This window comes from Ziziphus jujuba, chromosome 8 (genome assembly GCF_031755915.1).
Source record: "Ziziphus jujuba cultivar Dongzao chromosome 8, ASM3175591v1".
NCBI classification, from domain to species: domain Eukaryota; kingdom Viridiplantae; phylum Streptophyta; class Magnoliopsida; order Rosales; family Rhamnaceae; genus Ziziphus; species Ziziphus jujuba.
In genome coordinates, this window is record NC_083386.1 from 9500593 (window position 1) to 9643974 (window position 143382).

General features: G+C 31.9%; 13 protein-coding genes across 26 annotated transcripts; 8 read left to right on the forward strand and 5 right to left on the reverse strand.

Annotated features, from left to right (window-relative positions):
- Positions 1–368: 368 nt before the first annotated feature.
- LOC107413071 (putative laccase-9) lies at positions 369–10765 on the reverse strand. Of its 3 annotated transcripts, none has more exons than XM_048470426.2 (7): positions 10648–10765; positions 3624–3775; positions 3226–3470; positions 2704–2832; positions 1887–2487; positions 1296–1654; positions 369–888 (listed from the first exon to the last, which is right to left on the reverse strand). In XM_048470426.2, exons 2-7 carry the CDS (start codon positions 3731–3733, stop codon positions 755–757), a joined length of 1578 nt encoding a protein of 525 aa, XP_048326383.2. In that variant the 5' UTR covers positions 3734–3775; positions 10648–10765; the 3' UTR covers positions 369–754. The 3 variants fall into 3 exon arrangements, with proteins under 3 accessions (XP_048326383.2, XP_048326382.2, XP_048326381.2); XM_048470425.2 differs by having other exon boundaries at positions 10598–10762; XM_048470424.2 differs by lacking the exon at positions 10648–10765 and adding an exon at positions 5113–8320.
- A 2307-nt stretch (positions 10766–13072) lies between these two features.
- Positions 13073–16578, forward strand: LOC107413078 (L10-interacting MYB domain-containing protein-like). Its single transcript, XM_016020938.4, has 3 exons — positions 13073–13232; positions 15429–15755; positions 15852–16578. The coding sequence occupies exons 2-3, from the start codon at positions 15429–15431 to the stop codon at positions 16404–16406; spliced, it is 882 nt and encodes a 293-aa protein (XP_015876424.3). The 5' UTR covers positions 13073–13232; the 3' UTR covers positions 16407–16578.
- Positions 16579–24452: 7874 nt separating this feature from the next.
- On the reverse strand, positions 24453–28655 carry LOC107413247 (putative pentatricopeptide repeat-containing protein At1g19290). Of its 5 annotated transcripts, none has more exons than XM_016021150.4 (5): positions 25664–28655; positions 25379–25416; positions 25172–25268; positions 24848–25038; positions 24453–24759 (listed from the first exon to the last, which is right to left on the reverse strand). In XM_016021150.4, the coding sequence occupies exon 1, from the start codon at positions 28593–28595 to the stop codon at positions 26046–26048; it is 2550 nt and encodes an 849-aa protein (XP_015876636.3). In that variant the 5' UTR covers positions 28596–28655; the 3' UTR covers positions 24453–24759; positions 24848–25038; positions 25172–25268; positions 25379–25416; positions 25664–26045. The 5 variants fall into 5 exon arrangements, with proteins under 5 accessions (XP_015876636.3, XP_024927788.3, XP_024927787.3 ...); XM_025072020.3 differs by having other exon boundaries at positions 25379–25437; XM_025072019.3 differs by having other exon boundaries at positions 25379–25499.
- Positions 28656–29942: 1287 nt separating this feature from the next.
- LOC107413248 (SEC12-like protein 1) lies at positions 29943–34505 on the forward strand. The gene is made up of 10 exons (XM_016021151.4): positions 29943–30509; positions 30757–30857; positions 31449–31581; positions 31693–31784; positions 32223–32322; positions 32423–32495; positions 32584–32704; positions 33023–33142; positions 33995–34065; positions 34137–34505. Exons 1-10 carry the CDS (start codon positions 30333–30335, stop codon positions 34325–34327), a joined length of 1179 nt encoding a protein of 392 aa, XP_015876637.2. The 5' UTR covers positions 29943–30332; the 3' UTR covers positions 34328–34505.
- Positions 34506–36080: 1575 nt separating this feature from the next.
- On the forward strand, positions 36081–44719 carry LOC107413253 (phosphoglucan phosphatase DSP4, amyloplastic). Its single transcript, XM_048469648.2, has 14 exons — positions 36081–36345; positions 36442–36511; positions 36600–36644; positions 37356–37458; positions 38053–38129; positions 38211–38287; positions 38591–38671; positions 39349–39481; positions 40513–40572; positions 41260–41316; positions 41894–41989; positions 42553–42612; positions 43683–43790; positions 44147–44719. Exons 1-14 carry the CDS (start codon positions 36320–36322, stop codon positions 44276–44278), a joined length of 1125 nt encoding a protein of 374 aa, XP_048325605.1. The 5' UTR covers positions 36081–36319; the 3' UTR covers positions 44279–44719.
- Positions 44720–47748: 3029 nt separating this feature from the next.
- Positions 47749–55265, reverse strand: LOC107413246 (tubulin-folding cofactor E). Its single transcript, XM_048470528.2, has 16 exons — positions 54895–55265; positions 54181–54351; positions 54018–54064; positions 52955–53101; positions 52196–52270; positions 51617–51726; positions 51288–51430; positions 51131–51192; positions 50110–50217; positions 49985–50019; positions 49170–49235; positions 48839–48930; positions 48678–48754; positions 48512–48589; positions 48102–48271; positions 47749–47967 (listed from the first exon to the last, which is right to left on the reverse strand). The coding sequence occupies exons 1-15, from the start codon at positions 55199–55201 to the stop codon at positions 48173–48175; spliced, it is 1617 nt and encodes a 538-aa protein (XP_048326485.1). The 5' UTR covers positions 55202–55265; the 3' UTR covers positions 47749–47967; positions 48102–48172.
- A 4272-nt stretch (positions 55266–59537) lies between these two features.
- LOC107413250 (uncharacterized) lies at positions 59538–69250 on the forward strand. Of its 2 annotated transcripts, none has more exons than XM_048470204.2 (14): positions 59538–60390; positions 61848–61934; positions 62205–62308; positions 62492–62542; positions 62884–63055; positions 63162–63482; positions 64432–64635; positions 64838–65350; positions 65481–65690; positions 66207–66395; positions 66637–66809; positions 67925–68077; positions 68202–68283; positions 68366–69250. In XM_048470204.2, the coding sequence occupies exons 1-14, from the start codon at positions 59908–59910 to the stop codon at positions 68756–68758; spliced, it is 3135 nt and encodes a 1044-aa protein (XP_048326161.2). In that variant the 5' UTR covers positions 59538–59907; the 3' UTR covers positions 68759–69250. The 2 variants fall into 2 exon arrangements, with proteins under 2 accessions (XP_048326161.2, XP_015876641.3); XM_016021155.4 differs by having other exon boundaries at positions 59540–60390; positions 68369–69250.
- Positions 69251–69524: 274 nt separating this feature from the next.
- On the reverse strand, positions 69525–81833 carry LOC107413252 (phosphoribosylaminoimidazole-succinocarboxamide synthase, chloroplastic). Of its 5 annotated transcripts, XR_009640408.1 has the most exons (14): positions 75801–76121; positions 74638–75076; positions 74203–74304; positions 73877–74006; positions 73511–73603; positions 73343–73431; positions 72758–72838; positions 72478–72567; positions 72291–72380; positions 72053–72103; positions 71919–71965; positions 70831–70888; positions 70257–70440; positions 69525–70119 (listed from the first exon to the last, which is right to left on the reverse strand). XR_009640408.1 is itself a non-coding variant. In XM_016021159.4 (13 exons), the coding sequence occupies exons 2-13, from the start codon at positions 74950–74952 to the stop codon at positions 70381–70383; spliced, it is 1206 nt and encodes a 401-aa protein (XP_015876645.3). In that variant the 5' UTR covers positions 74953–75076; positions 81340–81833; the 3' UTR covers positions 70087–70380. The 5 variants fall into 5 exon arrangements, 4 of the variants coding, with proteins under 4 accessions (XP_015876645.3, XP_015876644.3, XP_048326164.2 ...); XM_016021159.4 differs by lacking the exon at positions 75801–76121 and adding an exon at positions 81340–81833 and having other exon boundaries at positions 70087–70440; XM_016021158.4 differs by having other exon boundaries at positions 70087–70440; positions 75801–76120.
- Positions 76286–80952, forward strand: LOC107413251 (uncharacterized). Of its 2 annotated transcripts, none has more exons than XM_016021157.4 (5): positions 76286–76438; positions 77560–77728; positions 78465–79587; positions 80040–80209; positions 80332–80952. In XM_016021157.4, the coding sequence occupies exons 2-5, from the start codon at positions 77595–77597 to the stop codon at positions 80438–80440; spliced, it is 1536 nt and encodes a 511-aa protein (XP_015876643.3). In that variant the 5' UTR covers positions 76286–76438; positions 77560–77594; the 3' UTR covers positions 80441–80952. The 2 variants fall into 2 exon arrangements, with proteins under 2 accessions (XP_015876643.3, XP_048326162.2); XM_048470205.2 differs by lacking the exon at positions 76286–76438 and adding an exon at positions 77375–77399.
- Positions 81834–89396: 7563 nt separating the features above from the next.
- LOC107413249 (cyclin-dependent protein kinase inhibitor SMR1) lies at positions 89397–90314 on the forward strand. The gene has a single exon (XM_048469489.2). It carries the CDS (start codon positions 89533–89535, stop codon positions 89923–89925), a length of 393 nt encoding a protein of 130 aa, XP_048325446.1. The 5' UTR covers positions 89397–89532; the 3' UTR covers positions 89926–90314.
- An 8592-nt stretch (positions 90315–98906) lies between these two features.
- Positions 98907–100811, forward strand: LOC107404995 (non-symbiotic hemoglobin 2). The gene is made up of 4 exons (XM_060819754.1): positions 98907–99132; positions 99276–99389; positions 100316–100433; positions 100530–100811. Exons 1-4 carry the CDS (start codon positions 99038–99040, stop codon positions 100695–100697), a joined length of 495 nt encoding a protein of 164 aa, XP_060675737.1. The 5' UTR covers positions 98907–99037; the 3' UTR covers positions 100698–100811.
- Positions 100812–116366: 15555 nt separating this feature from the next.
- Positions 116367–119925, forward strand: LOC107404996 (probable 2-oxoglutarate-dependent dioxygenase SLC1). Of its 2 annotated transcripts, none has more exons than XM_048470415.2 (5): positions 116367–116559; positions 116741–117051; positions 117441–117688; positions 118283–118658; positions 119299–119925. In XM_048470415.2, exons 2-5 carry the CDS (start codon positions 116758–116760, stop codon positions 119542–119544), a joined length of 1164 nt encoding a protein of 387 aa, XP_048326372.2. In that variant the 5' UTR covers positions 116367–116559; positions 116741–116757; the 3' UTR covers positions 119545–119925. The 2 variants fall into 2 exon arrangements, with proteins under 2 accessions (XP_048326372.2, XP_048326373.2); XM_048470416.2 differs by having other exon boundaries at positions 116468–116613.
- Positions 119926–134085: 14160 nt separating this feature from the next.
- On the reverse strand, positions 134086–135457 carry LOC132805017 (rho GDP-dissociation inhibitor 1-like). Its single transcript, XM_060819737.1, has 3 exons — positions 135074–135457; positions 134904–134970; positions 134086–134432 (listed from the first exon to the last, which is right to left on the reverse strand). Exons 1-3 carry the CDS (start codon positions 135335–135337, stop codon positions 134161–134163), a joined length of 603 nt encoding a protein of 200 aa, XP_060675720.1. The 5' UTR covers positions 135338–135457; the 3' UTR covers positions 134086–134160.
- Between the last annotated feature and the right edge of the window lie 7925 nt (positions 135458–143382).

Sequence of the window (143382 nt, forward strand, 5' to 3'; positions counted from 1 at the left end):
GAAGTAGAGTTTGACACTACATTGAATCGCCAAAAAAGTGTGCTTTTTTAAGAATTAGATGCGGGTTCCATGGAACTTAGAGATTGATCTCTGGAATGAATCAAAAAAGATTGATAGAATAAAACATCTAGGATAAAGCAAATCCGGATGGTGGCAATATGATATCCTTGAGATTTTTTGGGGGTTTAGTGACTAAAATTACAAAATATAGTATTTTTCTTCTTTCTTATCAGAATCCAAACAGGAACCCCAACAAAAGTCGTAAATCATTTTAGATGGTGTATGGCTGCGCTTTATGTTTTTTAGGAATATATGGCCGGATTGTTGTATTTTGGAACCAAGAGAAACCAAAAAATTCCATAAAATAGGAAATAAACAATAATAAAATAAAAAACTAACCATTTAGAATTTTACACATAATCAATGTTTTTATTCTGAACGAAACCATTGGAAAACAATTTTCAAAACACACTATTTATTAAACAAACATTATATCATATCAACATCAACATCTTCTAGCTTTCATACCATAGAGGTTCCAATGGATGGAACCACCGGAGATACTCTTATTTAAATATCAAAAGGAAAGTTCTCTTCCGGATTGAAGCTCCTGGAATCACCTTCCCTTCACATGGGAAAAAAAAAATATAAAAAGAGCACAAAAACCAAAAAAAAAAAGAAAAGAAAAGAAAAGAAAAAGATTACAAATTCCTTTCACTCGTATTATCCTGAATAAAAAAGTCTAAAACTGAATTTATGAACAAGAAGGCATATTAGGAGGGGGGGGCTTCATGCTAGTTTGATTAGTAGGTCCATTTTCCACAATGATTACAGTGGCCATGCCCCATGTAGCATGCTCTTCTATGTGACAATGCATAAACCATACCCCTGAAATTTAAACAATTTCACACAACTTTTAGTTTCTAATATCAATAAAATAATACTTATAAAAACATATATATTCAAATTTTAAATAGCCACAAGGAAATAATGTTGCTGAGCTAGCTTATGATGATGTTGATCAATAATGGTGATGTGGTCCCAAATATTTTTAATAATTTTTATTTTTTCACATTTTTTTATTTTTCAATTTTTTATATTTAAAAAAAGTATTTATTACTAAGTGATCCATTGGCAGGAGAAATTATTCAGTGCACAATGTGCACCAGCCTAGATTCTGATTTGATGCACATAGGGCATAGGCATAGCATAGCAAAGAAGTTGAAAAATGTGATAATAATTTTTTTATAAAAAAAATAATAATTAATTAATTAACAATTAGTAGGCACGCATACCAGGATTGTCGGCAATGAATCTGACAGCGGACCATCCATTCCTAGGGACTCCAATGGTGTTAACCAGAGGTGGGTCATCCAAGTTGTAACTTTCTGGAGAAGAAGTTTCATTGAAAATTCCATAACCTGTCCCAATCAAGTAGAAGCTAAAGCCGTGAAGATGCATTGGATGGTTCTGAGCACCCCCAAGGTTTGTTCCTTGGTACACTATTTCTACTGCTTCTCCATACTTGACTTTTGTCACATTTGTCCCCACCATCGGATTGTATTCATATAATGTATTATTCCCCGATGTGAAGTTAAAATAATGAAGTGGTCTAGCCGGGAAATCCGTCGTATAGGTGCCATTATTTATACTCCTGTCAAAAAAAATTTAAAAAAAAAAAAAGTTTTAAGCAATAATATTATTTACCACCACTAGCTTATAATAAAACATGATTAATTAATTTATGTGGTAATAAATTTTGTATTAAATTATACATCGTTATGAATATTATTTGAGATAACTTATGTTTTCCCTTTTCATTTTCAATGAAACTAAACATTTTTAAAACACTATCCGAACAATTTCAGAATGCAAATTAAACGTACCAATAATATGCATATAGGATATCAAGAGTTGGGGCGTCGAAGGTGATGTTGGTCAAGCTAGCAGCAATCCTATTGTTATTAGGACCACCACAAGATTGGTTGGCACATTCTATTTGATTCACTGCAATTGTAATGAACATACTTTTGGTAATATTTGTGGGGACAGTGACGTTGTACAACGACTTGATTTTAGCGGTGAAGTTATCGGCTGCATCTTGATTGGTATTGTTAGGAAGGTTGGGGTAAGAAGGAGAAGAAGGGGGAGTATAAGTGCCATTGTAATGAACAACAGCCGAGGTGCTGTTGTATTCCTCGTCGGCCTCGTCGAATAGGTTGTCGAATTGGATAGAAATATAAGGCTTAGCGGCCATGTAATAGTAACTTGGAGTCTGGTTGGCGGTGAACAAGATGTCCATAGTTTGTCCAGGAGTTATCATGATGTAATCCGTGACTATGTGCTTGATGTATGCAGCATCTTGTGCTACCACCGTGAGGGTGTGATTGGCAATTCCGAAAAACATTTCTTCGTTCATTACGGCATTCACTACACGTAGAAGATACGTATTGTTGTAGTTCACATGGAGATGATACGTTGTATTTTCTGTAACAAGTAACAGCAGATATTTATTGATTATATAAACTACTTAATATATTCATTACAATACAACAATATATTCTAAATTATTATGTAATTTAAAAGAAAAAAAATCGAACGTTGTAACTAGAAAAAAGTACAACAAAGAAAAGAGCATCTTTTTTTTTTTTTTTTTTTTAGTCTAAAAATGCATGATTTAAAATATTCAAATAAATATCATACCAATGTCAGAGCAATAATAAACATCTCCTTGCCAGCCGTTGATGGTGTAACCAGCCACTTCAGGTGGTCCACTTCCAGCGGCCGTGGATTCATCAATTGCTTCCTTTAAGTCCTCATCGTACCATGATCCTGCATTAATGAATCAAGTACGAAAAAATAATTAAATCCAATTCCATATATTTAATGCCAAAAGACCTGTTTTCTTTAATTATAATAATAATATATTTGTAAAGATTAGTTCTATACGGATCACATTTAATTGGACCGCTAACACCTTATAATTTTTTTATTTTTAAATATCATACATGTATGCACGCCAAAGTTTCTCAACATGCAGAATTACTTTAAAAGTTGAGAATTAATTAAAATTCTAAATGGTATATATATTGAAATTCTAAATGAGGAAAGTAAAGTCCTCATATACGTTATTATTTGATTTTTTAACTTTGGCTGTTAAAACAATCAAAGGATTAATTGATAAAAAATATCCTACAGTAAAGGATTAGATGTATTTGTATTTACCAAGTACAATGGTTCTTTCCTCGTCAGGCTCAGGAAATGGATATGTATTTCCAATTGGAGGTAAAATAATAATAGCACCGTGAACAGAGGCTCTGGTCCAATCACTATGGGCATGCCACCAAAGTGTTCCTTCTTCATCAGAAAAATTAACCTCATAAGTGAAATTCTGTCCTGGATGAATTGGACACTGTGTGATGTTCTCTGGACCATCTGACCATGGATTTCTTGGCTGCTTCACTCCATGCCTATTAGCATTATAATAGAAAATAATTAACCCTTTTAACTATTTTAAACATAGGTTTATTTTCAACCCTTTGAAAAGCCAAAAGGTTGCCAAAATAATTAAAGAGACAAATTAAGATGGTAATTGATTGGTTAACATGTATTATAAGTTATACCAGTGAATAGTTACACCATAATTTCCGTCATTGTGGACATTAACAAATGCTGTATCTCCTTTTCGAACAGCAATGGTGGGACCTGGAAAGGCTCCATTGACAGTGAGCATGCTTTTTGTGGCACATATTCTTGTAAAATTCGCCTCCTTAAGCTGCACCAATCACAGTGGATACGCCCACCTTAGTCACTACATAATAAACTACATATATACATGTATATATCTGTATATATGATTTTGCTATAAAAAAACATCCAGCTTTTAATAACGTGAGTATCTAACATTAAGCAACATTTTCTTTGATAGAGATTTTTCATAACATATTATGATGGGAGACAAATCTTTTCTATGGCAAAACTCTCTCTCTCTCTCTCTCTATATATATATATATATATATATATGTATAGAAATCATCTATTAGGCTCAAAGGAACAATTTATGTTCGGCACTTAACATCCTATTGTCAGTAATAGACGCTTAGTAATATGTCATATATGGAATAAAATATAAATTGTTCGATAGAGTCTATTAAATAATTTTTCTGTATAAAAAATATAAGAGCATATATATAATATATGTATATATAAAAGTACTCTATCCCTTTATCTAGGATCATTTTATTTCCAACGCTAAATTATTTAACATCCCCAAATAAATTAGGACAAATCTTGAATAAAAATTTCATGGAGAGGAGACTCATTGTATGCAATATATACTTATACATTTAGTATTTTTAAGTTGTCGATATTCATATTTTATAATTATTATATATATATAGTAAATTGCATGACGTCAAAATTAGTTAGACTCAAAAATAAAAAATAAAAAATAAAATTCTCTCAATTTGAGACTCATCATTTAATCAATGCTATGCAACGAATCCAAAGAGTACAAAATCATATTTGTGCATTTTAAAATTTTCATTAAAAATGAAATATATATATATATATATAGAAAAATTTTAGGATGCGGACCATATCTAAGCTCAAAAAGCATCATCTTAACTATGATCAGCACTGTAAAACTACTATATATATATATATATAGTTATGTTCAAGTAAAGTTTATATTTAATAAAATAAAATATATTTTGACGATCATTGAATTATATTAAAGATTATAATTGAAAATTTAAAAAATAATTAAACATATATTTAATAATATATTAAAATCTTATTTAAAAAAAGTAAATTTTATCGGATATATAATTTTAAATCTTAACTTTTGATATGATTTGAAGACTGAAAATAAAGAATTTTGTATTAAATTTATATTAAAGACCTTATTTGATCATGATAACATATATATATATATATATATATATATAATTTTCAAACATAATCTAAAGACCAAGTTAGAGAATGCACCAAACTTATGATCATTAGATAATCAATTAAAGAAGGAAAAAAAAAAAAAAAAAAAACACCACCTCATTTAGCATTAACGCTAACCAAGCAATAATTGGGGGAGGGTAAGTAAATTAAACTTACAACGAAACTATAGTGATGGACGTTAGCAGCCATGGAAAGGACCAATCCATCCAGGAAAAAAAACCCCATGAGGAACCCAATGATCAAACCCATTTTCTTCATTCCCATTCCTACTTTAATTTAGTGATAAAATCTTTCACCTTACTTTGTTTCTTATGGATTTTCTGATTGAGTTGATGAGCTGTTATTTATAGGCAAATTGAAAAGATTTAACAATACGCTTTTTGAAAATTCTAACGTCAATAGAAAACAGGGCAAGTGGGAAAATGCATGTGCGAAAACAACCCACTGGTCCTGGGGCCACCAATTCTGCAAAGAGAAGTGAAGTGCTGCTCTGCATATTTATTTATTTTGAAACGAGAAACATATGGATGGCAACTACATCGATGCAAAATTAGTTAAAAATAAAATAAATAAATACTAGTTAAGTAAATTGATATTATATATTAAATATCTTTATCATTTTAAAATAACTATAAATTGATGTTATATATAATTATCTTGTCATTTTTTGTTTTAAAATAAAAAAAATATTTCTTATAAGTATCATAAATATCAGATCATAATTCTGACCATATAATTTTATAATATAAAATAAGCCTATTATATATAAATGCCTCATCACTTTGGAGGTCTCTAATGCCACACGTCATTTGAACAATCCATTGCCGGTATATATGACATTTCTTTTCTATTTAGCTTTTTTAATGGGAGATTGCAAAATTTTTCAATGGTAAATTAGGTACTAAATTTGAAGCCACATAATCATAAAGCACGGGGTCATATATTATTTAATGAATTAAGTAATATTATTTTATGTTTAATTAGTAAAAGATAATCAAATAGCATATCTCTTTTGAATTTAATAAAAGTTAAAGTTTGATATTGTCGCTTGTTAACATTTGTTATTAAAGTTTAGTAATAGAATTTGATATTGATAATAACATTGATATTGATTATTGATAATAACGTTGATATTTATTATTGAAGAATCTATACGAACCCTAAAATTTAATATTATTATCTTATAATAATAATTTCAAAATACTGTTACAAAAATCTTTAATTAAATTGATATGATAATGTGTATATATATATATATATGTGTGTGTGTGTGTGTGTCTGTGTGTGCCTTGTAATTTTATACTTCAAATATTATCCTACCTAGCAAATATTAATAAGTTTTATCTCTTTCCCTCCAATCCAATCAACACAACATATTAACTTTTGTTGATGAGTGACGGATTCAGAATATATATAAATATATATATATATATATATATATACGTCTTTGTTTTTTTTTTTTTTTTTTCTTTTCATCAGAGGGATACCACTATCTGATAGAACTTAATTATTTTTTAAATTTATGATTTAAAGAAAAATAGACATATAAAAGTGTACATTTTTTATTTTTGGCTGTACTGCAAGTCAAACAATTAGAGTAGTTACTAATTAATTTATTTTCTCTCGTTTTAATAATTTAATTTATATTAAAAATGAATATACTCCTTGAGGAACAAGAAAAGGAATAAATTCTTTTTTTTTTTGGATGAATAAGGAACAAAATTTTTTAATTCACCGAAAACCGTGTCGTCAATATGAAATGATGACCTTTAGCAACCACATGCATGCATAGGATTCATAAAATATATATATATATAATATAATAAAATAATATGCGTGAATGGTCCATTCTACTAATAAAACGTGTACCATTGTGGACCGGAAAAGAACAAAATGGTCAGGCATGCTTTTGTCCCTACAAGCTATAATTTAATCAAATTAATTGATGAAATGACTTTGCTCAATTATAGCTTCTTTTTTTTTTTTGGGGTAATGTTGCTCAATTATAGCTTGTTCCATGAAAAAATAAAAAAAAAATAATAATAATAAAATAACCAAGTGACTTTGCTAGCTCCTATTACAATAAAAAAAAAATAAATAATTTGCTTGGTAAAAATTATGTATAAAAAAGGAAAAAAAATGTTTATTTTCTCCAATATTTTTTTAAAAGAAATAAAATTGAGGAAGAGGTCTATATAATGTTGGCGAAAAACGAGAATGTCAATGTCTCAAATTTTTCACTAATTAAACAAAAGTAATGGGACTCACTCAATTGCCGACGAAGAATGATAGATTTTCAAGATTACGGACTCTAATCAAAATGTACAGAACTCTAGAGAAGTCAATAAAAGCAAGCAATTAATTGAAAACTTCCAATTGCAAAAGGACGAAAAACAAAAAGAAAGAAGCAATTGAGAAGTTTTCTAGAAATCAGTTTTTGAACTATAGTGCAATTTAAGCATATTTATTAGAGTGATTAGAGCTTTAAAAAAGAACATAAAAAATGATAAAAATATTTTTTTATAGTGTTTAGCCAATTATGTAAAAAAAAAAATTTATTTTTTTAATGATTTTATTTAAAAGAATTACCAATTTTTATAATTTTAAAATAAATGTCAATTAAATTATTCCCTTTCTAGAAGACATAAATACTTAATTTATCAAATAAGTGTTTTTAACCTTCCATAAAGATAAAGCAATACCAAACTTTACGTGGAGGAATATTTTTCAGAGGGCCCCTTGTAAAGGACAATGATTGACCTACAGAAATCTGCACATGTTGTCCTATGCCTATTTGTTTAATAACCTAGTCTTTTAGCTCTTTATATATTTTAATTTTGTTTCAGTTTAATTCCAACATAAAATTAATATGTAATAATTAATTAAATGAAAATTTACTTACCATATTGAATTAATTAAATAATCTGCTTGTTAAAAATTTTAAATATTTAAGAAATTTAATAAAAATTTTGCTTATGCCTAATGATTTTTTAATTAGTTAAGGGTTAAAAAAAATATTGTTTGAAAAAATGTTATGGTTGAGTGTAAAAAAATAAATTATACTAATTGGAGAACAAATGGGGTACAATTAAAATAAAATTGAAAAAGAGAGATATCTATAAAGAGTTTTGATAAGATAAGAATCTCATAAGATATTTAAGGATTGGGATATGAGATGTCAAGTGTTACGTAGGGGAAAAAAATAATCAACTTTAAAAAAAGCAAACACTAATAAATACTAATTTTTTTAAATAATAATAATAACTATTAGTAGGTCATGGACACATTTTATAAGTTGCTCTTCCTTTTTATGTTCTATTTTTTAAAAAAATTAAAAAAACATATATTCAAAGGATAAAGTACTTTCCCAATCTTATTTTTATGATTTTCTATATAAAAAAATATACATTTTAAAGATTTTTTTTATAATTATTAATAAAAATATTTATTTTATTTAAAAATATATTTGAAGGTATTATTTAGATCTTTTTTAATATTTATATATGTGTAGTCACTAAATTACATAAAAGTTTCACTTGTTTTTTTTTTTTATGATATTGAAATTTTGGATGAAAAAGTAATTAAACATTAATAGTGAAATAAATTAGCAAGACCAATTTGGGAAAAAAAAAAAAACAATAGTTTGAGAATAAATATATAATTTAGGGACTTTTGATATTATCCTCTCTTTAATTTTGATTCTGTCATTTTTAAATTTAAGTGGATGACAACCCATGATTACTTTTGGAAAACATTTATAAAGAAGATCAATCAATGAGAATATACAAGCCACCACAAGTCATCATTATAACCACGTAGATAAATTTTAATGGTAATGATGAGAAAAGTACATCGAGATTCATGCCAAAATTTTGCTTATTAAATATTAGTAATACAATATTTTCCCAAAGAAAAGAGACAATTAGTTATACAACATAATAATAAAAATAATAAAAAGCAATAAGAAGTTGCTCTGTAGGCCATGGTCATTACACATGCAAAAGGCATTTATGTTTGCTAATTATTTGTCTCCATCACTATAAAATTATAATTTTTAATCGAATCATTTGTTTTATAAAGTAAAATTTCAATTATTTTTCACGTGGTATAAACGTTAACAATAATGCTTATTATGAGGGAAAAAAAAAAAGAAGGTAATATTTAAATTATATGTTTTAGAAATTTGTTTTTGTCGGTTTATGATTAGGTGGATGACAATTGACAACCTAGGATTCCTTTTGGTAAAAAAATTATGAAGTAGTCAAAAAATTTGAAATTTATAGCATCAATCAATAAGAACATACAAGTCATCATGCATGATAACAACGTAGATTAATTTTAATGATAACGATTAAAAAATAACACCAACATTCAAGCCAAAGTTTCGCTTATTAAATATTAGTAATACCAAAAAAAAAACAAAAAAAGGCAATGAGAATCTTTTATTTTTTATTTTGGCTGAATAAAAGCAAGGAGAAGTTGCCATTTAGGCTTTGATCATAATACATATAAATTCTGCCATATGGGTTCACTAATTATTTGTCTCAGTTACTATAAAATATTTTTAACCTAATAATTTGTTTTACAAAGTAAAGTTTCAATTATATTTCACGTGGTAAACGTTAGTAATGTTTATTATGAGTAAAAAAAAAAAAAAAAAAAAAAGAATATTTGAATTGTATTTTTTAGGTGCATGAACAAAGAAAAGTAGGCTAAGACGAACTAGTTCTTCTTTTTCTTTTGCTTTCGCTGATTTGATTTTTTTTTTTTTTTTCGTTTACAGAACATGCTAGAATTTGTCGATTATGTTTGTTTATTTTAGGAGCAATAGTAATATGTTTTGGTTCAATGCTTATTCCTTACCAAAAAAAAAGGGCATGTTTGAAACTCGAAATTTGAAAAAAAAAAAAAAAAAAAAAAAAGAGAGAGAGGATTTCAAATTGAAACTTAAAATAAAAATGTTGAAATTCTTTTGATTAAAGCAAGGATTTTCAGCAAACATATACGGAAAAGTCCATGTAAATCTTGATAGAAGGGTTAAATTTCACTTTAACTTTATTATGAAAGAAATTTTACTTTTGACTTTCAAATTTAAATTCCTTTAAAAAAAAAAAAAACTTAATTTTAAACAATACGGTTTTAGCTTTCAAAATTTAATAGGTTGTATTTTCCTCAAATCAGTTTTTCTTATCTTTTTTAATTTTTTAAGAAAACAAAACTTAAGTGGTATTATTTTCAATTTTTATTTTCTCTTATAAGAAGGTATTAAATTTCAATTAAATAAGTTAGAGATACTAAAATTATAATATTTAAAACTAGGGATCTAAACTATAATTAATAATCAGAATCACATGATAATTGGATAAAATGCAACAAATTTAAATTTAAGCAAAGCAAGAAATTAATTAATCTAGCAGCAAAATGGTTGATATTGTCTCAAAGACAGAAAAGAAAATCAATTTTCTTTTCCCGTTACTGAAAGAACATCTAATTAACGGTTAATGTGTAAATATAAATGTGTAGGAATTTATATATATTATTTGAAATAAAATAAATATATATAATATAGTTTTTATGGCAAATGCAATAATTAATTTGAGCATGAAATAAAATTTGCTATATATAAAAAAAACATATATACCTAATTCACACAGACACTGCACAAAATAAAATAATAAAGTAGAGAGTCACCAGCTGGCCTTAAGAGCAAGAAAATATGGACTACTTTTGAGATTTGTCGTGATGCCAAGAAAGATGTTGAAGATGCAAAATTGTGAAGAGGATTTGAAGTGTACTCATTATATCAACGACATAGATGAGTAAGACTTTTATATCATATAAATTTTAATTTTGCAGTACAATTATTAATGTTTTTGAAGTACATGTGTACTGCACCATTACCACTATTTTTTCTGTTATTTATTATTTCTCTTTTCCCTTTAATCCAAAAAATATTTGCCCAATTTAAACATAGCTCTTATTTATTATTATTTTTCCACAAATATTGTATTTTCTGTTTTGAAAAATTATAATAAATCTCTCTCACATTTTTCTTGGATCACATTTGAACAGATAAAAAAATATATATATATTTTGTATGAGTAAAATAAAATTAAATAAAAAATGTAGATATGGTATGCTTATCAGTTTTATTGATGAAAAGAACAAATTTTTCCATACATTCCTTCTATCTTGCTACCATCAGTCTAAAAATATGTTTTGCACCATATGATCCATTGAGAATGGCCACTAAAATTTCTTAATATCCTTGGCACTCTTAGACTTCAAATTCAGTATAAATGCTTCATTTTGGAGCAAGATATAAAAAAGGAGGTCAACAACGTTATCTTGACCATATGATGCAAGCCTTGGCGTCATAACGCACAAGTCTTTTAGATCAATTTTTTTAATATCAAGTTTTTTTTTTTAATTAAAAAAAAAGTTAAAAAATAATTCATATGAATTTAGAAAAAAATAAAAATTCGTGTTAGAAAATGCGTTGAAGATATTTGGCAAAATCTTGCACTTATATTGCATGGTTCACCTATTCAAATTAAAAATAATAATAATAATAATAAATTATAAATATTAAACTGTACATTTTTAAAATGAATTGAATTGGAACCGATAAAAAGATAAACAAAAGTTAATTAGATTATGATTATATCTAAATTCTATATTGTAGAAAGTTTTAAATAATTATAGATTAGTAGCATGTATGAGACTAAATTTTTTTCTTGAAAACTTAGAATAAAGTTATCATGAATATATTATAAATAGATATTTGCTATTTTTTTTTTTTGAAAATTTGAAATACACAAAGTTTCCATTAACTTATTATGAATATATGTTGACTAATATATATGTGTTAATTGCATAGGCATAGACTTTTAAAATTTGAATTATTTTATTGTTTAGTGGTTTTATGTGATTAAACTAATAATAAAAATAACAAAACACCTTATTATGTCTAAGCTCTCATCTAAGCTTATAAGGTTTGAGGCTTGATCTCACCGTCTTATCATGTCTCACATTTTTTAAAACCTTGATAAATGGTTGTCATAGCAATCAATTTTAAGTAAAATTCATTTTACTTTGTTAAACTAAAATTCATATTTGATGATCAATTGATTTTATTAAAGTCTACAATTTAAAGCTTAAAAATGCTCAAATATAGATTAACAAACGAAAATCTTATTTAAAAAAATAAATATTTCAAGTCTCAATGATTAATAAATATAAATATCAATTTTTAATGTAATTTTATTTTAATTTAGACAGATGTTATAAATCTAACTAATATATAATTTAAAAAATTATGCACTATAAAATATAAAAAATAGGGAAATAGTAATGGGAAATCTCATCTTTTTATGATTTTATTGTATGATTTATATCATATTTGCCACCATAACCTATATTTCTAGGCTATTTATAAATATATATATATATATATATGTATACACGTATATCAAATAATCTCTACTATCAAAGGGTTACAGATATATTTCCTTTTCAATGGTTACACAGGTTATACAATTAAAAGAAGATAAAATAATGATGGTGACATCTATTATATTAATAAACGGTATATTATATACTATTATTTTTGCAGTACATTTGTTTTTGTTAATTTTTTAAAACATTAAATTGTTTTTAAAATTTTTTTCATTCGATAAGTATTTAGAATATTTAGAAAGCAAAATCGTATCAAAATCCTAAACAATTTTCTATTTTAAAAGTACGAAAAAACAAAAACAAAACAGAAAATACCCTTGTTTTTAAAGCAGCACATTTGTTTTTGTTAATTATTTAAAACATTAAATTGTTTTTTAAAATTGTTTTCATTCGATAAGTATTTAGAATATTAGGAAGCAAAATCGTATCAAAATCCTGAACAATTTTCTATTTTTAAAAGTACAAAAAAACAAAACAAAACAGAAAACACCACATTTGTTTTTGTTAATTATTTAAAACATTAAATTGTTTTTTAAAATTGTTTTCATTCGATAAATATTTAGAATATTTAGAAAGCGAAATCGTATCAAAATCCTACACAATTTTCTATTTTTAGAAGCGCCAAAAAAAAAAAAAAAAAAAACAACAACAAAACAGAAAACATCCTTGTTTTTAAAAATTAACGAGTTTGGCTATTGTTTTTTTTTTCCCCAAGAACCGTTTTCAAAAACAGATTGCTTTCTAACTCCGTCTGGGACGTCGGAGATCCTCTTCTCTCTTTGCCATTCTCTCCTTCTCTTCCGTGCTGAAATTATTTGGTAATTTACTCAGCTTTTTCTCTCTTCCTTTTCTCTAGAATTGTTCGCTGATTTGATTTTGAATTTTTTGTTCGTTTTTGGTGAAATGATTTTTGATTTGTTTGAATGGAATTGTTCTTTCTCTCGCCTGCTTTGCTGCCTTATCTTTTGGTTTTTTGCATTGCATTTGTATTTTAGAGAGTTTGGCTGTTTTTAGATATGGAATTTTTGGTGTATCATGGCTTATTTTTCATCGTACAAAGAGGTGGTGGTCTCCACCTATCAATCAAAATTTTTTGAGATGTTTCATTTTTACTTGAAATTTGTGAAAATATTTCATGGGTTAGCTCCATTATATTTGATTTGCTTACAATTTTTCTTTCGTTTCATTGTAACACTAAATAATAAGGACTGGGTTTGCCTGAACCAGTACTGATTGTATTGTTGTCAATGAATAATATATAATAATAATAATAACAAATACAAAACAAAAAAGGAAAAGAAAAGAAAATAGAAAGTGGAGGTTTATTATTAGTTAAAGAGCATTGCAGATTAAAGTTTTGAAGTTTCCCAGTTAGGATAGGCTTATATTGTCTCAGTTATTGTAAAAAACTTATACATTAGGATAATGAGGAGAAACAGTAGTATCACCATCATCATTGTAAATGTGCTGATTGCTGAACCTGTCATTGCCTCTGAAAGATTGGGAATTTGATGATCAAATTAAGGTGTAGGTTGTGCTTAACTGAAATGTTCAAAATTTGTATGGACCTTATGGGAAATTGAAGTTTATGGAAATTATCGTCTAACTTTTTCTGGGTTTTCGCTAATGAGACATGCATTTCAGGTCTAGACCAATAGTAGGCTTATGTTTGTTGTCTCCGTATTATGATACGTCTTGTACTCTTGTTAACCATAAGTCATTTTGCACTTTCTAGTCTAAATTAAAGGGGAAATAAGTATAATTTTCTGTTATTTGTTTACACTTGTTTTTATATCCCTGTGCAATCAAGTGTAGCTTTGGAAGTATTCATTGCATTTATGATATGAACGTCTACATAACGTTACTGTCTCTTGATTACCACTCTGGAAGAAACATCAGACTATTATTTACTGGGTTTTTCATGATGGACCAGATTTAATTGCATTATCTGGAAAATGTGGCTGGTTTTCTTTTGTTTTCTTTTCATATTCACACCCTAAAGAATTATGCACCTTAAAGATTTCGCTACTTCAGTTCTCTATAATAATACTTTTTGTGATAGACTTGAAATGAGCTTACCAAGTTCAGAAACCAGGATTTTTCAGTTTGCCAAGTTAGACAGGACACTGTTACTAAATAAAAAGCTACTAAGTTAAGGCTCTTTGATTAAATTTGATTGTACAATCAGATTTCAACAATGGAGTACTTGGTGGGAACTATGGACCACTAGCCTGATTTGCATTAAAGACACTGACCTTAGTCATATTTGGCAGTTCGAGATAAGCAAAAAGAAATTACCCTACCAAACTTTTTAAAGGAAACTTTTTAACTTAGCTCTTCAAATATATTGCTCTGCTTTTTGCTTGATCATTTCCAGCAGCAACCATTAATTCATAATTAGACGAACTATTCCATCAGAATTTTTGTGGGTCTGCTTCTGCAGACTAAACTTGTCTATAGCTGCTCCTTAGCTGTTACCATTACCAATGTTTATCTTTATGCGTATTTCACTATTCCAGTTTACTTTCTCTTCACTGTCTGCTTCCCACTAAGATGGGAATATGGAATTTTAATATGCAAGTAGAGCCACTTCTCACAACAGCTCACCTGCCAATCCTGTTGCCTCTCTCATTCAAACATGAGTTTGTTTTTTGGCTGATCTTGACATTCATACTAGGATTATTAAAATATGTTTATGTTCTATAAATCTTATGATTTGAAAACTGGTTACTTGTTACTTTTATTATTCGAGCTCAAATGGTTGGTACTGTTTGGTTGATACACTTCTATCTAACATAATTTGAATTATATGCTTGTTGATAAATTATTTCCTATCTTGTACTGTTAATGGGAATGTCTTTAATTTACACCTCTATATATAGGATATATTTTCTGTCCATGTTATGACTTTGAGTGGGCTACTGTAGCCAGTGTGGTTCCATTGCAATGGGAATGTTGTGTTTTTCACGCTTTATGCTTGTAACTAGAGTTAACATCACCCTTTTATGTATTAGATGGCTGCCACAGGAATTCATGAGGATGATGAATCTTTATGGAGTTCTACAACAGAAAAGATTTTTATTGATATTTTGGTAGATGAGGTAAAGAAGGGAAATTTTAGAGATGGTCAATTTGCATCATCAACATGGGCTGAAATTCTTGAAGAGCTAAGAACTAGGAGTAAACGGAATTACTCCATGAAACAAGTTAAGCAGAAATTTAATAGGCTACGTGCCAAGCACCGTGACTTTAGTGAGCTATTGAAGGAAACTGGGTTTCGCTGGGATGCTGAAACAAATATTGTGCATGCTACAAAGGATATGTGGAAAAATTATTTACGGGTAAATATGCCATAACTTTACACTTTAGAAACATACTAGATAATAAACCATGATTTATTATATTATGTGTTGATGGTAGCTTTGTTTATTCTTTAGGAACACCCAAAAGCATCACCTTTCCGAAAGAAAGGATGCGAGCATTATAAGTTGCTGGGACTTATATTTTATAAGTCAACTGCCATTAGAGCGTTTCAACCTGCATCTACAAAAGACCGAACGGATACCAATGATGAGATAGAGTTGGAGAATGAGTTTCTCCACTCAAGTGCACATGTTGACATTGATGCCTGTAGTAGTAGCCGTGGTAATCCTATTCATACCCTTCATGGATCTACAAGTTGCTCTCCAAAACGTACTGCAGCAGGTAGTGCAGAACAAAGAATTAGAAACACTGAGGCAGTGAAGGCAACCGAAGAAGCTCCCTTGGCTAAAGCAGAGAGGAATAAGAGGGTCAAAAGCGTAGAGGAGAATGGCTTTAGTACTTGTGTAGATTCTTCCCTATCTAGATGTGTTTGCCTTCTTGAAGAGATGGAACAAATTAATGATGACACTTATTTGAAAGCAGTTGAGAGGTTTAGAGATCCAGATTGGAGAGAGATATTTGTTAATATGTCTAAGAAAAGAAAGAGGGCTTGGTTAGTTAGGCTTTAGTAAATTTACAAGTTTGTTAGCTAGACTTTGGTATTTTCTCTATGTAGTAGTCCTTCACATGCTCAGTTAGATCCAACTTTTTTTTTTTGATGAACTTATTTAGATCCAACTTAATTGGGTTCTATTTGGTTATTTTAATGCTTTCGGATTTTACTTGGTTAAATTTATAATATGTAAATGATGTTACTTTTAACCCTGTAAATTCGGCAGCATTAATGTTCATCTTCCTCAACTTGTGAATGCAATAGAACATGATGAGCTAAACAAGGGCAATACAGGAGTTCTACTTTTCTTTTTGTTTTTTTTATCCTTTCTTTTTCTATATATATATATATATATATTGAAAATAATTTTCAAAAAAACAAGTTTCAGAAAGCATGGTAAAATCATGGTTTCTCTTGGGTTTTAGTTTATAAGGCAATGGCATGCATGAAAATTTGAAGTACTAAAAATTTTCATGGTTGTCATTAGAAAACTCATCCGTTAATCTTAGAGAAGATTCATTTTGTAACGAAGAGGCTGGTAACGTTAAATCCACTTTTGTGCAAATCTACTAAATATACAATTCTCGCTCAGTTTGTACAGGAAAAATACAGGGGACCAAAAAGTAAATAAATAAATAAATAAAAGATAATATATATATATATATATATATATATAAGAAGGTACCAAGCTGGTTATGACAAAACTATCATATACACGAATCCTGTTCTTATTCATTTGAGAACCTGAGGTCTGTTAACTTTTTGGCTCAGTTAGATACAAAATCTGAAGAAAAGCATGAAAACAAAAAAATACAAGCTTGTCTGGCGCCAAATAATAATCCACCGCGCCCTGCATTTTGACATCGATGCCCAGGTTACCACAACATTACTTGCAGTCTTGTGCAATAAGTGGATACCTGAATATAAATTAGCTTCATTTTCTCTGCCAAAGGTCCAGAGTTCTTGTGCAATCTCCTCGGCTGGCATCGACATGGATCCTGCCCTTGCTTGCTTTGCAAGCAAATGAAATGCAAGTACGACAATCCTACATGACCACTGTCCCGGAATATACTTGGTCGATTTGGTGAATGTAAGTATCCTTTTATAGCAAGAACCTGGATTAAGTGTTTACAAACAGATGAAATTATGAACAAGAGCTAAATGGTTATACCAACACCAATTGTAGTGACCTCGAACATGCTTGGATAGGTTGGCAGAACAATCTTCGTGTCAAAATGGATTATATCCCACTTCACAAAATTGTTGACCTGAAGCTCACCTTCAGTCCTCCAACAATTTTCTTTCAATGGTTACAGTACCCTTCAGAGCAACTTAGTAAAGAGCAGAGCACTCATTGTTCTGCTCTTATCATATCCACCTTTCTTCTAATTCTCTCTCCCGTTGGTCAGATTCTGTCTTCTTCTTCTACTTCTTATTGTCCCACATGAGGAATGGATGGAGAAAGTAGTGGGAATCTATAAAACCTACAAAATACATTGCATATCAGAAGCTAAAGTTGTATGTAAATAATTTTAATGTTGTTTATATCATACAAAGGAATGATATGATACAGCTTTAGATCACATATTAAAATATGTATAGTTAATAAATATTGATTATTTTGAATCCCTTTGTCTACAAACTATAACAAAAGGAACACCAAACACATGAATGAAATAGCAAAATTTTTAGGTTTCAGCACCATGCATTATTACGCACATAGAAATGCAACCATCTCACACAAATATTTTATGACAGCTACTGCCCTAAAAGAAGGAATGGGGTGTGCATATCCGTTAGAATCAAAGTTTATAAGTCCAAACACTTTCACGAAGAAAACAAACTGCAGGATTTATATTTTCACCTTAATATTGCTTCCTATTGCCATTTCAAAACACAGCAGTTGTAAGCTTAATGAAACTTGTTGGCATATGACCTAAATGAGTTATTACAGTATGAATTATATATAAGATCCACCTTTGTGATTGTAAATTATAAAAATATGTATATATAAATTTCTTGGGCGATGTATAGAGAGGGACAATGCAGCTGCCACTTAAGAAATATGATTTTAATCAATTAGAAAACTAATGATAATTACTAGTAGGTCGCATAGATTTTATGGGTTGCTCTTTCCCATTTATATTTTATCTAAAAAAAAAATAAAAAAAAAATATTTAAATCATTATTTGGATGAAAGGTACTCATTTTTACAATTGTTCCAAGTCTAACAACAAATGTTTAATTATGTGGACACTGACCAAGGAGGAGAGAGAATACAGCAAAGGAAGTTAAAAACACTTGCAAATCACAAGGCAGTCAATGTGAGAACATTTACCGAAAGCACATTAACAGCGTAGCGCATATAACCGGTTGGAAAGCCGGTATAAACTAGACACGATCAGCACCAATGACCACAACTAACGTTATGTTACTAGTCAACAACGAAAAAGTAGCAGGAAGAACAAGATCTAAAATAATTATTCAATCTATAAGGCAGGCCTTCCAAGGAAAAAAAAAATCCAGCAATATAGACGTTGTTTGGCCAAAAACAAAGCAATGGAGAACAGATTTTTGTGCTTTTCCCTTTGCACTTTGATGAATAGCAGATGAGGGCATACCATCATAACCAGTCCATACAAAGATTCTCAAAGCTAAAATTGGGGTTTAGGTGTGTCATGAGGGCCCCACTGCAACAACATATGGAAACAAAAAACATGTTATAGTGCACATCAACATCCATGCAATCCTAAAACACTCATGCATATAGATGAGGACTCACAGTAATTTAAGCTTTGAGTAGGAACGGCGAAAGCTCACTTGAATGGGCCGCTGAAAACCTTTTTAATAATATATTTTTATATATATCAAACTTTGCAAATTTAAGTTTTGTTTGCACCTCTAGTAAGACTAATATGGAAACAAAAAACATGTTATAGTGCACATCACCATCCACACAATCCTAAAACACTCAAGCATAAAGATGAGGACCCACAGTAATTAATGCTTTAAGTAGGAACGACGAAAGTTCACTTCATTGGGCTGCTGAAAACCTTTTTAATGACATATTTTTGTATATATCAAACTTTACAAATTTAAGTTTTGTTTGCGCCTCTAGAAAAGGCTAATATGGAAACAAAAAACATGTTATAGTGCACGTCACCATTGATGCAATCCTAAAACACTCAAGCATAAAGATGAGGACTCACAGTAATTAATGTTTTGAGTAGGAACGATGAAAGCTCACTTCATTGAGCTGCTGAAAACCTTTTTAATGACATATTTTTGTATATATCAAACTTGCAAGTGTAAATTTTGTTTGCGCCTTTAGAAAGGCTAATAGAATGACCCATATTGCATGTCAGTAAACGGCAACCCAATTTGTTAATGGACCTGTAGCCCAATTTATCAATGGATCTGAAAAACCAAGTTGGTTGCCGTTCTTGTTTGTAAGAATTGTATGATACAGAAGAGTGTATCTAAAGAAAGCTTTCTGATTTTAGGCTTGTTGTTTGGGCCTTTTTGTTTTTTTGTTTCAATAAATTCGAGTTTCAAGCCCAAACAAAAAAAAAAAGATGAGGACTCAAATAAGCAGCTTTATTATCATTCAAAACCAATTAAAAATGAAAGCAAATCTCCACATAAAACAACTGAAACCGTTCCCCCTCTTAGTAAAACTAGAGAATGTTATTTTAAATTACAGCCAATATCATGCATGTAAGCAGTAATTTGGCAACTTTACGCAAGGCACAGTTATGGTTTTTTTGTTCCCTGAAAAAAATAATAATAATAATAAAAGGGAAAGTAAAAGGCAAGCGTACCAATGATAAAAATCCGTCCAGTGAAAGCCCTTCCAAATGGATCCAACTTGACAGCATCCTTATAGGGAGCCTCACTAAAAGGACTAGCGTTCCAAAACAGGACAGTGCCAAACATAAATGCCAGGTATCCATCCATCATTTTACAAGCAATAAATGTATTAAATTCTGGGAACAAAACATAAATATATAACATGTACTAAGAACTAAGTAGGAAACTCATTGGTTCAGATTACAGAGCCAGAACATGTACAATGACATTTGTAACCAAATATCTAAGCGCAAAAGAAAAATAGTAAAATTAGCTTTCTAGCATCATCATTTTGTGGCAACCAGCTTTCAAGAAACTACCACGCTGAATATAAGATTATCCAAAAAATACTTAATAGATTGAACATCAAAATGTCCATGCAAAGATCCAAGAAATCACTAATAAAAGAAAGCCAAAATAAAAATAAGGTATAGAATTTGAAATTTGTCTGTTATTTTGAAGACGTATATAAAAATCATGCTTCTATTAATAATATTGTGCATGCTACAAACGATATATGGAAAAATTATTTACGGGTAAATATACTATTGCTTTAGAATTTAGATATACTCTAGATAATAAACCATGATTTATTATATTGTGTTGTTGATATCTTTTTTTTTTTTTTTTTTTTTTTTCTCTTTAGTAACACCCAAAAGCATCACCAAGGATGCGAGAATTACGAATAGTTGGGGCTTATATTTTATAAGTCAACTGCCATTAAAGCATTTCACCCCGCACCTACTCAAGACAGACAAGATACCGATGATGGGATAGAGTTGGACAATGAGTTTCTTCACTCAAGTAAACATGTTTACATTGATGCCAATAGCACTAGCTATGGCGATCCTACTCATATCCTTCATGGATCGACAAAGTTGGTCTGCAAAGTGCACTGCACCAACTAGTGCTGAACAAAGCATTAGAAAGGCTGAGGCAGTAAAGGCAAAGGAAGAAACTTGAATAAGCGGGTAAAAAAGTGTAGAGGAGAATAGTTTTAGTGTAGATTTTTCCCTTTCTAGATTTGTTCGACTTCTTATAAGAGAACGGATAAAATTAATGATGCCATTCATTTGGAAGCAGCTTGAGAGGTTTAGAGATTCAGATTGAAGAGTGATAACTGTTAATATGTCTGTCAATAGGAGGAGGGCTTGGTTAGCTAGGCTTTAGTATTTAGAAATCTGTTGGCTAGACTTTGGTATTTGTCAATATGTATTAGTACTTCACATACTTTAGTTAGATCCAATGTTAATTGGGTTTTATTTGGTTGTTTTAATGTCTTTGATTTTATCTAGTTAAATCCATACATAATATGTAAATGATGTTGCTTTATTTAACCGTCCTGGTAAATTTGGCAGCATTACTGTTTCATCTTCCTCAGCGTGTGAATTCTCTAGTTTTCGGCCGATTAGTTTGTGCAATTTTGTGTATAAAATTGTGTCCAAGATAGTTGCAGGGAGACTTAATAGCATTGTTGAGAAGATTATTTCTCCTCATCAAGGCGCATTCGTCAAAGGTCGATGGATAACGGAGAACACCCGAAGACACAAAGGAAAACATGGCCTTATGATGATCAAAATTGACTTAAAGAAGGCTTACGATCGCCTGGAATGGAGCTTCATAGATAAAGTACTGGAGTTGTGGGGTTTTTCTAACGAGTTCAGATGGCTGATTCGAAGTTGCTTAAGCTCGGTGCACTTTTCTCTTCTTATAAATGGAAGTGTATGTGGCTCCTTCAAGCCAGACATAGGAATTCGGCAAGGTGATCTTCTTTCACCTATCCTCTTTATCCTATGCTCTGAAATTCTGTCAAGACTCCTGTTAAAAAAGGAAGAACAAGACAAGCTACACAGTATTAAGGTGGATCGTAATGCTCCAGCAATCTCGCACCTTATGTGTGCGGATGACCTTATCACACTGCTATTATCAAGAATTGTTTATATTACTTTTGCAGTTGGTCGGGTCAAATGGTTAATGAAGAGAAATCCAACATTTTCTTCTCTAAATCCACTCCTCGGAAGGATAAGATGGCTGTTAAAGAAATTCTAGGCTTCAAAGATATGGGAGCTACGGCTATATACTTGGGCAATTCTCTGGTTTTCGGCCGAAACCAATCGAAAGAATTTCATTTTCTCAAAGAAAGGATAAAAGAAAGACTTGAGGGTTGGAACAAACACTTTCTCTCCAAAAATGGAAAGGCAACTTTGATTAAATCTGTGGTTCAAGCAATCCCTACTTATACAATGTCCACCTTTCTTCTTCGTATTAATGTTTGTAAAGATTTGGATGCCATTGTTCAAAAATTCTAGTGGGAGTCCAAGCCGAATGCCATAGGTTTCTTAGCCCTGAAAGCATGGAGGGATCTGTGTAGGCCGAAGGAATTGGGAGGATTAGGCTTCAGAAGATTTAAGGATTTAAATTTGGCCCTTGTAGCAAAGCTCAGATGGAAGTTGGCTTGTGAAGAAGATAGCCTATGGATCAGGTTATTGAATGCGAAATATCTTCGTAATGAGACTTTTTTTGGTTACAAACTTAAAAAAGGGGCATCGTGGGTGTGGCAAGGAATCATTAGAACGAGGAAAGTCATATGGAAAGGTTTGTGTTTTCAAATTGGAGATGGGTTGGCGATAGATATATGGAAGGACCCATGGCTGCTAGATTCAGAAACAAAAAGTACTATTGCTCGGATTGAAACAAATGTTTCTAGATGGAGGAGAGTGTTTGAGCTCCGTGATGAGAGAACTAACCAGTGGAAAGAAAATGAAATTCGACAAATTTTTACCCTGGACTCTGCTGAAGCAATTTTATAGTTAGTATGGCCACGGATCAGCTGTAGAGACAAACTCATTTGGAAAGGAAATAAGGAAGATAGGTTTACAGTTAAAAATTGCTATGAAATTATGTGTTTGCCCGAGCAAGGAGGAGAAGCTGAGGTTATCTGGAAAAACCTTTGGACTCTCAAGATTCATGAACATCTCAAATTGTTTTTGTGGAGAATGCTATCCAATGTGATCCCCACTAGAGAGTTGATCTTTGCAAGAATCGGTAAAGGGGACCGCAACTGTGTTTGGTGTGAAGACAAAGAGGAAACAGCTTTGCATATTTTCAAAAATTGCCACTTTATCCGAAGGCTAGCTTTAGCTAGTAGATGGGGGTGCAGACTAGAGAATTAGTATGCTTCCAACACCAAGGAGCTGGTGGAGATGTGCATCAACCCAACTTCAACTAGAGCTGGACAAGGCAAAGATAAGAGATCAGTGTCCATTTTTCTTTCCACCTTATTATATTTAACTTGGTTATGTAGAAATGAAAAGATCTTCTCTGATTCCACCCCTAACCAGGATTTGTTACAACGCTTCAAATTTCTATTTGATGATTTTTTGAATCTGGAAAAGCCAAGCAATACACATGGTGCTGCTACTAAGGAACGGTGGAATCCTCCTCCTAAAGGGTGGTGGAAAATCAACTCTGATGCGGCCTTTAAAACTAATCAAGCTGGGATTGCGTTTGTTGTTAGAGATTGGCAGAGGGAGGTCATTTTTTGTGATTCTAAACGTATTCAATGTGGTTCCTCCATAAAGGCTTAGGTGAAAGCCTTATCTTGGACAGCTGAAGTAGGTAAGACAAGGAATTAGAAAGCCCTCCACTGGTCTTCGGACTGTCAAGAAGCTGTGACTAGTATTCTATCCGTGGAAGAACCTGTGGTGTGGGAAACAAGATACGACATCATCTTCCTTAGATCTATTTTTGAGAAGGAGAACTGGTGTCTGGCATGGAACTCCAGAAATTCTAATAGGGTGGCTGCCTTGTTGGCGAAGAAAGCCCTTCAGATAGGATCCTCCTCTTTTTTGCTTAATTGTAACTCTGGCTATTTTCCTAGGGATATTTCAGGTTTAATAGCCTCTGATGCCCTTGGAAGTATCCCCCTTCTGTAATCCCCTCCCTGTAGGGAGGTGTTTTTTTTGTGCCTGGTGCAATGAAATATCTCTATTTATCAAAAAAGAATGTAAGTCAATATGAATACAGATTACACTGGTTTTTTCTTTTTATTTTATTTATATATATATATATATATATATAAATAATAACAACTTTTTGAAAAACATATTTCAGAAAACATGGTAAAATCTTGGGTTGCTTTTGGATTTACGTTTATAAGGGAATGAAATGAGAGCATGAAAATTTAAAATGCTAAAAATTTCCATGCTAGTCATAGATAATTTATCCATCAATTTATGGAAGATTTATTTATAACAGAGAGACTAGTAACTTTAATTCCACTTTGTGCAAATCTGATGCACAATTCTGGCTCAGTTTTGTCCCATGGTAAACAGAAAAATACAGGGAAAAAAACAAACTATAAGAAGGGGTATTAAACTGGTCATAACAAAAACTATCATACACTAGAACCTTGTTCATATTCATTAGAGGACCTAAGGTCCGTCATCTTGTTTGCTCAGTTAGATGCATAAGCACGACAGAAGACGAGCTTGTCTCGTTCCGAACAACAACCTGATGCCCTGCGTTTTGACATTGATACCCTAATTACCTCAACGACAATACATGTAGTATTAATAAACTTCTGAAAGTAATGCAATAAATGGATACCTGAATACAAATTAGCTTGATTTTCTCTGGCAAAGGTCCACAGTTCAAGTGTAGTCTCCGGGCTGGCATCAATATGGATCCTCCCCTTGCATGTTTTGCAAGCACATGAAAAGCAAGTGCAACAACCGTAGATAATGCTCCTGGAATGCTTGGTCGATTTGGTGGATGATGTATGCTTTTATAGCCAGAACCTGGAATAAGTGCATATAGACAGAGCTCAAATGATAAACAAGAGTTAGATAGTTACACCAACACCAATTTAACGACCTCAAACATGCTTGGATATGATGGTAGCATAAATTAGTTTCAAAATGGACATCTTACTTTCTATACATCCCACTTCTGTTGATTGTCACGTTCCATACGGACAGCATTAAAAAATTTTCAGACATTTGGCACACAAGTGCTGCTTTTTACTCCACTGGGAAAAAAAAAAAAAAAAAAAACCACATACTAATTCTATAAGTAATTAATAATTTCAGTTTAGACGTAAGTATCTGTTTAAGAGAGATTAAGGAAAAGTTTCTGTACCTTCACAAAAGTATTGACCTGAAGCTCAGCTTCAAGTCCTGCAAAAATTTTCTTCAGCTCTGATTCATGAAATTTAAGAAAGTACCTTCTTGAGCAACTTGGTAAAAAGCCGAGCACGTAACTAAAAGTTTAGTCAAAGAAATAAACAAAATCTAGGTTGTTGATGTCAGAGAATTAGAGATACAGATGATACAGTTCAATCCTTTTCTGTACCAACAGAAGTGTTGCCATAAGGAGAATCACACTGAAAGGAAGCAAATCAACACATCAAGCAATGGAAATTACCTGGGTCTCTCAAAAAGACGCTAAAACATAAACGGCCCTGCTTCATGTAGTGGTCAGAACTCCAAAATTTAATGTGTAATGATGCTTGCTCAAGGAAAAATTATAGACACCGAACTTCATTCTTCGCTGAACTCAGCTTCGTAGATGTTATGTATATCAGGCATTTATTAATATCTGATTACTCTGTTAAATTTATTTTTCCAATGGAAGGTACCAGACAAAGGAAGCTCATCAACAAACACAACAAACTGTAAATCTTGGAGGTCCTCTGTATTTCCCCACAATAAATATAGTTTGAAGACAAATTCAAGTTTTCACAATATTTAGCTCCACTAATGCCATGATCATTAGAAGAAAAAACTTATGAATTCTCCAATATTTACTAGGTAACAATAGAGGGGGCAATTCCTTCTCCAATCATTTTTTCTTTCAACTTGAAGGCTTCAGTGGTATTACCAGCCCTGCAATACCCATCAATCAAAATATTATAAGTAATAACGTTAGGAGCTAATCCCTTCAGGTGAAGTTTAATGAAAAGCTTCTGCGCTCTCTCAAGGTTTCCTGATTTACACAAGCCATTTATAAGGGCATTATATGTAGTTATGTTAGGAACAAGACCCCTATTCAGCATCTCATCTCGTAAATTGAAAGCCGCATCCACATTACCGGTGGCTGCTGTGGCATGAATTAGGGTACAGTAAGTATAATTATCAGGAGTAAAATCTCCAGGCAACAAAGTAGATAGAAATTGTCTTGCATGATCAACCCTTCCAGACCTGCACAGTCCCAGAATAGCTATATTATACACAAATTTATTGGGGAGGGAGAAACCTTTTACACCTTCATCGAGAGTATCTGCAATTTTATGAATTTCTTCATGTCTAATCCCAGTTGAGCAGAGCTTAAGACATTCAGAGTTGGGAAAAAGATCAAAATCGACTAATTTCTGTAACAGCATGTTTGCTTCATTTATCCTACCATGTCCATATAAACTACTGATAATCTTGCTGTAAATAATAATATTGGGGGAGAAACTTTTCTCAATCATCTGAAAAAATTCACCAAAAGCTTTGTCCAGCATCCCCTCATTGCACCAACCAGCAATCAAGGCTCCATAAGTAACAATATTACGGGAAAGTCCTCTACTCTGCATCTCAGCTAAAAGGTCCATTACTTTACTCAACTTCCTAGACTTGAAGGCTCCACTTATCAGCGAATTATACATTTCGATGGAAGGAAATATTTCTTCTCTCTCCATTAATTCTTTAATTTTGAAAGCTTCCTCAACATTTCCAACTTTACAATATCCATCACTCAGAGTTCTATAAGTAATTTCATCAGGTGACCATCCAAGCTCTCTCATCCTATTGAAAATCTTCTCTGCTTCAATCATCATGCCCATCTTGCATAATCCATTTATCATTATATTGAAAGGAAATCTGCTCTTAGCAAAACCTCTTGCTAAAATATCTTTCCACAACTTTATAGCCCCATCAAAATCTTCCATTTTGAAAAACCCATTAAGCAGAGTACAATAGCCTACCTCATCAGGAGCCAAACCTCTTTTTTTCATTAAATGCCAAAGACGTAGGGCATCCTCAAAAGCACCTGCCTGACATAAACCCTTGAGTAGAGTATTATATGTAACAACGGTTGGATCAATTTCGTCCTGAAGCATCTCGTCGCAAAGCTTGAAAGCCTCACTTGTACAACCAGTTCTACAGTACCCATCCACTAGAGTATTATAAGTATAAGAATCTGGCTTTAAGTTCCAAGCTACCATTTGCTTTAGCACTCTCTCCGCTTCATGAATTTTACTAAGTTTACAGTATCCGTTTATCAAGGAGTTGCAAATGAACACGTTCACTTTAAAGCCTTCCTTCAACATCTCATCCTGAATCCTAACAGCATCATCCATTCTTCCAGCTCGACAATACCCATCTAACAACACACCATAAGATTGCTCATCCACATCCACAGAGTCCTCCTTCATACTCCGGAGAATCTTCTCCGCACACTCCATCTTAGATTGCTTGCAGTAGCCCTTAATCAACATTGTATAACTAATCACACTTCTCGAGATTCCTCTTTCACACATCAACTTTAACACCCTTTCTGCTCCTTCCATATCCCACAAATTAACATACCCATCAATCAAACTATTGTAAGTAACAGAATTCACTTCAAAACCCAAACCCTCCATTTCATTGATAAACTCAGCAGCTCTACCAACACAGCCTTCCTTACAATACGCGTTCACCATTATTGCACAGGTAAAAGCATCAGGAACGATCCCAAGCCTAACAACCTGATCATAAACAAGACTAGCAGCACGATACTCACCATTCTTAACCAAATTACTCAGCAAACAATTACAAGATCTCAAGCTGGGCAACCGACCACACTTACCCATATTGTCAAACACATAGAGTGCATACTTTGTCATGCCACTCTCAGCATAAACCTTGAGAATCATATCGAAAACAGTGGGTGAAAACGTAAACTCTCTGTAAACTCTAACAAGCTCATTCCAAACTGTAAAGGCCAGGTAATTATTTTTACACAGACCCACCAATTCCTTCAAATGGGTTTTGGTTTCATTGTACATTCGAGCATTTGACAATATATGAACGATCCTACAGTAAGATTTTATGCTGGGCCTGAAATTTTGCTGCTTGATGCCCAATTTGAAAAACCCTAAACTGGCATTAGGGTTTAGCCTGAGCTTTTCGAGAACGGAGTCTAGAAGCTGATCGGAGAATTGGAAGGAAAGCTTGGTGAGGGCATCGAAACGTTGAAGAACAAGGAGGTGGGTGATCCGGTTGATCAATTCGGGTCGGGTAAGCTTGGATTCGTCACGGAGCTTCCAGTGAGGTGGAGACGATGACACATGGACACGAGTAGAGGACGTTGAGAAGCACCTGATGATCATTTCATTAGAAAACGTCGATGGCCGTCTTTCAATGGTCTCTGTGATTGTGGGTTTAGGTAACAAAGGGAGAAGAGAAAATGAAAAGACAGAAAAGGGTTTGTTGAAAAACAAATGCTAGTTGATAGACAAGAGGGATATACTTGTAATTGCAAATTAGAGCATAATTTTAGTTTTTCCTTTTTTTTAAAAAAAAAAAAAACAAATTCTACTGACAATCGATTAAAATTCATAAGATTTTTAAAATCAATTGACCTTTTGGAATATTGGCTTGTTTGATATGGACTTTCATCTAATAATTTATTATTTTTAAATTTTTTTAAAAAATAATTTTTTAATAATTTAAATTTAATATTATTGATATTTAAAATTAAATAATTTTAAAATAAAAAAGATAGTTATTTATAACAAAAATATTACAAAATTATATATATTTAAGCTGGATTTGATCAATTCAATTCGATTTATGCCCACTTCTAGTTCAAACAATTTAAAAATTTTACTGTCAAACATTATGGAATAAATTTCTAAATGTATATTGAGATATTTTGGTTGATATACATATGGTAATCTATGATGGAACATTCTTAAATTGTTTCATAATGCAAGTTGAACAATTTAAAATTGTTTTGCCAACAAAAAATAAATAAATTATAAATTTCTAATTATATAAGGAAATATTCCTTAAAACGATTGTCAAACAACTAATTTGGAGAACTATTTTCTACTATTATGGCTAAACAGCCTAAGCCAGTTATTTTTTCTAGAAAAAAAAAAGTTATTATTATTATTTTTTTTAATGAAAGTCCAAAAAAGTTCTTACTTCTGTGTGTGTATATATATATATATATCAACTTTTATATTTTACTCTTTTTTTCCCTTTATCCTAATTATACCAACTTTAAATAAGTGTAAAAATAATATTTGCTTCTTTATTATTTTTGGACATTCAATTAGGGATGACAATGGAATAAACTCGATCCGACTAAATTATAACTTGCCTTGCCAATCCGGACCTGATCTTTTTACCTTTTGGGTTTTACCCGCCTTGATCCGCTGGATTGCCCACCTTGTCCCGACCCAAAATAATTTCAAATATAACAAAAACTTCTAATAAATTAGATCTGAATCCGTAGTAGATGTTAAATTATTAAACCCGATCCACCTCAAAACCCCGATTAAAGGCTATCCATACCCAGCACAATCGGGTCGGGTTTTCCAAAGACCCACGGAATCGTCATTCCTACATAATACATTCAATGTACTTAGCCTTTGCAATTGCCAATTAGGAGGAGTTGGAATATTTTTATTTAAAAAAAAATAAAAAATAAAAACAACAACATTTCAAAAAAAAAAAAAAAAAAAAGGAAATTAAGAAACGAAAACGGCCTTTCTCGCAGTTCCCGCGGAATCAGACGGAATATACCTAACAAACAACCTTGTGAAAGACAGAGAGGAAGAGTGGAGTTGACATTGTTGTTCTCCTTGTACAACAAACTTCCGTTCGTTGACTCCTTCCCTTTCCTGGTCCCACCTACAATTTTCTCACTCCCCAAACAAAAGAAAAGAAAAGAAAAAACAAATATATCTATATTATATATATTCCCTTTTCTTAACCATAAACGGGGAACAAAGTTTCTCAAATTTCTATTTTTTTTCTTTATCCATTTTCAGATATTTTCGATTATCACGCTTTCTTTCTCTCTCTCTCTCTCTCTGTCTATACCAAAATTCTAATTGATGGAGTCTGGTGGTGGGTCGGAAAAGGGTCCGGTGAGATGTGGGTCGTGGATTCGAAGACCCGACAACGTGAACTTTGTGGTCTTGGGAACTTCCAGACGTGGGGATTCTTCCCCTTCTCTGCTTCAGATCTTCTCCTTCGATCCCAAGACCACTTCTGTCTCCTCCTCTTCTCTGGTTTCTCTCTCTCTAATTCCTTTCTATATATTTTTATATTTATTGGGTAGTAAAACTGTTTAAAAATAAAAACAAACTTTTTTCTTTTGCTTTGTTTTCGAAAGCATGGAAAACATTTTTTATTTATTTTTTTTTTGTACGTTTGTTGTTGGTTGTTAATGGGTAACTATTTTTTATCCTCGAGAAAAGCAGCACGGACTAGAAAGATACTTTTTTCCTAAATTTTGTTTTGTTTTTGATGTTTCAGACTAGTTATGTGCTTGAAGAAGTGGAAGGCGATCCTGTTTCATTAGCTGTGCATCCAAATGGGGAGGATATTGTGTGCTCTACAGCTAGAGGTGGCTGCAAGTGAGTTTATATTCACAAATTTTCAGTACCCTTTTGGTTAGGCTGTCTAAATTTCATTTAAAAAAAAAAAAATCATATTTTTGGTTATTGGATACGTTGGAATGTATGGGATTCAATTGGGAAATTGAGACACTGTTTTGAGTGAACTTGCTACTGTTTCTTAAAATTTATTTACCTCCCTATCATAATTACTAAAATTCACCTGTTTGAAAAATTTTCAGTTACTTCCCCTTTCCTTGATATGAATGGACTATTTTCATCAATTTGAATCAATTTCAGATAATCATGAATGATCTAATTGATGAATCTTGATACTGGTGTACGTTTCCTCTAATTATACCAAATTTCAGAGGGTGATGAATGATCATGAAATTTTTTATCTGACTGTTCTGTTTTTTCAGTCTTATTCTTCTTTTGCCCCTGCTGTGGGGGTTTGGGGAGTTTTAATTTTGTCTAATGGTTGATATTAGATAGCCTTCAAGTTCGGCTACCTTGTCCTCTTTCTTGTGTTCTTAGTATCTCTGTACCCTCTTAAAGGGTTTAGCTTGTTGTGCTTGTGGTATGACGTTTTCTTTTATTTCCGACACATAGATTGTTTGAGTTGTATGGTCGAGAATCAAATGCAAAGCTGTTGGCAAAAGAACTACCTCTTCTCAGAGATGTTGGTCCGCAAAAATGTCTAACTTTTAGTGTTGATGGTTCTAAACTAGCCACTGGTGGAGAAGTAAGCAATCATCTGTGATGTGAATATTTTCTACTTTTCTTATTCACACCGCATGTTTGCATGTTTTTGTTGAAACTTATTTATTCTTGAATATTTCTTGATCAATTATAGGATGGACATCTCAGAATCTTGGAGTGGCCAAGCCTTAGTGTCATTTTAGACGAACCAAGAGCACACAAGTCCATCCGTGACATAGATTTCAGGTGTGGAGCAAGTAATCTCTTTGTATTTTTGTGCTGCTTTTATATCTGCAAACCATTAATTATTATTATTTATTGCTCTTTCCTGCTGAGTAGTGTCACAAGTCATGATAATATGGGCAATTATTTTTCAATATTTGAATAAATGTCATAATGTAAATGGTGCTTGAGAAGAAATGTTCTTGGACAATAGGGTATGGGTGCTTTTGCAGTATATATTTAGTATACAATGATTCAGTAAACTTATCGATGAACCTGCAGAATTTTGGTCCAGTGTTGTATGTTTTATTTTATTTTGTTTACAAGTTGAATAAAATGGTGGTAGGTATTAAAGATTTCTATAATAGTGTCAACTATTGTACGATTGAATTTTTGAAGGAAATACATCCACTTTCTAAATCAAGATGAATTGTTTGGTCTTCTTTATTTATCATCCTGTAGCTTAGACTCAGAGTTCTTAGCTTCAACTTCTACTGATGGTTCAGCAAGAATATGGAAGATAGAAGATGGTGTTCCTTTGACTACTTTGACTCGCAAAACAGTATGTTTGTTTTGTCCAATCTTTTTTCCTGTGGTTATTGTGCTGTTTTGCTCTTATTTTGGTATCTTATAGTGCCCTTTCTTTTTTTTTCCCCCTGCAGGATGAAAATATCGAACTATGTCGGTTTTCCAAGGATGGAACAAAACCATTTCTATTTTGCACCGTTCAAAAAGGTTTTTCCATCCTTTCTAAAGCAGAAAATGTACACTAACCCACCTTATTTTCTAGTTTTTTTATGTTTTACTTGCATTTGTTTCACAGGCAATGAAGCTGTCACTGCTGTTTGGGAAATAAGTACTTGGAAGAGAATTGGGCATAAGAGGCTACTTGGAAAGCCAGCTTCTGTGATGTCCATCAGCAAGGATGGGAAATATATTGCTCTGTAAGCATTTAACATTGCAATTTGAAATTTTGTTGTCTACTTGATAGACTTTTGTGACAAATGAGCAACACAAACACTAGCTATTTCCATTACTCTGTTACAATACTGAATATAAAAATTGTTTTCTGGGCTGCACAGTTTTTTTTTTTTTTTTTGGGTGAATGGAGCTGTACAGTTTGTGATACAGAACTTTGAGATTTGGTGCTCTAATGAGTTGGAAACTTGGAAAATCTTTATCAGAGTGTTGCAAAATTGTTTGGTCTCTTGTGATATCTTTTGGCTAATGTGTCATTTTGTTTTTTGGTGATTCAACCACAGGGGGAGCAAAGACGGAGATATATGCGTAGTTGAAGTAAAGAAAATGGAGATTTACCACAGGAGTAAGAGGCTACACCTGGGTACTTGCATTGGAAATCTTGAGTTCTGTCCCAGTGAAAGGTAAAGCCAACTGACAATAAAGATCTTTTAATGTTACTGGACATAATTTTGGTTATCTCCATGACCATGGTTGATTGATTAATGCCAAAATGTTGAAAGATCATTTGGCCTTTATAAAAAGGATCACATTAGTTTGTAACTTTGGTTCTGAAATGCATATCAGTTCCCTGAATATTTTGGATGTGTATATACAAAAATAATCACTTCGCTGCTACCCTTAGTTGTTATTTGCAATGATTTTGACTATTTATTTAAAACTGAAATAAATGCTTCTCCAAAGGCTATATATGCCCAGCGTTGGTGCTTGATGATAATTTGTGCTCCTTGTTCCTCTGGATATTCACTTTTTGAGACATTTAACTTGAATTCTGGTGCGCTGATGTCAATGAAAATAATCATGTACACTTCTTGCTTTCCTCTTCCTCCTTTGACATTATCAATCCTGTTCTGGGTATGCTAGGTATTGAGTCGTGTTTTTTCCCCATTCTCTATGCTAGTGCTTTTATTGATCTTCAAGAGAGTTAGATCCACCAGGGAAGTTAGAGATTGTGGACTTTAGAGTTCAATGGTCTAACCTATGATAGGGTTCTAGTGCCCATTTTCAAAGTTTGTCAATCTACATAGAGTCCTATTGATAAGGTCCTGTTTTGGTTACATTCACTTTGTATTATTTTTTTATAACTAGTGAAAAGGGCATAATAGCATTTAGACACTATACCATGTTATATTATCTATGACAGTACATTTTTTGAAATTGGAACTTGGATACGCCTATTGTACTGACTTTTTAGGATATTAAATTGTTTCTTGTATTAGTTCTTGGCGGCTCAGTTTTTCGTCATATCTTTGCAGGGTTGTTCTTACTACTTCTAGCGAGTGGGGAGCTGTGGTGACAAAGCTAAATGTTCCTGCGGATTGGAAAGGTAAAACTCTCTCTCTCTCACAATGTTTGATTGACACATCTTTTCTTAAGCTTTTTATTGCGAATGTGCAGAATGGCAAATCTACCTGCTGCTGTTAGGACTGTTTTTGGCATCAGCGGTTGCATTTTACGTCTTCTTGAAGAACGCTGATTCGTTTTGGCAGTTCCCTGTTCAAAGAGATCAAGCAACGAGACAATTTAAAGCTTACATAGGAGATTCACAGTCCTCTGATCATGATCCATTTGGTCCAGTAGATATGTGAGGATTTCTATGCATTCTTTTCCTTGAAAGAAAATCTGGGAAAAGTTAGCATGAACACAACAATTATCATTTAAAAGTCAAAAAAGGCTCTCTAGTTTAAATTTAGACATGCTATTTCATACCTGGGAACACATACTTCTTTTACTTGAGAAAATTGTAGGCTGTTGTTATTCTCTGTTTCTCTTCTTCTTCTGAATTTACAATTCAGATACATATATATATATATATATATATATGGAATAGGGTGCTCTCTAAAAGGACAACTTAGTGATAAAATAAATTAAAAATGACCATCGCCAGGCGCCAGCTCTGTTCTCATGTAAGTGATAGACTTTTGGTTCAAGTCTTGATCACCTAATAGTCAGTGAAAATCACTCTAGATATATCTGTATTATGTTGAGCCGTTTAAATATATAATAGTAGATCATATTATTATTATTAGTAGTAGTAGTAGTAGGATGCGAGTTTGTCTGAAAAAATACTTGTCATTGTGCCGTCCCATAAGACAATTAACAAGTATACACATATATAATTAATTTTTCTCTCATTTGTTAATTTTGAAATTTTTGTCCAAAAAAATATCAATTGCATGTAATCGGATTATGCAATCTAAAATCTCCATATACATTAAAATATTTTGGTTACTTTTGATTGCCTAACTTTAAGAAACATTCCAAAGGCTTACAATTGTTTTTACTTTTGTGTTTTCTTGCTATACTGTTGGGAAACATTATATATCATTTTTGCTTGAAGTGAAGGTCAAACAAAGAGACAACAACTTAAGCATGCACAAACTAATTTTTCTTCCTTTAAAAAAAAAAAAATTGATAAATTAGTTTTTAAATTATATACCAAACAGTACCTTTTAATTTTAGTAAAAATAAATAAAAAAAATCCAACCAAATTAGTTACCATAAATCATCTATTAATATGGGGTTGAAGACACCACATAGATTAAACATAGTTGTAATATATAAAAACAAATGAGTCTACAGGTAAGGCAATATATGATGTAAACTTTTGTTTTATATCTAACCTATCAAATGGGTATATATATGATATAATGTTAAAACTTTTTAAAATCGTAACTTAGATGGTACAATAAAGATTACTATCACTTCAAAGAATTGAATAAGAGCAAACTTAAAATTAAAAACATGAAAATAACAGCAATTGTGCATGGAGACAGAGAGAACTATGTTCTAGTGCACTAAAGTTGTATATTTTTAAACAAACACCTGGAAGTTCACGCAATGAACATCAATCCTTAAATTTGAAAATGCAAAAACATGAAAAACAACAGCAATTAAGCACACAGTAAGTAGAGAACTATAAAGTGCGCTAAACTTGTACATTTTAACAAAACACCTGGAAGTTCACATAATCAACAACAAATCCTTAATTTTGAAAATGCTTAAACATCTGTAATGCAAATCAATTTCCATTAAAAAATTTCATAATTAAAAATTAGGGTAATTTTTTGGTTTCTATTTTTAGGATATTTTGCTTTTCATTTTTTATTGAACCCCAAAATACAGATTATCTTGGAATATCCCTAGCTAATTTTCTGTCCAAAAATTCCTTGCTAAAAACAAAAAAAATTTGTCTTTTTGTTTTGGGTGGAGATAATAGCTCTCCCTTTTTTTTTTTTTTTTTTTTTTTCTTTTTTTCTGTAAATAGATGAAGGTTCTCATAGAGTATGATTCACACCTGACACGTGATACATAAATATAAAATATCTACAAAAAAGTGGCATTTCATAGAATCTGCTGACTGTACGACCATGTTCGGGGAACGACGCAATCTACATTCTACAAATTAAAAAAAATATCAACTTGAAAATATCAAACAATTTCTTTTTCCCCGAAAAAACTTGCTGCTTTTGAGTGCTGTAGAAAAAGATTGAAACTTGAAAGGAAGAAGAAGCAGAAAAAGCAGCCAAAAAGAAAGAAAATAAAAGAAAAAGTTGTGGGAATCGTATCAGAATCATAGCATGAACTGCCTTCAGAACCTTCCAAGGTCACTGCTTCGTATTCAACTTTTAACTTTTTTCTTAGCTCATTAATGGGTTGTTCTCAGTTTTGCTCTTCTCTAATTTCTCTTTCTCATCTTCAGATCATCTGCTTTGCCTTTCCAGAGCTTCAAATCCCATCAGAGAATTCCTCTTTGCTTTGTCAATACCCTGGTACTCTTATCAACCTTCTACGCTTAAATATTTCTGCGGTCAATTTGACATTAAAAAAAAAAACGTCATTTTTCTGAATTTAATGCAGGGAGTGAAGAACACAGCTGATCTATACAGAAGCATGGCAATCAAGGTGACTCCCCTTTTTTGAATTACAATATATGGCAGCAAAATGGGTTCAGAAATTTGTTCTTATTTTATCATTATTTTCATGAGTTAGGATATTATTGCGTTTCTGATAAGAGGATTGAACACGTGTAGTCTCCAACTAAGAAAGATTAATTTTGTAGTTGCTGGATGTATATCCATTTAATGGAGAAAACTGAACAGTATGTTCTTTGGGACAATATCAAGACAAATCCACCAATTTTCAGTTTATGTGTTTACAGGCATGAAGGATAGCAACCAATTTTCCATTTCAGGCTTTTGTGGTGAAAGCCCATGATAGTTTCTGTACCAATTTAATGACTTGCTTTCATTTATGCGATATCATTGCTGTGACTAGGCTATGTAAAAACTTCCCCTTTTCGGTTATCTATGAATTTTTTCATTTTTCAATTTTTTTTCCTTTTTTCTTTTTTCTGTTTTATTTATTTATTTTTATTATTATTATTTTTTTTTTTTTTTCTGCTGTGTGTTTTTTTTTTTTTTTTTTTTTTGGGGGGGGGGGGGGGGGGGGGGAGGGGGGAGTTTGTATGGCGGCTGGTGGTGACTATTGGCTCTATGTTTGTTAGAATAGCAATTGACTTTCAGTGAGAAGTATTGTTGAGCTGTTATTCATCCTAAATTATTCATTATCATTGAGCCTTTTCTTATTGGAAATCCCGGGCATCTTTTTCTGTAGGCAACTTCTGGTTCCACATCTAGCGCAGAGATAACTGGTGCCAATGAAGAGGAGGAAAAATCAGGGACATATAGCAACAACATGACAGAAGCTATGGGCGCAGGTAAGTTTAACAATTAGGTATTTCTAGCCTGACCATGGGATACCTAAAACAGAACCATGTGTTTGAAGGTCAGATAGTGTCATTACATTTTGGAGGCAATGACATTACTTCCCTAAACAAAGGTTAATAAAGTTCGTAGTCTCAAGTAACCTGAATGTTTATTAGCCTAGTTTCATGGCATGTGATGGCCCCTGTAATTTGTCCAGAGGTTGTAGCCTTGTTTATTGAGCATGATCTTCCAATGCTTTGTATCTAATTTATCATTTTATATGTATATTGAAATAACGTATTCTTTAGCTCTCTAATTTCTTCTTCTTTGCCTTTTTGGTTCTTTTGCTGAGTTTTTGGATTGCATGGGGCTTTGGCTGTATAGGCTTAGCCTGTTTGTTTTTGGTTGACTTAAACTCTGGTTTATTATTATTATTATTATTATTAGTATTAGTATTAGTATTAATTGTTTTTTTGTTTTTATTCCTTCGCCTTTCTGTTAATGCTTACATGTATAACAACAAAAACAAAAACAATGATAACCAATTAACTACTGGATGCCTGTTTTTATAGCTAATCACTCCTATCTAACATTATACTATGCAGTCTTGACTTATAGGCATGAGCTTGGAATAAACTACAACTTCATTCGTCCGGATTTGATTGTGGGATCATGCCTACAGGTGGTGCTTGTTAAAGTAATTAATTATATTAGCAAAGAGCTATATTTTCTAAAATGATCATTTATCTTTTCCAAATTTCAGACTCCTAATGATGTTGACAAACTTCGTGCAATTGGAGTGAAAACTATATTTTGCCTGCAACAAAATCCAGATTTGGAGTATCCTCGACAATATTGTCTTTGAACTTCCACTTTGACTTTGATAATATTCATATAGGTTGTTCTTTATATAGGGTAGTATTTTTACGAGATTGTAATAATTTGTAATAATTTATTGGTAAGTTTATTTTGGTTGTGAAAATAATACTGTGAACTCTTTAATGCTATTATTAATCAACCATCATTATGTTTTTATTTGAAGAAATGGTCATATTTGTGTGTGATGGATAATTAGAGACAGCTTACTGGCTGGCTTCTTTGGGTGCAATTACAATACTGTGAATTCTTAACTGCTGAATCCAGATATTTTGGGGTTGATATTGAAGCGATACGAGACTATGCCAAGACATTTGATGACATTGAACACTTGCGCGCTGAGATAAGGTTGGTGAAAAACTATCTCTTCATATAATGAAGCATTACTTGTTTTTCATTGCTAAAAAAGTTTCAGGCAAGGGTTTCTTATAGCTTCATAGTATGGTTGTTCTTTAAAACATTTTGTTTTACAATAATTCTGAACCATGTTCATAGTGAACCATTATTTTATTGTTTGCTGGTATCGATCATAGAGCACAAATTCACTGCTTTGAAGCATTTCTAGGTTGCCGTTTTTTGAGTACATAATTTCTTTAACTCCAATTATTGAACTGTTACTTTGTAAACAAAAATCAATATTTTTCTACAATTATGATTAATTTTCGGTTAAACTTTTAAAAAGAAAATAACACGTGCATTATAGCTATTTAGTTTTCAAATTTTTCTCTCTTTGGCGGATTCACCCTTGCTATCAACACGAGCATTCATGGAATCCCCTTTTTCAATTTTAATATGCTAAATTAATTTTGAAGTCAAATAATTGAATTTATGTTATTATGTTTGTTTGATTCTTTACAATTATAGTACTGAAGAATAAAAAGGTGACAAAAGTATATAAAGCACCCTATGCTATACAATTTGTTCATGAATTAGCAAAACCAAATATGTTATATGGTAATGTAAAAAAAATATTTGTATATTACAATTCTTCATGTTATGCAGCCCGCTAATGTTTGATTTAGCAGAGACTTTGATGCATATGATTTAAGGATGCGGCTACCAGCTGTCGTCGGTAAATTATACAAAGCCATAAATCGAAATGGTGGTGTCACTTATGTGCATTGCACTGCTGGTCTTGGAAGAGCTCCTGCTGTTGCAGTATGCACTCCAAATCTTTTATTTTTATTTGTGTTCTAGAAATGGCTGTAGTATCTTGATTTCCACATTCCCAAGGGAGCTACCTACCTCCTACTCTTTGTTTTATTGATGTTGTTCTACTGACATCATTTAATCTTGGCTTTCAATAAAATGTATTTATTTTTGTTGCCTATCTGTGTTAAAAATGTTAGTCATGGCATAGTAGAGACAATTCAATATTCTTATATTTGCCTTTTCTTGATATAGATGTCCTTTCTACCAACATGTTGAACCTTTTAAAGTTATTTTTACTTCACTAGAAGGGAGGATAGTAGGAATTGAGGAATGTAAAACAAGGCCTACATTTAAAATGGTTACTTCATTCTATGGAAATTCAATTCAACTAAGCCTTGTTGGAAGTAAACCAGGAAGGTATCCTATGAATTCGTTTTGAGCAAAAAGGAGAGTGAGAAGAGAAGAAAAGAAGATAAGCGTTATTGAGGGTTGTTGATGTGAATTCTCTTTTGCCACTGTTCTATGACCCTAAATTATCATTTCTCTTCAATTTTACCTATCTGATCTTTTATCTCCTACATTTTGTCACTTTATTAGCTTCAATTAGGTAAATATTTTGCACTCATGCATCTTTCAGTTTTCAGTTTACATAACAGAACCATCTAAAACAGCTTTTCTTCTGATCTTTTTTTTTCTTCAATCTTTGCATACCCAACTATATCCTTGTTACCACTGCCTTATCCTGTCGTAACATCCAGATTTACTCTACTCTCATTCCTTACTACCTTTTCTTTATTGCATGTACAGTAATGTTTATGGTGGTACTAGTGAACATAGTCTTGAATTTCACTGATACTTATGAATAAGTAATCTTCAAGTAAAATAAAATTGAAAACATTGGCTGGGTTCTATGACATCAAAAGCATTTGTGAGATGCTGTGGTCAGCAATAGCATTTATAATGGCATGTCATTTTAGCTCTGAATTGTATTCATTTCATTATGTTGAGCGTACTGAAAGCTTCTTTTGGACTTGCAGTTGGCATACATGTTCTGGGTTCAGGGCTACAAACTTAGTGAAGCTCACAAGTTGTTGCTGGTAACTTTCTTAAATGTGAAGCAAAATGAAACTTAGCATATCTTTTTCATGTCACACTACATTCATCAAACTTGTAGATTATCTTTTCTGTTTTATTTTGACATATTGGAATATAAATATAATTATGGGTTTTATGAAACTCTGATGTGAGTTAATGAGTACATCGAACTGCTTTGGTGTAGATTGATCTTTGTCAGTATTTTTAATTTAAAAATTATCCACAAGATTGTAAGATGTTAAATTTGATACATCTTTGCATGTGCAATGGTAAATACATGGTTGAAAAGCTTTTTGTTGTTGGTTATGCTACTTCTGGAAACTACTTAGTAAATAGTGGTTCCATCTCCACGTGCAGATTTATTCCCAGCATTCATTAACTATTTCATCCAACGTAAACAAATCTTAAAACTATTTAAGCAGCAGCTGCAGCTGCAGCTTGTTCTCATACAGATTGGCTAGTATAGTCCATGTCAATGGAAAGTAATCATATGTATCTTTCCTTGTCAAGAAAAGGTCACTAGAAATGAAACTTCCATTTTTAATGGGATTTTTTATGTAGCTGACGGTGAAACAAAAAATTAAGACATAATTATTATTTGGGTATTTATAGATATGGAAAAAGAAATTTGCTAAAGTAACCTTAGGTCTTGACTGTATGACTGAGTGGATACTGCTATTCTTTTGCAGAGCAAGCGGTCATGCTTTCCAAAACTGGATGCTATAAAAAGTGCTACTGCTGATATTGTGAGTTGATTTCCCTTTCTCTATTATATCAAATATAAATGTTGAAGAAGCCTTGAATCATTGTTTGTCAAATGTCTACAATTTTAGATGTGCAGTTCTCAACAGCTTCACACGCTGAGGACTTTACTTTTAAATAATTTCCTATAGGATATTAGTTTGAGAATCATTGTTCTTCATGTGCATTGCTAGAAGTACAATTTTCTGGAAATTTTAATCATTGTTCTTCATGTGCATTGCTAGAAGTACAATTTTCTGGAATTTTCTACCTGATGTTGCTTTTTCTGTTTAGGGTTATTTTCATTTTTAAGGAACTAAGTATTTTTTCCTTGTTGATGGGTGGCTAGGATCTTTTCTTGACTTTTTCCTTTGCTATTATTCTCTTTAAGCTCCATAATCTTTAAATAGTAAAAAGGAAATGAAGAGAACAAGAAAAGAAAATCCATATCATCCCACCCCCCTCTCTCTCTCTAAAAGCCCAGCTTTTTGGAAAAGATATCTTTATATATAATGCCTTTTTTGCTTTTGTCATACATCGTAGAAGTTATTACAGCCTAATAATTTATGTTCTTATCTAAAGCTTACAGGCCTAAGAAAGAAGCTTGTTACATTGACATGGGAAGATAACAATTGCTCCACCGTGGAAATATCTGGACTTGATATTGGATGGGGTCAGGTAATATATTTTTTGTATTATTAAATCTTTGACATTCAGTGTAGTACTAAAAAGTTAGTGTTATGTGCTTCTAGAAAGTTAGCATAGTTCACATGGGTGCATGGTGATATACTCCTTTAGTAAAAACTTTTATGGATATTCAACTAAAGTTGGTTGTTGAATAGAATATTCTCTTTCAGTACGCAAGGAGCCATATACTGGATTTGTCAATTTGGGGGGTTTGTGTAGCTCAGCTAACTATTTGACTAAATATTCCCCCCCCCCCCCCAAAAAAAAAAAAAAAAAGGGACTATTTGACTAAATGAAAATGAGACTTGAATATTGATGCTTTTAGTAAGAATATATTCGTGCAAAATGAATTAACAAAACGAAATGATGATAAACATAGCCTAATTAACTTGTAACATAAAGTTGGTCACATGGTTTTTTATACCTTTTATATTTGTTTCCATACATGGTTTCATGTTTGATATTTGAGTCATTCTCCTCTGTCTCTTTTCCCTTAATCTTCACTCATTATTGTACTAATAAAAAACTTTTTGTTACTTTGATATTTTTCTCAGAGAATACCACTAAAATTTGATGAGGAACAAGGTTTATGGATTCTTAATAGAGAACTGCCTGTAAGTAAACCTCAATGCTTTAAATTTTTGTGCAGATATTATAATGTCAGTGTGAAGGTGAAGTTATTAGTCCTTATTGGACATTGTGCTGTCTTGTTTCATGGCTATCTGCATTTTTTTTTGTCCAAACTTCATTGGTGCTTCTCTTTCTTTGTTTTTCAATTGCACCATTAATATTGTTGCTCTACCTTAAATGTTTTAACCTGTCAAGGAAAAACAAAAACAAGTGGGTAGAAGTAAATTTGTAACGATATCACTATTAGAGATGTACTGCTGCTTTTTGAATAGGATACAGACTATGTGGTGCCCTCAATTCTCTATGGCACTTCTATTTCTTGGGAAATAAAAGCTTATGGAGATATGAAATTACCCAGAGAAGCTTTGGCTTTTCTTTTCTTTTTCTTATTAAAAGGATTTTTTTTTCTTTTTTTTTCATTTGAAGGCATAATTTATAGTGCAATGACTTACAGAAATAATATAATTGTTCTTAGGCATTTCAAAAAAACTTATAAAGGCACATAAAACGTACGCACTTGAGAGAGAATATAAGAGTTTAAAACGGTTCAGCACAAATCATGCTTACATCTACTACCTACCTACTTGTTAGGATTTCCTAATTCCATAAGTAGTTCACTCAAAGGCCTTGCAATCTTAATCTTATGCAAATACAGAAGCTCAGATGTTTTCTTGAGAACACCTAATACATAATATGATTTCATACACAAAGATAACAATATCCCTATAAAACCGATGGGATTTGTAAGGTAGAAAATACTTATCAAGAGAACTCACTCAAATCTTACGCTTTTACCAATCAAAATTTTGCACTTAAGAAGCTTTTTCTTTCTCTAACTTTGCCCATATATATACATACATATATATATTTATATATATATATGGTAAATGTTGAAAAAGGTTACCTATGTGGATGAATATGGTTTATATATGTATATATAGGATGCCCACAAAATCATTACCACTTCCTCAATTATATATATATACAGAGGTGTTTTAAAAAATGTTCCCTTGCATAGAATAAAGACCAATATTTTACTCTACTCTTTTAACAGGAAGGACACTACGAGTACAAGTACATCATTGATGGCAAATGGACATGCAATAAATTCGAACTGATCACCTCTCCCAACAAGGATGGCCATGTTAACAATTTTGTTCAAGTAAGTCTAGCTTGTGAAAAAAGGGGCTAAGAAAAATACTGTACATGATTCTATTGCCATTTAGATGAGAACACATTTGACCATGTGTGCATGTATTGAAAAATTGCTTTTAGTAAAAATGTGATTGAAATTCTTTTTCACAAACCCTTATAAGCTTCACAGCTCTCTCTGTCCGTGAGAGAGCAACTAACTGAGTCATTACACTGCTCCTTTGAGGCACCGTAGAGCAGTAAGCCGATCAATGGTTTATAAATTTAAACCAATTTCAATGATCAAATCTAATATTAAATTTTGTAATGAAATGTTTTAATGTTTCCTGAGAAGTGGTCTCTCTTTTTGGTTTTCACTTTATCCAGGTTCTTGATGATGATCCAAGTACTGCAAATGCAACCCTACGGGAGAGGTTGACAGGTGATGACCCACACCTTACAAGCGTGGAACGACAAAAAATAAGACAGTTCTTGGAAGCTTATTCCGATGACGAATAGGAAGAGGTTGGCTGGTGATGATCTAGACCTTGCAGGCAAGGAATGATGAGAAATATGACGGTTCTTGGAAGCTTATTATTCCGATGATGAATAATATGTTGGTCTATTTAATCACTCTAAATATCTGTATAAAAAATGAGGTATATCTAAACTGTCTAAAACAATTAGGATTATATAGTTCAATCTATTTGGATTGTTTAAATCTGAATAGATTGGAGATCCTAATTAAAATATTTTCTTCATTCGGAAAAGTTGATACACGAAGCCTGCATGTAAAGTAGTTAATAATTTTACTTCTTCCATTTCTAGCTACATAAATTATACATTAAACTTGTTCTTTTCTGAGAGTATAGACATTACTTGTACCATTTATGAAGATAATTTCCGTATAGCTGATAAGTTCAAGTGCTCACTGTATGAAAGCTCTTTCTACTTGGGTTACGGATTTCTTGCTTCTATTTTTTCTTTTTTAATTTTTAATTTTTAATTTTTTCTCCATCATAATGGGGTCACCAACTTTTTAGCACATTTTGGATACCAATTAGTTTGATATTACTTTATTAGATTCACTTATCTATATGCTTTTAAGTATATAGGGTATGTTTGGTGGATAAGAATGGAAGGAAGGAATCGAATAACCATTCGATAGAATTAAATAAATTTTTGTTTGGTTAGTTTTTATATTAAAGAATTTAATGTACAAACTTTTAGTTCACGTTTACCACAATAAATTTGTTATAAAAATAATTTGGCATTATTATAATAAAAAAAAGGACATTTAATGCAATTTAACAATTGACAAATACAGTAAAAGTATATTTTTTAAAAAAAAGCATCATTTTATTAAGAAAAATACGACAAACATATTTAAGCAACTGGGAATTACAATTACTTAACTTATTAGTGTTGAAGTAATAAAAATATAAACTTTTAAATCTTATGTTTTTGGAAGAAAAAGTAATTCAATTTAATATCAAAACTAATCATTAATGAAATTTTGAGTTCAAAATCCAACAAATTTATCTAAAAAGATATCCCATAAACTAATCTTTATAAGAAGTAATAAAACCCCTAGCAATAGTATCGGTGGTAAAAGAAATCCTCTCAGATAGTTTATGAGTTGTATATTACTCTCAATAATTACATAAAACACAAATGAAAAATAGTAAAAAGAAAAAGGTCTAGGAAACCATTCAACAACATAGGATTAGCAGTACGGTGGCAATATTTTTGGCCATTTACAACCAAAGAGATAATAATAAATGTTTTTTACACCCAAAATATTGAGAAAATTGCAACAAGCATCTGTTTGTATTCCTTCAAATCTTTTTTAAGTCGGGCATCTCCTCGACGAGGACTTCAATTTCTTACTAATATAATAAATCATGAGAGTAAAATCCAGCTCATAGACTATCTGAGGTGGATTTCTTTCACAAATGCTATTGTTAGGGACTTTATTACTTCTTACAAAAACCAGTTTTTGGGATATCTTTTACTCAAAGGTTGCAAAGAATTTAATGGTTTTTAGATGGGTCTACATCTTGTTGGTTAAATTACCATTTCTTCCCAAAGTTAAAAAAGCTAATGGAAAGTGAATTATAATTTATTTTATATTTTTCTGTAACACTCATTTTCATAGTTTTTTTTAAATTTTATTTTTTGTCTTTATATATGTTTTTACTTTTTAAGTAAAATTGTTAGTTTTGAATTTAGATTCTTTTAAATTATTAGTTTCAATAAGAAGTTGAATTGAAGTTTCTGGGAGAAGTGGTTAGGCCTTTAAGAGAAATGATAATACAATTTTTTTTTTTAAAACTTAGATTAATGGAAAGTGAGTTATTATTATTTTTTTTAAGATTTTTCTCTAATATCCCTCTCACATATAGGTTTTATCTCTTTTGATGAGTTTTATTTAGGATTTTTATATGTGTTTATATTTTTTTAGATGAAAATTGAATTTTGAATTAGGAACATTGAATAACTAGTTCTGATACTAAATTGAATTATTTCTTTTTTCAAAAGTTTAAATTAATACTATATTAAATTACTACTTCTCTAAATTGTAACTAAATTAATATTAAAAGCTTAAATTGATACCAAATGGAATTACCACCTTTTTTTTTTTTTTTTTTCGTAGTTGCAACCGTAGTTCTATTGTCCGTGACTAAATTATTCGATTATGCTAGATGGCTATTTACGTGGTTTTGTCTGTGGTAAAGGATTATTTCATCAGTGCACTTGTGTGTTGCAAGTCGGATCCAAAATATATAGAGATATATATATATATATATATATAGAGAGAGAGAGAGAGAGAGAGAGAGAGGGGCACCTTGAACAAAAAGATTTGACAAATGTTTTTAACATAAGATTTAACAACACGGGATTAGCAGTGTGGTGGAAATATGTTTGGCCATTTTCAACCAGAGACATAATAATGAATGTTTTTTACACCTCAAGTATTGAGAAAATGGCAACAAGCATTTGCATATATTCCTTCAGATTTTTTGTCGGGGCATCCCCTCCTCCTCGATGAGGGATACAATGACTTAATAATATAATGGTATCAGCTGAGACCATCTGAGGAGGATTTTTTCCACCAATGCTATTGTTAGGGGCTTTATTACTTCTTACGAAGACCAACTTTTGTGATGTCTTTTGCTCCAAGGTTTCGAAGAATTCAATGGTTTCAATGTTCTGTATCTATATGTATATATATACATCAGTCGGTATCTTAAATTTTATGACTAGTCATTCGTTTTTTCACAAATTTTATTTTTTTGTTTTCATGTATCTTAAATTTTATGACTTGTTATTGTTATTTTTTTTTATTTTATTTCTTGTTTTCATTCTGTTTGGACTATGAATAACTGAACTGCCAATAAAACTTTGAGATGGATATTTTCATGGTCTTATAATATGCAGTCAGTTGTAAATATTTGTGAAGTTCAATTGCTTGAATTATCACCGACTACTACTCATCAAATCATTTAGGAAAATAAAATTAAAATTATTTTCATATGAGCAATCATATTATTGAAATTCATTACCATAATAGTAAAAAATATTTTTATTTATTAAAAATTCATATAAATCCCAGATGTGCTTCCACAGCTGAGGAAGAAATATACGCCCCATGCTTCTTCGAACTTAGATGAAAATTTTTCCGCTAAAGAAAGAATTAAGAAACCATTAAATAGAAAGAAGTTAGTGTTGAAATTTCTCAAATTGAATGTTTGAGAACTAAATCAAGAGCTAAAAAATAAAAATAAAAAAATAAAAACCTCTATATTATTGAAATTCATTACCAAACAAGAGCCAAACAAAGTTTCTGCCAAACCCAATACAAAAAAACAATTATACATTCAAGTTAAATCACTACTTTATGTTTACAGTTGCTTTTTCATAAATTCGAGCACTGCAAATTCCAAAAACGACGATGCACATAAGGAGAAAATGTGGAAAACTCCATATAAAAAAATTTGGAAGCAATATATATATATATAAAGAAGAAGCTACACTGTAGAAAATGACGACTCACTTTTATAGTCTTATAATAGAACATAGAAATGCATCCAAATAGTTGCCATCAAGAAAGGAAAAATAATAATTTCCAACAAATGCATAAAGGGATATTCCTTTCACATTCTCATTCCTTCTCCACCAATCCAAGCAAGAGCCTAACAAGGTTTCTGCCAAACCCAATACAGAAAAACAATCATAAATTCAAGTTAAATCACTACTTGATGTTACTGTTGCCTTTTCATAAATTCAAGCATTATACGTTGACGATAAGGAGAAATTGTGGACAAGAGGAATAAATTACCATTAGTTGCACCAAAATTTCACACCATAACTTCTCCTCGCTTACTGAAAATTTTTTAGGATATAATCTTATTAACTCTCTTCATCCACAAGTATGGTTGATCCGTTACCAATACCGAGGTCCACCAATGATGCCATTTCATCATCAAGTAATACTGGCAAAGGAGAACCCTGAAAATTCAAGAATAAATATGGTAACTTACATTGTAGACATAAACTTCTAAATTTTCAAGTACTCATTGCTCAATATTATAAAGGAGTTTTAGATTGAATGCATTAAAAAGCACCAGACATAGAATAGCATTCATAATAGGTAGTATTTGCTAAAACTTAACATATCAAAGCATTAGTTCAGGAAAATTGGAAGAAGTTGTGAACAAAGGAATAATTTATGTGATGATAAAGACAAACCTCTTCTTGAAGAAACAATTTCAGCTTGATAGACTTCAACTTGAAAAAAGTTTCACAAAGACTTTTAAGTTTGCCAACCTAGTTTAAAACAGAAGTTAAATGGAAAGTTGTAAACAATATCAAACCAAACTCATAATTCTAGATTTTATTGGGATAGAGTAAAGACCGTTGTCGTGCCCGGTAGCTTCTTTGCTAATTGGGGCTTCTCACCAATAGATGCTCCAACACATTTCAAAGTGATAGCTGCATATATTTGGATACTAACTTTAATATAAATTTCTTGTGAGCAATTCAAAGAAGCAGATATAAAAATTCTGAAATTCATACACAGAAGTCCTGAAGCCATTTTCTGAGGGCCTGCTACCCCAACTGATGGCTTTTCATAGTCAATTCCATGAAAATCCTTAAGCTCAGAAAACCTGATAATTAGAGAGAAATAGATGTGATTATTGATTCAACAATTAAGAGATCTCATCAATAACCAATTTATTAAATTCAGATAAACTGTGGTAATACTCATGCAGTTGGGTTGGTTACCAACTTCTTTTTCCTCTTTTACTAACACTCCTACGTGATACCATTGAAGTTGGTGTTATACTACCATAAAAACCATGCAGTGATCAAAGACTAACATGAGTACTGAAAAGGATAAAATTACCTGGGGTGGAGCCGATGAATATCGTCAGCATTGCCTTGCAGCTTAGACATAACTAAACGGACATACCTTCAAGAAAAATAATTCTCCATCAGAGACAAAAAGCACCTCATCTTCCAATCAATCACATGTAAAACTCACCTCATCTTCCAATCAATCACGTGTAAAACTAACTCACATATGTGACATAAATCGATCTCCTGAGTATACCACCAATCATGTGATGCTAACACCATATTTTTCTAACTTATGGTTTGATAATTATCCTTTACAATTGCATATTAGTTCACATGCCATCATAATGTAAATATAAAATATGTTATGATCCCTTATTAACTATATATTAGTGCAATATATCATACATAAACAAAATGATTATTAACTGGGCAACTCTTAATGATGCAGAAATAAGATCATATAAAAATAATCCAGAAATTTTTAACATATAAAAGTCCAAATATCATAAAAATGGCTCTCTTCCAGCTGACATGAAAATTTTTTGATGTATTCCTGAGCCCTCAATACATTTTAAGGGCACCTCAGATCTCTATATAATATAAGTCAACAGCCATGAGGGACAACAAGACATTTGCATGTTTCTATATCTGATCAAAAAATAAGATAATTTATCTAGTAACAGAAGCAGAAGTGATTGATTCATAAAGTTGTTTAACTATCTTTTAACAGTTTTAATGCCATCAAGCCTAGTGGGGAAAAGGACAGAGCAAGGAAGAAAAGATCAAGAATGCGACTCAAGCAATAGTGGAAGCTAGCAAATTGACGATCATTCTTTTATGACAAAGGAATAAAAAGCATACCGAATTTCTGAGTCTTTTCTTTCACGAAGACTAACCTGTGAAGAATATTAGAAAAAAACACATCAGGTTCTTCATAATCATCCCAAAAAAGCGGTCATGGAGAACAGAAAAATTCTTGAGTTTACCTCACTTCCATTTAATACTTCAACTTTTGCTAAGCGTGCAATCAAAGCAAATCTTGGAATACCACCTCTTCCAGGATCGGCAATTGGATTATCAGAAAGCCTTACATCCTTTAATAATCAAAAGAAGAATAAGTATTTCATCAACTAGAAAAAAAATATTGAAATTCACTTGACAGGAGGCATTAAAATGGTCACAGAGAACTACCAAAAACTAGGCTAATCATTAAACAATTGAATATAATTTAGCTCTTATAACTTTTATAATCATCTTAAACAGAGCAAGTAATTATAGAAATGCAATGCTTCAAATATTGCATTCATGCATGGGACTCCATTTTTCTAATACTTAAGCTCCTTGCTTCTACAGTCAGAACGGTAAAAATGATTCAAGGTATCAAACCCTGTAGGCTCGGATTGAGCAGGAGTTAACCAAATGCAGGAACTAAACACATCAGCCTTTGCATAAGAGCCATTGTCTTTGACTTATGAAGAGTTCTGTTTATAAAAGGTTGCTAACATCTTGCCTTCCTAGGCTCTGTATTTATATGGTAAGATCATCAGAGATGTCAGTGATTTCTACAAAAGTCCATCTAAAAGATAAAGTAATGGAGAGATACCATGGAACATGTCCAAAAAAGTTTTGTTGCATAATCCACTTCATAAAAGAGCATCAACCGGGGTATAAGGCAAGCAAAATTTGAGGAAGGAAGGAAGAATCCAAGTATTATGAAGAGCTATCAGCTTAGCATAAATTCTAACCAACAAAACCTAATACTTACATATAAAAAGTTGGCTGGAGAATAGAAAGAATAAAATTTATTTTAAAAAAAAAAGAAAGTGTACAAGTAATTAATAGAGTATCAATACGTACATGCCTGCTTAGTATCAGCAGATACTTATTTAATTACAAGCATTGACATCTCCAGGTAAAATTAATATGGAGTACATGCAGCATGGTACACATCTCTCTAAACTCAACATGTTTAACAAAATAACAGTGGTTCAAATTACAAGTTCTTACCACCAATTTCGGGAACAAGTTTAGGGAGTCTATAGAAGACAGATCCTCAATGTTGTTGCTTCCTGGAGCATATAATAACTAAGCAACACATTACAATCATTGGTGGAGATAGCTAAACAAAAGATGCATAAATACTAAAGACGAGTATATAAATTACCGAGAAGAAGGCAGCGCAAATTTTGAAAAGGCTCAAAGCTTTTCTCATCTAATTCATAATCTCTTGGCAGCTGATTCATCATTTCATTACCAGGATAACAGATGCAACTCAACTTGTTCCTGTTTAAATGAAGCTGCTCCAAGCTGAATGCAGAGACCACATTGTAAGAGATGTCAAGAAAAAATGGCAACTTGCATTTAAGAAACAACATATTCATAGGGAGAAAAAATATTTATTTATCAAACAAATTAACCAAACTCATCCCAGTCCCACACTACCTATTGTTCAATGGTAGGTGGTTCTGATTAAAGAACAAAACTCCTATTTACCTTCTTAGCAGAGAAAGTTTCAAGATTTCTTTCCAATCAGCTATACAATTATCTTCCAAATTAAGTAGCCGCAGAGAATCAAATCCCTGAACTGTAAAGGATGATGCAGGCTGAAACAAAAAAATAATAATAAAAAAAAAAAAAAAGGTTGTATGGTCAAAATACAGGTTTAATATTTGAGAACTTCAGTGGAGACAGATTTATCATACATTTTAAAATAATGGTTTACTATTTGAGTACTTCAGTGGAGACAGATTTATCATACGTTTTATTTTCATCATTTAACATTTACTTGAATAACAACAGCAAGAACAAATGCAACCCTTTTTCGTTTTTCTTTTTTTTTTTTTTTTTTATATCAAGCAATCAGAGCAGAATCTATAAAGGCATTCTGAAAACAAAGAAAAAACAAAAAACGATAACACAAAACTTGCATTGGTTCAATTCGCATAATATCTTTCTAAAGTAAGTTAAGCATAAAAGGAGCATAATCCTTCAAATCTTTAGGATGTGGGGGGAAAAAAAAATGTAGCGAGTCTAAATAAGACATATAACAAGCTAATTGGTAAGACAGTAAACCTCTATAGTGCGTATGTTATTTCCCATAAGATGTAGTTCTTCAATTGCTGGCAATACATCCTTAAGTATTTCAACCTGCCAGATGATTAAGGAACATTAACTAGCAACTTGATATCAAAAAGTACAACTAATTGATGCAAATTGCATGTCTTGGAGACGGAATAATTACAAGAGAAATGGAATAGTTAATGCAGTGGTAGTGTTGTAATTTGACAATCATGCAAACTGAAACTAGCTAGTAGCATCAAACATATGTGTTTCTGGCTTGTCATAGCACGACAAAGTGATTTTTCTTCTATTTTTCAGAGTATCAGCTCTTACTGGAGAAAATGGTGGCATTAAAATTTTACCAACTATGTATGATTTACAATTCCACTTCTTAAAATTGTGTTGGAAAAATGTTTTTTGGTCATAGAATAGGGTTCTAACTGTATTTTTCTAAAAAGGCAACCATACTTGATGCCTATGCATCTTCCACAGGATTTGAAGCCCATACCCTATGAATGATATGTTCATTTTTTCTTTTCTTTTCTCTTCTCAAATTCTCATGTTTCTTCTTCCTAGTTTCCACTGCTAATTTTTAAATCCCAAATACTATCCAAAATCCATATTTTAGCTTTTATTCAAAATTATTTAGGCACACCCTAGTCTATCATAGTTTTTATTCTGTCTGTCAAGATCCTGCATCAAAAACCCAAACAGAAGTAAAAACTTAAGGCAGACTCGCAGAGTAAAGGAGAAAGAAAAGAAAATAGACACCTCTTTCCATTTTAACCCAGTATTGTTCAAAACTAGGATGCGGATGTTTTTTAGCTGTGGTAGCCCGACAATATCCTTTGACATTAAATTGTAAGATAAATTTAGAGCTGAAAGAGCTGGTAGGTCTGTACAGATTGTGCCAACATCCTGCAAGAGCATAATAATTCAAACATGGAGAAAGGTCATTCTGCCCCCAGAAGAATATTGGGCGTAAAGCAGTTACGAAATGAGAACATGCATATAAGCACACATGCAACGGAAACTCTTGAAAGTGAATATAGAACAGTCAAATTAGTGAACACACATCAGATTGAATGCCACATTTGTGTGGCGTTTTAGTTAAATCTATCAAATTATTTCTAATTACATAAAAATATTCTGTAGAAGCAAATGAAATTTCAAAAGTGCAAGGAGACCATAATAATCCTTCAGCGAATCCCAAAAACAGAGCTTGATGCCCCAAATTACTAACAACGCGAAGAGGAAGGAAAAATACCCTTTTTTTTTTTTTAAGATAAAAATGAAAGGACAGATTGATTCGTCGGAACCTCGTTTCTGTTTATCATTTTCCTCCGCAAATTGAAAATTTGCACGATCAAGATTTCTGTTTTTAAAGTAACCCATCAACTTATTATGTGAAATATGAATAACTTGTAAAATAACAAATTGCTGTGATTGTATTCATCAGATTTGATTTCAAGGTGAACTGTTCAAAATGTGCAGTGGTGTTTCCTTCTATCTCTCTCTCTCTTTTATTTTATTTTTTTTTTATTTTTTTTTTTCACTTCTTTTGTTTCCCTATATATATATATATATATATATATCATTTCTGCTTTCAGTTAGCAATCAAAAAATAACAATATCTGTCATCATTGATGCTGGAACTCTAACAGAGCAAAGAAGACAGTCAGATATATAACTATATCAAAACAAAAATAAAAAAGTATTATATCCAACAGGCGGTTCATTCTGTATTTTGTTTTACAAAGTTATAGCACTCTCAAAATTTTCTGATCTAATTATAGAAAAATGCCCAGAAAAGATTGTAGTTTGCAGAACATACTTTCCAGTCTGAAAGCAAGTTTCCAGTCAAATCAAGCTCCTTTAGGTCTGCAATAGCATTAAAATTATTCTAATTTTTTATTTTTCTAAAGAGTATGCTAAAAGCAAAGGCATTCAAATAGAATATATACAAAAATGGAATTATCACTTTCACCATTACTTACTTGGCAAGACAGTGCCAATATCACATGGTCCTCCAAGAGAGCCAACACCCAAGTAAGATAATGATGCACCAGTCAACTCCTCGAATCTACTTAGCTTGTCTTGAATTTTATCTTTACCCAAAAGCTGAACGGATACACGTTTGTTACTCGCCGAAAGAACATACATTTCATCTGCAATACCGCAAGGAAAACACGATTTAGATAGAATTTCATCCATTTTTTAGTATTAATTGTATCCAACTAAAAAGATGCAAAAAGTTGTTATCAATCTACTAGAAATTCGTATCTCCTAAATATGCCAAAGTAAATTCATATACCAAACTGGAATTCAAATTGCATAAAATGGTGACCTCCGTTTGAAAGTAAAACGAAGTTTCGCACTGAATTTTAATAAACACAAAAATGTAAAGAAGCAATCATTTTTTTTTTCGTGAACTCAAAAGACGAATTCTATTCGTATTTCATGATTTCTCAGCAATCAAACAAGAAAATCCAAAAAATGATCACACATACAGCACAGTAGAATTCAAAATCCATAAAATGGCGGCCTCCATTTGAAACCAAATCAAAACTCCACATAACTTTAATAAAGACGAAAAAAGTGAAGAAACCAATCATTTTTCTCTATGAATACATAACAAGCATTGTATTCCTACATAATTTCTCAGCTACCAAACAACCAAATGCGAAAAAAATGATCAAACAGACACATACCCTCTTCTTCCTTAGTAGTGTCACCTCGGTATCTGAGCTTGAGAGCTTCGAGCAACGATATTCCCGGACTTAGATTCTGGGCCCGCAAGAAAGAGCCGGATCGTTCGGACTTTGCTTGGAAGTATCGGACGCCATTGACGGAGCCATCATGCTTGCCATCTCCATTGTCCCAATCGACTCCGACCCATGTGCCCGAATGGCCTTGGACGGGTCCCACGTACCTCACCGTTCCAATTCGGTGTGGATCACTAACCGAGTGGACTCGCTGGCCGAGTCGGAACTGGGTTTTTGACTCGGATTCTTCCATCTTCTTCTTCTTTCCGCTCCTCAGTGAGAGAGCGTGATTTAACTGATCAAGTTCTTTCTAGGCCATACGCACTCAGCGACAAGTCGTGTGGAGCTCCAAATCCAATGACAAGTCGTTTGGTGATCAATTATGAATTACATTTTACAAACTTTTTTACTTTAATCCAAAATACAATTTTTTTTTTTGGGATAATAATAAAAAATTATATTCTAGTTTGAATTTTCTTTTTTTATAATTATCCTTTTATTTTGCTTTTTTTCATATACTTTCCTAGTTTTATTTTCCTTTCGATTTACCCCTTTTCAATAAAAAAATAGATAATTTTATCCAAAATTAATAAGTTAAAAAAACCATAGTACCCATCTAATTGCAATATATTATTCATTAAAATCAAACCATTAAATAAATTTTTAAAAACTTGTATCCAGACAGTCATCATAGCTCCAAAATTTACCTTCTATAAAATAAAATCTACTATAGTAGAAAATCCAAAAATATTTTCTGATCACTGTATATTATTCCATATGTAATGTTTGTTTTCTTCGAAATCAAATATGAAGATTGTGTTATTTGTATTTTGTTTTCCAATTCAAATATCAGCATTGACTGGGAAAGTTAAGGTTGTAGCTAAAATATATAATATATGCGATAAAAATTATATATAATTTAACTCTAGGTGAATCTTACAATCCATAAGCACATTTGAAAAACTGTACATATATACCAAACTTTATTTGAAAATAAAATAAATAAATAAAAAATCAAAGGAGAGAAACGGTAAGCAATTCTATCAAAAAATGCTTGTCTAAATTGATGTACTACCATAGCAATTCGTTTGTAATTTTTTTTTTTTTTCCTTTTGGTTCCCAAACAATATAATATTACATAATGAAATCCCACAACCATATGAGAAAAAACAAAAAAAGAAAATAGGTTGGATGAGTTTATTGAACACTGATATTGGGTTCATCTGTTTTAGTAGATTTTATTCTTGAAAATAAATTTAAGGTTATGATAGATGTTTGGTTACAAGTTTCTAAAAGTTATAATGGTAAATAATATGCTTTCATTAGATGGATATTATAATCTTTTAACTTACTAGTTTTAAATGGAATTATCAATTTTATGTTGAAACAAAATAATATGAAAAGAAAATAAAATTAGAAGGGAAATTTCGGAGGGGAAAAAAAAAAAAACAAACTAAAGGATAGTTATGAAATTTTTTTAAACAAAATTGTAAGATTTTATAATAATCTTTTTTTTTTTAATAAATTGGAAAGAAAGATTTTAACAACAGATGGAAAAACCCATAATCTGTAAGTTGTCAGTAATATTTATTGCCATATGGTAAAAAGGATTTATTTTTTTAATTATTCATCAAGATTATTGTGACGAATATTTAAATATTAGCAAAATATGAAAAAAAAAAAAATATATATATATATATATATATATAATATTTGTGAAGATTTATAGAAAAATAATTGTTCATTTAATCAGTTTTTGTATAAGATACTTACTCATATATTAACAATTATTATTATTATTATTATTTTGGAAAATGATAGATTTTCATTAAAAAACAACAACAGAATACACATCAGCTTGAATTGAAGGGACAAGCCACGCATGGCCTCCTTCAAACCGTGTCTCAAAAGAGCTCAATTACGCAACATGTTTAGCAAAGGCCATGTGCTACCCTGTTAGCAACTCTACCAGCAAAGGGGCACTTAAAACCAAAGACTTAATTTCATCCACTAAAAAACAATAAGCAACTAAGCTGTCATTTGACTATTCAAGTAGCTTAATTGCCACAAATCAATCTTTGATAATTTGCCCATAGAAAAAACCCAATTGAAGACAAAAACTAATTGTTTCACGAATCACTGCAACTTTGCAATTGCATAAGGCCCTTATAATTATTGGGGCATCATAGCTATATATATATATATATATATGAAACTTTTTATTTAAAAAGTTTTCTAGAATGAATTTATTTTCGTCAAAATGAATGGATATTAAATTAGAATAAAAAGATTCAAAAAATATATAAATGCTAGAGTTTGGTAATGAATATATATATATATATATATTGGGAAAAAATAATATTACCATATTAATTAAAAATATGTTTTTATTATTGTTGAAACCTATATTAAAATTAAATATGGCTGAATATGATTCAACAACCTATATAATAATGCATAATAAATATCATCATTTGCAAAACTAATTAATAAAAATATATTTATATCTTATTTTATGAAAAAATAAGAATATGAATATTTTATTCAAATTTAATTAGTTTAAGACTAAAATTAATAACTTTTTGAAAAAAATTCTCTTATTAAAATAAATATAAAAAGAAAAAAAGTCTGTCATTTTCTCTATAATATATGTATGACTTATAATTTTGTTTATGTGCTTCTATAAGCTTTTGTTAACGTGCTTCTATGTTTTTTGTTTTACCATTATTTATGTTTTATTTTTCGATTTTTTCTATTTACTTTGGTACTTTTTTTTTTGTTGCTTCTTTTTTTTTCCCACCAAAATAAAAAAAAAATAGAATGCATCCTAATAAGTAGCTATCTAGATATAAAAATTAAGGAAAAAGAAAAAAGAAAATAAAGAGTTTATGCAATCTCAAAAAGGTATTTTTAATAGATTCATTATTAAGGAACAATAAAATTTAACTATGTAGCTGAAAAAATCAATGGAAGATTTAACAATGACCATCATCCAAATTATGAAAAAAGAATTAGGACTTAATGAAAATAATAAAAATGAAGATGTTGATGTTGATAATGAAGTACATAATAAAAATGATAAAATTCAAAACTTAAATGATTTAATTGATATTAGGTTCATTCCCTCTAATATTTGTGGTCCAAAAATTTATGATAATTTTGATATAAAATTTAGATACTTGTTAGTGGGTAATGGTCTTATAAAAGATCTTTTATTGGAAAATGATCGTAAAATAAATTTTCTAGATAAGTCTTGATTATAAGAGTTTAATTACTGATTTTGCTTTTAGAAATGTGAGAAGAATTATTTTTACAAGATTTGTTGCATTTCAATTTTACTTTAAAAAATAAAATAAAATAAAATTGTTGATATGGAATTAATAGAAGATATTAATATATTAGCTTGGATGGGAGTTTTAAAGGTGCTTTCAAGCATAAATTAAGTGCTTTATTTGTACTTTTTTTTTTTATTCTTTCATGGTATATAAAAATAAATAAAATCCTATATATTTTTTGTTATATAATAGTTTTATATTCAATGATTAATAGTTTTATTATTATTTCTTCTATATTTGTGTTTCTAAATAATTGATTTAATTCATATTTAAGATGATGTTAAAATTTTAACTAATAAACTAAAAGCAACTAAAAGCATATCACTTTACCACATCATCTTGGTAGATTAATTAGTATTTTTAACATTAATAGTAAAATAATACTAAAGTTACCTAATTATGTATCAAATGTCAATATTCAATTATTATTATTATAATTATTATTTTTCCATCTACTCATTCATTTAAATGATTCTTATAAATATTTTGTATAAAAATATTAACATATGTCACTTAATAATTGTTTTTAGCTAACAATTTGACTGTTATAACACTACTGCATCCTACATTAGGACACATGAATATTGTTTCTGCAACTGCCACCAAAAAATGCAGTTTTCATGATAAATATGTTTACAATAAAAAAGAAGCTTTAGTAACAATTATATTCCAAATCATATTTAGTTAAATTACTAAGCTTTTAAAAACAAACAATCTTATTCCAACATCGATCAATTATTAGAAAAATACAAAAAGAGTCCAACATTGATCAGTCTTATTCCAACATTGATCAATTACTAAGCTTTTTTAAAAAAATAAAATAAAATAAAACCAATCAATTTATAATTTTCATGCTAACAATAAATATTACTCATAAACGATGTTAAATAACATTAATTACCTTAAAAGTGTCATAGGAGATGCTTAAGTATTTTTTATCTTCAAATTTTTTTTTCGAATAATATTTATCATCAATTTATTGGAAATTTTTTTGTAAATTTAGAATTCCACCCAAAATGCATATATATATATATATATATTTTGGTAAGTTGTCAACACGCTTTTTGCCCCTTTGGCATTCAAAATAAATTATTCAAAATCAATATTTAATCAAAAGCAATTATTTATTAAAAAAGAAAAAAAAAAAAGTTAAAACGCGTTTTTAGCTTTCCAAACTTATTTGTCCATTGCATAACATGGGACAAATGATAAAAATTGAATCGAGTGCATGAAAGTCGCTAAAAACTGAGCGGGGCATTAAAACCCAACACCGAGCCAAAATCCCAAAAATGGAAAAATAATAAATAAAAGAGAAATTCAAAGAATTCGAACTAATATTTTTCCTTTTGCACTTTACGCTGACAAAAAATAATAAAAAAATAAAAAATAAAATAAGAAAAAACCTCCAACTCTCTGCAAATACTCTTTTTTATCTTTTCTCAAATGCCAACTCCAACGCTTCACACCACCACCACCACCACCACCACCTTCTACGACGTCGTTCTTGTCGTCGTCCTTCTCTGCTTCACTTTCTTTCACTGATACTTTCCCGAGAAACTGACACAAATTCTTCAAAACAAAAAAAAAAAGAAAGAAAGAAAAAGAGAAAGAACAATTCCTCGTCATGGTGCGGAACTCCTCGTCGTCGTCTCCTCCAGGTATTCTCGATGACAACGGTAACGATCTAGGTTTCCATTCGATCCGTGATCGTTTTCGTTTCAGGCGGAATTCTAACCCTAGCCAAAACCGAGGCCGAGGTCGGATATTTCCGGATCGGCTTTCGTCGCGTTACCGATCGCATCACGGCCGTTTCAATCGTAAAGGATTTCTCTTGCTTTTTCCGTTTAAAGGTAAGTTGGCGTTGTATTTGGTCATCATGCTCGCTCTGGTTCTGTTCGCAATGGCGTCCATGGTGTTGCAGAGCTCGATCACGTTGGTGTTCAGGCAGGGGAGTGAGAGAGGGAGGTTGTTTAGGTATGGTTTGAAGTTCGGAAGCACGTTGAGGTTCGTGCCTGGGAGAATTTCTCGAAGAATTATGGAAGGTGGTGGAGTTGATCGGTTTCGTAACCAGGCAAGGATTGGTGTTCGGCCGCCTAGGCTTGCTCTTGTGAGTGTTTACCTGATTTGGTTTTTGTTTTATTTAATTTGTACTGTGAGTGTTATTTGGTTTTTCTTGAGGTAAATTTACTTTTTGGGAGATTAGTGGATTTTCCATTTATGATAGTGATAGTTTAACGGCTTTAACTGCTAATTTTTTTTTGGTATGCAATCACTTTTGGTAATGGGATTGAAGTTGAGCTGGTTATAGCATTAGTTTTGGTAATAGGAGTAAATACTGGACTACAATTTGAAAACATGCTCTCTGGTTGCTGATAGAAAAATAATTGATATTTAGAACATTTTTGAATTTTGTAATTTGGAAGTCTTCATGAAAGCTATATATGTTGACAGAAGAGGAAATTGAATTCAGATATCCATTGATTATCATGCAAACCAGGGAAACTTGAGGTTCTCGAACTAGAATATTGCCTTTGCCCTCCAAAAGTTTAGTAGTTTGTATGCAGATGCATGTAGTCTCTTGCAAAAGTGGCCTGTCCAAATACCATCACTTGTGCATAATGGTTTGTCTCCATTCTAGAAAAATTTGGTGTGGGTTTTTAGATAATAGTTGTAAAACAGGTGAGCCATTCATTTAACTATTATTATTGACGCTGTTATTATTATTAGTATTGTTATTTCAGATGACTTCCAAAGTGTCTTTTTTTGGTTTTCTTATGTTAGATTATCTTAACTACAGTGAAGAAGAAGATTCTTTTATTTGCTATAGATTTAGAAATTGGAATTCAATTTAATAAAATATGTTCCTTTTAGTCAAAAGTTCAAATTAATCTTTGGTGGAGGAAAGTAGAACTAGCAGAGAATATCTCTGGTAATGTAAGGATCTCTCAAGGATATTGCCCTCCTAATAGTTTGGAAACCTTTTTGGTATGTAAGAAATTCTTGGTCTGTCAAACATACGTAGTAAAGGGTTTTTGATTTTGATGAGCAGCCACTTAATACAAAAGTGCTGCAGGTAGGGCCCACACTGGTGAGATCAAAGACCGGGTGATTAGCTTAGTAAACTATATGGTAAGTTAACAGGGGCCATTGAGCTTAATATAATAGCAGGCAGTAAGATGTGATAATGTATTATGTTATGCTTTGGACTTTAAAAAATTTTAGAACTAGCTTTTGTGTTTTAGATGATTCTCATGTGCAAAATTTTTTATCTTTTATTACGTCTGTGGCTCCACTTTTTTTAATTCACATGTTTTCTGTTTCTTAAGAGCTAATTGACTATGTTATGTTCGGGTTAAGGGTACATGCTAGCAATTAATTATGATTAAATTCAATTTCTTTATTTAAAAAAAAAAAAAACTTCCGAGAGTATAGATGCAGAATATGGAGGCATTTTTTTATCATCATCAATTTCCATTAGTATGCATAAATGGAATCTTGTTTGCATTGTCTATTGAAGCTTTCCATACCATCTGTACTAATTGTGTTTGTCTCGGTGAATGCCAGATCTTAGGACACATGACAAAAGATGCACAGTCGTTGATGCTAGTTACAGTGATCAAGAACATAAAGAAACTTGGTTATGTACTTAAGGTAAGTTGTTCTCATATTTATGTATTCTTTCTGTGCTATATTTTTAAGGAGCAAATACTGCATATGTTATAATAAAACAAAAAATTACTATGTACTTACGAAACAAATAATACCCCATTTACATTGTTATCAAAATTTTTTACGCATGATATTTTTATCAAAATTTTTTGATGGAAGAAAATAGATTGACTGTTTATTCTTTTACATTTTGAAAAATGTTTTCAACTGCTGGGTTTGAAAAAGTTGTGTTGTCTAACATCTTTTTGACAGATTTTTGCAGTACAGAATGGAAATGCACATTCAATGTGGGAGCAAGTAGGTGGCCAGATTTCAATTCTAGATCCAGAGCATTTTGGCCATATTGATTGGACAATGTATGTTTGCCTTGTCTTTTGTTATGGGAGCTTGTCATTTTAATTGTACTTTAAATATTTTGTTTTTCTATATGGCTTAAGTTCTAAATTCTTGCCAACCGGGATATTATCAAGTTTTTGATTTAGATTGTTAATTAAGTTCGTTTGGTCTAGATAATTGACATTGTATATGTCCTTCTACAGCTTTGACGGTATTGTTGTTGACTCTTTTGAAGCAAAAGCAGCATTATCAAGGTTGGTTTTTCATACTCTGTGGCTCACTGAAGTCTATTTTTATGTTCAAAATTTTATTTTGCATGCACTGACTGGATGGACCATAATTTTTTATTTTGTGGGAAATGGATTTAATCAAAGTTTGTCAGCTAGTTAGATACACAGTATAGGAAATATTTGGCTATGCTTTTAAAGTAGATAGAGAAAACTTTGAACTTAGGAGTTTGCTGTCTATATCTCTATTTCTACCGTTTTCCCCCGGTTTTCAGGCCAAATTCCCTGTTTTTGGTTTTATCACTGATGGAGACATAAATAATCTGTAATTTTAGTTGGAGATGTCAATTAGTTTTATATTTATGCAGCCTTATGCAGGAGCCATTTTCTTCAATACCATTGATATGGATAATTCAAGAAGATACCCTTGCAAAACGCCTTCCAGTGTATGAGGAAATGGGTTGGAAGCACCTTATTTCTCATTGGAAAAATGCTTTGGGTAGAGCTAATCTTATCGTGTTTCCAGATTTCACTCTGCCGGTAGATCTGTCATCTTGCTTAAATTTTAAGTTTCGCTTTCATTTAGTTATTCTTGTATTAGATTTTCTTATAATGTTTCTCAAATTCTTATTCCTTTCTGTATCAGATGTTATATAGTGTGCTTGACACTGGAAACTTCTTTGTCGTTCCTGGATCACCAGTTGACATTTGGGCAGCTGAAAGCTACAGCAAGACCCATTCCAAAATTCAGTTAAGGAATGACAGTGGATTCAGTGAAGAGGATTTGTTGGTTCTTGTTGTTGGAAGTTCTTTATTCTTCGATGAGCTCTCATGGGACTATGCTGTGGCAATGCATGCCATAGGACCTCTTCTAACAAAGTACGCTAAAAGAAAAGATCCAGGAGGTTCATTTAAATTTGTCTTTTTATGTGGTAATTCCACCGATGAACATGATGATGCTTTACAGGTATCGGTTTTAGATTGTTGCATCAATATGCTGTTTAATTATGCCCGATAGTTATCCCATTTTTATGTGTCTTGCTCCTGAAGTAAATGCCCGAGAATACTTGGATACACATGATTTGGTTGTTTCCTGTTTCATGGTTAGATATGAATGAAAAAATGTAGTTTGAGATGTGTGGCTCCAACATCGTAGCACAGCAATAGGGGTAGTGTGCCTTAGAAACTATTGAATGGGTCTTCTGAACTATCATCTGGTTTATCATTTTGATTATAACTACGTAGGTCTTTTGTCAATATGTGCTATAAGATGATTATTCTTTGTTCACATATCTAAAAGAAAAGATGATTGTTTTTTTGTAAGTTCTGTTGTGAAAATGCTGTAAGAGACTTTTGCTTGGTCTGGAACTATGCAGTCTCATTTTCAAAATGGTATGCAAGAAAAAAAACCTTGGAAGGATTTGGGTAGTGATTTAGTCAAGTGAACCAATGGATTTTCTTTTACACAGCCTGAGATTCCGAAGCCTCACCTGTCATTGACATTGGGATCTTGACCAAGTAAATATGGAAGGGTTTGAGATTCAAAGATGCCAGTTTTGTGTACCTCTAATCATGCTGTTTAGTTCTATTTTTAATTCTTAACTGTGTAATATACCTTATGGGGAGATTGACAACTGAAGAAGAGGCATTAGACTTTAGAGAGGACAAAACAAAGACTAATTTCAGAAACAAAGACTAATATCAGAAGAAAACTATGATAAGGGGTTGTAAACTTTCCAGAAACAAAGACTAATATCAGAAGAAAACTATGATAAGGGGTTGTAAACTTTCGATAATCTGATATACCAATCCATTTGTGAACTTCATCGAGTACTGTTCATGTATTCAACTCGCTGTTTACATTAGTTTGTTAGTTTAGGTTGTTGCATGAGTTGATTTCTTGACCTTTGGTGTAGGAAGTTGCTTCACGTCTAGGACTCCCTCATGGTTCTGTGATGCATCATGGCTTGAATGGTGATGTGGACAGTGTGTTATTAATGGCTGACATTGTTCTCTATGATTCCTCCCAAGATATACAAGGTTTTCCTCCATTACTTATGCGAGCTATGACTTTTGGGATTCCAATTTTAGCACCTGATTTCCCTGTCTTGCAAAAATACGTGAGTTCATTCAAATCCTTCTTATTTGGTACTTTTTCCTTTTCTTTCTCCTTTATTTGTTTTTTATTTTATTTTTTATTTTTTATTTTTTGGGATTTATAATGGGGGGCAAGAGGCCTATTTGGTACTTTATTGCTATAGTAAACACGAGTGAGGGATTTGTCATCTTCCCCAACAATTTTTAAAGACAATGAAATTGCAGGTAGTTGATGGAGTTGACATGGTATTCTTTCCAAAACATAACCCTGAAGCTTTAATGAGGGCTTTCTCACTTCTGATTTCAAATGGAAAGCTTTCTAAATTTGCTCAGACGGTTGCCTCCTCTGGAAGGCTGCATGCCAAGAACATGCTGGCATCAGAATGCATAACAGGTTATGCGAGTGTTCTGGAGAATGCACTCAATTTCCCATCTGATACCTTTCTACCAGGCCCAGTCTCTCAGCTCCATCAGGGGGCATGGGAATGGAATTTGTTCAGGAAGGAAATGGAAACGAGAGCAGGTGATACCCCTAACATTGATGAGAAGGGTTTTTCCTTGAAGAAATTTAGTGTTGTTTATGCCCTTGAAGATAAGTTGACTCAGCTTGCTCAGTCAACAAATGTTTCTGAGGAAGAAAGTGGGAATCTGGAAGACGATATCCCAAGTGAACTAGATTGGTATCATATGAAGGAAATTGAAAACTCTGAAGAATATGAGAGGTTAGAAATGGAGGAGGTAAGCTATTCTCTTATGGTTACAGAATTTGTTGTAGATCTAGTTGAAAACTACTTCTTTTGACATTTTATGTACTTTATATAATATCCTTGAAATGGCAGCTTAAATAGATAACTTTTGTCATCTGTAGCTTGAAGAAAGAATGGAGAGGAGCTCTGGTGTATGGGATGAGATATATCGTAATGCTCGAAAATCTGAAAAGCTCAAGTTCGAAGTAAATGAGAGGGATGAGGGAGAGCTTGAGAGGACAGGCCAGCCAGTCTGTATTTATGAGATATATAGTGGAGCCTCAGCCTGGCCATTCTTGCATCATGGTTCTTTATATCGTGGACTTAGTCTTGTACGTTGCTTTTGTCTACATTCATAAGTTAATTTTATCATATATCCTTGCTTATGTTTCTTCTATTTTCTCGGTTACTTCTCCACATGTTCCCTTGTATTAATCTTAACAAAATTATTGGAGTATACACATGAGGATGGTGATCTTCATGAAGGCACTCAAAAATGATTAGTGGGTTTTCATTCATTGAGACACTCCACCTAGTTATGGAGATTTAGAGGGGGTAGGGGGATGGAGTAAGGATTAAGGAAAACTAAAGAAATCAAGGCATTTATTTGAGTATTTCAAATTTCTTGTGCTTTTAAATGCTGCTGCTAATGTGTATACTGTAGTTTGTGGATGGTGTGTAAGTGCAAGAGAAGAGTTGATTAAAATCTTTTCTACCTAAAGAAAGTCTCCCCACTTTTGTCAATTTTATGCAGCTTGTTAATTCCGTTAAATTAAACTTGAAAACGTAAATTTGCTTTGGAATGTATGGTAACTTATTCAGTGTCTATCCTGCATTACACCTGGCAGTCTTCCGGAGCACGGAGGTTGAGATCGGATGATGTGAATGCAGTTGTTCGCCTTCCATTTTTGAATGACACCTATTATCGGGATATTCTTTGTGAGATTGCTGGAATGTTTGCTATTGCAAATAAGGTGGATAACATTCATAAGAGACCTTGGATTGGGTTTCAATCATGGCGTGCTGCTGCTAGGAAGGTATTTGTTATTATTGGGCTTTGAATTTTTTTTTAGGGATCATTTCGTAATGTTAGTTAGCAGTGTACATTAAATGGGGTGTTAGTGTTGATTTTTCAGAATAGAAACATCTCATTGTATTTAATTGAGAATTGAGGGTGTGTGAGATTAATTATCCCTATAATATATTTGTTATATATATGCATCCATTTCCTGTTTTTGAGTTTCCAATTAACTTTCAGCTTTATTTCTTGGAAAGCAGGTATCATTGTCTACAAAAGCTGAAAGGGTTTTGGAGGAAACAATACAAGAAAACACTAAAGGAGACTTGATATATTTTTGGGGACGTTTGAGGATGGATGGGGGAGTTATGGGAAGCAAAGATACGCTTACTTTTTGGTCCATGTGTGACATCCTGAATGGGGGAAACTGCAGGTATATTTCAAAGCAGTTAGAATGATTTTTTTGGGTGCATAACATGGGTCAATTATTCATTTATCCAATGTTGTTTGTCTATTGAGCAGTTAAATGTAATGTCTGTTATGATAATGTTTCTGTTCTTCATTCTGCATCATACTTGTCATATATCACAGTGGTGGCACCTTGATCTAATTCAATGATTAAGTGGTTTTCAGGTGTCAGAAATTTTGTATCCCATACATGTTGACACTTCTTAAAATTGTATATAGAAAACCAGATGCTAACTGCTCCTTAGTAGTGTCAATTTCAGAATTGGAGTGTTACTGTCACACAAAAAAAAAAAAATAAAAATAAAAATAAAAAATTGAGCCATGTTAAATTAACAACTATCCTAAAAGTTAGAGCCCTTAGGAGTGTAACTAACTATTAACTATGTATATTTGGTCAATGGAGCACACATTTAAGATTCCTAATTGGATTTAGGCTCATACAATAACTAGACACAAATTCAAGTCTCTCATTTGCAGAACACTAGCAAATTAATTGTCCCGTAACATGTAGGAGCATCAAGTAACTGGGCAAAATGTGGGCCCTACCATGCAACATGCAACACAATAATTAACATAGAATTGAAGTTAGTTAGATTGGAGGCTCAACAAGATAATTAGGCTCAAGTCAAACTATGAGAAGTGGATACAAATACAAATAGCAGGTCAATGCAAAAAACTCATCCTAGCATTTAGATCTGAGCATTAATTAGACAAGAATTTGGGCATTACACATGTAGAATAATAAATTATGAAAAAAAGTGAGGTTATCAGGATTGATAGACAAACATAGCACTGAAACCAAGTTAATTTACCATGGATGCCAAAAGCTAAAGCTAATAGGAAGTAGACTCATCTATCTTTACTAAGTTATAATACCAATACACACTGAAGCCAAAAATAAATTTAAGGATGTCAGATGATTCAGTAAGATACACACAGGTGTGAAAGGGAAGATTTTTACATTTAACTACGTGGTTATTGGACTTTGAGTTTTCCTGTCATATTCTTATATTTAAAATTTACTATTTTCATGAAAATAGATGTGCTCAAAACATAATTATGTTTGTTCAATGCATGCAGAACTGCTTTTGAAGATGCATTTCGACTGATGTATGGCTTGCCATCATACATAGAAGCCCTTCCCCCTATGCCAGAAGATGGTGGTCACTGGTCTGCCTTGCATAGCTGGGTGATGCCAACCCCTTCATTTTTGGAGTTTGTTATGTTTTCACGGTATGTTGGAGAATCCGGATCTTTCACCTAATACCATTTTCTCTTTTATTTGGTAATGCCTACTGAAGGCGCTAGTGGCTGACTGTTGATGAGACCATAACTCACACTTAATTATCAATTGTAGGATGTTTGTTGATTCTCTTGATACCTTGCACACCAATTTTAGTGGAAGAAACATGTGTATATTGGGTTTTTCTGAGCTTGAGGTAAGTCCTGTGGATGCTGAAGATCTTTTCTATTTTTCTGTGCTCCTATTGTTAGTTTAAGTCCGCTCTTTTTGATGCTTAGCAGAAGAGGCATTGCTACTGTCGGGTGTTGGAGGTACTAGTTAATATCTGGGCTTATCATAGTGCAAGGAAAATGGTTTACATAGATCCACACTCCGGTTCACTGCAAGAGCAGCATCCAATTGAGCAACGGCAAGGATTTATTTGGGCTAAATATTTCAATGCCACCTTGTTAAAAAGCATGGATGAAGATTTAGCAGAGGCTGCAGATGATGATGATCATCCAAGTAAGACGTGGTTGTGGCCATTAACGGGGGAAATACATTGGCAAGGTATGTACGAGAGGGAGAGAGAAGAAAGATATAGACTAAAGATGGACAAGAAAAGAAAAACAAGAGAAAAATTGATGGAAAGGATGAAATCTGGATACAAGCAGAAGCCACTTGGACGATAAGAAGCTTTTAATACATGAAATTGTCAAATGCTAGTTTGAAACAATTGATTTAACCGTGCGGCTATGAGAATTTGGGAAACGGCTGAGGATTGCAGAGATGCATGGTAATTTTTTTTCTAACATTATCAACTTAGTCCACGATGACAGATTCTTCTCTGTTTTTTTAACCGGATATATATATATATATATGCTCGATGATATATATATATATATATATATACTCGATGAGGTTGAGGGGAGACAAAAGTGCTTCCTAGAGATCGCGGCTTCGTAGCATCTGAAGACATTTTTACTTTGGTTATTTCAAGCTGCGAAAAGAGGACAACGGGGATTTTGAGAAGTAACCCTACATTCGTTGAAATTCTTTTTCCCTATTAAAAACATCTAGCATAGCAAGTAGAAATGATGTATTCTTTTACTACTGTATATTCTTTTGGCAATATTAGAGGCAATTTTGATTAGAATAAAGCTGCTTTCGATTTTGGGACTGTTCATCTTGATTCTCATTTTTATACTGAAACTGAACTTTGGTGAGCTCGAGAATTTTCCTAATTGGACTTGGAGGTAAAGGCATAAAATGTTTCTTAACTGAATCAATCGGTTTGATGCAAGTATAGGCCAAGAGCAAATTTTGCACCATTGATTAGGAGAAAGTTTTAGGGATCATGAAGTTGATTTGCTCGAAGGGTAAACATCATAACGTTTTGTTATCTATGTTTTAGAAAAATTGAGCTCGGCTTCGGGGAGAAAATCTATCCGATGCTAGTTGTTTTTTTTTTTTTTTTCTCCTAACTATTATGCAAAAACTTCTATTTTAGCTGGAATTTAATATAACTGATTTTTTATTTTGGAACAAAGTAGATTGCTTGACATGCAGATTATACATCTATTTGTCTCGTATGAAAATTTATAAACTATCATTTTATGTAAAAAGCGCTCAAGCTCAGATCATGGATTATGTCAATTTCTTTTGAAAACTTAATATCTAGAAATACCTCATATATGTAATAATTCTTTTTAATTTTTCTAGAAACAACCTTCAAAGAAAATTTTGTAGCTGAAAAACTTAGTGCGTTTGCTTTTTTTTTTTTTTTTTTTGGCAATAAAAAAGGAAAAATGAAAACAAATATATGTAAAATAAATATCACATACCATATGTTCTTATATTTCTACTTTATTTTGATTTTATTTATAATTTTCTTTAAACAAAGAAAGTAGAAAAAATATTTCTAGCTTACAAACTCCAGGTAGCCTTATTAATGTCCGTAAAATAGCTTCAACAACCAAAAATGATGAATTTATATTCAATTTTTTTAACCCCCCTCACCTCTTTTAAAAAATTGACAAGCCTTAGTTTTTCACTGCAAAATCATCAAAATATTCCATCACAAAATTATTAAATATAATATAACAATTCCTATATCAATAGAAGGTTCCTGATTAGCAGATAAGCTAGAACTAGTATGCTTTTGCATAATTCCACTTAATTAAACTGCACCTTTATTGTTTTGACACAATCCATAGGGAACATATAAAAACGCTCCTGAGAAAATTCTGTCAAAAGATCAATTCGCCAAATACTCATCGTTTGTAAGACAAAATTTTTGCTTCAGATGATGAAATCACTTCAGAGATGACAATGCAAGTGCAACATTACGAGATATCCGATCATGAATCGGCTCCTATTAACCAAAAAAAAAAAAAAAAAAAAAAAAAACAAACTTAAGTTGGAGATTGTTTCATAATTCATCTTATTGAAAGTGATAAAGATGCTCTTTAAATTTATGTCATACTTTAAAAAAGACACTTTTATTTATTTATTTTTGCAGAAGGAAAAAAAGAAAAAAACAATTCATCGTTTAATATAATTTTCCTAACATGTTCTTTTTCCTTATTTTTTCTATTTAAAATAGCAAAAATTATTCTTAAAACTTTACATGTAAATTTGTCTAGATGTTAGGTAAAAATAAGACATTCAGATTTTAAAGGAAAAAGAAAGGGGAAAATGAAACGGAGAAAACTTTAATGCACGTCTGACATACTGATAAAATATCTATCACAATAGGTTTTACCTCTGTTGATGGCAATTTGAATTTTAACTTTGTTATTGTCTCGTACAAGAAAATATATCTGCAATTGAGAAGCAACATCAATGCTACAAATACGTATTATCAAATCACATATAATTGCTAGGTATAAGAACATCTGAAAACTAAAGATATCATGTTTATCAGTTATATCATTCTGATAATGGAATATCATCATATAAATCTGATGACATACGTCATATGGAATCTCACAAGGATTAAACAAAACAGAATAAAAAAGTTACTACAAGGAGTTATATAAGACAGATAAATAAAGGTTAGGAGGAAAAAAAAAGGAATTTTGTAGTTTGGAAGACAATGTGATAAACACCTGTAGTTTGAAGAGAAAGTGTAATGAACCTAAACTTTATCAAAACAATTTGTCTAGCAGTGTGCTAGTGTAACAGAGTTGTGCTAATGAAAGATTACCATCTACAGACCCGCAAACAGATTCACAGGGATTGAGAAGACACACACATATTTTTAAGGGTTAAATGTCACTAGAAAGGGGGGAGAAAATGCACAAGCAGCTTACATGCCCTTAATTTATCGCTTAGCAGGTTCTGTATAGAATGGCCAAACCAATTGTTACTAGAGTCTCATGTTTCTTGGACTAGATGATTTTGTGCCATAAGATGGAGCTCCATATAGTAGAACTTTTAGGGAGTAAATATTTGTTTCATCCAACTATTTGGAAATTCTCATGGATTCAAACTCCAAACATAGCCAAAAAGTCTCATGGATCTCAATATGCAATTCATACATGCACTCAGATCAATTGCACAGAAACACCAATCATCCAGCAGGTCATCAGCTGCATATGACCACCAAAGCATTTTCAACATGGAATGTGATACCATAGCCTAAAACTGTTCTACAACCAACAATCAGCAAAGAATGTAGTTTAAAAGAGAGATGGGAACATTTGCAGTGCGTTCTGCTTATGTTAATCAGGACTTATATACGAGAAGAAGTTGCACACAAATTTGCAAGTATTAACAATTTAGCATCATATATAAGCTAAAATAATTAAGTCTAGAGAAACGTATTAAGCACTAAGGTAAGTGAAATACCGCCAGGATAGCTCACTAACAAGTTCCTCAGGAGCATCAGGAAGGACCTGAATAGTTGTTAACCATAGTGAGATCTGCTATTTCCACACGCACAAATAGTGAAAGCAAATATAATTCTAGTTACTATAAATTACCTTGTCTTCATATGGATTGCAGTGATCCTTGAACCACAACCTCAAGAACTCCTTATAATAGTTAAAAAAAAAAGTAAATATTAAACAACAACAATAAAGTTATGTCAGCAAGTTGCTCTTGGTTGTATATGTGGAACCAGAAAATGAAATGCATCCAGGAAACGTTAATCTAAGACCTACTTGCAAAGGCTAGATACTAAAGAGAGAATAATCAAACTCCACATTACAAGAAATATACCTTATCAATATTCTCAGGTTCAAGACCATTCTGAAAGCGTTCCTCATAAGAACTTGCAATCCAGTATCTGCTTGAATCAGGTGTATGCACCTAAAATCAAGAAAAATCAAATTCAGCATTACTTCACCCAAAATGTGTAACACCATGAGGAGAGAATGAACAGTACACTAAGGAAGTAAATTTAAACCTCATCAATCAAAAAAATGGAACCATCACGTCCCTTTCCAAATTCATATTTGGTATCAACTAATATCAAGCCATGTTCCTGGGCCACATGCTGCAAACAAAACATATAGATGTTACTCTTTCCTTGCATATTATTCCAATTGATTCATTCTCATCGTAACTCTTTCTTTATTTACTGTACGATGCAACCTCAAAGAAAACTTCATTACAAGTGATTTTGTCTCCAGATTTCCACTATATTTCACTATACTAACAGACCATAACAAGAAAAGTGAAGATACCTGTCCATACTGAAACAAACTTAATGCCTTCTTGCTTACTTCCTCATAATCAGCTTGAGTCATGAGTCCACTATTAATAATCTAGAAGGAAAATGCATTACAAAAGTCAAGGAACCTAAAACTGGAGAGGTAAAATGCATTAGAAGAGTGTCATGCAATATGCAAAGAAAACAATGTTATATTGTTTTTGCCCCTCACAACTGAGACTATGCTGGGAACAAATATGAAAAACTAGTCATATCAATTAGAATATTAAACATGAGTAGACATGTACACTTGATTAAAAACGCCATTAAATCAAGAATATTACGATGGTATAGTCCAATATCATTATATTTCAGCCTTTATATATTTCCAATAAAAATTAATCCCTTGATTCATCAGTCATCCAAAAGACAATATCAAAAGGTGCAGTTGAATTTGTTGTGCAACTCTTCTTTCATCAAATATCTGATTATTACTAGGATCTCAGTGTTACACATAATTGCTGCTCTCTTCTTCTCTCCTAATTCTAGGAAATGATGGAGAAGCAGGGTCTTCTACACAAAAAGACGGGCAACTATAAATTATGTAAGAGAGATCAACCTCATCTGGAGTCACAGGAACATCATGATCTGCAGCCTTAGTTGTTGGTGTGAGAATATTTGTAGGAAGCTTTTGATTTTTAACCATGCCTATGACAGAATATAGATCATCAATTCATCATTTATGCAACTTTTGGATAATAAAAGAATCCAAAAATTAAAACCACACCTTCTGGGAGTACATTGCCACAGTAATTTCGAATGCCTTTCTTGTACACTGTCCATAATGATGTATCGGTACTTCCAGTTACAAAACCTCTAACTAGAAAATAGAAAATAGAAAACAGGCAAGACAGTGTCAATACCTGCATATGAGTCTTAATATTTTAATATATCAAACTAACATTGTAGGTTAAAAAAGCACATGTTACCAACTCAGATAATGAGATATAATCATAAAACATCTCCAACTAGAGGTATTCTTTTAATGGAAATGAAAAATTTCCTCCTCTCGAAACCGTAATTACTTTCACAGCATATATGATATAGCTCATAATCAGAATGAATTGAAAAGATCATGCCCATAATATCTTACCAACAAACTCAACTGGGAAAACTGAACATTTTGTTGCAATCGTTACATTTTCATCAGGAGCAGCAACAATTGCATTTGGAGTTATATGTTCAGTTTTGTTAAACCACCATAAACTTGTCTCATTAAGAACCTGAATGTCATAAACAAAATATACTTAAATACAATAAAAAAAAAAAAAAATCTGTTTGCTATTTTATCTATCTGACATGCAATGAGAATATAGTAATTACATACTTCTAACCATAGTTGTACTTTCTATTACAAAATTCAACCAGACCCAAAAATCAAAATCTCCAATGAAAAGATACTATGATTTGAGAGCATACCTGCCCTTTGAATGGAATGGAAGCCAGAATTCTGTCAAAAGCACTTTGTCGATCAGTTGTGACCAAAACTAAATAATCCCCATTGTCATAAATATCTCTAACCTGGAAAAAGAGGGCAAATATGAATTTAATTTTTCCATCGTGAACAAAATATGAAGGTTCCTTGCTAGAAGTTTCAGGAAAAGAAAACCTCGAAATTATCAGCTTTTGTTCTTTATATTTTGTATTATCATTACTGCAACCACAAAATTAACCTACTTCAAAATGAAGCCAACATTGTTGCACCAAACAGGGAAACTTCATTAATAACTTTGAAAAAACAAATCTACGATTCGAAACAGTCTTTTCTGTTCTGTCTAATTAGCCAAAAACCAAAGTGGAACAAAGTGATCCACTAACCAACCAACAGAGAAAAAGGATTCTATTAGTGTTTACCTTGCCTCTGGTTTTAGATTTGAGACCAGGAACTGTGAGGTGCAAATTGGTTTCCGAAAGACAGTTGGGCAAGGTTTTCTTGATAGGGCCCATAAACTCTTCTTTGCGAGCACCATTGATCAAAGCATCCAAGGACAAAGGTTGCCGGTCTTGGTGTTGCTTCCAGTCTGCCATAGCCAATACAGTAGTTGAGAAGTTCTTGAACTTTGAATTTTTGGTTCTGAAGGAAAAGATTGAAGGGGTTGAAAAGGTGGAAATTGGAACCTTAGGGTAGAAGGTTCTTTGAGGGTTTAAGCCTGGCATACAGTGAGCCATTGCTCTTGTTGTGTATAGGTTGTGGTAGTATTTTTTGTTGGTGTTCTTACAGTGTTGTTGGTATGCGCGTCCCTACTTTTGTGTGCAAAATTGAAACATTTCCAATTTGGCTGATCACCTTTCACTGTTGGAAAAAAAAAAAAAAAAAACAAAACAAAAAATCTGAGTAGACTTACAAGAATAAATTTTATAAAAAGGAAAATAAAAAATCAAATATACACAATGAAGACTGGAAACTAACTAGGAAATAAATACTGAACAACTCAGGAAACATTAATCCAATTAATATTCACTGCCCTATAGAAGGAGATATTTTTTCTTTCTTCCAAAAGGGGATGAATTCCATACTTTTCACAAAAATAGAGTAATAAAAGACAAGAACAATAACGATGAACATAACATATAAAAATTTAATAGTTATAGCAACAAATCCACAGTTTGAAAACAAGATTCAAAATTAAAAATCTAAACAGCAAAAAATCCCCCAAAAAAGAAAAAAGACGAGAGAAAAAAAAGACCCACACCTTCCTCTCAATAAGACAATAATACAAGTATATATATATATATATATATAATTCCAACACTTTAGCTATAAATCTTTTAAACTACCTTTGAACCATTCTCTTGAAGTAGAATTTACAAACTGATTTCAGGTCATACTTTAATAAGCTACCATTCTCAAAGCCTCAATATGTACCATTTCTAAGTTGAAGAAACTAAAATGAACTTCATAATTAGTTAAAACTCAATTCTCTTCAATCCTAAAACCTAAACACCTTCAAGTAAGCATCTTTGTAAATACATGACCAAATTGGATATTGGACAAAACCAAACAGAAGAAAACGCACCAGTTCTAATGCCAGAGGCTACTTCCAGAGGTTCAAAAGAGAAGGCAAAAGGGGATTTTGCAGCTATAAAAACAACAAAGCTTCCACCGAAGAGCGAAGGACAATGGAAAATAGAGGGGAGAGAGAGAGAGAGAGAGACACACACACACACACACACACACACACACTCTCTTTCCAGTCGGAGCAAGAGGATGACGACGACGACGACGACGGCGGCAAGGGTTTTGCAGCACCGTGAGTTACCTTTCTCCTGCTCGTCGGCGGTGGAATTGATTCTCAGTCCGGCGAGGCGGTGCGTAAGAGGCGGGTTTGGGTTTTCAAAAAAGCAAAAACGAATAAAATATAAGAGGTTATATATTTATCGCGGACAAAAATATGACTTTCCAATTTCAACCCTGTAATGTGTATACAATTACGGATTACCCCCAACACAACTCCCGCTCTGGCCAATGAGTGGAGATGTCAGTCTTCTACTCTCTCTCTCTCTCTCTCTCACTCACTCACACTGTTTATTACTCTCTCTCTCTCGCGTAGGGTTTTAAAGGAAAACAAAACCAAACAAAAAAAACCCCACAAAACCCAAGAACCCAAAAACCTCATCCTTCTCTATTTCCTTGTATCAAACTACCAAAGTTGAGGTAATTCTCACTCTTATTTTCCATTTCCTTTACGCTTCTCTACTTGAAATGCTGACTGTGATTTCTTTTTCTTTTGCATTTTTTTGGCTCTTTTTTGGTTCTGGGTTTCGATGTCAAAACCAACCCACAAATTCATTTCTTTCAAACCCACAATTCTGATTGTTGTTTTTATTTTAAAAAATGTTTTTCTTGAGAGGCTTTTTCTTGCTTTAACTCTTATGTTACGGCTTATTCATGGTCCAATGGCTTAGATTATCATTATTATTATTATTTTTTCCTGATTGGAGTTTGACTCGCATGTAAAATTTCCATGCTCGGATTTCTGAGCGTGGTTATGGATTTTGACCCCTATAACCTTTTCCTTCGTTATGTTCGATTGTGATGATAATTCTGCTTATTTCTTGGTGGCTTTGGAGGAGAGTTCTTGATTATTGGGTCTTGGTGTAACCAGGATATTAGAAAAAGAAAAAGAAAAAAAAAAAAAGTAGTTTTGCGCATTGTTATTTGAGAATGTTAACGAAATGAGATAAATTTAGATTCTTAAAAAGCTTCAGCGTTGTAACTTTAATAAAACAAAAATGTTTCAGGGAAGAACAATTTATGGATGTTCATATAGTAATTTAGCCCAATGGAAAACCATATCATGTTCTCAAGTAGAGTTTCATTTACTTTTCCTTCAGGTTTGGTTTGGCTAAGTGGTTTTCTTTAGGCAGAGTTATGAATTGGCCAAGGAAATATATCATTAAGAGTCATTAATTGAGGATGTTCCCCGAGTTTTCAGGTTGTCTGAAATGCTTAAAAATTTTTATACAGTTTAGATGAGAAGCCTGTCATCTTTCCCTAATCATTGCATCGTTAATAATAGTTAACTTTGGTTGTTAGATGTACCAGTTTACTGACATAAGCTAGTATTGGTTTTTAGTGGGCAGATTTCATGTGTTTATGCCTTCATGGGACTCCAGTAAGATTTCTGTTATAAATCAAGAAAAATAATCTCCTGACTTGTGTTACATGCTTTTATAATTCATGTGTCTATGTGGACAGATTTCTTTGCTTTGGTTTGCAGATTCTTAGAACTTTTTTGTAATTGACAAAAATTCTCTGACTTTTGTTGCATCAAGGTCTACTCTGAAACGTGGTGAACTTTCTGAATGTCATGCATACTATAAAGGGTGGCTGGGTTGGGCGACCATTTGCCCTAGCTAAAAGCAATGAATCTGAACGAAGGAAGACTCGGATTCGACGTTCCAAGGAAGAGAGGAAAACAATGGTTGAATCCTTTATAAAGAAGTAATTGCATTATGACTTCCCTTTGCTTTAATTGCTTTTGTTATACCCATTATAGGGCATCTAGAAATTATGCTAAGAGAATTGATGTGGATGATTAATTACTCCATCTCTCTATTTTCTACTCTAAATTGAATTTTGTATGCACTCTTTCCTTTTTAGGCATCCTCACTGGAATATGTTGACCAAGCAGTGCCTCTTTTTCTTAATCATCTCTTATGGTCCTTTTATAATGTAATAGGCAGGATTCTTTATGATGTGGAGTTATAGGCCATTTCCTTTCCTTTAATTGATGCTTTATGCTGGAATGTTTTGATCTAGCAGTGCCTCTTGTCGTTATCATTGTTTACCCTTACTAATTGATCTGTAATCAAGCAGGGTAACATATGTTTTCTGGTTTCATGTCTCTAATCAAACTAGTAGATGAGTTTTATCTAATTGTTACAATGTGGGCTTCTATAGATTCAGTTAAGTAATATGGTTATTGGTCAATGATTAAACCATTATGGGTTAAGTCAGTAGATTTTGGGGAGTTAAATACTGGTTCAAATATTGCGTTTATAATGGTAATGTTTTTTCTTGACATGCTGTTTAGGATATTCTGTTTTTTTTCTTTGTATTAATTGTTTGGATTTTCAATCAAGGTTTGTGAAGTTTTTAGTTGCTATTTTTCAATTTCTGAGGAAAGCAGCTATCTGCAACCTGCAGTTACCATTTTATTTGGTGATCTTGCTTGTAGGTATCAGAACTTAAACAATGGGAGTTTTCCATCACTTAATCTCACTCATAAGGAAGTTGGTGGGTCCTTCTACACTGTTCGAGAAATTGTCCGAGATGTAATCCAAGAAAATAGAGTGCTAGGTCCTGCTAAGTTTTCTCCAGAGGAGCAGAGCAGAAATCAGTTATTGGAACAGGATCCATTGGGTTCAATTGCCACAGGACCTCAATATCCTTTGACAGCATTATCAAATGACCATCAGTTCATTACAAATCATTGTGAAGGTATTGGTGAACCAGTAATAGAATATGATGCACATTATGAGAGAAGTGAACATCAGATGTTTGCTAATGGCGAAATCATCAATGACACTGAGCTGGATGTGAAATTGGAAGAATTCAATGAATCAAAGCATACAACATTGCAGGGAAGTGAACCAGTAGAAGCAGAAGAGAATGCTGATGGAGAATCTGATGAGGAAGCAGTTTCAGTTTCAGATGGGCAATATACTGGTTCTGTGCATCAAATAATTGATAATGAACTAATCATAAATGGTAATCAGGTAGATGTCGAAAAAAGAGAATCCAATGAACTGACAGAAAAAGATCTTGTACTATCTGAAACAGATTCGCAGATGAATGTATCTTCCAAAGAAGAGATTGTTCAAGAAGAATTGGGAACTTCCAGTGTTAAAGTGACTCCTACAGCAACAGATGTAATAGTAGAGACATTTCCATTGAGGCCAATTACTAAGAGAAATGATATCTCGGACAGAGGAATTAGCGAAATAAAGGATACAACTGATACTTTGAAGAACCAAGAAACCAAAAAGGTGGATTTAGCAGCTGATGCCCACAAATCTCTGAATGATAGAATAAAATATTTGGAGCATTCTGGTGTGGTAGATGAAAAAGAAGTGGCAACCAATTCAAGTCCCGTCTTGGAGAAAAACTCTAGTATAAAGGATGAGGAAGCAGAGAAAAACCATGGAGATCTACTCTTGGAAAGCTCAAATTTCCCTGCCCCTAAAGAAGGTGCTGGCCAAGAAATTCAAAGTTACAAAGACTCCGCTGCTAAAGAATTCCAGAATCATGTTAAATCCTCTGAAACCTTTGAGCAAAGCCAGGCAAATGCTGGAGCTAAGGTCCGCATTTTATCATTCTATATCATTTCAGCTATCAATTTGTCGTTTTGTCTCATATTATTTGCCTGAATATAATTTCTTGGTATGACAGTCAAAATTCTAAATTGGTACTCTTTTGAGTGAAATGATCTACTAACTGGATAGGAGGACAATATTTGTTTTTCTTTGTTTCTTTTTTCATTAACAATAGTTCATAGGTGTGTAGTTATTTCTTCTCCAAGATATGTAAGATCAGACTTGGCACTTGTTTGATTAAAGTGGTTTACCGACAAGAGAACATGATAATTGTTTCCCTTTTTTTTTTTTTTTTTTTTTTTTTTTTTGGGGGGGGGGGGGGGGGGGAATAAAAATATTATTGACGGTGGGTTTTAGCAGTGTATATGTATTTCTTTCTTCAAGATAGTGGGATAAGAAATTTGTGAATTCACTGTATTGTTCGTGCACTTTTACAGGATATTAGGACTCCAAATGGCATTTATAAAAGGTATGTTGACAGTAATGGCAGTAGCAGTGGGCAGTCAAAAACTGAAAATGTGCCTGTGACTGAAAATCAGGTTGAAGTTGATGTTCATGGTGACAGCATCAAGAATGGAAGCAACCCGACTTTAGATAGAATTAATCTGTAAGTATATCATGTTGACTCTATGGAGTGCTTAGACCTAAATTTGTATGTTATTCAGACTTGAGGCATCTTAACAGGTTTATTTAGGATTAATCATTTGTTTTAATGGTTTCTTTGGGCAGTGAATCATGGGATGGGAAAGCTAAAACCTCTGCAAAGCCAGAAGGTAACCCCTTTTTGGCGTTTTTAAGAGTCTGTGTAGCTTCCTTTGTAAAGTTTTGGTCTGAATGAAGTTCTTAAGGCTGTAACCTTTTTGCATGTTGTTGTTGCGGAGTAGCAAAGAGATTTATACCTGCCAGAGCAATGTTTGTTGCACTAAGTTTATGTGGTTTCTTTTGATTGACTTTTCCATTTTTAAGAGCTTGGTCAAATGTCTTTGTTAATAGTTGGGTGTGGTCTAGTTATATTTTTAGAATTACCTGCTTTTATATAGCACCAATGCAAGTCTCTACAGTAAGAAAAATACTTTAATATGGCTAGTATTGGAAGCATTCCTCTATTGTATTTTGACTTGTATCATGCTGGCATATATTTGGAATCTAGATGGTTGGTGGCCATGATTAGGACACGGCATTAGGAACTTGAACTGGAATTGGGTCATTCAATTCCGATCCTGTTGTATGGGAATCCCAAAAGAGTAGGAATTACATATGCCATCCTAATCATATGAAGGTCAAGAGCGTTTCTGAACTCCATCTGGTTTCTTACTAGCCTTTGCTTTGAGTTCTTTATTCATCATCTCACATACTCTGCCTATTAGTTTTCTCTCATCTCCATTTTTTTCTTGCTTACATTTTCCAATGCATTCTAAACAATTTGATGATACTGAAACTCTACTTGCTTTCAGGCTTATAGGAGCTCAATCAAACTTAAAATGTGTGTCTATAAATTCATTCAATTTGGATCATAACAACTTCCATGAGAATGTTTCTCAATAATCCACCCTCAAATCTTTTAGGAACTCAATTCATATGGAGCCCTAGATACTCGTAACCAAAAAAAGAAGTTAAAAGAACTTTACATAATTTCAAACATATTCTTGCAGTCCTCTAATCCTTCTTGGAAAAAGTTTTTTTTTTTTTTTTTTTTTCCTTTTTACTTATGTGTATGAAGTAAAGTAGCTTCAGTACCTTTTTGACTTGTGCTCAATGCAATGAGTTTGTTGATAAGCTGAATTGTGCCTTTCTTCTTGTGTGGGAAGGGATTAGGATTACTTAGATCCATGTCTTGAATTTTCCTTTGGCTTTGAAAAAAATGATGGTCGATGAGTTCTCATGGATTTGGGGTGAGGGTGAGGGTGCGCGCGAGAGAATTACGAGTCAGAAGGAGTTTGGACCAGAGAGAAACACAGAGGTACGGGGAACAGAGGTAGATTCACCAATGGTGGTTTCTAACAAGATGATTTTTTGAGAGACAGAAAAGGTGAAAGAGGAAGAAAGGAAGTCTTTTCATGCAATTGTGGTTGAGAAAGAGATAGGAATTCAACTTATTGCTTAAAATATCTCATGTCAAAAAATCAAGTTTGTTTGTCATCCAAGCATATTTTCTTTCCTATATTTTAAGAAGCTACAAAATGTTCACATGGAATGTACCCCACCACATTAGTAGTTATGTGTTTAAACGTCGTTGTCAACCCGAAATTAAATTCTTTGTTTTTGGAAATGAGTAGATTACGATGCTCAATTCATAAGTTAAAGTCTTGCTTTCATACTACAAAGTTTGTCCTTCAGAGATAGTCGAGAGGTGTGAAATGGATCTGCTAGGAATACTCGATCCTACCTTAATAATAAGTATTGGCAATGCTTAGGAGCTTATCTTCAATAATAATTCCTCAGAAATCGTCAAATCTCTTTGGGTTGGTTTATGGTCCTAGCAATAATTTGTTGGGTCTTTGATTTTGGAATTTTATGTGAAGGGAATCTTCTCATGTGGGCATCCTATGAACTTGTGGTATACACTTTTTCTCGAGTTCTTGGACTTTCATTTCCCTTCCAAATGAAGAGGGTTTTGCACATGGCATCATTACTTCCAATTACTTGCAATGGAAGGCACGGATTTTGCTTTTGAAAGCTATACTCGAAAAATAAAGGTGAAAATAATAATAATAATAATAATAATAATAATAATAAAACCATAAAAATACACTAAATTTGTTTTGGAGGTAAAATTTGCAAGTATATGAACTTTCAATTTTTTGGCCATTTATCCATCTTATTAAATTTTTTGGACCACATATAGGATGTTTCGTCTTTAATGCAGTATACTTTTTATTTTGTTTTAATACACTAATGCATTATACTTGCGCTTGTAACAATAACAAAACCATGAATTTTGGTTTTTGATCTCTAAACTAATTAGGTGCTTCTCAGAATGATGACCCATTTTTTTTTTTTTTGTTTTTTTGTTTTCCCCTCTAAGAATTAATGCAAAATTATTTGACCTGAGGGTTATATTTCATGAATTTAGGTAATAAAGATTGATAGAATTAGGAGTTTTGATCTCTCATTTTGGATCTCTCATATGGAAGATGAATTATTTGAAGGTAAATATGTACTTTTTTTTCCACAAAATAATTTGGATATATGCGGAACCGGAAGCATCATTTTTTATTTTATTATTATTATTATTATTATTATTATTATTTTTGTATGTACAAATTACTCAGTCTACCAAAACTATATAATTGCTGGGGAAGATGGTAGGGAAACCTAAATTCGGATCGCTTTTAAAATCTTTTAGTTAATACATAATTAAAATTTTAGATTCTAATTAAGAGCTTAGTGATAATTCATGAACGGAGAGTGGGTTTGCCCAGTAATATGCTGGTTTCAAACATCCACACATTTGAAGTTGTGGTTATTGTCATTTGCGGGGTTGATAATTATATTTACAATAATTCCAAATAAAAATATTCATATATATATATATATATATATGTACAACTGAATTAATGCCTGTGATCACCATCCACTCAGTGGTGGTACATAATTTGATTTCATTAATTTACTTAAAACGGATGGATACGTATCCATCAACATATGCAAAAGCTAGAATATACCAACCCTTTTTTTTTTTACCTTATTATTATTATTATTATTATTTTTTTGTATATTGTTAGAATATACCATTTTTGATATAGATGTTATTGGTAATTGGTTTTGGGTATAATTTATTATTGTTCATTAAATTAAACAGCTATAAAACTTTAATCCCATCACCTGTTTCATTAATCTTGATCAACTACACTTTGCCAACCAGGTGGCCATACTTTCCTTCATAATCCTTTTCAACTACTTTCTGAGTCAGGCCTTAACTTGATATAATATATATATATATATATATATATAAAATATAAATTCAAATAGATCGAGACTCTCCCACAAGAGTTAGTATTGTTTGGTAGCAAACCAACAATTTTCCTCGATAACAGTGTTTATACAGGATTTTGTAATCCCATTTGTGACATGCCATGCTAATAATTGGCACTACTATATGTTTATATAATATAGTTATATTAACTTAATTAAGCTAATTTTATATGTATAGCTCTCAAATCTTCATATATCACACTTCATAATTTCAAAAGCCTACCTAGCTAGTCTACGAAGTACGAATGGTTATGGGGATAAAATTCCAGATTTTTTTTTTTAATTAAACAAAGATTGTTATTCAATAATCACATATATACATTTTTTTTTAATAGATGGATCATGATCATAATCTAATTCATCGTTCGCATATTGATCTTTTCTGATGTGTGCACTTAATGTTGACTAATTTGGGCAGCTAGGTACCATTTGGAATATAAAAATTTGAAAAACTATAATTTTGTTTGAAAATTTCTATATTTCAGTCTTTCAAGGAGGAGATATGTAGGGAAATAAAAGCATATATGCACATGAAATCAAATTCTTCTAAAGCAACTTCAAATTTTCCTGGTGTCATAGCCTATGCACTTTCCTACTGATGAGATGTTTGGGTAGTCGTAAAGTTAGTGAGAATTTATTTTTTTCTGTTTGGATAATTTTTAAGAGAAATAATTTGTAGACCTCAGTGGAAAATAAATCTCTTAATGTGGAAAACTGACAAGGAAAATAGATCATATTAAAGAAATGTTATTCTAAAATTATCTGAAAGACTGATATTATGTATTTTTTTAAATATTTTAATTTTAATATATAAATTTATTTAATTATTTTTAAGTTCTATTTTTCTCTATAGTTAAACAAATACTATAAAAAGAATTTCAAGAAAACTTATTATCAGAAAACTGAATTCTAAAAATCAGTTTTCTTCAATACTTTCTCTTTTATCAAACACCTATAAATAATTTTAATTACATGCTATATATATATATATATAGATTTTATTCATACCAAAGCTTTTCGAATTGCATCATTTTTTCAATCCATGAAAATTTGTTTCTCATGAAAATTTTGTTACATTAATCACATTTGCTTTTCTTTGACATTCATTTAAAATAATTAGGGAGGGAAAGAAAAAAAATTCCAAAGACTGACCTTAACTGCTTTTAATTAATTAGTTGATTCTTTCAAAATAAATAAATAAATATTACTTGATATATATTATTTTCAACACCGCAGAGTATAAACATAATTTTCATTTTTAAGCAAAATAATAATAATAATAATAATAACTTTCATTCTGACTTTATGTATAGGCATACCTATAACATGTCCATGTCGTGGACTCATAGTGCCAACTGTTGTATATATTTTTAATACATATACACCTAGATTTGTATTACATTAATGAAAATGTTTCAATCTTACATATCATATTCATAATGACTAAAAATTACAGGAAAAACTCACAAAAAAATGGTAATCTACGTGGACTACTTAACAGCCTAGTTTCCTTAGTAGATCCAAAAAAAAAAAAAAAAAACCAAAACAAAAACAAAAAACACCATATATTTTTATGGTCATTTTCCATTAATACAGCAAGCAAAAGAAATTAGAACTCATATAGGTCCAAATAATCCCAGTAAAACGGCCGGAGAAGAGTCACCATCTGGAGCAGCTTATAATCAATATAAAATTAATTAATTAATTAATTACTCTTTACTCATGTAGTTGCCATTGTCTACCTTTTTCATGCCATATAGACAAATGCTGCCTCATTTACCGGGATTAAAACAGAAGATTCATCTTTTCTGTAACAAATACGAATCCATAAGAGTTTCTTTATATTTAGTTATTCTATATATATATATATATATATCAGTCAAAGGTAAAAAAAAAAAAAAAAAAAAAAAAAAAAAAAAAAAAATCCAATCTCAGGTCCCCTTTTGCTCATCACTTTGCTACTTTTTATTTTTAGATCTTCATGTAAACAGGAAACTTAGTGAGAAACTTGAAACACAAGAAATATATCCTTATACAAAGGCTCTTCGTTAAGAAAATTTTTATTCCTTTTTTCTCTTTTTTTTTTTTAATTTTATTTTATATTTTTTTTGGTCCCCCAGCATACCAATTTGGATCTGGGTTTTGCTTCAAAATTAATAAAAATGTCTGATAAAGGTAGAGAATATTATAAAAAGTTAGAAAGACAATTTGCCATGTAATTGTTAAGCAACCTTAAGCTTGACATACGGAATAAAGTAATGGTGATTAACGACATAAGAGTGCTATTGGAATGTTATTGCCTTTGCTGGTTATCATATTTCATGCTCACAAAACAATTTGCACAGAAAAACTAAAAGATTCTCTCTGTCTCTCTACCTCTCGTTGAACACACACAAACACCCTCTTGAACTGCGTACAAACTTTTAACCTACTAAAATTAATAATTATCTTGACCAATATGTCATATATTATGTATATTAATTTGTTTTTTTGGATTTGCTTTTAATAAGTGATAATTAAAAAAATTTAACAAGATAATTATAGCATGATCATTACTTTAAGAATATCATATTAATGACGAGCTATATATATATATATATATATATATCAGTGTTCTAAAAGGCGGAAAAAGATGCCGCCTAGACGTGTTAAGCGTGATGTTTTTAGATAACGTCTCGTATAGTAGTAAAGTTTATAAAAAAGCAGTCAACATTATGTTGACTGCCTAATGCCCGCCTAGGTGATAAAAGGAGCAGACCTTTTTGTTCAAATTTCTTTTTTCTAAGATTATTTTTTAAAAAATATTAAAAAACAATTCATAAGAAATTAAATAAAAAATATTGATAAAAAATAGAAACTTTTTTAAGATTAAGTTTTTTTTTTTAAACAAAAAAAAAGGAAAAGATAATGTATAGGGATTAAGGAATTAGAGAGAAAATTTAACCAAAAAAAGAAAAAGAAATGATGAAATAAAATAAAGAAATGCTTAAGTTGAAATTAAGGAGCCTGTGGAAAATGATTTTGTATAGGATAGCATGGAAAATGAGTTGAATGAAGATGTAGATATTTAATTGGTATCCGATAAAAAATTAGATAAAAGTTAGATTATGGTAATAGCTAAAGTATGTATTAATTTAGGAATTATTAGGTACTTGTAGGTTTGTAATATATATGTTTTGAAACTAATCTATTATTGGAAACTTGAAAAACATGAATTTTCATAAATATATTATAATCAATTACATGCTAATTCATGTTTACTGCACATACAAAATTAATATAAACTTATATATATTTTGACATTTAAAATATAGATTATTTTATTTATTTAGTAGCCTTATAACCGAGATAGTGAAAATTCATTACTATAAACTTATTATTATCAATTTAATTTTACAAATCATACCAGGAACAACAGATTATGGGTCAAATGATACAATTAGAATTGTACAACTTAATTTTTACAAAGTCGACTAGATTAGATGCATTATGTGAGATATATATACTATGCACATTCATCCTTTTTTTGTGGGATTTGATTCCAATAGGGAATACATGTAGATCATGGTTAAAGATTCTGCAAAAATATGTTAGCTTAGGAGGGAAATTAAAGATAATTAAGTAGTAATAGTAATTGTAATTAATTAATATAGCAGGTGATATTTCTCGTGAAAAAGAGAGGGAATATATATAACATCGGGATTATACTTTTATTATAAATGTATTATACATTTATTTATTTAGTTTAAAAGAGGTAATGATTAACGGTGAAAACCAAGCAAAGAGAGAGAGAGAGAGAGAGAGAGAGAGAGAGAGAGAGAGAGAGAGAGAGGAGGTGCTGGAAGGAAGGAACAGACAATTCACGTGGAAAGATTCATATGATAATGGGTTGGTGTATTTGGTAAACCCAATCTCCATTCTTAGCCATCTTTCTCATTTTTATATGTCTTAGAGATCCTCTGGTAGATGGCCATATTCAAGGCTCTAACATGGTATCCTATGCACCATCCTCTCTCTCTTTCTCTCTCATCCCAAACACTCTTGTAGAGAGAGAAACCAATGCTGATACATATATATATATATATATATGCAGTTTTTTATATGGCTACCAAGAATTACTCGCAGATGATGGGGAGTGAATTCCACGCTCCAATAATGAAAGCAAAATTATTTGGGGTCTAAAGAATATTTTGCTCTTTCATAAACAAAATAGAGTTGGATTATATGTGAGAAAAGAAATAGGTGTTTTATACGAGGCATTAAAAAGTACAACTAATAAAGTTGGAAAAATTGGTTTGGTGAAAGCCCAAAAAAAAAAAAAAAAAAAAAAGGTACCAATTTTTGTAATATATTCATCACCTTGTCATATTTAATGAGTTTGGAAAAATGGTAATCATCAAGAAGTTGAAATTGTACTCTTTTAACAAATTATTAGTGAAAATTTATCCCTATTCACCTAAATGTCGAACTGAATTCTAATAAAGTGCATTTTTCAAAATGAATGATTCCTAAGGGTAGATTTCAAGATTATGATTATTGTACCTACATTTACTTGATCTATGATCTATCAACCTTTTTTTTCTTTTTCATTTTTTGAGTATTCCAAAATTATGTCATATCTTATATCGATATGTACACATTAATTTCAAATTCTAAATTATTTGTTAAATACATGATGATATTATATTAGGTGTAAAAAATAATAAATGTATTTTACTCTGACAAAGAGTGAAAATTAAGATAATTGAAAAATGTTGTAGGGAAAAATGAAAACAAAAACAAGAATAGCTTTCACGTGTTTTTTGAATAAAACAAAAATGTATAATTAACACATGAATAAGGTGTGTGGCAGTGTAAGATCAAGAGCGTGCTTTCCACGCACAGGACGGCGCGTGGATGTGTGATGGTAGCGGTTTTTGCCTCTAACGTGTGTTTTACGTTACTCACATGTCGATCCATTAAAAGTAAAAAAATGCCCAGAGAGAATCCGATCAATGCGACACCCCCAAGCTTTTATCCTCTGTATCCGTCTCAAAAAATCCAAACTGCTAGTCCACTGACACGTAGATAAAACAAGGGCATTTACGTCACATCAAAATAACTCATTGTCCTTTACTGCCACTACAAGACACTTATCGGACTAAACTTTACCACTCTCACAGTGGAGTACTTACTCAACCACACAAATAAAAAGACCTTGTCTTACGGTAATGGCAATTTACTCTGTCATATACATATATATATATATATATATATATTATTTTTTTAATTAAATTTCTATTTTTGTACGAGAAGAAATCAAAATTGAGTAAAAGTCAGAAATTATTATTTACCAAATTAACAGCTCTTTTTTTTTTTTTGGTTTTTTTACAATTAAAATGAAAATATTTGGTGGATGAGTTATAATTTCCAAATTTCCTAAAGAGATAAAAAAGAAAGATAATTAAAACTAGTTAACACAAATAACCCAATATTCCTAATAATACATATAAACCTCCAAAAAAAAATCCTCAACCTCCTAAGGTGGTTTCTAAAGCTTATAATGAGCCAAAAAGTATTCCAAAAAACCAACCTCATAAAACAGCTCAGCTACATAGAAATAGAAAGTTTGAACAAAGTAAATAAATAAATAAATAAAAAAGAAAAAAAGAATCCCTAAGACCCTAAGAGTCATGAAACCATCCAAAGGTCATTTTCCTAACAATAAGAAAGAATAAAGAACCCATCAACGACCTCTCTCTCTGTCTCTCTCTTATTACCTTCAAACGCACGCCTTCTTACTCTTCAATCCATTTTTGCCCCCACACAATAAAGAAAATATATATATATATATATATATATCCCACAGCTCATTTTTCCTCCCACTATTTTTTTTAGTTGTTTTTCTTTTTTCCGATATTAGTTTCAACCTTGTAACTCTCTTGTATTATCTTATTGTTCTATATTCTATCTGCCATGTCTACCGATCTTGAATTATGCCAAGAGTTGCCGAAAGTCAGTCTTCAATCTATAAGGGTCCGAACCCAAAAGGGTTCGGAATCCGCTGACACCAACGGAAGCGTAATTCCGAAGCAAGATTTTAAAGGTCAGGGGGACGACGGCCAGGATTCTGATCAGTGTCCGCGGACACCGACTTCTAAAGAACATAGGATTCCCGAATTGCTTACGTGTCCGCCGGCGCCGAGGAAGCCCAAGACGAGGGCGGTCCAATGCAAGAGGAAACTCACTGAGCTCAAATTCTTCGAGATCGTGAAACGCGATGAAGTGGAGTCGTTTTTCAGATCGAGCTTTGAGGTTTCTGGTATTAATGGTTCTTCGGCCAAAAGGTCTTGCTGCTCTTGTAAATGAAATGAAACGGTGTCGTTTTCATCTCGAAAATCACACGGATTATTTAGTTCTTTCCTTTTTATTTTTATTTTTATTTTTATAATATATATATATATATTCTTCTTCTTCTTCTTCTTTTTGTTCCACTGTTATTTGATTTTTGAGTTTTCTATAAATATTTTTATAATGGTGATAATTTGTAAGGCATGAAAAACGTACCTGAATTATGTTGTTCATACAAGGTTGTATTATTAGTATTTACACAGCGCATTGAAAAGATTGGATTAATATTCCGTTTTCGATATTTGTATAGCGATCCATTTGAGTTCTTATTTTCTCTTTTATTCTTCTTTTCAGACAAATTTTGGATCTGAATTATGAATCAAAGTTTATCAAGATTTGGATCTTTATTTTCATTTTATGATATGGTTTAATTTCAAGTGCAATATTAATAATTCATTACATGTACTTTGATTTTGGTTTTCTCTTTTTTTTTTTGTGATTATTCTTGATTTTTGTATGTAATAGTAGAAGGAAATTAAGAAAATGGGATGATTGAAAAAGAAAAAAGAAAAAAAAAAGAAAAAGAAAAAACGATACATATATTAAAAGAGAAGAAGGTAGATCAGGTTGGTTTGGTAATTGCTTGTTGTAAATAAAAATTAATAATAATAGTATTATAAATTAATTAGGAGAAGCATGACTCTCGTGGTGTTTGATGGGGGATGTTGTTAATTAGTGGTGTTTTATTTTCATATTGGTTGTTGGTTAAGATGGTTGATCTGTCTTTTATTTGACATTTTCACGTTGAGTGATTGACACGGCTTTTTGCATTGGGATGGATAATATTCCTTTTATTTTATTTTTTTAAATTTATGAATGTGTTTGAGAGAGAGAAAGAGAGTATTTGCCAGAGAGAGAGAGAGAGAGAGAGAGAGAGAGAGAGAGAGTTTTGTACTCTTTGATAATCCCAAAATTGATACAATGGTCTTAAACAAAGCGGATACAATGTGATAGAATTTTGTCTATTTTTGACAATTAATTACAACTAAACATTGAGTTGACAACATCATACTAACATACAAAAATATAAAATACTATTTTATTTATTTATTTTTATCGTTAGGATTAGTCGAATCTCACCTCACATAAAGAGGAAATGTAGATACATTACCTCTAAGCTATCTCTCTGTAATCCCTTAGCTCTTTGTTTGTTTGATAAGCACTTCGAAAATAATGAATAGGCATAGTCTCAATGATTCTTGAAAGTGATTATCGCTCACAATGGACACATTGATAGTTTTGTATGCTAGCTCCAATTAGTAGTAGAGGAAAGCTTAGCCTTATAGCACGTCCTACATGTGTCATGTTTTGAGCCTGCAATGCACCCTGCTTCATCTACCATTCCTCATACTCTATCTTATCTTTATTCTTTCTCAATTTGTTAAAAAAACATATTTTTCTAAATAATAATAATAAAGTTTGAATATAAAATATTTTTATGTATTTTCTCAACTTTATATATTATTTTTTATATATATATATATTTTTTTGTATTTTTTATCCTGATCAAATGATGGAAACAAAAATTATTAACTCTAAATTAATTGTAACCTTATACCACAACCAAAAAGAAAAAAAAAAAATCTTAGGCCCCCTTTAAATTCTGTCAAATGGGGTGGAAATGTAAGATTATATACATATATATATATATTTTTTTTTTTTTGGAGAAAGGAGTTTGGGTAAATTTTTGTAGATCGAAGATTTGGGGCCATGAGAAATTTCTTTAGGCAACCAAAAGAAATAAATGAATAAATAAATTATAGCTCCATAGCTATCACTCGTTAAGCACAAGCTCTCCCTTATGATTTAATCTTATCCATAATAGGGAACACCTCATGAGCATCATATATATCCAACGCCCAACAACAACAATCTCGATCATGACGAATACCATCTATCATAGTAGATTCACTCATTAAGCACTTGTGCTATTTTTGCCAGCTTGTATGGAGGTTTTTCTTACAAAAAAAAAAAAAATATATATATATATATATAATAATAATAATAATAAATATTTTTTTCTTAAATTTTCATTATTATTATTATTATTATTATTTTTACAAGGAAATACAGTACACGAGCTTGTGTGGTGTGGACCCTATAACTAATATGCTCTCGAGCCTGTGAGGAATTTAATTCTCAACATTATTTATGAATGTAAGAGGGAAATAATTTGTGTGAATAATAAATCTTATATTAGTATATATTCTTTGTGTGAATAGTTTATATAAATATATATTAGTACATATTCTTTGTTTTTTTGCAATATATATTCGTACAAATTCCACGCGTCACTTGTCGAGTTTGGCACATATATGGCTCCTTAACATGGTACTAAAGCTTTGAGGTAACTTTTAAAGTTACCAATTAAATTGGTTTTCCTTAAGTTTGCAAATTTACTAGCTAATTAATAATCCAAGTCAATTTTTTCACCCACAACTGATTTCTTCAATTGTTTATTGGATTATCTAATCTAGCTCCTTCTTGGGCTGGTTGTTGGCATTAAATGCATTTCCTTTTTAAGAATAACCATCAGCCGAAATGGTATAAAAAATTCCATGTCTATTCCTCAACATATAAAAAAAAATCCAATATTAATTTACCAATTAATCATCATGGTTCTAAGCGGTGCTCAAAATTTATGCTCTTTGGAAAGAACGCACATTTGATTAATTTATACTAAAATTAACAACATTCTAGTAATCTGTACGATTGATCAATTTCCCAAAAGAGAAAAAATGCACCAATGCATACTATATATACAGCATAGTGGTTTTTGTATAGTTTTCCGTCAATTATATATATATATATATATACACACATATAAACTCTCTTTTAAGGCAATCAAATAAATAAATTAATTAATTAAAAATACAGTAAAAAAATAATTTAATTAATTGAAAAAGGTTTTCACAACACCCCAGCCCAAACCCCAAAAAGAAAAAAAAAAAAAAAAGGAATTAATTAACTATAGAGGTGACAATAGAAGCAACAAGATCTTGATGATAAAATATCCGGGCCAGAGATCATTGAAGAAGAAGCTCCCATGTGCCGATAATGCCTTAAAAAATTAATTACCATCGATATCCAAATCACAATTTCATACATATCTGCATGCATATACATCTAGATATCCAACACACACACACACATATATATATATATATGATATATATAAATATTATATATGTGAATATAAATGTGTAGATCCTGATCACAATTTAATATGAATATCTCAGCCAAATATAGACAAAGGAAAAGCACCAAGAAAGACGGAGTTTCATGCATATATTATAATGGGGAAAACTGAGTGGTTGGCTTGAGTTTTACGTGTCTTAAAGCTAAATGAAAAGGTGCCTAGAATTCTCAGCCAAAAAAAAAAGGAAAAAAAGAAAGAAAAAAAAAGAAAAAAAGAGAAAAGGTGCTTAGAATTCCTAATATTAAAATAAGACAGCGAGTCTGAGTCTGAGTCAGAGTCTTTGATGGGCAGGAATAATAATGAAATGTCTATTAATTATAACACTCACAAAGTGCTTTATTAGGAGTGAAGATCAAGCTTAAACTATAAGTCAGTCTATACTCTCTGTTTTCGTATCTTAATTTTGACGGAATAAAGAGCTTCCTACTTTTTCTTAGGGAATATATTATGTACTACTTACAATTACATCTTCAAAGGTGGTAGAAGTAGAATCAAAGCATATATTATATATAATTATATTATGTTGAGACTAAGAGAAAAAGAGAGTGTGCTACTTTTACGTTATGTTGTGTACTTTCTAAAGTGTTGGAGACAAGATCTATCTAGTAACTTAGGTTTAGGATGCGTCACTGTCAAGGATGCTCAGAAACAAAGTAGATAGTTGTAGAAAGCTGCAAGAGCAAAAACCCGAGAATCCAACACTAACCCACATTATCCGATAAAATATATATATATATATATAATACATTAAAATTTGATCTTTTAAATTTGGCTTAAATTTGAATTTTTGGTGTTTATTATATATCTATTGAAGTGAATAGCTTTAATAGATCATTCTTCTGTGTTCAATATGTCTCATACTCGTAATTTTTGGAGATAGAATTTAATGTGCCAATTCAATATATAATATTGTTGTACTACATTCATATTATTCTTAATTATGCAAAAGGGCAAAATATACACTTGTTCAAATTATTCAAAGAACTTATGTTCTCTATCATTTTTTTTTTTAAAAATTGGATCTATATTAATTTTATACGAATTATTTTGTTTATAGTTTATAGTGATCTTTAATTTAATTGTATTTTCCATGAATTAATAAAATACATAAAATATTATTTTTCGGTTGTTGTTGTTGTTTTTTTCTTTTTCCTAATCTACATATCAAAATCATTATTTTTTCAAGGCAACAATTTCAAGTTTAAATCATCCTATTCCAACACCAAAAATACAATTATGATCCTATGAGAATATTCTATATTTAAAAATCAATATATGGTACAAATCAATCATAATAAATTGATTATTTATATTTGATCATGATTTTTTTAAGTAATAAACTTATAATATATTCACCGATAATTATTGGCCATACATATATATATATATATATACACATATCTTTGACCGATTTTTAATGTATTTATAAAAAATGTTTAATAATAACATTATAAATCATTGCTATTGGTATTTACAATTACTCCCAATGTAATGATTAGCAACCATGAAAGTGTATATATATGCTCCAAGAGCTAAAGCATTACCAGTGTACTAGTAATTTAGCTAGGTAGCTTCATTAAACAAAAAGGTAGGGTCGTCGACCGTCCAAAAAACGTGATCTTAAAGCTGTTACAAATTTATAAATTGCAAATGTATATATAAGTTTAATATTAATTAATTTCCATAAAAATACAGCTCTAGTTATCTTATCCTCCGCACCGTCCTGTCCTGAATTCTTAATGCTTTTCATTATTGCCGAAAGAAAAGAAAAAAATGCCCAGATAACACAAGGAAAGAGAGAGACCAAAGGACAAGAAAATCAAACAGAAAAAAATTTATATATATATATATATATTTATATATATAGAACCAAACATGGAAAAATAATAATAACAATGATAATAAAAGTGACTACTGAAAAGGGGTTTCACAAAACCTACCATATTGTACTTTTGGGCTGATAGCTTTTTGCCTTGTGATGCTTGCTTCTGCGATTGGACGTAAATATGTTTGTTACTCAAAACACCAAAACTGTAAAATATGTCCTACCAGGAATCTAAATTTCTTGGGAATTGGAGTAGTTGTAGACTTTGTACTACTTCTTATCTAATATCTACGTTGTATTTTTATATAAATAACATTAGGACTTCATGGGATTTGTAGCTAGTTTGGAAAGTGGCACTGAATTTCATGCAATTTTGGAATATGGAATAAGAGTGTTCTATCTTCTATGTCTTTAATACAATTTTTACTACTAGTATGACAAATTCTACTACCAATATGACATTTGTAATAGAAGGAATGTGAGTTTTTTTTTTTTTTTAATTATTATTATTATTATTATTAATAGAAGGAATGTGAGTTTTATTATTATTATTATTATATATTTAAGTTTTTTTTATCATACGACATTCGTACGGATTTTTACAAGTTGTTTCTTAATTTAGATTCATCCGGGAAAAAGAAAAAGTTGTTTCTTAATTTAGAGTTAACTTTATTTAGGTGTGCATAATGACATTATAGAGCTCCAGATCTTGTAGCAAAAGTAGCTTTTGGAGATGTTAGATCTTTGAAATGTCTAGATGAAGTAGACTAATTTATATTCACAAAAAAAAAAAAAAAAGAGGAAGAATTCATTAGGCATTTTAGATGGATATTGTAGAGATTGTTAGACCATCGTAAACCATTTGAATAGAGTCGATCAACCGAATCTTACTAGTTTTAAAAAATCTTAATCATCTACCTCGTTTTTAGTTTTAAAAACTTTCAAACCTTGATTTAAAATTAGCATTGATCATTTACGCAAGATTTTTTTTTTTTGAAACTGGAAATAAAGTAATTTGAATTTGGATTATTATTTAAGAAAATAATAACTTTGTTTTTAAGAGTATCTCTAATGACTGGTCATTGAAGTTTATGTGGTAAGGAATTTAAAAAGTATTGATGCTTACATGATATAATATCCTTTAATAAATAATATCTATTTAAAATTGTTTTCTAATAGATCATATTTAAAATTTTAAATGAAACAAGTTTATGTTAAAAGAGGAAATAAAGGAAAGAAAAGAGCAAAGATCGTGGATTGATGAGGAGAGAGGAGAAGGAAGATGTTGAATTTATAACTTACACGATCTAACAGATCTTTCACAGATAAAAAAGTTTGTTAAACAATTTCTATATTTTTTAATGTCACATTAGCTTGACAGGGTCTTTTATAATACTATTAGGGATGATTTTTTTAAAAAATTATTAGTTAGTCTTTTGTGTTCAAATTTTTTTTTTTAATGAATAAATTTAATAAACAAATCATTAGAGATGCTCTAAGCTATTCATGTACCTAGGAGTATAAACTGATTTTTTAAAAACATATATTATACAATTGAAATAAGCCAGGACATATATCTACTTTAGGAATGTGATAATTTTATTTTAAACCAAAAAAAAAAAAATTAAGTTTATTCTATTGAATATTTTACCATGCTTAATTAATATCATTATTATTATTATTATTTGCTAAACCATTGGTTATAATTAAGAGTTATATATATTGGTTATAGTTAAGAGTGAGATATATATAACTATTTGCTAGACCATTGGTTATAATTAAGAGTGGGATATATATAACCTTGCGTTTTTCTTTGATCATTTGCAACAACGTTGCAATTATTTGCCAAAATAATGGCCTTTGCGAAATTTAAGCTACTTTTCTTGCTCATTATTATGATGATTAAATATTGTACATAGATATTCCTATGAAGAATGTTCAAATGTCTCTTTCAAACACATGATATGCCAACTCACATTGGGAAAAGCCATTAATGGACAGGCATTAATCATGCATATGTTGCGACTCACTCCATCCAAACAAGGTCTTAATCCAAACAAATAAGAATTAATGGGTGAGTGAGTGAGAGGCCGTGAATGGCTGTCTTTTTTTTTGGTGGCCACCAACACATTTTGGTTTAGAGGTCAAATCATCCATTATTTCTGTTTCTTTGCGTCTACTTTTAATTATTACTAAAATGCAGACAACTTATTTGCTTAAAAATCTAACTAGTTAGCTTCTTTTATAAAATTATTAAAGAATTTAATTATTTTATTTTTAAATGATGAGAGTATGAAAAAAATTATTGACTTAATTTTATAAATTTTTAATTTTTTTAAAATTTTTTTTGTTAATCAAATCTAGTGTCTTTTTCTCTCAAGAATTTGCCTCATAAACTAGGAAAAAAGTTTTTCTTCTTTATATGTTTTTATTAATTTGTAATGTATATTCAAGTTTATTACTAGTAATATGAGTTGTATATACTTAGTTTCATCAAATCCATCTAACCAACAAGAAACCAAAAGTTTAGAAGACAAATTTTTTTCAGAGGGCAGAACAAAGTGAGAAATATGATTGCTGTATATAGTTGATTGCTATATATATATATATATATATACATAGATGAAATGACAGCAGCTAGTTAGGCTTTTGACGCAAGTGCAAAAGTTATGGACAGACCTAGTGAGGAATAAAAAGTGTTTAGTAGACTTTGAAAATTTCTTGAAAACGTCAAAAAAGTTGATTAATTTGTCGATCAACTCTGACTCAATTCTAGATTTCTTAATACTTTCAATCATGGTGGTGTATACCTTGTGGACCTCATGTCCTTGTGTCAAGACATTAAACAAGAAATATAGCATAGATTTTGTTATTTTTATTTTTTTTGTGCTTCAAAAGTAGCATGGCGCTCAATTCAGGCCTTATTTTGCTATCGCTAGCTAGCATGATATATAAGTGTTGAATAAATAAAAAGAAGGGAAAGAAGAAGAAGAAGATGTGTATCAGGGAATGAAGTGATTGAATAGAATGGTTCACCTCCAAGCCCACATTTAAACAATGGGCTGAATTCAGTCCAATCCAATAAATATTATGGTTCACATACAAGCCCACATTTAAACAATGGGCTAAACTGAACCGAATCCAGTAGCCTTTGAACCATTATCTTATCTTCTCAACGGATCTTGTCCCGCCTAAGATCTTGAACAAGTAGCTGATAGTTTTAACAATTGGGAAGTCCAAACAAACTCCACAGATAATGATTTATTTTATTATTTTTATTATTTATTATTTATTATTTATTATTTTTTTGTTTTCTAAACTCCACACAAAGAACCCTCATATAAAGTTAGCAAAATTTTCCATTCAATTTCTCTTGTTTTGAAATTCAAAATCCAAAATTCTATTTTGATCTCATCTTCTTCTTTTCGCTAGAAAGTAACTCCAACGACTTGTTGGAGGACAGTCCATTGACACAATCATATATATATATATATATGAATACAATTTAAATAAGAAAAAAGCATCTAATAAAATCTGTTTGAGACTGATCACATATAATTTTTATTAATGGTTGAGGAAGTTTTATTTTAATGTTTATATGCAAAAAATGCTGAGGAAATGCTCCTTACTATATCAAAATTTTACATAATATATATGCAGTTCTATTATGCTGGATGTCTTCGTTAATAAGCATTAGACGTCCACCATAAGATGGCAACGCATATATATTAATTTTGAAGCGGTGAGATTTTGTGTATTTGTTCTAGAGGAGGCAAAAGAAAAAAGAAAAAATAATAAAATAATAATAAAATAGTATTTTTTTCAGGACACATGCCTTTAATGCATTTCATGTCCTTTTTTATGGCCGAGATGACACATCACAGCTTGTCAACTTATCACCTTGTACACACGGCCATTACCAAAAATGATACCACGTATATACGTATATTCTTTTGTATATACACAAATAATATCCACATTTTGCAGCTTGTAGCTTTGTCTTCCTAATCAAAAGGCAACAGAGCAGTTGGTGAAAAGAGAAAGATATGGTTTTCACTGAGAAGAAAGAAACATTGGTGAAAGACTCGTGGGAGCTACTGAAGCTTGACATTCCTCAACACAGCCTTCGTTTCTTCTCCCTGTAAGTAGAAACACAAAGATAGAGAGGCAAAAGACATGTAGTTAATTATATATATATATTTTTATCTTCTATTAACATATAGCATTTGACAGTAATTAACATTCCATTCATAATTGTGTTCTTCATGATGAATAATTAATTAGGATTCTTGAGATTGCACCGGCTGCCAAGAACATGTTCTCATTTCTAAGAGACTCCGATGAATTTCCTCAGAATAATCCAAAGCTCAAGGCTCATGCTGTTAAGGTTTTCAAAATATATGGTATATAATATATAGCTTAACTTTACAAGATTTAATATTAATGTCGCTCTTTTACAAGAAAAAATTCATAAAATGATTTGAAATCTCTCTACAAATATTATTATATCATTATATTTTTCTATTATAAATTGAGAGGTACTAATTTAATTTATAAGATAGTATACATATATATATATATATATATATATATATATAGATACAAGATTTGATTTAATTCATCAATGTATATATCACCATTCAAATAATTAGTTAAAAATTTCAAACACTAGAGCCATACCAAAAATAAATAAATTTCCATCACCGATAGAAATATTTTTTCCTTTTTCTTTCTTGAATTAACATATAATAATTTTTTCCTTTTTCTTTCTTGAATTAATATATAATCAAACGGAGTTCACTGTTTCAATATATTTTATTTATTTATTTATTTTTTTGTATTGGCAATTATGGATATAGTGGTAAAAGAGAAAAAGAGAGATATTAGAAACAGATAGCGAGAGATACCGGATGATTATTATCTATATTTATGTGGTGCTACGGACCAACATTTGGCAGGCACACGGCCACAGCATATGTGCCTGCTACAGTTATATCAATTTTGTCCTAAAAGCACCTTTACCATTTCAACAACTATCCAAAAACCGCCAAGGCAAGTAGCTAGATGAGTTAATTTCTGCATATTGCATACATAGGACGATATATATATATATATATATATATTTTTTTTTTTCCAAACCTAGTTGGCTAAAACATAATGCGTTTCATACATTGAAAAGCTTTAGTTTATTTCCATGCATCTGTTTCACATTATTTTTCATGTAACATAACATGAAATGACAATTTTAGAAAATAATTGTAACTAATAATTCCTGGTTCTAATACTTCACTCTTTTATTGAAACATGTCTTGGTTAATATATAAGACATGTGAATCAGCCATTCAGCTAAGGGAAAAGGGAGAGGTGGTAGTGCCTGAAACAAGTTTGAAGCATTTAGGATCTGTTCATCTTAAAAATGGAGTCATCCCTCTCCATTTTGAGGTACAAAATTATTTTAAGTAATAGATAATAATTTTAGGGAATTATAAGAATTTTGTTATATTTTTTAATTATTTTTTGTGTGCATATTTTAATTAGGTGGTGAAAGAAGCACTACTGAGAACAATCAAAGAAGCAAGTGGAGAGAAATGGAGTGATGAGATTGGTTGTGCTTGGGGTGAAGCCTATGACCAGTTGGCTTCTGCTATCAAAGATGAGATTGCCAAGGAAGAGGCTGCTTCAAAGCTACCTTCAAACTCTAGCTAATGAAACAATTACTGATCATGATGATGATCTACTTGAAATTTGTATTAATCATGTATATCTGTATTCGTTTCCATATGCAAGTGACCTAATTAATGTATTAATGTACATCAGAAATCAGAAATTTACAGTCTTTAGTGTGGCTTTGCATCTTGGAATTCTACTTTTGTAGCTCATTCTCTTGCTCTATTGTACTTCAATTGAAGAGGGGCTGACTGATCAAAGTTTATTGGGATAATGATGTACCTTCTTTTTTTTTTTTTTTTTTTTTTTTTTTTTTTTTTTTCTCTTGAATGTACAATTCTCTTTTTCCTTAAAAAACAAAAAGTATGAAAATTAAAAGCAATTACTACAAATTAAGATTATACATGAAAGTTATTAGGCACAAAATTCCCGATCCATTAATGTCAGTGAATAGCAGAAAATTTCATCTACTTTTTCCGAACTTTGACGAAAGTATAACTAGACTAGCACTTCATTTTGGAAAAATCATCACTTAGCATACCTTAATACATATATAATTATATGTGTGTGTGTGTGTGTGTTGACTAAGTTGACTTTTGAAAAGTATATATTTTCATTAAAATAATTATTAAATTATTAAACTATTATATATTCATATATTACTTTACATGATATATTCATATATAAGCTTGCTTCATTAGTAAAACCATTCAAAATATATGTCTAGGCTCAGAATTCTTCTCATGTAAGGAGTTGTACATGTAAGCATAACGTCGCAATTTATGGAATAAAAAATTTGGCTTTCTGCCATCAAGATATAAACATGATTTTCATTACCTGGGAATATAATTCTCAACTTATTTTAAAAAATATTGATATTACAAATACCAAGGGACTAAAGGGGAAAAAAAGAAGTATTAAGGGATATTACTTCCCCAACTAGCTAGGATTTTAAAATTTAAACTATTAACTAAGATGACATTTTTAATACTTGATACTTATTTAATTAAGTAGGAATATAAATTTTATCTGATTTTTGGGATATTACTTGCTCAATTAGAATTTTAAATTTGAATTATTAATTGATATAACACTTTCAATACTTAATAGATCAACACATTTTCTTCATGCTCCTAATTTATCATTTTAATTTGTTGGAAACATAGTTCCAATCTTATTTTAAATATCTATTATGACAAATATTAAAGATTGCCGTTTATCCAATTAAGATTTTAATATTAAACCATTAATTAAAATGACACCATCAACATATAATGCATCAATACATTCCGATTTTCTATTAAAAATATTTTTTCAACATATCACGACTTTGCATATTTATTATAAAGGAATTCTTTTACAATTCTAAAAAAATTTTATGCAGTACCATTTAAACATTTAAAAAATATAAATAACTTTATTTAATATTTTTAATATCTAAAATACCTACAATTCATGTAATCCAAACTAAGCTAAAAACATATTTTTTATTTTATTTTAATTTTTTCATAAATCAACACCACTACAAGAAAACTCTCCACAAAAATTGATATTTGAAATTGGATAATAAATCAGAGCATTTTTGGATGAAACTGATAGTCACAGAAACTTTATGAAATTTTTTTCTGATCAAAACACTTTCGGTGCTATAGAATGATATATTTGTTGGAGTGTTCGATTTCAAAATTATCTTTAAAGATTTTAAATTGCAAACTTTTAAATAAATTTAAAATCTTTATCTCTAAAAATTTTTAATTGTATATTTTTGAATATATTTAAAATGTTTAATCATAAATTTCTAGATAACAAATATTTAATTATTAAATAATTTTAATATTTTTTTTATACATATTGATAACCAAAAAAAAAAAAAAAATGTAAAGAGATTTCAACTTAAAAATCGCTATATGAACAATAACTTTGGCTGTTCGGGAAGGGAGAAAACAAAGAACAAATACCATCAATGAGAAAGTAGCGATCCTTCAAAGTCAGCACCTGAGTTTAATTCCACATGTTCAATGTTCAATGTTAGACATTGTTAGGGCCTAGCAACAACCTACTCCCTAGGTATCATAAATTCTTCTGACCTCGAAATAGCCATGTCATTGTTGTCATTATAAAGGAGTATCTTTTGGCAAGCAATAATTCAGGTGCATCACAAAAAATAAAATAATAATAATAAAAATGTTTTAAGTTTTGGATGCCACCATAGTGCTCCTAATGTCCCAAAAAAAAAAAAAAAAAAAAAAAAAAAGCACACCACCTGGTAACAAGGATTTGCTGCTTTCATATCACATCAAATCACAATCCAATATCAATGTTATTGGACCATATGTACTTTAACATTATTTTTATTATTGTTATTGGATAAATAGAATATGGCTATTTATCTCGTAAAGCTTGATTACTTAAATCACCATCCTACTTTTTGGAAAATAATGAATCAATTATTATATCCAGATCATAATATAAAATATTAAATTTTAATTAAAAATATTTAAATTATATCATCATGCATTACCTTAGGAGCTTCTCGATAAGCTATAACAAATGTTGTGTTTCAGTCAATATGAATTATTGAGGGATAATTTTGATCAAGAAGAATTATTCAGCGATAAATCATAGGTCTTTCAAATTGCACGCCACTAGTACACCATCCGAACATCAATCAAAACGGTCAGACGTACGTTGTTTCAGTCAACATGAATTATGAACCCCAACTAAAATCAATACAAAGTCTATGTGAATATATGGGAATTCCTGTATAGGGAGCCCACCACTGGGAGCCAAATATAGCAGTAAAAGTTGTCCTTCTAGATTTAAAGCCAAAAAAAAAAAAAAAAACAGAAGACAAAAAAGTTGTCCTTCCAGATAATATTATGGATTTATTTAGTATAACTGAAAAAAAATAAAATTTTGATTTGTAAAGTATAATATAATAAATTTTTTTAAAAAAAATTTTTTATTAAAAAATTAATAAATATTTAATTGTAAATAAAAAAACTGTATTAAATATTTATTAAGTTGTATTAAATATTTGTTAAATTTTTATATAAGGTAAAAAAAATTTTTTTTTTTAAAGAAGCTCAAAATTTGAATTTATCTAAAATAGCTTAAAAAAGCTCAATTTTTGGTCAATAAATATTTATTTAATTTTTCCAAACATCTTTGCTTTATTATAAAAGAATTTTTGACCCTCAAATAGAGTTTTTAAGCAAAAAAAAAAAAAAACAAAACCCTACCAAACAGAACCTATAAAAATTCACTTTATATATATATATATATATATCAAAACAAAAGACGAACTTCAATCATAATATATAATTATTGTATATATAAAATAGAAATATAAAAAGTTTAAAATATAATTTTTTAATATAAATATTAAAAATTATCGAATATTAATAACAATTTATAAAAAAATAATAAAAATTGATAAAAATTTATTTTAAAAATAAAAATCTTTATTAAAACTTTTGTATTAATTTATTTAATTAATTATTTCTCGAATTGATTATTAAAATTGTAAAAATATTAAATTGATATTATATTTCTCTTAATTAATCGATTTATAATAATCATCAATAGTTAAAAAATACTATTTTTAATTAAAAAAAGTAAAAAAACATATTTAATAAAATTTATTAATTAAAATATATAAAACAATTATAAATAATTATATTATATTTTATAAAATATTATTTTAATACTATAAAAAAATTCTAGATGGTTGAAGATTATTTGTATCTTCTTTATTTTCATTTAAAATATAAAATATAAAAAATAATTATTAAAAGAGAGAGTCTACAATGAGGACGTCCTGACCGATTTCTATACGGACAGAAAACGTGGTCCTTTTGTGAGGAGATTTCTTTGCCGTTTGATTAGATAGATGGCCCAGATTAAATTTGGCCCAGATTTCTCTCACGTGACTTCCCTTTCTCTTCTCCTCTCCTTCCACTCTTCCTCTTCTCCTCTGCTTCGACATCTCTCTATTTCTCTATCTATGTCTTCCTTTCTTTTCTCTTCCTATAAACCCTCTTTCTGTCAGGACCCGTCCAAAATTCCTCACCGGAACCCTAGACAAGCCCTGATCCCAGGGAAATACTGTAACACCCCGTCCCAAATCGCACCGGAATCCGTGCACGTTGACCGAGGTTGACCGTTGACCGTTGACCGAAGGGGGTCAAAAGTTGACTTTTTGACTCGGTGAGAATTTTGAGTTGACTAGGGTACGGTGGCGAAGTGCATGACGCCCTGAGTTCGTAGACTAGTAGCACGTCGAAAACGGAGCTACGGTTTGAAAGTTATGGGCAAAACAAGTTGAAGTGTAAACTGTCTAAAAGGTGCCGGGAGTTGACTTTTTCTTGTGATGTAATTGTGAGTTGACTCTTGTATGGTTGTAAAGTACTCGTCGATACGAGTTCATAGACTAGTGGCACGCTTAAATCGGACATGTGGTTAAAAAGTTATGGACGTTTGAAGTTTACCGGATACCGTATTATTTTAATGTTTTTGGGTCGTGAACAGTGAAATGCCACATGTCAGCTTCTGAGTGGTCCACGTGGCATGAACAGTGTCACGTAGGGTTTTAATTTTGAAAAACTCTCGGGGAAGAGAGAGAAAGAGAGAGAAGAGAGAGAAAGAGAGAGAGGAGAGAGAAAGAGAGAGAGAGGACCCGCCGGCCGCCGGCCATTTTCACGTTTTTCCGGCCTATTTACTGTACACGCGCCGGCCAGCCAGATTGCCCACCTCATTTCCGGCAAAACCTCCAAATTTCACGGCGAACGGCCGCCGGACGCGCCCGGATCGGACGTCCGAAGTTTGGCGGCGATTTTTCCCCTCCACCGCCGGCCACCGCGAATCGGCACTATTCCGGCTGATATACAGTACACGCGCCATACACCCAGCATCCTCTCCTCAAGTCCGGCCTACCCACCAAAAATCACGTCCATCGGACCACCGACGCGCCGGGATCGGAGCGTTTTCCGGCGAGGGGTCGAAAATCTTCAAACGGTGATTTCTCCGCCGTCCGACCTCCGTTTTGCTCACCGTCGGTCCCGTTGGATTGCTCTCCTCACGATCTACAAATCTGCAAAATTTCACAGCAAACGGCCACCGTCGGAAATTACTGTTCCGGCGACGGTTACCGGTGACGTGGCGGCCCGCCGGAAAATACTGTTCCGGCGAGTACCCGAAAATTCCGGCCAGCTCCAGTCTGCAGTGTTCGACCTCCTGAACCCAAATCCGACTTCCGTTTCCACCAATTCGCGACGGTTTGGGAGAATTGCAGAGCCGAAACCCGAAAAGCTTCCCGATAAAATTCAAACCCCGTCGGGTACGATCATCAAAAATTAAGACCGGATCTGTGATTAGCATCACTCGAGCTTCGATTCGGTATATGATTCGTAAATTTTAGTTATCGTTTGTGTTTTGACCCCCCGGGTACCGGGTATTATTTACCCGAATAAAATATTAATTTATTTGACTGCCTGTGAATTTTGTTCTAGGAGCACCGGTGAGTCGTAGAATTGATCCCGTAGTGGATCATGGGTTAATTGCGTGCTCCAGGTGAGTGACCCACCTTCAAATTAATTTTGGGGAATTTAATTGATGAATATATTATGTGTGAATTAAATATTTGGAATTTAATTTCTATGTGCCAAATATTTATTGGATTTATTGTAGAATTATTTATGAATTTATTGGATTTAAGAAAATGCGAATTCTACAAATTTATGCCATGTGGAATTATTTTATGGTTTTGAGGATTTTGAAATTGGTGTGGTTTTAATGGTAAATTGGGCACGATTTGATTTTCAAATATTTCAAGGAAAATATTTGGTTATATTGGTGATTTCAATTTTTATAAAATATGCCCATGGAATATTATGAGATTTGATTGAATATATTATGTGTGAATTAAATATTTGGAATTTAATTTCTATGTGCCAAATATTTATTGGATTTATTGTAGAATTATTTATGAATTTATTGGATTTAAGAAAATGCGAATTCTACAAATTTATGCCATGTGTAATTATTTTATGGTTTTGAGGATTTTGAAATTGGTGTGGTTTTAATGGTAAATTGGGCACGATTTGATTTTCAAATATTTCAAGGAAAATATTTGGTTATATTGGTGATTTCAATTTTTATAAAATATGCCCATGGAATATTATGAGATTTGATTATGATATTTCGAGAAATTATTTATGCTATTGGGAAAATGTGGATATTTGAATTGATGGATTTGGAAGTTGGTGGATTTGAAAATCATGGAATTTATGGTATGGATTATAAGGAAATTGTGGGAAAATTCCCGGTTCAAGCGGATGGATTATGCCCGCTATGTTTATGAAAAATGTGAAATTTGTTTTATAATTTAAATTGTGGATTTTATGATTTTTAGATGCACCGTGCACGTACTGGTGTTCTGATTATGTGATATGGTATATGTGATATGGTTAGTGTGCACACGGTTGTGATTAGCGCGCAGGTGGGTGTGATTAGCGCGCAGGTGATGTGATTAGCGCGCAGGTGGGTGTGAGTAGCGCGCGGTTGATATTATGAGGGTGTCCTGTGGATGCCATCGGAGAGGGCGGCCACCCCCCTTTGGCCGGGACACCAGGTTAGCAGCGGCGCTGTGGGACGCCACGCGACCGTATGCCGGTTTCTCTCTATAACCTCCTGTCTGGCGGTACCTTGGGACGCTGGGTACTGTTGGCGCCACTGGTATATAGTGGGTGCATCAAATGATTTTCAGAACTGTGTTTTAAAAATAAAATGTTTGGAAACTGTATTGGAATTAAAAATATAATTATTACTGTTCGGATATTTATTTGATGTCTTGGTTTTCGGGGAATATGAATAAAGGGTTTTGTGAAAATGTTTTAAAAGGGGAACCTTTCAAACTGAGAGAATTGTAAGGGTTTTGAGAGAAATTATTATTTCCAAATAATTATTATTTATACTTATTACTGTGATATTATATGGTATAGTCGTAGGGTCGCTCACTGAGATGATTAGCATCTCACACTCTTAAATTCCGTTCCTCTAGGTACCAGGTTGTCGGTGTTCACTCGGAGCGGACTCGATCTTCCTCGCTGTATTTGTTCGTGCAGTACCTTGTTCTTCTTTTACTGCAGTTGTAATATTTCTTTCACTCTTGTTGTATTTATTTTGCACTGGATTACTGTATTTATTTTTTTAAGTACTGCAATTTGTGGAACCAATTTGTAGTTTGTGGGAGGAATAAGGGGATATTTTTGAAGTGTGTTTTCAGTGCAGGTAAATTTGTGGTAAGTAAATCCCTTAGGGGAGGTGCTGCCGGATTTTCCGTTGGAAGGTTCGGTGGTATTTCCCTGGGATCAGGGCTGTCTAGGGTTCCGGAGGAGGAATTCTGGACGGGTCCTGACAAATACCATAGAACCTTCCAACGGAAAATCCGGCAGTACCTCCCCTAAGGGTAGGACTTATCACAAATTTTCTGCACTGAAAACACACTTCTATAATTATCTCCTTATTCCTCCCACAATACTACAGATTAATTCCACAAATTTACAGCACTTCGAATGAATAACAGTAATCTAGTGCATCATTAACAACTAAATGTCCAATACAGTATACAGAGCATTATACAAATGAATATGAAATTAATACGACGACAGATAAAGAAGTAATACAAGATGGAGAGGAAAAAGGGAAGAAGTAATTCTTGGACTTTCGGCAATGAACTGAGACGTCGGGCTCGTCCCGGACGATCAACGTCTCCCAACCTGGACCTAGGGGAACGGAATTTACGTGAGATGCTAATCATCTCAGTGAGTGACCCTATCTACTGAACACTTTTAATATTAATAATATAACAAATAAAGGAATTTAATTAATATCAACAATTAAATAATAAATAATAATAACAATTGAAGTAATATTTTCTCTCAAAACCCTCACTATTCACTCTGTTGGAAATGTTTCCCTTTTAAAACATTTTCACAAAATCCGATATTCGTATTTTTCGAAAACCAAGGGATCAATTAATTTAATAAATAATAGATAAATACCCAAAATATAAATAAAATGTAATAAAATATAATAAATAATTTTTTGAACACTTTGGGGTTTGAAATTTTTATCCGAAAATTTATACTTGACGCACCATACCATATACCAGTGATGCCCTTTGATACCCAGCGTCCCGAGCACCGACTGGCGGGAGTTTAAAGAGAGAAACTTGCATACGACACTTCGGCGTCCCGACAGTACCGCTGCTGAAACCGTCATCCCGGCCAAGGAAGGGGGCGGCTGATGCGCAATATATAAGACTTGCCTGCCCTCGGTCCAATGGCAACTCACGGGAGACATAATACTTGCGCACTAACCACATATACACCGGAACACCAATACTGTATGAGTGCGTCTAAAATAATTATTAAATTAATCATAAACGTACTGATTTTCCAAAATCACTGTGGAAAATATACCAATTTTCAAATTTACCATCCCACATATTTGCCTTTAACATACCCGGTACGAAAACATCGATAACAATATACAAATAATTTTTCTCATAACACGAGGTTCAACAAATAATATACCACGGGCATAATTATAAAATTTAAACCACCAATTTAAACAATTAATTTCCTTAAAATATTTAAACCAATTATGTCCAAAAACAATATAAAAATTCAAACACAATTAATTAATGAAAATACTTGCTCATGTATAATAAGTGCAATTAAATCACAATAAAATAATAATCGGAAAATTTTTAGTAACTCAAAATTCTGTTTAGCATCAATGGAAAAATATATATATATATATATATAAAATAATATTTTGTTCCCGATTATATTTAAATTCCACCACATGAGCACAAATTCCAGATATCAATTTAACACCACATAAATATAATTAATTACCCCAAAATGTTTTTTAAAGGTGGGTCACTCACCTGGAACACGCAGTTAACCTAAGATCCTCCGTGGGATCAATTCCATGACTCACCCGTACTCCTAGAACAACAACATTACATAACTCAAATAAATTAATATTTTATTCGGATAAATAATATCCGGTACCCGGGGGGTCTAACACAAACGTTACCCAAAATTGATAAATTATATGTCTATGGAAAGCTTGTGAGATGAGGATCACATTACCGACCTCCATTGGGCTCAATTCAACCGGCGGTGGCCGGAAAGCTTCGGTCGGTTTTGATCCCTTCGTATCTTGCAAATCGAAGGGAAGTGAGTTAATCGGAGCTCAGAATCGGAATCAGAGGGTCCAAATTAGTGGGAAAGGACCTGTTGCACGACCGGTGGCTGCTGGAAAACCGGCAAACTAGTGACACACCGGCCGCCGGCGTTGAAGGCTGATCCCGGCGCGGAGATTTGGCCGGCGATGTCGCCCAACCGCAGGCTTTCACATCGGCCGGCGCGTGGATCCTTCCGGTGGCCGGTGAGAACAAAAACGATGAGGCCGAGGAGGAAGGAAAGGAAAAGAAGAAGAAAGAAGAAGAAGGAAGAAGAAGAAGAAGAGGCTTGGGTGTTTTCCCACGTGGGGGAAAAGAAAAAAAGAAAAAAAAAGAAAAGAAAAAGAAATAAAATAAAATAAAATAATTTAATTAAATAATATTAAAATAATATTATTACATAAAATAACAATAATAAAATAATATGGTATTAAGCATGGTGACACATGGTCACATTTATTAAGTCACACGTGGCACATTGTTACACGTTTAAAAATAATATTAAAATAATACGGTATTTGAAAAACTCTACAGGTCCATAACTTTTTAACCGCATGTCCATATCGGACGTGCCGCTAGTCTACGGACTCATATCGACGAGTACTTTACAACTATACATGAGTCAAAGTTCAACTTTGCATGAATAAAAAGTCAACTCCGGCATCCCTTGGACAGTTTGGACCTCAACTTGTTTTGCTCATAACTTTCAAACCGTAGTTCCGTTTTTGACGTGCTACTAGTCTACAAACTCGTGCCAACGTGTACTTCGTAATGGTACCTCAGTCAACGTAGAATTCCATCCGAGTCAAAAAGTCAACTTTTGACCCCTTTAGTCAACAGGCAAAGTCAAAGTCAATGGTCAACGGTCAACCTCGGTCAAAGTTGGAAAATTTCCGTTGTACTTTGGGACGGGGTGTTACACTTTCAATCCCCTTGCCAAAAAATTAAAAAAATTGAGAAACTATTTATTTTCTCTCTCTAGAATTAATTTTGTTTTACTACAAAAGTGGGGAAAATAATTTGTTGGATTTTGCTTGGTTTGCAAGATTATTCCCCTCTCTGATTCTTACTTGGATCTTATATTCATATTTGAAAAACCCATAACCTGATTCTGGGTCATTTCCCTTGTTTCGGATGGCTTTTAGACAATTACCCTTGTCAGGACCCGTTCAGAATTCCTCCCCGGAACCCTAGACAAGCCCTGATCCCAGGGAAATACCACCGAACCTTCCAACGGAAAATCCGGTAGCACCTCCCCTAAGGGTAGGACTTACCAAAAATTACCTGCACTGAAAACACACTTCTATATTCATCCCCTTATACCTCCCACAAAACTACAAATTGATACCACAAATTTACAACATTTCACAACAATAACAGCAATCCAGTGCATAATTAAAACATAAGTGTCCAGAATAGTATACAGAGCTTCATAAAGTGCTATTCAATAGAAAATACAACAAAGAAGAAAGAAATAATACAACTGAAATAAATGAGTACAAAAGTACTTCTCGAAACACGATAGCGGCAGAGAATTGGTTCGCTCCGGAAGAACGTCTACCACCCCTTGCACCTAAGGGAACGGAATTTAAAAACGTGAGATGCTAATAATCTCAGTGAGCGACCCTAGCTACTGAACACCTTTAATATTAATAATAATAATATAACAAATAAGGGAATTTAAGTAATACCTGCAATTAAATAGGTAAATAAATAATAGCAGTTGGAAATAATAATTTCCCTCAAAACTTTCACTAATCACTCCGTTGGAAATGTTCCCTTTTTAAAACATTTTCACAAAATCCGATATTTGTATTTTCCGAAAACCAAGGGATCAAACAATTTAATAAACAATAAATAAATAAATAATAAATACCCCAAATATAATTAAAATGTAATAAATTATAATAAATACTTTTTTGAACACCTTTGGGGTTTGAAATTTCATTTGAAAATTTACACTTGACGCACCACACCATATACCGGTGATGCCCTCCGATACCCAGCGTCTTGAGCACCGACTGGCGGGGAGATTAAAGAGAGAAACTTGCAAACAGCACTTCAGTGTCCAGACAGTACCGCTGCTGAAACCGTCATCCCGGCCAAGGAGGGGGGCGGCTGTGGCCAATATCAAACTTGCCTGCCCACGGTCCAATGGCAACTCACGGGAGACATAATACTTGCGCGCTAAACCACATATACATACACCAGAACACCAATACTGTATGAATGCGTCTAAAATAATTATTAGCTCAACCGTGCCGTTCTTTCCAAAATTACCGTGGGAAATATACCAATTTTCACATTTACTATTCCATATATTTCCATTTAACAAACCCGGTACGAAAACATCGATAACCAATAAAACAATAATTTTTCTCGTAATACGAGGTTCAACAAATAAAATACCATGGGCCTAATTATAAAATTAAACCACCAATTTAAACAAATATTTTCATAAAATATTTAAACCAATTATGCCCAAAAATAATATTTAAAACCACATACGATTTATTACTGAAAATACCTTACTCATGCATAATAATTAAAATTAAATCACAATAAAATAATAATTAAATTGCACCACATGAGCATAATTCAAATATCAAATAAACACCAATTAAATATAATTAATTGCCCCAAAATATTTTTAAAGGTGGGTCACTCACCTTAAGCGCATATATCAGCTAAGATCCTCCGCAAGATCAACTCCACTACTTGCACGCGCACCTAAAACAGCCACAGTACACCAACCAAATATATTAATATTTTAATCGGGTAACTCTTAAATGGGTACCCGGGGAGCGAACACAAACGACAACTAAAAATTACGAGTGATATACCGAATCGAAGCTTGAGAGATGAGGATCACGGATTCGGTCTTACTTCCCAGAGATCGGACCCGAGGTGGCCGGAATCTTGCCGGAAAGCTTTCGAGGTTCGACTCCTCAATTCTCCCAAACCGTCGCGAATTGGAGGAAAAGGATGCCGGATTTGGATTCAGGAGGTAGGAATCAGTGGACAGGGATCGGCGGTGCAACTGGGTACTCGCCGGAACAGTGACTTTCGGCGAGCCGCCGCGGTCACCGGCAACCGTCGCCGGCGGCGACGCGTGCGGTGGTCGTTGGCTGAGATTTTTGGTGGTTTTGTAGATCGAGGGGATAGGATTCCAACGGGACCGGCGGTGAGGCAAACGGAGGCCTGACGGCGGAGAGATCGGGGTTTGAAGATTTTTGGTGCCTCTCCGGAAAACTCTCCGATCCCGGCGCGTCGGAGGTCCCGTGGCCGTGAAATTTGGTGGGCTGGCCGGAAATGAGGAGGTGGTGAGGGGTGGCTGGCGCATGTGGCCTGAAAATGGCCGGAAAGGGGTCAAACGGCGGTGGAGGGGAAAATCTCCGTCGAGCTTCGTCGGCTCGATCTGGGCGCATTCGGCGACCGGCGGTCGTGAGATTTTGGGGTTTGGTCGGAAATGGGAAGGCGCTCCCGTCTGGCCGATGCGTGTAGCAAGGGTCGGCCGGAAAATTGGACGATTCCGGCGGCCGGTCGTCTCTCTCTCTCTCTCTCCTCCCCAACGTTTTTGCCAAATAAAAGCCACCGTGGGTGACACTGTTCATCCACGTGGACCAATTAGGTGGCGACACGTGGCATTACTTTGCACTTAAGCCAGATATAATAAAATATTATGGGTATCCGGTGAACTTCAAACGTCCATAACTTTTTAACCACATATCCAATGTAAGCGTGCTGCTAGTCTATGAACTCGTATCGATGAGTAATTTACAACCATACAAGAGTAAAAAAAAAATTACACTAGAACAAAAAGTCAACTCCCGGCACCTTTTGGACTGTTTGCACCTTGACTTGTTTTGCCCATAACTTTCAAATCGTAGCTCCATTTTCGACGTGCTATTAGTGTACGAACTCAGGGCATCATGCACTTCACCACGGTACCATGGTCAACTAGAAATTTCAACTGGAACAAAAAGTCAACTTTTGACCCACTCGGTCAACGGTCAACCTCGGTCAACGTGCACGAATTCCAATGTGATTTGGGACGGGGTGTTACACCCTCTTCATATAAATAAAACCCAGATACAGAAGATTGAAGAACCAAAAAAATAAAAAATAAAATGAAAAAAACCAAAACTAACTGAATGAAAAAAAAAAAAGAAAAAAAAAAAGCAAAACGTAGGGTTCAAGGTTGGGATTCCGTGAGCATGTGGAAGCATTAGAAGAAGAACGAAGAAAGATTCAGGATTTTCAGAAAGAGAGCTTTTCGATTTTTAGTATGATTCTTAAGACAAAAAGATTAAATTTTGTTTTTTGGGGTTGGAAAAAAAAAATAATACCTGTCAAAAACCCATCAATCTAAAAACTTCCAAACACGAGCTAGAAACTCCAAATTCAGCAACCCAAAAGATGCAAAAGCTGAAATTTGTACAATTCTTGTTTCTAAATGTGATCAGACAGAAAGAGAAAGAGAGAAATAGGGAGGGAAGGGAGACGGGGGTGATTGAAATCATCCATGGAAAATTAATTGACAGGAGTGGAACTGGTTGGCTGCCATGAAGTCAGGTGAGAGAGAGAGAGAGAGAGAGAGAGAGAGAGAGAGAGAAAGAGTAGGTGCAGACTAATAAAGGGGTTGGATATATGAGGAAGAGAAGCACGTGAGAGAGCTTCGGGAGGAGAAGAAGAAGGTGTAATCTCAACCATTCGTTTTCATCCAAGGGCTATATTTTTATGCACGTTTTGGGACCGCATGTGGTAGTATCAGGTCAGTCCTGATTGTAGACTTTCTTATTATTAAAATATGTATTTTCTTGATAATTTTGTTTATAATTGTTAATATACCATAAACACTGAAATTTTAAACCTTGGTTTGCAGGATATATATTGCTTGTATATTTTTCAATTGTTTTCTACATACTAATTTTTATTTACTTTATAATATTTATTCAAATATTAAGTTTATTATTGTAAAAAAAAAATAATAATAAGAAAGTAAACTTGTAATTTGTGATACTCATTTTCTCTAAGAGTGTAATAGCTAGACTTGTTAGATATTATTTTTTAAATGTGATTTTTTTTTATTATTTGCCTGATTATTTGAAGACAATTGAAAGGTTAAAAAACTATCAATGATATTAATTTGGCAAAAAGTTTTACTAAACATCAATAATATTTATAAAAATTTTTGATAAACAAATTTAACAAAAAAATCATAAATATTTTCAACTTTTCTATAAATTTATATAAATTTCCATAGAAATTATGGATTTTTTAACCAAATTGTGAAAAATTTAATATGTATATTATGATAAAATTTTTCATGAAAGTTACGAAAATATATCAGAAATTTCGATAAATGTTATAAAAATTATATCTGTTTTCATTTGGAAGCTAAATTTTATTTCAATGTATTTAAAAAATAAAAATTTCGCATAAAATTTTAATATTTTAAATTATGTGTATATAGTCTGCTCATTTTTTTTTTCTTTTTTTGATAAATATAGTCTAGTCACTTGGCAATAGGTTAGAACTTGTAATTAGCTGATATATGATACATCCTTGGCTATATATACATATTTGTATAATTAAATAAAGTATATAATACATTTACCAAAAAAAAAAAAAATACATTTACCCAAAAAAAACAAAGTATATGATATAATAGTATATGATTACAATTCGCTTTAATTATAATGGATTGTGTAATTATCAATAAGGCAAATTACTAGAGCTAATGTTTGAAAGTTCTACAGGTTGAAATATGGAAAAATATATATACATATATATATATATATACAGTTCGTCTATGGTGCGGACGATCCTCATGCGGACTATAGTATTGGTGACGGTTTTTCATAGTATTGGTGACGATTTTCTAAAAAATCGTTGTTAATACTATGAAAAACCGTCACTAATACTGCGGTTCTCATGCGGACTGTCCTCACCATAGAATTTCCATATATATATATATATATATATAAAATCTCGAACGAGTCTATATATATATATATATATATTTTGTTTTTGGTGAATAAAAAATGAACTTTTTGGTGGGTGTTACCGATCTAGAAGACTTGGAGACTATGGGCCATTAACTTCCATGATTGTTTACAACTTTTATTGTAACCATGTAACACTCAGTCCATCACCAACCACAGTAGACTTGGAGACTATAGGCCATTAACATCCATGATTGTTTACAACTTTTATGGTAACCATGTAACACTCAATCCATCACCAACCACAGTAAATGGTGGCACGTGGGGTCCACTGCAAGGTAAGCTACTATGTATGCATGTAGCATAAAATTGGATATATTTCTTATATATTGCGTCCATGATGGAACAATTTCCTTCAAAGGTGGAGCATGCCTCGTGGTTTTGACTAACATCAAGTCTAATTATTTGCTCCTTAGATGGACTTGAACCAGTCCATCACATTTCTCCCAAAACCTACCTACTTTTTACTGATTTGCTATTATTACCATATGTACTTCCGATTCCTTGTACCCTCTCCTATATTACATATATATATATATATATAGATATATTTGAATTTGAGCACCAATTCCTCGTTGATGTTTCATCACTTACCCATTCCTTTCTTTCTCTCTTTCTCTCTTCGCATCTCAAGAAGGTGGGGGGGAAAAAAAAACAGATTGAAGCATTCAATTTTCTTGAAGTTTAATTTGTATTTTGCCTTTCTCTTTAGCATGTTAATTACTATTTCTATGTCTATTTTCTTCATTTTTCTCCAGTTTATTATTAATATTTCGTTTGCAATTATTTACCAAAGTTGATCCTTTTTTTTTGTCTAGCTTTCGTTTTTCTGGAAATGGGTTTTGCCATTGATGAAGATGGTAGTAGAGAAAATGAAATGACGATGTCGGAGAGTGGGGAATACCATAAGGGAGTGAAATATCTATGTGGGAATGGGATAGCTAAAGTCCCTGCCATGTATATATTGCCTGTCTCAGAACGGCCTGATATTGATCCAAGAAATATTAATATTGCCAGCAATCATAGCATCAATTTGCCCATTATTGATTTTGCTCAGCTTCAAGGCACCAACAGATCTCAGACTATAGTTTCCCTTGCAAAAGCCTGCCAAGAATATGGATTTTTCCAGGTAATTAGTAAGCATCATTTTTATGTTCTCATCATCTTCTTAATTAATCTACTTGCTTACAATGAACAACATTACGCCGTGATAAATATATATAATGTTAGTTTTTGATGCAATTTAAAAATTAATCAAAAGGTTTTCATAAAAACCTTCAAAATAGTTTAAATTTAGAATTCCATTCATCTTTTTTATTAATAAAATACTCAAAATACAAAAAATAAATCCAATATACGGTTGACATTCATAGCTAGCAATTTTTATTAAAAAAGTAACACAAATTGAACATGCATGCATTTTTATAAATTATCCATATATAATCTTTTTTTTTTTTCTTTTGTTTGGTTTATTCACTTTTTGATAAATTGTTTTTTTGGTTATTAATGAATGCGAAGTTGATAAACCATGGCATTGAAGTGGATTGTATTGATGGAATAAGAGATGTAAGTAAGAAATTTTTTGGACTTCCATACGAAGAGAGATCCAAGTACATGTCAAGGGATATGCATTCCCCAGTTAGGTATGGAACAAGCTTTAACCAAAACAATGACAAAGTTTTCTGTTGGAGAGACTTCTTGAAGCTTAGCTGTCATCCCTTATCAGAAGTTCTTCCTTCCTGGCCCTCTTCTCCTCCTGAGCTAAGGCAACTCTCTCTCTCTCTGTCTGTCTGTCTGTCTTATTTTTTTGTTTTATTTTTTTTTTAAAAGGTATTGGCACCTCGATTATACCTTAATTTACCAGTTTGAGATGTTGTACTGTGATGATTAGGCAGATTTAAATATGGTTTAATGTTTACAATTTTATTAGTCAAAATTTAAAATAGTCCAGTTCTAAATTTCAAAGGGACGGCTACCACATTTTAATGTTTTTTAAAATAATTAATTTAATCGAAATAATTTGGTTTTTTAAAGTAAAAAAAAAAAAAAAAAAAAAAAAGTATTCACCACACCATTTGTATCCACTATGAATTATTAGCTTTCGGCTGCAAAGCTTATTGTTACTAAAAGTGTAGTTGAAAACTTTTAACCACAGTATATTGTGGAAATAAATTTAACCTCAGGCTTATTGGTCACAACCGAACAACAACTTTATTGGCTAAAAATATTTAGGCACAAAATGTAGATTTTTTTTGTAACTACTTTTGTTGAGGCTATACTCTATTTTTTACTAGTTTAATTTTGTTATGTATTTTTTTTTGGAGAAGATGTGGAAACTGATTTAATATTTGATTTTGTAGGCAAGCGGTGGCCAACTTCTCAATGAATACAAAATCGTTGTATCTAAAGTTAATGGAGGCTATGCTAGAGAGCCTGGGATTAATAGAAACCACAGCGAACGGGATTAATAATGGAAAAGAGAGTAGTAGTAGTAGTAGTAGTAGTAGTACAATGGAATTTGAAGATGGAAGCCAATTGATAGTGATGAATTGCTACCCTTCATGCCCTGAACCTGAATTAACACTAGGGATACCACCCCATTCCGACTATGGCTTTCTTACTCTTCTTCTTCAAGACCAACAGGTTCAGGGTCTTCAAATTCAACATCAACAAGAATGGGTCAATGTGGAACCACTTCCTAATTCTTTCATTGTCAATGTTGGTGATCATCTCGAGGTTAGTCAAGTTTCTTATTTATCAAAAAATAGAATAAATTACATAGAACTCATTTATTCTGCAATATTCTAGGTTGAACTATTCTGCAATATTCTAGGTAGAACCTAACATTTACTGTCGAGTTGAACATTTCTTATTGTATCTTCTGAATCCTCTAGGTTGAATATTAGACACCGTTGGATGTACTTATTCATGGTTTAAGATGATTGTTGAAAATTATGTCAGCTATTGTAGGTTTGGAACACTCTTTCTAACAATAATATTTAAACCATCGAAAATTATTAATGATATGTTTTTAGAGTACTCTATATATATATATATATATTATACATATATATACACGTATATATATAAATTCTATAATGAGCATCAGTCTTCCACTATAATAGACGTGTCTTCTTTTTTTATACGCCTATTGACATGTGTTAAAATAAATAAATAAAAACATTGAAAAACATCTATGCCCTACCACATATTATGGCTTACATTTGATGCCCATAATTGAATTTTTGTCTCTCTGTCTCTGTCTCTCTCTTTCTTTCTCTCTGTATATATATGTATATGTTATCATTTCCATGTAAAAAATAAACAGAGAATTGTATTAATTTGATTGGTGACATCGTTCAAAAATTTGACACAGATATTCAGCAATGGAAGATACAAGAGTGTGCTCCACAGGGTAGTAGTAAATTCATACAAGTCACGGATCTCTGTTGCTTCATTGCATAGCCTTCCATTTGATGCCGTTGTTCGACCATCACCAAAACTCATTGACATATCCAATCCAAGACGTTACAAGGACACCGACTTTTCCAATTTCCTCCACTATATTGCATCCCGTGAGCACAACACCAAGAATTTCCTGGACTCTAGGAAATTGACTTGATCATCATGATCATTTTATCAGATTAATACACCATTGGCCAAAAAAGTCTTGGGGTTTTGACTTTTTAGGATTACCAAATGACAGCAAATCTTACTTGTATTAATTAATAAATTTGGTTTTCAAATTTGTCTTCAACGAGATCAAGGCTTATACTATTTATGCTCAATAAATAAAATATTTGAATTATTTGCCTCCTAAGTTCTTCCTTGTTCAGTACGGCTCACTTGAAATTAATTCATCTACTACCAACCTAGGCCTTGCCCCACAACCATGTTTGTATAATTTTCCATGTGTATGATAGTTGGAATGTATTGTGTGTGTGTATATATCTATATGTACATATATATATGAAACTAGATTTAAATTATAATTGAGGTGTCATTCCTAGCATTTGTCATATCAATTTACATTCCAAATTGATGTTGCTTAAAAAAAAGAGAATTCCAACTTTAGGTTGGGAATATCTTCCCAACAGGAATGTATTGTGTGTGTGTATATATATAGATATGAAACTAGATTTAAATTATAATTGAGGTGTTATTTCTGCCATTTGTCACATCAACTTACATTCCAAATTTAGGTTGCTTAAAAAAAAAAAGAAATTCCAACTTTAGGTTGGGAATATCTTCCCAATAAATCAACTGGAACTCAAAATTATCAGATCAAGTGGACTTCAAAATCATTGAATATATTTGTTAATTTGAATTGGACACCAAAAATATTTTAATGGTGCCAGCCTCAAAAATTTTGGTGGGTCTGTCGCTATTGTGACATGACTCTTTTTACTTTTTTAATTCATTTTTTTAAAAAAAGTTTAACTTTCTAGTTTTGATAAAAACATGATTCATATAAAAAAATGGAATAGTGCTACACATACCAACTTATTTATCAGTTTTATTATCAAAAAAAAAAAAAACTTATTTATTAGTTTTTGTAACAAATGATGTGTCAATATATTAATAGTTAATTAAAAGATTAATATCTGAAGCAAATATGGATAAACCCTTAAATTGATCAAAAACAAATAATATATATCATGACAATTACATTTTATCAAGTTGATCTGATGGTTTTATTATTACAATTTGTTTTTTGGATCATTTTAATAACTAGAATTTACAATTTAATTTATAGATCATCGACAATTTTATAAATTCATTTATCCCATATAAAATTTTAATATATTAGTAAACCTATATTAAGTTATTTATTAATTTTTAAATCTCAATTATTGAAGCAATTTAAAAATTTATAATTAAAGATATGATAATAAAATCAAATAAGATCAACCGGATGTGAGTCTGTCTTTAAATCATAATGTAATTTGCTATAACAGCTATTAGTAAGCAAGTTGGTAGTTGTAGTCTTTTCAAAAGAGTTTTGAGTTTGAATCCCAATTTCAATAGAAAGAAAAAAATAAAAACAAGTTAGGTGCTTGTACTTATACATATGGATATATATATATATATATATGTATTCTACATGCAAACAGTCAAATCTAAAACAGGGATCCAACATTTTAATTGATAGTTTGAAATTTATTCAGCCAATGACATATAAAATAAACTAAAAAATGAGTTGGTAATTTCCTGGAACAAATTAATAGATGAAAGAAAAAATTATATAACTCCTTGGAGGACGACTGAGATCGATAGTGATATGCCACCTAAATAGACCAGACTTCTAATTGGTCAAGTATATATTAATCCAAACATCAATAACATCTATATATAGGTGTTTAAATTTTTTTTCCTTTTACCTTTTGCTTCATCCAACACATAAGTTGTACATTGAATATATATAATGGTCTGAAATCTGAAAACAATCAAATTCCCAGGACAAAGTTGCGGTCACTTCAATTTATCTATTAGAGACTTTTTTTGCGCAGAGAGGTTTTCTTTAAAGAAACGTCAGTTTCAAATTTAATATTCAAGGAAGTTTTCCCATCGGAAAAGATAACTACAGTTTCTAGTATGTTTTTCACATTGTTCTTGGCTATGATAGCAAATTTCCGCATCCTACACATTCAGCAGATATATAACCAACCAAAATAAAATCAAATAAAATCTCCACGTTTTCTATTTATATCCAAGTAATGTATTTCACATGCATTCACAGAACTCTTATCTACAAATGAAAAATCATACTAGATGTATAAATTTGTGACAAAAAAGGAATTTTATATCACTAACTTAAATAGAACCAAATTTCAACGAGAATTCTTTTCTTTTTTCATATATATATATATATATATTTTTTTTTTTTTGGTGTGTTGAGGCTACAGTGACTGGCCAGCCACAAATAAATTTCATGATTAAAATTATATTTTGTGATTAAAACAATTTTGCATTGGTTGCACTTAGTGACGAATACATCTAATATGTAACAAAAAAAGTGACATATTTTTCAACGAATATATTAGAAACAATTTTTCATTTTGTAACTATATTTTCATTTTTTATTAGTGAATTAGAAAGATCCAAAGCAGGAAAAAAAAAAAAAATTCTTATTTAGCTTAAAGATGAAAAGATTTCTTCAATTGCAAGTGTCGGATATCTTCCCCCTCAATTATTTAGCCAGAGGAAATGTAAAAACATTTATAGCCTTTGTGATCAATATATATAATATGGTAATCTAAAAAAATACACATTTGGTTTGGATGAAAAAAGTATAGAGAGGGAAACAAGAAAAATAACTAAAACAGAAATATAGTTTTGGTGAGAGATTAAGACAATTTGTCTCTCGTCAACCATTCTTGAACCTCTGCTTCAACACATTTTTCCCATTCCTCTTTTCCAGTACATTTAGCAAAAGCCTCTTCGTCGCAAGCTGCAAGTACCACAAGTTCATGGGTCATTTCACCAATTCGAATGCGACGTATTTCGCTCATAAAACTCTGGGTTGTTGGTAACTTAGGATTAGATGGAGGAGGATTATAAGAAGAAAAAGTGTTAGAACAAGGATGATGATTACGATTGACATCTTTGGTAGCCTTCAGAACAGCCATCAAAGGCATATAATTTGACATCATGATCATCATCAAAATGACTACTAATGTTACTCTTATACGTTTGCCGTCCAGGATAAACTTAATTCCTTTGTCTCTCTTTTCTTTTTGATCTAGTTAAAAAAAAAAAAAAAAATTCTACATATTTTAATTCCATGATAATTTATATGCCAAATCTTTAATTGTATTATTTTAAGATCTTTTTATTAGTTTTATTATTATTATTTTTTTAGAAATATTTGGTTAATTCTCATTAATTCATTCAAACAAGTGTTAGGCTAGGTCAACATATGCATGCCAATTAAGATGAAATTAATGTAGGGTAAAAGTAGGTAATATACTAAAATTATTCTCCAATATCTTGCTCTTGTTTTTAACTTAACTAATTAATTCTTTTATCAAAAACAAACAAACAAAAACAGTGAAAGAAAATATTCCTTATATGTATATATTAAGATTTTGCTTTGTATATATGAATGTCTTGTATTTCTTATAAAAAAAGGGTATGTATACTAACAGTAGAATTCTTTGGAGTTCTTTTGAATGCCAATTAACTAATTCAGTTAATTTTTTGGTGCATTTATTAATTAACTATCTAAAAACTTTCTTTTTCGCTCTAATAAAACAAGGTTTTATTCACACCTATAAACTTCTTTGGTCAAAACCTCGTCTGATGTGTATAAATTAATTTATTGTGATAGCCTTTTAAGATCTGGCCCATTTTCCTTCCTCTCCATTTATACCCTCGTCTGGTCTTTTTTTTTTTTTTTTTTTTCCCTTTAATTTTCTAGAAAGCCTCTCTCACTCCTTCCTCTCTCCATTATTACTTTACATTTCTCATCCTTTTCCTTCTATTCTATTACATAGTAGCTGAATGAATTAAACAAGACTATTTTGTTGGTTTCTGCATATTATAATTTATAACTATGCATAAGCTGCTTGTAAGCCCTAAGAGAACAATGACTGTTCATATATTTTGCTCATATAATTATTCACTTCACCAATTGAAAGCATGAAATTGGATAGAGTGTATCTCACTGTCTCCTTTTATGTTTATTTTATTATATGTTACATATGCAAGCCTATGTAATTAGGTAGGTTATGCACGGCCTTGTTTATGTTTCCTGTCATAGCCAATTAGGGGTCACGTTGGCCTTTAACCATCTCTCTTAAACAGAACTGTGTCTAACATTCAGTTTTTAAAGAAAAAAGAAATGGCAAAAATCTTGTTAGTTTAAGAAGACCATTCCTAATATATACCTTGCAGAAGACCAAGGGCTAAATTATTTAGTAAAAATAAAAATAAATAATTTAAAGAAAGCGACTTCTAATTAACATATAGTAGGGGAATCAAAACATCTTATCAAAAGTTAATAAATTTGATGCACCCAAAAATTTCTCTCTTCAAGATACATTCTCTTATTTTGTCTTGAAAATCCAATTCTATTAATATCTCTGAGTTTCCTCTCTGTTTTTCTCTCTATCTCTTTTTCTCAAAAACTGTGCCCATACTTATGGTCATAATTGTATATCTTGCAACTCTTTAAGTAAACCCATGTTGTGGGTATCAAATATAATATTGGGTCAACTTGAAGGAGTGATAGATTTTATGGCAAGGTAAGCATCTCTCCATCCTAATTGCGTTCAGTATTTTGTTTAGTTTTTTGAATTGGTAATGAAGATAACCGATGCTTTAATTAATACTTCAATACACTTCTTTTAATTACCAATTTTATTATTAGAAAAGAGGTTTGTTCTTAGTATTATACTAAGGTATTTGATAAACATATTACCAAAAAAAAGGTATTTGACAAATATTATTTTTATTATTGAATGAATATATCCAACAATGTGTAAATGATGGGCAAAACTACCCATAATTTCTCAATGGTGAATATATTAGCAAAACTAGTAATCAGTACAAATTGGTATGCCCAACATTGTTAGAATATTAATATATATATATATATATATTCAAGTCTGAAAATGGAAATCATTTGGTCATGTATATCATAAAAAAATAAAACTTCTGAAAAAGACTCTGTGACATCATATACCAATAAAATTTTGAATTCATAATTTTTCTTTCTAATGTAACAATTGCATAGACACCAAATGAATGTTTATACATATCCGGATGCTATTGAATTCATTCATGTATTTTTTTTCCCCTCTCTACTACAGATTGTTTAGCTAAAATCATTTTTCTTTGTTAAAGGTATATGAATTAATTGAAATCATTCTTAATTTGTCCCGTAGTGGACAGCTGAGGTTCTGTCTTTAGTACCAGGTTTCGGGCAACTTCTTAATATCCTAACTAGGATTATAACCCCTAATTAAACCTGGTACCAGGTTTCAGGTACCAGGTTCTTCATTATGCTCTGTTTCTCTTACTAATAATTTCTTCCACATGGCAAAGGTAAAGGGAAGAGAAACAAAAATTCTCAAACATTTCCATGTCGACAAAAACCTGTTACCATTTTTTTTTTTTTATATATATTTTCATCTATGTGCTATATATATTTTTTTCCCTTCCATGTGATTTCCCTTGGTCAGTTTAACAAATTTTCTTAAATATTTCTAAATGGATCCTAAACTTCAATCACAACCTTAAACTAAATATTTTTTATCTATTAGCTATCAGTGGAATATACATTTTTTATTATAAGAAAGTGACCCCTTGGTCTCCCTTTTCTTGCATGCAGCTGAAAATTCAGTGCCTAAAACCAAGAACAAAGCTCAGGTTTGTATTTTCAATACAAAATTTTTTATGTTCTACTCTAGAAATTTGCCATTTTGATCTATGAATATGAAGTACTACTGACTTTTTTTATATCTTCTAAAGGGATGAGCAATGGGAAGACTTAAATTCATACATGGAGGAGATTGAATGTTGATTATGATGGCATAGATAATAAATCAGATGTATCTGACAGTGCATTCACCAGGAGAGCTCGACCCTAGTATACAATCACTGTGAAAATACAAATATTCTCGGAGAAATATGCAGGGGTACGTTTATGTACCTTGCTTTCGATGTGAATTATTTCATAGTCAGCTAGCCTTGTTTCCACCTTTGTAATAAAAGCACTTCCAATTTCACAACACACAGAAGAAAAGAAATGCAATCTGATCGATAATTTTATATAAATAAATAAATAAATATATATATATATATATGCTGAGAATATGAAGATCATGCATCTAATTTCAAAATGCTGACATTCATCATGGTAGCCTAGCTAGGCTATAATATACAGATATATGTATATATAACATATATTTTACTTTGGTATATATTTTTACTTTGGGATATAGCCTTTGACTTCTATATAATTTGCTTAACAGAGTTTTTCTTCTTTGCTACAGGATAAAAGTAGCTTTGGCTCCGTAGAGGACTCTTTGCTTCACCAACAGATAAATTGAATAATCTAAATGGAAGGAAGGATTCAAATGGCACTAACTTAATTTTGGACTAATCATTCTAGATCAAACAGCTCAAACTTTTCTTCGAAGGTCTCAGGCTCGGGAAGGCATTCTCAAAAGCAAAGAGAAGATCCGGGACAAGATTTGGGACAAGTTTTAACTAATCATTCTAGATCAAACAGCTCAACCTTTTCTTCGAAAGTCTCAGGCTCAGGAAGCCATTATCAAAGGCAAAGAGAGGATTAGTGACGAGTTTCGAATGCTTCTTCATTACCATTATAGAAAACTTATTCATCTAAAGACTTCCTAGATGCTGCAGAAACTACAATTGAGTTGCTCAAGGCAGAGGCCAACATGTGGGAACAAAACACTCGAAAGCTAATGATTGATCTCGAAAGGTTGAGAAAGGAACTATATGATCAATCAAAAAAGCGGGCTAGTCTTGAAGCAGAGCTTTTCGAATTGTATATGCAATGTGTCAACATGAAGCAGGAAATCAAACAGCTGAATACCTTGTTGTACGAAGCAAGAGCTACGCGAATGGATGATACACAAAAAGAATTGGAAGATGAGTTAAAGTTTCAGAAAGAATCAATTGTTAATTTGTCAATGCAGCTGAAGAAAAGCATAGAAGCAAACGGTGAGCTTGTTTCTGTTGTTCAGGAACACGAAGGTACTATCGAAAAGCAAAAGACAGAGCTCAACAAACTGACAGTGGCTAAGTCACAATTTGAAGAAATCCAGAGTAAACAGTTTCAGGACCAAGAAAACTTGGAAAGTAAAATCCACTTTCTTTAGAAAACTCTGGTGGAGAAAAGCCATAAGATAGAGATCGAACGAAGTTTTAGAAGCCAAACTATATTGGAATTGGAAGCAGAATGGAGTTCTAAAGTAGCAGAAAAAGAGGAGGAGATCATCAAAATGGAAGCAAAATGTCATGATGCTAATGATTTAATGAAGGATATTCAACATTGACTTGAGTTTCTAGAATTATCTATAGTTGGACAGCAAGTACAGCTTTGGAATTGGTGAAGAAAATATCCAAGCTTGCAATGTGGAGCACCGGCCTTGAGGAGAAATCCACAAGCTTTGAGTAACTTGTTAAACCGACATGGGCAAGCTATATAAAGAGAAGATGGGCTGCCATGTAATGCAAGCTAGCAAGGGAGCTCCAAGGAGGCTCTCCATTAGTGTGACTGAGAGCAAAGTTTTGGTAGAATACTAACGTAAGTGGTGTACAAATGTAGTGGGTTAATGTAAACGTGGGCCCGGTTTAGTGTGTCCTAGGTGGCTGTAGTAACATGTGGGTATGCTATTTGTATGTAAAGGTCATGTAAATTTATTAGTATAATATAAGTGATTATTTTTTCCTTTACATTTAAGAGAGAAGACTTCTGAAGAAATAGAAACTTTTAGGACAGAAGGTGCAGAAGTTAGGGACAGAATGTGTTCAACTCGCAAAAGGAAACTCGAATCTTCAACATGAACTCGATGAGCTTCCTCGAAAATCTGAATACGAAGTAAGCAAACTGAAATCCCAAGTGTGTGAACTTGAAGAGGAGCTGAAGAAAAACAATATTCTCATCAAAAGAAAAAGAAGTTTCTGCCACTGATTTACAGTCTCATTGCACAAATCTCAAAAACAAGAGTGCATACCTGGACCATGAGTTGCAAACTTTCAAGGACAAAGCTTGTTCTCTTGATGATGAACCTTGTAAAGTTCATGCTAAAGCAAAAGAGCAAGAAAATCATATAGAAAACTCGGAAATTTCCTTCTCAGCTGCCGCCACTAAGATGTATGGGCTATTCTGCTAGTTAAATGAGCAGCTTCAACTTTCTATTGAGAATATTAAAAATCAAAAGCTTACTGCTTTTGAGCGTGAAATTGCGTCTGAGGGTTCAGATGTTTCGGGAGGCACAGATCTATTAACAAGCAAGGGGAAGCTGGTGATGTCTTCAATAGTTTGATCCAGAGGAAAAACTGTTTGAAGCAACAATTACTTTATGTGGAAACGAACTCCTTTAGTGAAAAATACTAAGAACGTTGAAAATAAACTGTGCAGCTATATTTCCAAGAACAATACTCCTTGCAGAACTAGTGAGGAACTCAATTTTCTGCACATAGAATTCGATTATGAATCAGCAGAACTGAACGTAGAACCATTGGATAAAGCTTCAGAGACGTAAACACTCACAGATGACAAGATACTGAAAGACTAAGAGGTCGAGGATTCAACGTGATGTCAAAGTGAATTGGAGCCTTGGATTGCTTATCCTCCTGGGAGCAAGTGTGCGTTCAAAGGAAGCATGGATTGCTTTTCAAATGAAAGCAGTACCAAGTCAAAATGCTTGGTTGATTTGCAAAAGATTTAAATGAAAGCAGTACCAATTCAAAGTGCTTGGCTGATTTGTAAAACGATTTGGTAGTTTTCGATAACAGCATGTATTCCCAGCTTCAATGGAGATGGAGAGCAACTGAAAGGCCACTTATCTGAACTAAAGAAAGAAAATGTTCTGTTACCAGAACGAATATGCGGCTTGGAAGCTGTGTTAAGATATATGGATGATGAAAGAGAGTCGAGTCGTTTTGCACAACAAAACTCAGAATCACATTGCTATGAATCTCCAGGATGAGTTTCTGAAAATAGACTATCTGAAAATACAACCTGCAACCAAAAGTCCTAGTCAAGGAGCAGAGCTTGCTTCAGAAATCAAATGGAGAATTAAGAAAGCATAATATGGAGATAAAGAGCTTTGTGCAGTTTTAGAAGCTGAACCAAGGGAATCACAGAAGCACTTTTCTGATATGCTTAAGGAAATCAAAGATTTAGATGCGAAATCTTCATCAATGCTTGAAGGGATAAACTTAAAAGTGAAAGCTATAAATGCACGACTCGATGGATTTCTTCCCGGAAGCGAACATTTGAAAGAGAAAGTTGCTTTGGAGGAGAGCCAGTTAAATAAGATGCACTAAAAGGAAACGGTTGAAGCTCATAACCTGAAAAGAGAGGTTGAAAACATTATCAAGCAGATATCTGCAACTCACGACGAAAATGTGAGAACAGGTTCAGAATCGGTACTCAAAGCCTATTGTTTGAATGCAGATAAAACACTTCTTTAAGCTGCTCTTCAAGAAATCCAAGGAAACGTTAAGCTATATGAGACCAAGCTTGATCTCCTCCATGTGGAATCTGAAGTGAAGGTAATCAGGATAATGAGTGAACTTGCTGTCTCCAAAAGAAACCGGGAAATTTTGATGGTTGATCATGAAAAATTATTTAAGATGTTGGAAGACGTTAAATCTAATGAAGAGAAACTGGAGAACACTGTTACAAGGATCTAGTTAAAACTCAAAGCTACTGAGTATGATAAGCAGAAACTAGAAGATGAAATTTCCTGCCTGAAAGTTCTACTTCAGAAAGTGGAAGTGTTCCAGGACGAAGTTTTTGTGCATAAGAGTGCTCTTTGTGCAGCACAATCAGAACAGCAAAGACTAGAAACTTCATTCCAAGCAATACATGGAGACCGTGAAGAACTGAAACTGAAAGGAATCTCGTGTGTTCAGAAAATATCTAGAATGGAGAAGTCTATCTAAATTAGAGGCCTGCAGACTTAGTAAAGCCGTCACAGAGGGAAACAGTTTTACAGCTAGAGGGGATCCAAGCGCAAGAGAAGCATTACTCCCCAAGGTTGGTGAGTTGAAGAGTGAATTTGCACGGCTTAAGACAATGAATATCGAGTTTCAAAGGAGGATAAGATGCCTTGAAGAGGAAAAAGCAGACTGCCTGAAGGAATATCAAGCTCTTGAAGAGGAGCTGAGAATTCTGTCAGAATTAAGATATAGGACCAAATGGAGTCTGAAAAGGAAAATCTCCCTCATCATCCTGAAATGGAAACCACAAGTACTTCCATGATTCCATCCATGTCGAGTCGAATAATTCACTACTATGTATCAGATATTTATTCCTCTCATATATTTCTTCAATCTCGTATTGAAACATGTGGTACATGATTTCCTAACCTTGGCTGCTAAAAATATGCTCGATACAGGAAGATAAAAACAGAAACCTACTCATAAAGATTTCAACAATTGAAATTGATCAGTCACAGCAATTCCCAGATGGTCAAGGAAAGCCAGACATAGATGAAAAATCAAGGACAGGTTCTACATGCTTTCATTTCTCCAGAATCACTTAAAAAAGAATGTTCAAATTAAGCCTTCTAAACATTTTTACAGGATATGACTTTTATTTGACAATGGGCTTAGTTAATTTTGTTCTCTCAATATATCTGAATTCTCTGTACCTTTTAGGTTGATAAGAAACAAGATTGTGAAACTGGAAATTCTCAAGCTAATGAAATTGATCCAGTCAAGATTCTTCACAGTGAGCTTGCTGACGCTTTAAAATGCAAATGACAGATACAAATCCCCAACTTGAGAGGTAGGTTGAAATGTGTACACATTTTTATAATTTGAATATTCCAGTTAGTCCATTTAAGTTTGACAAGCAAGGCACTTGACAAATTTTATGCATTTTGTTTCTTGTAAATGGTAAAACAATCTATCTGATTGCGATTAAACTGATAGAAAAAAGATTAAATTATTCAAGCTCCAACCCTGTGCTTACTCCTTCAAATAGTATTTTCTGGTGCTAGTGCTTCATTTCCATACCAGAAAACAGGAAAAATAGTACGGGACATGTTAGTGAAGAAATTAACATTTCCAATCTGATTATAGGCGCATATATATATATATATATAGAGAGAGAGGTGCCAAAAGATATTCCAACGGCTTCTTCTGTTCAGTTTGTTATCAAAGGGATAATAGCACTGTCAGATCAAGCACAGCACTTGTCAATGAAAAGGAAAATGAGCAGAAGAAAAAGGTAACATCAGAAGAGAAAGAACTAAGAGATATACGCGAAAGCTGCTACGACATAAGCCTTAAATATGCAGAAGTTGAAGCTGATCGTGAGCAGCTTCCAAGGAAACTCAAGAACAATGAAAAGAAATGGTTCTAATAAAACCCACTACGGATCTTGATCTGTTATTTTGTTTTCATTTTTATTGCTGCTTGTTTTTCTCAAAATTGAATTGCCAAGGATTGCCTTGTTTTTTCTTTTTTTCCCCCTTAATTATTTCTTTTTCTTCCTGCGAAACTCAGAATATAGCCGCAAAGTTATGGTCAGCAAATATATGTGATGTCAGCTTGTGTGTTAAGGCATTCATTCTTGAATTCAAATCACACGGCAAATATGCACAAACAAAAAGCAAAGGCCAAATTTGACTACTTCATAGCAAAATAAATAATAACATAAAAATATATAAAATTATCAACTCAAAAGATTTAATAAGATATTTGAAGCTAGCGATTTATTATATATATATATATATATATAGTTGCAAACCTAGACAGATATTTAAAGCTAGCCTTAGAGATTTATTAGGGGAAAAACCCTAAATCGATGAAAAGCTACCCAAAACAGCAACATGTTCCTTTGGGATCGGTCCCACTGCTATAACAACGACCACCCATCGGAAATCCATTATTTATGCACCAATCATTGCAATTTACCTCACTGCATGTCTTTATGCATATTTTTAATGTTTGGGCGTCCGCTACTGGTCCTGTTAACATAATTAACGCATTAACAATAACATTTATTATTTAATTATGGCATGCTGTTTAATTTACACTCACTTCAAGTGCTAAAATTTAAAATAATTAGTTAGTAATATAATTCTAGTTTATTGACAATATTAAAATCCTATTTGAGCAACACTATACACTATACAGTAAAAAATTATTAACAAAGTACAATTAAAGGTTGACTCTGGGAAATTATTGAATATCGCTTAATATGGTAGGGTGAACCTATATAGGTTTAGTGATATAATATGGATTTTTATTTTTTATTTTTTATTTTTTATTATTATAATTTTTTATTTTTATAATTGCGAGAGTGAGATGGGGGAGAAATCTTTGTTACCTGAAGCCAATAGCAAGGAAATACAGAGAATAACCCAGAAAATATGTTTGGTTGCAGCAGAAACCTGATCGGAAGCCATATTGTGCTAATATATTTTATATATATACATATATAAATATATATATATATATATATATATATATATTTTTTTTTTTAAATACAAATTGAGCTAATATCTATATGAATTTTATTTCTTGTCCTTGTTTATATAATAAGTTTTGTAATCTTAATCATTTATTAAAATACTTGAAATTTTTATGTAAAAGAAGGAAAGCAAAAAGCCTTAATCTTGTCTGTTTTGGTAATGAATTATTTGTATATGTTTCTCTATTTAGATTCTGTGTTTTGAAAAAAAAAAAATCTATATATATATATATATAGGAAAATTATATAGTGCAAACGATCTGCATGCGAATCTCAGTATTGATGATGGTTTTTGAAAAAAATATCATCAATACTCATCTTTATGTAATAATATTGATGACAATTTATTCAAAAATCGTCGACAATATTAAGGTCTGTTTGATAAAACCGTGTGGATATCCACACCATAGGGGCCTGTTTGTTTCATCGGATAGTACAGGATTGTATCCCAATCAGATGTTTGGTAGCAACAAATGGCGAAGCGGATAATTTAACCGCTACAGTGAAATAATCCCCTTCGAGGAGGATTAAACTGACCCGTCTTCCCCCCTGGGTCAGCTTTTTATCCAAAGCTCACTGAAGGTTGTGGTTTCTCTCTCCAGTGTTTCTTGCTGGTGTCTTTTGCCAGACCATTCTCGCCCGACCGTTCGCATCGCTCCGAGTTGAAACCTCGGTGAGTACTGTTTTTCTTCTTCAGTCCGTTCGTTTTCCTTCTTCTCCTCCTCCTCCTTCTTCTTCTTCTCCTTCATCTTCTTAATCTTCTTCTTCGTTTTTAATGTGTTTTCTTTATTTTTGATTTGCAAAAATTAGGGCATCGTATAATTTTCCATTAAAATGGAACCAATTTCTCTTTTCTATTTTCTTTTTTGTTTTTTTTTGCCCTTTGATGCTCGTATATAATATGTGCTCACCGAACAACCTCTCCAGACTTGTTGGATTTGCAAACAGGTCCTTCAAATCCTTGAGATTTCCTGGCGAGTCCTTCGATTCTTCATCACCTTCCTCCCTCACTTATGGAATCCATGCCTTTCATTGCCCCGTAAGTCCTTTCTCTCCACATATATTTTTTTTTTATTATTGTTTTTTTTCCATTTGGTTCCCAACAAATTTGGAAGGCACAATGCATTCCTTTCTATTTTTTTAATTTCTCGGAAATTACAGGACCCCGTTGTGCAAGAGACTCAGAATCCAGAAGTTGCAGATTCTCCAACCCCAGATGGAAAACGTGGTTCTTCATCAAAAAGCTACATCTGGGTCAATCCCAGTAGCCCCAGAGCTTCACAGCTTCGACGGAAATCTTACTATGCCAGGTATACCAAACTAGTGAGGTTAGCTGAAGCTTTGAATTCTTGTAATTCCACTGAAGATGATGTTGCGAATGTTTTGGAGGATTTAGGTGATAGAATAGTAGAACAAGATGCTGTGGTTGTTCTCAATAATATGGTTAATCCTAAAAATGCATTGCTTGCTCTCAAGTTCTTTCAAAGTAAATTGAAACCTAAGAGGGAAGTAATTCTTTACAACGTAACGTTGAAGGTGTTTAGGAAATGTAAGGACTTGGATAGAGCAGAGAAGCTGTTTGATGAAATGCTTGAGAGAGGTGTTAAACCTGATAATGTTACCTTTTCAACTATGATTAGCTATGCTAGGATGTCATCTTTCCTTGATAAGGCTGTTGAGTGGTTTGAGAAAATGCCCACTTTTGGATGTGATCCAGATGATGTTACCTACTCGGCAATGATTGATGCTTATGGTCGTGCTGGTAATGTTGATATGGCTTTCAGCTTGTATGATCGTTCTAGAACAGAGAAATGGCGCATTGATCCGATGACATTCTCTACTTTGATTAAAATTCATGGGCAGTCAGGGAATTTCGATGGGTGTTTGAATGTCTATGAGGAGATGAAGGCTATAGGGGCCAACATTATTTTTGTACTGTCCACTGTTAGAAAATTTCATGTTTGGCATGTAAGAAAAACACCAAAAAACACCATGATTTTCATGTGTCTATATTGTTGCATAATACTCCAAAGAAGCCCTTCCTTTCTTTCATATGCATGCTATATATATATATATATATATATGTATGTATGTATATGTACCTTTCATACCAGTCTTCCAGACAGTGTTGGTGTACTTGAGGCCTGAAACTATGTTGTTGGAGACAGTGAAGGTGAATTTCAGGTGGTACTTACTTGCTTCCTTGAGAGAGAAAAGCCTGCTTTTTGGATTGTTAAGGAATGGAATTGGCAGGACAACATCTTTTCTTCCAAGGCATTGGATTGTTAGGCTCAATATTTTCACCTCTGGATCTTTACTCTCTGCTTCAACAAAATGATGTAGTGGTAAATCAAATATTCCACTTATACTCAAGGTTATAAGGTCCTTGATTTGATTTTTGGACAATTAGCCATCAAAAAGATAATCTCATGACTAAAATACCAAAAAAAAAATTAAAAAAAATTAAAAAAAAATCCAAGTGAGTTAGACATAATCTGACCACTTTAAATTCCCTAGTCAGTCAATTAGAAAGATAAAAACGGAAAATGGATTTTACTTGATTTGTACAATTTTTCTGCAATTGGGTCTCGAGGACAACACAGAAACAATGAAAATTAATTCAAATTTGCAACTATGTGTTTCTTGGACGAGCTATTAATTATTAGAACAAAACCATATGAAATTAAAATGGTACATTTGGCCTTTACTCACTAGATGAAACTATAGAACTATGCTGTAAAACCATGAAACAAAGAACAGAAAATAAAAAAAAGGAAAACAGAGCTAAGTACCTCCAACAGCAGAGAGATCAACACCTGCAAGAAGTTGTTCCTTCCATTTCCTCAAACTTTCATCATCCTTGAGACAAACAATTACCCAACACATGAAAAGAAGTAAGAAAAGCTCATTCATATACACATATACATACAGACACATACATACAAACACATGATACACATACTTTGTCTTTCTCAAGCTGCTCCTTGATTGAAAACTGGGGACCAAGACGCAAATGGGTCTCAGATTTCAACTTCGAAAGGTCATCCTCATCATCATCTGGGTCATCACCAAAATCATTGTCAAGGCCATCTTCAATGGCAGTTTCACCATTCCTTAGCTGGTCTGCAGGTTCATCACCAGAAGGCTTTTTGAGCTCTTCTTCATTTGTTTGAGAGTTGAAGTTGACTTCCTTGGCTGAAGAGATAGCTCCCACAGTAGCAGACATTGATTTCTATCTATATGAAAGATAAATATATGATTTTTTATTAAATGAAGTGGTGATAAAAGAAAGAAAGAAAGAAACAGAAAAAGATTGAGCCTTGTTGTCTAACACCAAATTTGTGTCAATTAGGTGTCATCAAGACATATTTTTTTTTAATTAAATATAATATTTACAATTTTAATTAAATATAATATATTTGGATTGCTATCAACAAGTGTATTTACTTATTTGTTTTATAAGTAAATTATCCTTGTAAAATCCAATATATTTATATTTATGTAGTACTTGTTATTTGAATTGCTACATGTGAAATCTATATACATATACGTATAATTTGGATATGGATATTCTTATATTATCAACAAGTTTTTAATTACATATACTGTTAATTATTTCTTTATTTGTGAATAATTGTTATTTATGATTTACCATACTAAAATTTTATTTTTATTGGTTTTGGAAACAATATATTTATGTAATTTATGGGTTGAAAAAAATATTTAATTGTCTTATGCATACCATTAAAATATATTTATATTTAATTAATTGTTATTTATGGCATACTTTGTTTTAAGTTAATTTTAAGCTATTTCTAAAGTTATATATTAATATTATTTGTGGGTGTTGTATTTTGTATATTTTGCATGTATATATAAATATATAAATATATAAATGTACAACTTTAATTAGATGTAATAATTTTTTTTTCATATAAATTTAACTTTTAAAATTTTTATTTTTTTAAATTAAAAATATAATCACAAAATAGTCCTATCCAGTCTGATTCGGCACCAAACATGGTACAATTAATTCATCATTCAGTCTGAAACTATGCCAAACATAGTACTGCACTAATTATCCTGTCCGATCCTGTCCGATCCGGACCTATCCGACGTACCAAACGCCCCCTAGACGAACTATATATATATGTCAGGACCCGTCTAAAATTCATTACCGGAACCCTAGACAAGCCCTGATCCCAGGGAAACCCTACCGGACCCTATGATGGAAAATCCGGCAGAACCTCCCCTAAGGGATGGACTTACTACAAATTTCCTGCACTGAAAACATACTTCTATAAACATCCCTTTATTCCTCTCACATTACTACAAGTTGATTCCACAAATTTACAGCATTTCAAATGAACAACAGTAATCCAGTGCATAATTAATACATAAGTGTCCAATACAGTATACAGAGCATTATACAAATAAATATGAAATTAATACAATGACCAACAAAGAAGTAATACAAGATGGAGAGGAACAAGGAAAGGAGATGCTCCTTGGACTTTCGGCAATGAACTGAGACGTCGGGCTCTCCCCGGATGATCGACGCCACCCATCCTGGACCTAGGGGAACGGAATTTAAAAATATGAGATGCTAATCATCTCAGTGAGTGACCCTATCTACTGTACAATTATAATACCACGATAACTAAGTAGATAAATAATAATTAATTAGAAATAATAATTTCTCTCAAAACCCTTACGATTCTCTCGGTTGGAAAAGTTCCCCTTTTAAAACATTTTCACAAAACCCTTTATTCATAATTCTCGAAAACCAATGCATCAATTTATTCAACTAAATATCAAATAAAATATAATAAGTCAATTATCCAAAATTATAATTAAAAGAAATTAATTTATTGAATAATTAAGTAAAGGAAAAATTATATCAATTTAAAATCCCCATTCAATTAAATAATAAAAACAGCATTAATCATATTCTTAATTCCAATGCAATTTCAAAATATTTATTTTAAAATCCTAATTCTGAAAATCACTTGATGCACCTACTATATACTAGTGGCGCCAACAGTACCCAGCGTCCCAAGGTACCGCCAGACAGGAGATTATAGAGAGAAACCGGCATACGATCGCGTGGCGTCCCACCGCGTCGCTGCAAACAGGTGTCCCCGCTATGGAGGGGCGGCCTACCCTCATCCGATGGCAAACACAGGACAACCCCACAAAATCACCTGCGTGCTACTCACACCCACCTGCGCGCTAATTACATCCATGTGCACACTAACTATATCACATATAAATAGAACACCAGTACGTGTATGGTGCATCTAAAAATCATAAAATCCACACATTTATTTTATATCTCAAAATCTCAAATTTTTCATAACATACCGGGTTTATTCCATCCAATTAAACCCGTAAATTTTCCATAATTCCTTTATAATCATCGTCATAAGTTCAACGCATAAATTCCATAATTTTCAAATCCACCAGCTCTCAAATCCACCAATTTAAATATTCAAATTTTTCCAATAGCATAAATATTTTTTGAAATATAATAAATTAAATCATATAATATTCCATGGGAATACTTATAAAAATTGAAGTCACCAACATAAACAAAAATTTTCCGTGAAATATTTGAAAATCAAATCATGCCCAAAATAATGTTAAAACCACAAGAATTTCATATATAATTGAATTCCACAATCCTCAATACCATAAAATAATTTTCACATTGCATAAATTTATATAATGCATATTTTCTTTAATCAAAATAAATCCACCAATAATTTCCACAATAAATCAATTATTCTCAAAATCACAATGCCTTTATATATCAAATTTCCATAAAATCCAAATTTCCTTAATTTGTCAAAAATCAAAATATGATTTAATTTATTCAAATATGGGCATCAAAATTTCCACATATAAATCTACTAAATATTTGACACATAGAATATAAATTTCAAATATTTAATTCACACAAACTATTCACAAATTTAATTTCCGAAATTAATTTGAAGGTGGGTCACTCACCTGGAGCACGCAATTAACCTAAAATCCTCCATGGGATCAATTCCATGACTCACTCGTACTCCTAGAACACAATTCACACACAGTCAAATAAATTAATATTTTATTCGGGTAAATAATACCCGGTACCCGGGGGGTTAAACACAAACGTTAATCAAAATTGTCGAATAATATACCGAATCGAAGCTTATGGAACGAGGATCGCATTACCGGTCTCCGTTGACCCCAATTCCACCGGTGGTGGCCGGAATTTGGCCGGAAGGCTTCTGCCAATCTTGATCTCCTCGTATCTCACGAACCACTTCGAATTTTGGAAATTGGAGGCCATATTTGGGATCAGAAGACCCCAACTAGGGGGAGAGGGGTGACAATTTGGACTGGATTGGTCGAAATATGGCGGAATCGCCGGAAAATTTCAAGCTGCCGCCGACGACTTCACCGGTCCGATCTGGGCCCGTCGCCGGCCGGCCGGCAGCCAAATTTGGCTGGTGAGCTAGCCGGCGTGTGGTCTTGGATGGTTGCCGGTGCGTGTAGCAAGGTGGTGGCCGGTGAGAAAAAAAATGGTGAGGCTGAGAGGGAGGAAGGAAAGGAAAGAAAGAAGGAGAAGGAAGAAGAAGAAAAGAAGGAAGAAGAAAGAAAAGAGAAATTTCCCCCGCCCCCCCCTCCCCCCCCCCCCCCCCTTTTTTTCCCCACGTGGGGAGAAGAAAAGAAAAAGAAAAAGAAAAAGAAAAAGGAAAAAAGATAATAAAATAAAATAAAATAATTAAATAATATTAAAAATAATATTATTATATAAAATAACAATAATAAAATAATATGGTATTAAGCATGGTTGACATGTGGCATCTCAACATGGTGACACATGGTCACATTTATTAAGTCACACGTGGCACATCGTTACACGTTTAAAAATAATATTAAAATAATATAGTATTTGAAAAACTCTACAGGTCCATAATTTTCAAACCACATGTCCAAATCGGATGTACCGCTAGTCTACGGACTCGTATCGACGAGTAATTCACAACCATGCATGAGTCAAAGCTCAAATTTGCATGAATAAAAAGTCAACTTGGGCACCTTTTGGACAGTTTGGACCTCAACTTGTTTTGCTCATATCTTTCAAACCGTAGCTCCGTTTTCAACGTGCTACTAGTCTATGAACTCATGCCAACGTGTACTTCGTAATGGTATCTCAGTCAACCTAGAATTCCATCCGAGTCAAAAAGTCAACTTTTGACCCTTTTGGTCAACGGTCAAAGTCAAAGTCAACGGCCAACGGTCAACCTCGGTCAAAGTTGGAAAATTTCCGTTGTACTTTGGGACGGGGTGTTACATATATATATATATATATATATGTATGTGTTTCTATTTTATCTTAATTTTAAATTTTTGACCAAAAGAAAAAAATTCATAATTTTGAATTTAATTTTTCAAAATCTTATTCTTATAAATGGTGAGGATTTTATTTGAAATATATAGACCCTGCTCTTATGGGGGGTAATATTTATATTTTGAGATGACAAAATTAAAATCTTGAAGAAGAATTGTACATGAATGAAAAGTTTTTTTTTTTTTTTTTTTTTTTACTACAATATCAAATTGATTCTATACAGTTCCATAAAAATTAAATATACCAGTAAACCCATATTTTTCATTCCTTTCTTATACAGTCACCTATTAACTTGTAATTGTAAAATTCTAATGAATTAATTCCATACAAAATATATAGCAATTAAATATATACTTTATTAATAAATAGAACCTATTAGGTTATTTAATTCAATTTATTCTGTTTTATTTATACTATTAAATAGTTAAAAGATAATTAAAAAGTTAAAAGACAACTAAAAAGTTAAAAAACAAGAATAATACTGGTGTTAAATTGATATTGTCTTAATTACATGGATATATAAGCCATTTAAAAGTTGCCAAATTATGGATATAAAAATTTTGATAAAAAAATTTGGTCATTCTAGATTTATCCAAAAAACAAACTATTACTAAAGTTAATTTGATAAAATAAAATTTACTAAACATCAATAATATTTATGAATTTTTTTGATAAATTTTTTTTTAAAGTTAATTGATAGTTCTAAACTTTTCAGGAAAATATTGAAAATTTATATAGAAATTTCTGAAATTTGGATGAAAGTTATAGATTTTTTAATCAAATTATTAATTATTTTTTATGGTTATTTTGAAGGAAATTTTTATGGAAATTTATGTGAAATTTTGAAAATTTCTGTAAAATTTTGAAAATTTCAATAAATATTATAAAATCTTATTTGTTTTTATTTGAGACCTAAATTTTCTTTCAACCTTTTAAAAAAAATCATATTTTGGAAAAACTTTTCATTTTTAAAACCTTGCAATTACACAATATAATAAAATTATCATTGATGGTATACAACATATAAAGATTACATCTGAAATTAGAGATTTATTGATATAGGGGAAAAAAAACCTAAAGTATGATCTTCAAGAGCTATATGCATAACAGCAACATTGCCCTTCTGGATCACCCTCGTAAACGAAAAAACAAGCACCCCCATTTGGAAATCCCTTTTTAATGCACTTCTTATTGCAATTTGTTTGCTTTGACTTTGACTTTGAGCATGGACCTTGGCATGCTAATGGTATATTAAAAACCTGCTGCTGGCTCTGTCAAAATAACAAATTAAATTATAAAATATTTAATTTAATTTATACCTTCTAGAGGCTTTGATTATGTATAACTAAGAGAATCAGGCGGGAGAGAAATCTTTCTTACCCGAAGCCAATAGCAAATAAATACAGAGAATACCCAAGACAATATGGTTAGTTACAAGGGAAACCTGATTGAAAGCCACATTGTGCTAATATCTGTACGATATATGTATATTTTTTCTTATACTTCTGTTTATATAATGTAAGTATTTTATTAGAATATTGGAAATTTTCAGTTAAAGAAGGACAGCAAAAATTTTACTTTTTCGTCTGTTTTGGTAATGGATTAAAACTCTGTATGCATTTCTACTTTGAAGATCTCAAGTTTGGATCTTCTTTTTTTAGTACACATTTCTCTTTAATTAATTTTTTATCAAAGTCACTGCTCTCAATCTCACAAGTGTGGATACTACCATCTGTTTATTATCCCTGTAAAAACTATATACATTTTCTTTTCATTTTAATTTTGAAGTTGGAAACTTAATTTTCCAACATTTATTTCTGATAAAAGTTTTGAATTCTATTCGTTTTACATGCATGTTCAGTAGTATTTTTGAAGCTTTAATAAATTCATCAAAAAAAGAAAAAATGGCAATATTTATGACCAAAAAAAAAAAAAAAAAAAAGAGAAGTGTTTTTTAAAGTAAGCACTTTAATTAAATACTCTTAGAAAAAACACCTGGTTGATACAGGATGAAAATAAAATAGTCCGATACATTAAATAAAATATCAAATACAACTTTAAAAGTGCTCTTTTGAAAGTTGATTCTATATAAAACAATAGTATATACCATGCAGAAACTACATGCCAGAAAAACCGGGGAAAGAAAATGCAGATGTTGAAATTAGTGATGGAATTAATATTGCAAATAATTCTGATTATGTATGCTTGTATAGGTGCTAAAAGTCATTTTAAGTGCTTCTCTGTTGCCAGAGGTGATAATAGCACTGTCAGCTATGCAACATGGGCTGAAGGAACCTCACTAGCCACTAGAGAAAGAAACTAAAGAGGTTTACGCGAATGCTGCTTCAACAAAAGCCTTAAATATGCAGAGTTGGAAAAAAAACGGATGTTGAGCAGCTTGCACGGAAACTCAAGAAACGATGAAAAGAATTGGTTTTAATAAAACCCACTAGGGATCTTTATTGGGTTTTCATTTTTATTGCTCTTTGTTCTTCTCCCTAAGTATTAGGTTTGTGTGTGTGTGTGTGTGTGTTAGATTTGTTCTTGTATTCAACTACATAGCAAAAATATACAGACAGACACATACACAAGCTATTTGGCCTAGTTTGGCTCCTTTATAAGCAAAACTAAAAAAGATTAATGTCTCAGATAGTAAAATGCTAAAATCAAATACATAGCGGTCTTATTTTTAAGATCAATCGAAAAGGGTGTGATAGAACTTGGTTTATCTATCAAAGGAAAAAAAATATATATATATATATATATATTAAAAGACAAACAAGTACAAAAATAATCAGCAATTAATTGATGCTACACAAACTTTCCATAAATTTATTTTTATTTCATAAATAAAAGATTACATCTGAAATCCAAATGTATCTTTATGTATATCAAGAAAGATATCTGAAGCCTTTAAGAGATATTTATTAGGGGGAAAAAAACCACCCTAAATATGATAATCAATATCTCAAACATTACAGCAACACTCCCCAGCTGGATCACCCCCACCACTAAAATAACATGCACCCGCCTTTGGAAATCCTTTAGCAATGCAGTACGACCCGCAATCTTTTATCTTTGAGCATGGACCTTGGCATGCTATTGGTACATTAAAAGCATCTGCTGCTGGCCCTGTGTCAAAAATAACAAATTAAGTTATATTAATATTTAATTTAATTTACACCTTCTATAGGCTTTGATTATAGATAATTGAGAGAATTATATGGGAGAGAAATCATTGTAATTACCCCAAGCAAATAGCAAAAAAATACAGAGAATTCCCAGGAAAATGTGTTTGGTTACAGCAGAAACCTGATTGGAAGCCATATTGTGCTAATATATATCTTTTTTTCTTTTTAAATACAAATTGAGCTAATATCTATATGAACTTTATTTCTCGTCCTTGTTTATATAACAGGTTTTGTACTGTTAGTCATTTATTAAAATACTTAAAATTTTCATATAAAAAAAGGAAAGCAAAGATGTTAATCTCGTTTGTTTTGGTAATGTATTACTATGTTTAAATTTCTATATTTAGATCTTATGTTTTGAAAATATATATGTATGCATATATGTATGCGTTTCTATTTCATTTTATTTATCAATGTTTGATCCCAAAGAAAAGAAAAAAAAAAAAATCTTAATTTTGAATTTAATTTTTCATTTTTTTGTTTTTGGCTCTGTAATTTTTCAAAATCTTATTCTTTTAAATGTTGACCATTTTATTTGAAATATATAGATCCTACTTTGATGGGGAGTGATATTTATATCTTTACGTAATAAAATTAAAATCTTAAATAAGTATTGTATATGATACGAAAAGTTCTTGTTACAATACTAAATTAACTCTAAATTAACTCTATACAATT

Bases quoted from the DNA above. Each gene is read 5' to 3' on its own strand.
- LOC107413071 (XM_048470424.2), bottom strand. From the start codon at position 5,220: ATGGGAATGAAGAAAATGGGTTTGATCATTGGGTTCCTCATGGGGTTT. The intron at 3,776-5,112 runs GTAAGTTTAATT...TGATTGGTGCAG, and splicing joins TCCATCACTATAGTTTCGTT to CTTAAGGAGGCGAATTTTAC. The intron at 3,471-3,623 runs GTATAACTTATA...TAATGCTAATAG, and splicing joins TATGGTGTAACTATTCACTG to GCATGGAGTGAAGCAGCCAA.
- LOC107413078 (XM_016020938.4), top strand. From the start codon at position 15,429: ATGGCTGCCACAGGAATTCATGAGGATGATGAATCTTTATGGAGTTCT. The intron at 15,756-15,851 runs GTAAATATGCCA...TTTATTCTTTAG, and splicing joins TGTGGAAAAATTATTTACGG to GAACACCCAAAAGCATCACC.
- LOC107413247 (XM_016021150.4), bottom strand. From the start codon at position 28,595: ATGATCATCAGGTGCTTCTCAACGTCCTCTACTCGTGTCCATGTGTCA.
- LOC107413248 (XM_016021151.4), top strand. From the start codon at position 30,333: ATGGAGTCTGGTGGTGGGTCGGAAAAGGGTCCGGTGAGATGTGGGTCG. The intron at 32,705-33,022 runs GTAAGCATTTAA...ATTCAACCACAG, and splicing joins GATGGGAAATATATTGCTCT to GGGGAGCAAAGACGGAGATA. The intron at 34,066-34,136 runs GTAAAACTCTCT...GCGAATGTGCAG, and splicing joins TGTTCCTGCGGATTGGAAAG to AATGGCAAATCTACCTGCTG.
- LOC107413253 (XM_048469648.2), top strand. From the start codon at position 36,320: ATGAACTGCCTTCAGAACCTTCCAAG. The intron at 36,645-37,355 runs GTGACTCCCCTT...CTTTTTCTGTAG, and splicing joins ACAGAAGCATGGCAATCAAG to GCAACTTCTGGTTCCACATC. The intron at 40,573-41,259 runs GTAACTTTCTTA...ATTCTTTTGCAG, and splicing joins AAGCTCACAAGTTGTTGCTG to AGCAAGCGGTCATGCTTTCC.
- LOC107413246 (XM_048470528.2), bottom strand. From the start codon at position 55,201: ATGGAAGAATCCGAGTCAAAAACCCAGTTCCGACTCGGCCAGCGAGTC. The intron at 53,102-54,017 runs GTATGTTCTGCA...ATGCTCTTGCAG, and splicing joins ACTTGCTTTCAGACTGGAAA to GATGTTGGCACAATCTGTAC. The intron at 49,236-49,984 runs GTATGCTTTTTA...TTTTTCTTGAAG, and splicing joins AGAAAAGACTCAGAAATTCG to GTATGTCCGTTTAGTTATGT.
- LOC107413250 (XM_048470204.2), top strand. From the start codon at position 59,908: ATGGTGCGGAACTCCTCGTCGTCGTCTCCTCCAGGTATTCTCGATGAC. The intron at 63,056-63,161 runs GTAGATCTGTCA...TTTCTGTATCAG, and splicing joins TTCCAGATTTCACTCTGCCG to ATGTTATATAGTGTGCTTGA. The intron at 66,396-66,636 runs GTATTTGTTATT...CTTGGAAAGCAG, and splicing joins GGCGTGCTGCTGCTAGGAAG to GTATCATTGTCTACAAAAGC.
- LOC107413252 (XM_016021159.4), bottom strand. From the start codon at position 74,952: ATGGCTCACTGTATGCCAGGCTTAAACCCTCAAAGAACCTTCTACCCT. The intron at 73,604-73,876 runs GTAAGATATTAT...TCTATTTTCTAG, and splicing joins TTTCCCAGTTGAGTTTGTTG to TTAGAGGTTTTGTAACTGGA. The intron at 72,839-73,342 runs GTTGATCTCTCT...TTTTCCTTCTAG, and splicing joins TTCCTGTGACTCCAGATGAG to ATTATTAATAGTGGACTCAT.
- LOC107413251 (XM_016021157.4), top strand. From the start codon at position 77,595: ATGCATACTATAAAGGGTGGCTGGGTTGGGCGACCATTTGCCCTAGCT. The intron at 79,588-80,039 runs GTCCGCATTTTA...GCACTTTTACAG, and splicing joins AGGCAAATGCTGGAGCTAAG to GATATTAGGACTCCAAATGG. The intron at 80,210-80,331 runs GTAAGTATATCA...TTCTTTGGGCAG, and splicing joins ACTTTAGATAGAATTAATCT to TGAATCATGGGATGGGAAAG.
- LOC107413249 (XM_048469489.2), top strand. From the start codon at position 89,533: ATGTCTACCGATCTTGAATTATGCCAAGAGTTGCCGAAAGTCAGTCTT.
- LOC107404995 (XM_060819754.1), top strand. From the start codon at position 99,038: ATGGTTTTCACTGAGAAGAAAGAAACATTGGTGAAAGACTCGTGGGAG. The intron at 99,133-99,275 runs GTAAGTAGAAAC...ATAATTAATTAG, and splicing joins AGCCTTCGTTTCTTCTCCCT to GATTCTTGAGATTGCACCGG. The intron at 99,390-100,315 runs ATATGGTATATA...GTTAATATATAA, and splicing joins GCTGTTAAGGTTTTCAAAAT to GACATGTGAATCAGCCATTC.
- LOC107404996 (XM_048470415.2), top strand. From the start codon at position 116,758: ATGGGTTTTGCCATTGATGAAGATGGTAGTAGAGAAAATGAAATGACG. The intron at 117,689-118,282 runs GCAACTCTCTCT...TTGATTTTGTAG, and splicing joins TCTTCTCCTCCTGAGCTAAG to GCAAGCGGTGGCCAACTTCT. The intron at 118,659-119,298 runs GTTAGTCAAGTT...AATTTGACACAG, and splicing joins ATGTTGGTGATCATCTCGAG to ATATTCAGCAATGGAAGATA.
- LOC132805017 (XM_060819737.1), bottom strand. From the start codon at position 135,337: ATGTCTGCTACTGTGGGAGCTATCTCTTCAGCCAAGGAAGTCAACTTC. The intron at 134,971-135,073 runs GTATGTGTATCA...GTTTGTCTCAAG, and splicing joins AGCAGCTTGAGAAAGACAAA to GATGATGAAAGTTTGAGGAA. The intron at 134,433-134,903 runs GTACTTAGCTCT...TTGTTGAAGCAG, and splicing joins TGATCTCTCTGCTGTTGGAG to AGAGTAAAGATCCAGAGGTG.